Source organism: Chlamydotis macqueenii, chromosome 2 (genome assembly GCF_036417535.1).
Source record: "Chlamydotis macqueenii isolate bChlMac1 chromosome 2, bChlMac1.mat, whole genome shotgun sequence".
NCBI classification, from domain to species: Eukaryota; Metazoa; Chordata; class Aves; order Otidiformes; family Otididae; genus Chlamydotis; species Chlamydotis macqueenii.
This window is the reverse complement of record NC_141557.1, coordinates 43,405,557-43,549,735: the sequence shown is the minus strand read 5'-3', so window position 1 is coordinate 43,549,735 and position 144,179 is coordinate 43,405,557. Positions and strand designations below refer to the sequence as shown.

At 39.4% G+C, this 144,179-nt stretch overlaps 1 protein-coding gene across 1 annotated transcript; it reads left to right on the top strand.

Annotated features, from left to right (window-relative positions):
* Positions 1-50,315: 50,315 nt before the first annotated feature.
* On the top strand, positions 50,316-134,715 carry GADL1 (GAD like acidic amino acid decarboxylase 1). The gene is made up of 15 exons (XM_086742741.1): positions 50,316-50,423; positions 61,692-61,864; positions 62,669-62,795; positions 64,507-64,597; positions 65,299-65,405; positions 66,862-66,977; positions 72,770-72,849; positions 72,965-73,019; positions 76,464-76,580; positions 83,271-83,335; positions 83,591-83,672; positions 90,571-90,770; positions 95,109-95,160; positions 98,247-98,336; positions 131,783-134,715. The coding sequence occupies exons 1-15, from the start codon at positions 50,417-50,419 to the stop codon at positions 131,954-131,956; spliced, it is 1,536 nt and encodes a 511-aa protein (XP_086598867.1). The 5' UTR covers positions 50,316-50,416; the 3' UTR covers positions 131,957-134,715.
* The last annotated feature ends 9,464 nt before the right edge of the window (positions 134,716-144,179 follow it).

Genomic DNA, 144,179 nt, shown 5'->3' with positions numbered 1-144,179 from the left:
TTATGGCATTTGAAAGAAATTATTCTGTCTTATCAATATGTCTCTTTTCTATAGCACTCAATTTTGAGAATCTTAAACACTGTGTTACATTTATAGAATCATAGAATGGTCTGGGTTGGAATGGACCTTTAAAGGTCATCTAGTCCAACCCCCCTGCAAGGAGCAGGGATGTCTCCAACCAGATCAGGTTGTTCCAAGCCCCATCCAACCTGGCTTTGAAATGTTTCCAGGGATGAGGCATCCACCATCTCTCTGGGCAACCTGTTCCAGTGTAACTCTTATCTGTACGTGTTACAAGTGGGTGTATAAATGTCTCCTGAATGTTATCGGTTACAGGTCAACTTTTGCTTTGAAACAAGACGTATGCCAATACGGCCTTAGAATTTTCAAGTTCAAATACACAGTTCACAGAATATGATTCCAAGATGCCACAAACTCCATTAAAAACCCAGCTCTACTTTGCTTCTATATTTACTTGCCTAAATGCAATCTGTAGACCACAAGTCTCACATTTACTCATGTTATATCAGTTACATTTCTAGTGTAGACTACAGAATACCTACACAGTGCCCCACAGGATCTGTATCTCCTGTGTGTCAGAAGATGCCATACTTTGTTTCTCTCCATCCAGCAATGAACTAGAAATTTGACCATCCTCCATTATACTATTCTTTTATAGTCAAAGGATGACAACGTATTCCACTATACTTGTACTTGTCTGTACTTGCATCACATACAAAATGATTCTGTACTGTGCTATAATTAATCAGAAAGCCCAGTTAATCTTGAGGTGCCTTTTAACTACAAATGATAACACTTCTCAGATTGTGGAATCCCATGGTGTGCTTGAGATGCAAGGGTGTGTGGGAGGCTGAGATGCAAGAGATGAAAATATGAGACTGTAGTTTAGAAGAGTTTCAGCAAAACCCTTTCCAAGCAAACATGAGTACCTTGAAGGAAACACTTAAGTCTGGAACTGGGCAATATTATATTTTTATGCATACTTGCAATAAAGTAAATACAAATTATAGTAGCTATGATCCCCATATATTAATAATCATATTAGCTGTATTCTGTTATATTAGATTGATATAGTTGTCTCTTTATATATAAGCCTGACAAGGACGCACAAACAGAACAGTTTTTTGCCTATATGTATAATTACAGTAAGATATTTACCCAAACAACTAATAAATATATTTATTAATCATACAGAGCAGATGAAGGCTCATTTCTTTTGTAGACAACTGCTTTCATGAACCTTCTGTACACAGAACGAGAGTGAAGATCACTAAAGCGTTTGCAGATTGCTTAAAAGGATATTACCCTGTTTCTGTACACTGCTTATTGTAGAGCTCACACACCTCAGAATGCGTTATTACGAAATTACTTATTGATTTTGAGTAAGGCACGTCAGCGCATCTGTGAGTCTGAATTTATGGGGTGGTTCTGTAGGAACAGTGTGATTTATGTATCTATTCAAATCAGTGGAGAAAATTTGTAATTCCATATTCCTTTCTGTAATAGTTTAAAATTCACAAGTCAGTGTTTTAAATTTTTTTTTTTGCATTTCTGCATGTACTGAGTTTTACCTTTAGCTGACCAAATATTAATGTGAAGAATGTCCCCATTCACCCTGTCTTTCTGATCTCCCAAGTAACATGATGTAGTACATTTGTTTTCTAAACAGCATACTACAAACACTGCAGAAACTACTGTAGATTTGAGAAGGTTCATGGGAGTGATGATGATAACATTTAGCAGAGTGAGTCTATAATTTATTAGATGGAAAAAGCCGCCATAAGAGGCAGTCTGAATTGAAGAGAATGCTGGGAAGTGCATGGATTTTTTGAGGGGTATGCTTACCCACTTTGATTCCATGGCCAGCATTTTTTCCATTATTTAAATGGTTCCCCACCTCTAGCTTCCCACTTGACCTTTCTTCTCCACAGTGCTCGTGTTTAATTTCTTAGCTCAGGTTGGATTCTGTGGATTTTAAAAGACTGCAGCATTTGTTAGGAGAAGAAATGGCAAAGGACAAAGACTGTACGGAGAGGGTCCTTCAAATAGGCAAAATTGCATGGAAAGTAGGGATGATGAGATGGTAAGGAAATGAGATGTTTTATACAATTTCTTCCCCTGCTGCCCATGCTCACACCTTTTCATTATGAAGTCTTGTCACTTCTTTTCAGCTTAGTTTTCCTGAGATGGAATCTACCTGTCCTGGTTGACATTCAGTCCTACTCCTTCAGTTCTTTTTGATAGTGTCGTTGATATCATTGATGTTTACCCATTAGCAGAAGAAATGTCTCCCCAGTCTTCAGTTCTCTCCATTCAGCATGTGGCTGTAATTGGGCTTTATATAGCTGTGAATCTGTAGCTTATCTGACTGTTATCATAATTGCATGGACCCTTTCTTTGCCATTCCTAATGAACTGGATTATACATCCTCTCTGTTTTCCCAAAATTCCATAATTGCCTGCAGTTCCAAGGTATTGTTCAGGATGGTAGGTTGCAGTATCCCTTTCTGCATCGAATGCAGTAGGATGAAGCTGTTGCTGCGTCTTAACTAGTAGGTACCTCCTTGTACAAATAGCATTATCATTTCTGAGTCACATTCAGCTTGTTCCTTGCTGTGTTTGTGGGAGAGTTTAAAAGTGAAAATAGAATCTAGAGCCACATTTATTTTTCTTAATCGACTTCAACAGCAGTTGGTTGTGCGTTTTTTTTTTTTTTCTTGCAAAATAGCAAAGGTTTTGATTGACATTGTTACACCAGGAAGACTAAAATTATGTATAACTCTACAGTGAATATGCAGAGCTATAGATAAAATGTAGAGCATTTTGACTATTTTTCATTATCTTCATATTCTCCCATCCTTGAAGAAAAATAAATGAAAAGCAATGAACTTCCTTTGGAAGTTGTAAGGTGCTCATATTCTGTAGTGATAAGGACTTAAAAATACCCAGATAACAAAAATATATACCTACAACCATTTCAGGAATGTTTTCTAAAGTAATATTAATGACACATGATTTTTAATATTAACGAATTGTTGAAGATAACTTTTTGTCATACTAACTTATATATTGCTACCATTATTCTGATTTTAATTGATTCTCTTATAAGAATTACAGTTGCTAATTCTATATTCATAGTACATGACTTTCTTAATTAGCAATTATTTTATGGCTCATTTTAATTGTGAAGGGACAGTTCGCTGCATTTTCTTTTCCTTTCTGTTTCTATCAGTTATTTTCAGTAACACCAATATGGAAATTCATCACGTCAAATTTCTGGAGAGCTCTGATTCTTGTCTCCCTCTTTGCCCTCAGTATGCTAGCCAAGCAACCGTGATTCGGAGGTCATATTGTTAATCCTCTATTGCAAAGCTAGTCTGTATGGTGCTTCTAAGCTACAGATATCTAAGCATGAAGGTCTGCAAGGTATTGAAATGATGTTGTTGTCAGAGTTGTTATTAGCACTGCTTTCTGCATTTTGTGCAGGAGAAGTTAGTGGTAGAAGGAGTGACAGACAGGCAGCCTATGAAAAAATGTGTTGTCTTAGACCCAAGCGTCTCTTATGGTAGAAGTTAAGTTCTTGTCCCAAGTAGACAGGGAAATACACAGCGTCAGAAGAATCTAAAAGCAAGCACACCAAACTGCTCACTGAGAACTTTGTGAGTGGAAGGGTGTCTGCTATTTCCATCTATTGTGGGTTGCTTTTTCAGTGGTGGTGGTGGTGGTGGGAGAACTGTCATTTTTTGCAGCTTATATAAACAAGTTTGTTGTAAGGGGGTCATATTTGCTGGACATAACCCAGAGGGCCAGTATTCCTCTTTTTTTCCAGGGTGGTAGGTAGAAGCAGGGTCGTAGGTAGAAGCACACTTCTCCTGCTTTCCCTTGCTTGGTCTGAGTGGCCTTGTTACCGTTGCCGTATGTTCAGTACTAAAAGGAAACAGTGTTCAATGGTGAGGCTTTATGCTAGCAAATTTGACTTTTAATTTTTCTTTTTTTTTTTTTTACCTTGTCTTGCCCTGTCTTGTTCATCTAGCTTCCCTTAAAGCAAGAGCAAAAATCTGAAACATTCAGCCGATTGTGACTTTTTAAATGCTGTTTAGAAAACAGGTTCATTGGCACGTATGTGCAGTATATACCTCTGGTAAACAGAAATGGATGATCCACATTCCACATTTCAGCTCATTTTTTCCAGCAAGATTTTTGAAGACTTAAAGAGTTGAAAAGAGCAGAACAGGGAAAGCAAGGAATTGTTTTACCAATCCCTTTCACACTAAGCACGTGACGTTTTTCTAAGCAGTAAGAAATTTATTTTCAAAAGACATTGTCAAGTTCACCAAGATTCATTGAATCCTGATAACAATGTAAGCTTGAGACAGTAGTGGCAGACTTTCTTCCAGGACACCGCATATCATACAAAATAAGTTTCCTTCAACTGGAATTATGTTTGAGTTACGGTAGCTCTGTGAAAATCAACAGCCATTTAGATTAGCCAAGCAAGAAGTATGCAGGATTTCTGATCAGTCACGTGCAGCTCCTTTCAGCTTTGCTGGTGATACTTTCTGTTGGCAGCATCTGGCAGAGGGGGGGCGGGGGGATATCCTGCAGCTGAGCATCCTTGGCTCCCTCTCCAACCTGTTCTTCCAGGAATTGCAGAGAGAGCAGAATGCTGCGGCGATACTCAGGCACTATTTATTTTTGCCAGAAGGGGCTCATTTGGCCTTTTGGTTTTGAATTAACAGCTAATAGATGGGGCAGTTTCGGAACTGAGTATGGTTTACAGCACTTGGCAAATAACTGCCTAAATCACAAGTACAGTTTGCAGTTGCAGTGATATAAAACATCTCTCTGTTTACTCTCTTTATTTAGGATATTCACAAAAAATATATACTTTTTTTTCAATACAGTGAATGGTTTATTGGCATCGATGAGATGAACTTTGCAGAAGGTAATTGGGTAAATGTTATTATCATCGCATTACAGGCAGGAACTGAGTTTGCATTCGGCTGCACAAGCAGTATGTCTACAGGGAGGAGCAGCTCAAGGCAGCCCTGTACAGTCCGTAGCAGGTAGAGAGCCTGCAGTATGGACTGGGGCAGCTGGAGCATGTAGGGCTCCATGGCTGTGTCCATACTGCAGAAGAGACAAGGGTCGGGGAATTAACTCCTGGGGCTGCTGCTTTTCCCTCATTCTTAGGACTTGTTTTGCAGCCTGGCACTATTTCATGTTGTCAGGACCAGGTTTGTTTTCCCCACCCTCAAATGATATCTAGGAGGCTTTGCCCCTTCAAGGCTTCTGCTACACCACAGAGCATGCAACCTATAGCCTCAATTTTGTGCTGATAAAATATTACTTTGATGAGTTGTGACACAGCCACCACATTATTCAAAATTCTCTGGACTGAGAATAATATGCAATGAAATAGTGTTTATGCATTCAGGCTATGAAACTACTACAGGAGACCAAAGGGAAACCCTGGGCCAAACATTATGTAGAGCGGCCAGGCAATGCCACTCAGGGCCTTGACCTTTATTTAGCAATATGGATAAAGTCTGAATCCTCTGCTTGGTATATCTGAGCTGATGTAAGATGCTGTCTGGTATGAAGTGTGTTATCTGCAGTCATTTTCTAGCAGCCAAGCAAAGGTGATAAGGTAGGCAGGTCGAGGTGCTCACTGCTGTTTCTGAAAATACTCTAAGAGTTAAGCTGGAATCTCATGAACTGGTGTAGGAGCAAGAACTGAAATTTAGGACCTCCAGACTCCCAATCCTTGTGCTTGTCGTCTCCAGATAATGCTACATTGAAATACAGTAAAAGAGAAAAAAAGCATCCAAAAGTAAAATTATGGTTCCTGGTGACATACTGTTTCTGTCATCTCATCAGTTCAATGGAGTATTGCAGGAAAGCAGGACTAGTTCTGTTCTCTGGGGCCTCTGGGAGCTCTGACTTTATTTGCAGTAGAAGTTGAACTGAATTCTGAAGTAAAAAGAAATTTAAGTCAAATGCATTACTAAAATTATGTGTTATGGATGCATGAGGGATTAAAGAGTTTAAAAATAATGATTTACTAAAGTCAGCCTTGAGGATCAAAGCTTTGGCTTCACTGCTGTCTCAAGGTGGACTTAGTACCTCATGGGATAGTTTCATGCCTCAGTGCAACACAGATAATTTGGCATTCAAAGCTGTCAACAGCACGGATTAATAAAGCATTTACAATATTTTTGAAGTTATTATTGCAAGCCAACTTTCATACCCTTCCTGAGCGCAGCTGTAACTGTTTCTGCATGCAGAGTTTCTGCCCTTTTTTTTTTTTTTCTTTAGGGAAAATATCCTTGAAAAGATAGGGATAAGCGATTAAAACCAGCAGGAAATGTTATAAGGGAATTGTTGGTGGTCTAATCAGGGATTTAGAGACTCCAGCAGGGGAGAAATATTTTATAAATTTAATCTGAGGGTAAATAGTATTATCACCGTTTTGCAAATCCAAGACCTTATTCAAGATCATTATTCATAGCCCAGGAGTTTTTGTGTTTCTTTTCTTAGCTAACTGCATCATGTCCCTGTCTCCAGCAGAAGGGCAGGAAGACGCATATAAACTGAACTTCTTAGCTGGGATTATCTCATAAGGCAACCTTAAATTTTGGCAGCAAGTCAAAGCTTCACAGCACATCAGCAAATGAAACATGAGAACAGTTCATGGTACTGCTATCAGCTCTCTCTCTATCAACTTCCAACAAGCAGAGGTCAGAGTAATTATCTCCTTGTCACTTTTGGGGTCTTTGTAGCAAATGAGGCGATCAAACTGTGCTGTGAAAGAGCATTATAACGCTTGGGTAGTTTCAGTACAATGCAGTTCCTGTGCAAGGCTCCATAGCCCTCACATAGCAAGCTCCTGGCCTGCTCTCAGCTTGCAAGGAAATGATCTGATGGTCCATGTGCCAATACCTCTCACTGAGCCTTTTCCAAAGTGGGAAATACCTTATGTGCTTTCTTGCCATGCACTTGCTGGAACAGAGTTCCAATCCTTTCAAATAAGCCTCTGAGGAAATTAATACACTGCATATTGAACACCTATGCTTTGCACAAGTTTGGTGCCCTAAGTGGAAGATGCTGTAGACAGACCAATGGAGTAATTGAGAGATGCTGTATGGATAACATTTAACTGCTAACTTCTAGTGTACCTATGAACATCTAGACAAATTGAGAGAAAAAGCAATGTGACTACCTAATTATTATGAAAAATGATATTCATGTTTTGTACAATTATGACTATATTAAGCCTATTTCAAGCAACTAATATGCAGATCTGATTCAGGAGAGATTAATTGGTGATATGAACACTTAAGCTATATAATTTACTCTGATTGAAGAGGCAATACTAAAATGTGGCGTTAGCAGGTGTTGGATGTAGTTTTGCTCTGAATCCATTCACTGAATATGCTGGGTAAAGCTCCCCTTATTCTAAACGATTAAATACTCTAATCCCTGGATTTGACTTGCATCTGTGTTTTGTTTCTTTGAATTATTCTCCAAGTGATGTTGCTGTAGCAATAGCCAGTTCTGTGATGAAATCAAGCACGCTCCAGATTCAGCTGTTAAGGTCTGTATGGGGGCCCTTTGGCAGGATCAGGCAAGGTCCTTATTAAAAAAACACCTGATCCTTTCTGTTTAATATTCAACATCATATTTTCTTTCTCCACAAACTCGCTGGTCATCACAGGGCATGTCTCTGGGCATTCCACTAGGTCCTGTGAATTATTCACTGCCACTCTTCTTGCCCCAGAACTTTGTGCATCATGCTGGCCCCAGCAATTATCTAGGTTCATGTTTTCTAAGATGGAAGGGAAGCTGAAAGCCACTTCTTTAATTCCATTAACAATGAACTAGTTAAATACATTCATTCACTCAGGCTCTCATAGGTTCTGATCCAGATTCAGAATTTCACCTGCAGTGTGGATGCCCCTGAAAATTGAAGTATGAAGTAAGGGAAGGGAGAGACGAATTATTAAACTGCAGTATCTCAAATACACTTAAAAAAAAACCTGACTATGATCAGAGTTCAGTTGAGGGGCCAACTTCTTCTGCACGGTAGGATTCTGTTTCATTTGTTGTAAGCACAGAAATTACACCTGGATGCCAGCACACATGCTATGCAAATTTGTCTTAATACTGTAAGGTCCTAAAGTATCAGCAGAGCAGGATCCTATAAAAGCTGTGTCCAAAGTGCCTATGTTCAGTTAACATAGATATTAAATTGAACGCTCCTCTTACTATTATAAATGACTACTTTGCTGGCTTTGTCAGCAGAGCTGTGGCATTCATCCTGTCACTAAGAATAAGAATAAGATGACCATCTGCATTTCTGCAGAGTGATGGCTACCCAGAGTGAGTTCAATAAAAGAAAATTATGGCTCTGTGCTTTGCTACAGCCAATAAATCATGAGCAGGTCTTGCACTGAGGCAAAAAATGAAAAATAACATTTTGTGGAAAGACTCTTTATAGGGTACCAGCTGAGCAGCCACTGGAATTGTAATACCCCCAAAATGAACATCATGCAAGGGTGATAAGTAATGACCTGTTCATGAGGAATTGAGCACATAGGATTGTGCTGGTGGATATGTGTCAGGGTAACTCTAAAGGCATGCTGGTGATCTTTGTGTGAAACCGTGACAGCACATGAACACAAGCTATCAGGCCATTTTCTGATCAGCTTCCATTTTCTTCCTTCAAAATAAATCTCTTTAGTGCTAGTTCAGCATATCATTCCTTTCCCTTTTCTGACCTGGGGTCTTCTGCAATAGCCTATTCCTTTAGCCTGAAAGACTATATCCTGGAAATCAAAGCAGGTTAAAATATGGGCTCAGGGACCCCTTGGAGGTGGTACAGGCCTTCTTTTTAGGGTTTGAATATGCCATATTGGAGAATGGGGTTCTCTGACCAGACACATCACTGTAAAACTTCCAGTTATCTTATCTGTCAAGTAATAAAAGCCTTTCTCAGTGGTGTCAGTGGTGAAAACTCTAAAATAAACTGAAACCTAGGCAGGAGTTTTTGGTCTCCTGAAATTATTCCAAAAGGCAGTTGATATTTTTTTTGGGTTTGTTTCCTCTTTCAGTCTACTTTGACTCAGTGACTAAAGCTCTAATGCTTTCTTCCCAACATAGTTATTCTGAGTAGGGGTGCATTACATGCATGGCTTTGCAAATGAATGAAAATATGTGCTAAATGAAGATGGAGTAAATGCTGTGGAAAGTGGATTTCTAAGTAGAGTTTTGACTGTCATCTCATAAATATTCATTGGGGTCTATAATATAGTAAGATATTTTCAATATAATAGTAGACAAAATTATCATTTAAAGGCTATTTGTAGCCATTTTCTTACATTAATAGGTAAATAACAATTTAAGGCCCAATTTTGATCTGAATTTAGTAGGAATAGCTTAAGGGATCTCTGATGAAATCAAGTGTAATACAGATCATGCTGTGGCTCCAGATAGTCAGAACTGTACTCCTATCTATTTCTTTCTCAATTTTACCGTCTCTGCTTAAATACCGTGGCGATTATCAGTCAAGAACTACCTCCAGGTGGATTTTCCCAAAGGACTCAGCATGATGTCAATGGGAACAATGTTTTAGAAAACCTCAGCTTGAGCAAATACCAAAAAAGAATAATCTCTAGAATTTGGTTATCTATAAACATTATTAAATGAGCTGTGGGGGAAAAGAGAGAGAAGGGGGAAAATACATTTAAAATATATCTGAGTTTATTATTCTTTATGGTTAATTAATAAACATTGGGACCATATTTATTCTCTAAAGGACCACTAGATGTCAGCACATGCCTAGGCTAGCACAACGGGAGCAACAACCATCTGGTAGTTAAAAAACCCCCTCTACCCTCCAATGCTGTAGTTTAGGTAGGAGGACTTTCAGGTATGTTACTTCTGGCACTTGTTCTTGTTTTGCAAACTACATTAATTGCCATCAGCATTCTGTCCATTGTCTTTCAGGAAGCACTTCTCATATGAAAGTCTACCAGGCGCAGCTTAATAGTGAGGATGGTTATTGGTTTTTCATCTAAAGATTTCATGGCCAAACTTATTTTAAACATGAACATGACAGCTAATTCTGTTGAAAGTGGGGAAAACCATAAATCTAAATAAAACTTCAAAAGTAATATTCCTAGCATAATATGAAGTGCAACTGTTCTGTTAGATGAGGCAAAAGTGTATTCTGAATGTGCTCAATTGACCCGTATTGCATGTAGGAAATAATGAAAAAAAAATTACATTATTATGCATTCACCCTATTTAAAATGCACAGACACACTTCACTGCTTACATTATTTTTAAGTCAGATCAAAAGCCTTCTTGATCAATTTTTCCATACAGTAGTATGGAATAGTATTCGGCTGCATATATGTTAATATGCTATGTATTCATTACTTAATATAGAACTAGATCCAGAGACAAAATAAAAGTTTGGGTGGTTTTGACAGATAATCCATTCTTCCTAACCATCCATACCTTCAGGACAGTTATGTTTTGGAAAGTTAGGCATATAAACTGAAACCTATTATTTAAACAGTTGTGGTTTTTTTTTTTTTTTAATGTTAGAGTGGAATGCGAGGTCCTTAGCTGTTGTAGCAATTCAAACAGACACTACTACAACTGCTACTAGCAGGAGTTAGGGGACATCATGTCACCGCTGAATCAGGTTGTAACAAACTATAGTGTAGACCCTGCTGTGCTGCCAGTCGATTAGTTATCAGCAAAGGGCTCCATGCTCCTTATTCAGTCCACTCCATCAGAGACACTCGGGTGAAGTAGATGGGCTAGCAGCAGAACAACTTACTTCCTTCCAGAGATGACCTGAACTGCCCACTGAAGAGCAGGTACAGAGGGAACCTAGAGGTTAGATTGTCTCAGTGGAGGACCTGAAGTTAGCTGTGGTGAATTTGGGCCCCTAACATGAAGTTACTATGAAACACCTTGTCCCTTGGCCCATGAGTCACTTACTAGCAGCAAAGCCCCAGTTTCTCTGCTTCCACGATGTATCTGCTGCGGTAGCAGCGCTGTGCGTACTCCTTTCGCTGAGTTACAGATTCTCTGAAGTCTTTGTGGTCCCATGCACCTGATACAGGAAGCTGGAGAAAAAGCAGAGAGGCTTTTCAGTGACTCTGGGTGTTTTTCTTCAGCCTGCCCTTGGATGTGACCTGATGTGGAGGGGGGTAATCTCGCAGTCACAGCCGTCCTATTTGGACTTAGCATATTTTGCCTGTGCTGTCCCAGCATCTGCCAAGGGTTTGCATCATATATTTTTCAGTGTGGCAGAACATTCAGCAGGCTGCCAGGCTTAAGTGCATTGCAATAATCATCCTCTCCCATGATGGCTGTGTTGATCAGAGCATCAGCCTGCTTAAGGAGGTGCTTCATCCTTGCAGTATTTCAAAGCCGACAAACAGCTGACCAAATACAGAGTGGGAGAGATGCAGAGTAAGGGAGAACTTGGAGACAAGAGTGAGATCAAGTCTGCTACCAGATTTTGCTCATAGAAAATACATCCCATTGAACGACAAACTTGACTAACCTTATTCACACTATGCTTAAGGCAGGTTGCCTAGCAGCAGAGATCTTAGTAGGACTTAGCCACAAAAAATGTCTTGCTGCCCATGTCTCATCTGTTAGTGAAATTCAGAATGCATAGGAATTTCTGTGCCAAAGGTGAAAAAAAGCGAGGTACAGCCCCTCTGGAACTCATGCAAGCAAAGCAATGCCAACCTAGGTAGACTGGCTTTATTGTTCCTGGAAAATGAAGACTATTTGGATTGCACACATCACCTCATCTTTTTCTAGCATAAAATAAAGGGACTGATTTGTTTTTTAAAACAGATTGCTGTAAATTCTGTGTATTTGAGCAGGGTAAATAATGGTGAAAAGTGGGAAGGAGCTGTGGGGGAGTAATGCTTGGTTTAGAAGTAAATTTCATTGTGACTACTTGCTGTTTTCCTATCATGTGAATACTTGAGAAATCTGTGAGAAAACTGGCGGAATAAACGTGAATGTTGGAACCTGTTAGAAATACTTTGGCCAGCTGAGATAAAATCAATGATTCGTATAATTATCCTGACTTGGCACCCTGATTCAAATGGCTCTTGTTCCTTAGCACAACCCTGTACAACTCTATTCACTGGCCCAAAGCAGAGGCTGATTGTCAGCAGTGCTAATGAAGAAATGACAGCATCTCGTTAGCTGGCCATTGAGTAAGAAGAGGTTCAGCAAAGTGGAAGTGAGCCTTGCAGTTTTCCAATATATTCACTACAGCATCAGCCCAGGATGAACTGGTGAGCTTTTGGCTCCCCATTGATCATTCCCTTTCCCAGACTTGATCTTTCTCCCTGAATGTCTTTTACTTCTAAGGAAAGTCTTTGGCTTCTTGGAATTTAAATCTAGACAGACAAATAACGCTCAAGAATTTTAAGACTGGTAAAAGGTTCATGTGGTACCTGGAAACATTTTCATTTCTGTTTGGTTCTAGAAGATGGGCTATGGTATCTGCTGGTGGAAGTTTGCATATCTTTACTGCAATCTGTGCTGTGAATTAAAATTGGCAGATAATTTGGCTGAATAGGTCTGTACACCATTGTGATGAGATATAAAACACACATGTACATTACTTCTTAGTGTTATGTTTTAGCTTATCAGACAGTAGCATCCTCAAAATCCATTCAAATCTGCCTCTGTTGCTGAATCCGGCCTTTTTCTTGTTGAGGATCTGTAAATTTTTGCTTGGTAGCACTTCCTTGGTACTTAAGTGCTGTGTTCAGCTTTGTCCCATTTTAGTGAATAATTATTGGTTTAAAATAAAACCAAAACTGAGTTTTTTCAGTAATTCTGCTTCACTGCTTAGGGCAGAAAAATCCTCTTCCTTCCTGAATGAATGAAAAAGATTATAGCAGCTGATTTCATATTCACATCTCTAATGAGATGGAAACCTTTAGTCTCCTTTAGCCATTGGGTATAAATAAAAGGTATAAGCTTTGTGGGGATCTATTTTGTCCTGTTCCTGACATCAGTTGCTTTTCCTGTTACAGCTCTGTGTTTGCACATGAAAGGATTAAAAAAAAAGATAATTTTGTAGCAGTTATCCATGATGATGGACACTGAGATTCAGAGAAATAAGATACACCTTTCCAATAAAGAAGATAATTAATTGTTGGAAACCATTTATGTAGAATAGTGGTGAGTCCTTGACAATTGCTATTTTTTTAAATCAGGATTCAATGTTTTCTTTTGAAAGATTTGTTCTAGTTCAATTGCACGCAATCATTGGACTTGATGCAGGAATTAATAAATTGAAATCTTATGGCTTTAATATTTTGAAGTTCATTAACCATTAGTCCAAAATCATCAGTTTATTGCTAAGGGGAAATAGTCTTGTGACAGCGTCAATGTACAGTCCTTGCTTCTCTATGCTAAAACCTTACTGAAAGGGAATTATAGGATCAGAGATGTATTGATTAATTACATATTATTTTTCTGAAATGAGAACATTTCTTCATGTAGATGATACTCTCTTTTTATTTACAGCATTTTAATGTTTTATGCATCTTGGAAAGAGGCTTATTTGCTCAAAGTAAGGCTAGTTTCATCAAGTACCCATCATGGCCACGTCTTTTTGGATGGGTCTGTTTGAGGACGCAGTGTGCTGCCCTGCATTTCTATAAAGCCTGAATCTTTGTGTGTCATGACAGTCATGGGCTTAGTGTGCTTTCATGTCCTAAACCAGCATAGGAACTCTGCAAATTGAATGACTGCACTAGTGAATCCCTAGTTATTCATTCTGGAGTAGTACATGTAGTTTTAAATGATGAATCAGACAGAATGAAGCTGGCCATTAGAGTGCACTTGATGTTAATTGAAGCCATGACTCATTCATTTGCATTTTTCCTTCCTGCGAAGAATGTTTAAGTAAGACCCTTTGCTCCTCTTAAGATCTCGAAATCTGTGTGTAGCTGTATATCAGAGAAGCTACTGATCACAATGGTCGATCAGAAGGTCCTTCAATCTGTTATCATGAGCACGTATTGCAAATTGAACTTCTTTAACTTGAAAACTGAAATTTTTAGTATCCTAAAATTAGAATTTTGGAGCAGCCTGCCTTTCTGTGGCACAGCTGTGGGATACTGTACTCAAGAGTGGGATACTGAGATTGTTCTGGGTCACTGGTTACACTGAATGTGAACGGTGCTTCCTTGCCTAAGGCCTGCTCATCAGTCTAGTTACTCGTCATACACACCCATTGCTGAAGTAAAAGGCAACCAACTTTCCATATTTCTCCTGTTTTATTTTTCCTGCTGAGGATCAAGGAAAGATCAAGTCGCAATGAGCACACACTGGTAGACTGGTTACTGTAAATACAGGCAATAAGTGACAGTCCTGGGCTCAGGAAATTTTCAATTTAAATTGACCAGATATCTGAAGAATAGGAAGGGAAATCATTGCAGAACAGTGATGGAATTAGTTGTACATTACCCAGCAGTCAGGGGCCTCCTCCAGGCAGGAATGGACTGACTGGAATTCTCTAAATATGAAATCCTTGCAACAACAGAATGTCTTTCTAAAATGTATCCTTTTTTATACCTTAGAAAAAAAAATCCTGTAGTATCGTTTAGTAAGGATATAATATCCAAACAAGTTCTGCAGCTTGCTGAAATGGTCTTCACAAGTTTTTTTTTTCAGTTTTCTATTAGATTCTAACAGACTATACAAACTAGGGATTAATTTGGCCCATTAAATATTTGAAGATTAACACTTTTCTCATTTTTCTCACAATTTAGAAGTGAATTACATAGTTGCATTACAATCATTCCACTTAATTTTACTCTTCATGTCATTTTTCTCCCAGCATTAATTTTGTCCGTTTTGCAGCAATCAGCTTGGGACACATCTCACTGCAGTCCATTATCTGACCAGTCAAGCCTGCAGCAACAGGGAATCTTACTTAATTGGAAAGATGCACTGACGCAGAAAGGGTACACGTAACTTCTTGCATGAGCTATACCTTTTAAAAATGCATCATTACAAAGGTGACAAACTGTCATCTGTTCTTTGATCTGAACGATTTTCAGAAGCTGCCAGAGTCAGAAAGTAGAAAGGCTGAAGCCTAAAATTCCTTCCATGTTGTGTTACGGAAAAGATGTGTAAAGAATGACTGTACAGGGAACGGCAGGTGAGAATTTTTAGAAGCTTTTCAAAGCAATCAGTAAAATCTGATTTAAGAGTACCACTTCATTTTGCACTTAATAATGTTCTCCACATAAACTGTATTCCAATATGCTTCACAAAGTTAAATAATACAGCTAGTGAGATAAATAACAGCAGAAGGAGACAGTCACAGCTGTTTTCAACTGAGATTTAAAATGAAATGGCAAAATTACAGTGCATTATTCAGTGGCCAGAAGTTTTCAGCAAACTCCACCATACCTGAAAGCTGTCAAATAATAAGCAAAATTAATCAGACAAGAAGAGTGGTCGGAAGAGTTCAATGACCTGAGCCCTACTGACACAACTTCATCTGAAACTGAACCTGAGTGACACTGTGGACTGTGCTTAGCAGAGACGTCCAAGTGTAACGTGGCATTAATTTTCCTCTCTCTGACCTTGCTTGACTGAATGCACTGGAGCACTTAATTCTTTATGCTCCCATCAGAAGGATTTAATGTGAGAGTCCAGTGGTAGCCAATGCTTTCTGCAGCTTGTCCAGTTACGCAGTGTGAGCTCAGGCAGTTCATTCGCGGAGTATAGTCCGAAATTTGACTGTCCTTTGCAGTTGGCAATTGTGAACTCTGCATAGTCTTTTTTAACTTGATTCCAATACCAGAGCAGGTTTCTGAATCATCAGCTGCAAGAGCAGCATTCTTCTGGAGATGGAAAGCAACCTCAGCCTAAAAAATACAAAAGAATTACCTCAATTTATGCCTGCTGAGAAGCTGGCTAAAGCAGCTCTGTATTCTCAGGCTCTATATTCTTAGCTCAGATTTAAATCATAATCAGAGACAGGTTTAAAATTTTGAATAGTACTGGGAGAAAAAGATGGAGATATGTGCCATAATATTTCATCTGAAAAGGTCTTGAAGGTATAGTCGTTAACTGTTTAAAGATTTCACCATTCATAGATCTTTTTGAACAGTCAGTTTCTTTCAAAACCTATACACTTTAGATTTGACACACTTCAGGCAGAGAGGTGCTATCACTACAATACCATATCCCAAGCCTGAAGAAACACAAATAATGCTATAAAAGTTGCACACGTTTTAGCACTGTCTCAATTTTTCACTGCAGAAATGTTGATTTAGTTGGATCCTTAACTGTCTTTTCCCTGCAGTACCCTCAGCATCCCAGTAACAAAGAGCCAGCTGCTTTTCCCAGCTCCCATTTAATACTTGAACAAGAGGAGTCATGCTGTGCCCAGCATCATCGGGGCTCACAAGGAAGAAATGGGAATACGTGCATCCTACTTTTTAGGGTTTGCCTAGCAGCTTTGGAAGTCAGTGGCAAGATTCACCCTGATTTTAGGAACTTGTACATAGAAGCATTACTCACCTAAAAGACAATTTTTAAAGTGTTCCCCATAGCTTTCTCCTTCTACCCTAATAAAAACCACAAGGCATGCTCCACTGAAATTTTTTGGGGAAAAGTCCACTCCAGGTATGATCTCTGCTCCTTTTAGAACCTGTTAAATGTTGAACAAGGCAAACTAATCTACAGTTATTTTGTGGGACTATGGTATTGTTTTAATACTAATGACTCTGATGGATGAAGGGTATAAACATCACACTTGATGAGGATCTGACAAGAACTATCTTTGTGAAACTCAGTGAGTTGGTGTTGTTAATGGCATTCTGGGAATCAGAAATGGTGAAATGAAAAATGATTCTCTGTATCTGTTGATCTTTTGTAAATGTTCAACAGACTCAATATTCAAGATGCTCTGCTTTGTCATTCCTGCAGTAGAGCCTTACTTACTTAGGTCTAATTCATTTTTGGTTTAATCTCTCCGTGGTTGAAAAGATGCACGGACTGAATTTGGCTTATCATCCCTCCCACTTATGCCACTTATGTCAGGTTTGAATATGAACAAGAAATTAGTGTTGTACAAAAGGGATACAGTGTAATGAAAAAAAAATACTGTGTAGCAGAGGGTTGGGTTTTTTTGTTTTTTTTTGTTTTTTTTTTTTTTTAATATTAGGGCTAAAAGATGACTGTTTTCCAGAAATTTCTTTAGAATTATTATAAAATAAATGCTCTGCTCAGGAAAATGATAGAATGTGGTTGCAATCAAAAGGATAATTTCAAGGGGATAAAAATCATTGCAATGACAAATGGAAATGTCTGATGTATTTACAAGGAAAGACACTAGTAGTGTGTTGTCTGATATTGCTACTCCTTGCCCAGAAACTCAAAGTCTAACTTGGGAAAAGTATGAAGAAATGGAAAAGATTTGTAACCCATAAATTGTGAGGATCAAGTGGATTTATCAGAGGAAAGAGAAAAATCTGATATATTGTAAATAAGTGTTCTACAGAACAAGTAGGTTAAAGTGAGTTTTTAACAAACATCTGCCAGCAAGCACAATGTTGAAATACATGAGGTGGTAAACATTTTCGAATCCATAAGTCTTTCTGGGCTGCATTCCTATAAACTAATGAAAACAATTTTGATGTACGTTTGGCTGGTGAGCATTTGGCCACCTACCAAGTCATCTGCTTGAAAGCGTTGTCTTTGGCATTGCTAAGTGCCTATATCTCTAAACAAGGGCTTATTAGAAGTGAATTCAGCATGGAAGTGTGTAGGGGAAGAGGGGTAAACATTTGGGGCTACCCCAAATTGTGTTACTTACACAACTTTTTAAAGTAAGACAAGTATAAAGCCTAAAGGCTATCTGACATTCTCCTGAACTGGCAAATTCTTTGCGGTGAGCAATGAAATGTAGGTGAGATTGGCTTTTACAAACCATGAATCTTGAAGGAGAGTGACTGTGAAGACCCCTTTTTTTTTCTATCTATGTTGGTGGCAACAGTGGGAGGATATATCTTCAGAGGGCTGTGATGTTGCAGGTAATGGAGCTGAAAACAGCACTCTTTGAAGCCTAGCCAAAAGTCCTGTTTGTCAAAGACACCCTGTTTGCAAATATTAAATGGATATTGAAAGCACGGTTATGAACAATTTGTATTTTTAGCAACAGGAAAGCAGGACAGAAAACTGTGTTGCCAGGACATAATATATGTAATACACACTTCTTCTGGAACTAATTATTATTTTCTGAAACTACTGCAGGGTTGTATGTTACTTTGACTGAAAAGAGAAGGCTTTGTGTAATGTTAACATCAGGAGATACAAGTTCTAGTCCCAGCTTTTACAATAAATTAAAATCATTTTGATTCCAGTTGTGCTTAGCCTCCCCATCAACTCTGGATTGGCTTTTAGACTGCTTTGCCCTACTTTGAAGTTGCTAGCCTAAAAAGATCAAAGTGCTTTACAGGAGTTCAGGAAGTAGACACGTGCTCCTTGCAGGAAGGTTGGACTAGATGACCTTTAAAGGTACCTTCCAACCCAAACTATTCTATGATTCTATGATTTATTTTTACTGCTGTGAAAATTGAGGCAGATGAGTACGGTAGTCTTATTTTCTAAGGACTCCACTCACTTTAATGCTTTTAATAAGATAGATGTCAGCATATGAAGGAAACGAGGCAAAAGTCTTCTATGGGACTAGTAGGCTAAACTTCTGGATTCACAGCAGAATATCAAAGTTTGCTTTCACCAAGTATTTTATTCTCCTCTGTATGTTTTCCTCAGCAAGGAGATTGCATCCCTGTGGTACACACATAAACAACTAAAACAAAGATCTACTGTGGGTCATTAAAAAGTGCTCAGACCAGATTTCACGATTACAAGGTATGGATAATTTTGTGGCCTTTTGAAGGGTGAATACAGAATGTGCAACCTGGAAAAATGGGTACTGATGCACCACAAACATTAACTGGTGAAGGTGTTGCCATTGCAAGCTTGAGTTCTCATTCTGTTGCTAAAAACCAGGCTGAGGGAGGGGAAGCACTCGAGAAACCAAGCTGACAGTGTGTGAGAGATCCTCCATCATTGAGGAAAGCTGCCAAAGCAAAGCAAGCAGGCTGATACAGTTCCAGCTGCTGGTGCTGCTCGCCGGTGTCCACTGGAATGTGTCAGACGACAGAATATGAATAGGCTCTGGTGGGAGGGATGGCCTTTTCCTTGCAAATATTTCTTCAGCTCTTACGTTGCCCCTCAGCAATAACGGTTGGCTTTTTATAGAACACTGTCTGATTCATCGGCAACCTTTAGGTATTTTATTGATTTAACATTTCTTCAGAGACACAGTGAAATATATGGCCCATGGACAATGTGATTTTTTGAAAGCCGATGCTGATGTCAAGGATATGTTGCCTGGTTCAAGCTCTGCTGTCTCTGGAGTTCATTAGAAGTTGTTTTAAATATGCTTTCCACTCTGTTTATGAACTACATTTCTTTTCCCACACTTGGTAAGCGTGCTGTTTTACACTACCTTCGGTGTATATTTCAAACCCACTTGCTGAATTGAGTCATTTCACGGTGAAGTAAGCGGAATGTAAGAGAAATATGCCTCGGTTGGGACACTGTGGTTTAGTATATCAAAGCAATACAGAGTGAGGAACAGGTTGGGAGAACTTTCAGAATCCATTTTATTTATTACTTAAAAGTCATGAAGCAAAGTGTAGTTGTTTGTGCCCTCCGAATGTTAATCTGCCCAGCTGCTGAAATCACAGTGAAACTGGTAGCAGGCTCTGAAAGAATTGTGTGTAGCTCCTCTGGACATAAGGGTAGTTGGCAGGATACTGATTCAGAAGCTAATGAGCCGGCAGGGCTGGGATGTGGTGTGTGATGGAAGCGGATTCACCACCCAAGGGTTTCAGAAATAGAAGCACAGACCTGAGCAGCCAAGTTTGCGTTGAGACAGGGATGGGGTAACTGGGAAAGCTTCGGAGCACGTAGCAGCCACCACTGACCATTTGATGCTGGTGTCTAAATGTAGCTCTAACTTTAGGTTTCTATTTCTGAGAACTCCGGCCCAAGTCTTCAGGGGTTTTTAAATTGTGCTGCAAAGGACAAAACGTGTAGCAGAACAGAGATGAGGGTATTCCCTGTCTTTTGGTAGATACTTTGTAATATCGACGTGTCAGGCTGAGCATCCTTCAGCTCCTGTTCCTGTACATCTGTATGTATGAAAAGAAGATGTGATCGAAGGAGTTCTTACTTTCTCCCTCCCCTTCCTCATGCTTGCTTTACCTCTCCAGGCATTCCCACAGTTACTAGCTTTGCAGCTGCTGCTACTTAACCAGTATTGCTGCACAGTCCCCATCCTTCTTTTCCATCATAAAGATGGAGCAAGAAGATATTTGATAAGCTTAAAGTTGCTTCTAGTCCACCGAAAGCTTGAGCCAAGAAGGTAGGAGACTACGTGGTAGGGCAGCACCTTTCTACACCAAGCAGAGGATAGCAGAGTGATGGCACTGAGTAAGCGGGCCAGAAGACTGGAGTTGGTACTTGCTGGATTTGGTGGCAGAGACAGTAGCTGTTGTTGCTACGCATGATTAGCGAGACGTGGAAATAACCCTGTGTAGAAACAGAGGGGTATCTAAAACTGACTGGGTAGTTTCATGCTAGAGCCAGCAGCAGTGTAATACAGACTGAAAGCAGCTGGCCAGCTGGCCTTTCCAAATTGTGGCACGGGCTGTAAATCACATGGTTCCCCTCTTACACAAGTGGACCTACTGTAACACACACGGCTTGTCTCTGAGGAGCTTTAAATAGCTGGGGCTGGAATAACTCCTGTGTCACTCCAGGCTTCTGCTGACGCATGATAAAGTTACACTGGGATGGAAATGCCATGGTGAATCAGACTGGAGCACAAGTGGTAATGACTCTTGCATGCTTGCTTAAAGCTAGGTGATAGCTGGCTCTACAGAGAAGCAGAGTCTCAACGAAGTCTTCCTTGTCCTGCTCTCTGCAGTGGCCAGCTTTTGTAGCCAGCGAGGACTGCTTTTGTTCAATAGCTGGTAGTGGGGGGTGGACTAGATTTCCCAAAATAAAGTCTGATGAAAATAGAACTGTTGTCCTACCCATTCCTCCAGCACAGGCAGCAAAACTAAGGTATGTGAAAGGCGGTGGATGTTGCAGACCCTCTAAAGTGGCTCCGAATTCATCTGAGGACTTCTGCTGCCACAGGCACCCTTCCCCTGCTTTCTAACAAACCTTGTGTGTCTTAGAATTGGTTCTGATGTTTTAATTCTAATGCAGGAAGCATTGAGAGTGATAAAATTTAATCAACAGAGTACTTGTTTTATCAAGTAAATGGATAATTGTGACATTTGACATTCTTACGAGACTATTTCTTGAACATTTGCTTAATTATCTCCCCCATTTAAATATTCTGTTCAGATTCTAGTTTAGCAGTTTGCCACATAATCAGATTCAGCTTTTCTGAAACATTTTATAATTATTGTTGTTGTTTTTGTTAGATAGTGCCTTCTCTTGGAAATGTCAAGTATGTTGTCAAATATCATACTGTTTCAGTTTTCTTTGTCACAGCCCTGGACTTTACTAAAAAACTGCATCCTGTGAGTAGGTCATTCCAGTAACCAGCTCCACCCTAAAGAGCAATGGCATCACTTGGATCAGAGGCCAGAGAATCTCTCTATAGGTACTGTCTTAAGGTCCCTTTTAAGTCTGTTTTCTGCGTCACCTAACTATAGTTCTCAGAACCTAGGCATTCATCAGGCTCCCTCCTAAGCTAATGGAGGAAGAAACAGCATCTCCAGGAGGCAACTTATCCCCCACATCTGTAATACTTAATCTTACCATGAGTGGAATTTCCTTTTGAAAAGCCTGCTTCTCCCAGCTGATGGAGGAAACACAGAATAAATGGCTTAGACTAGACATCCAAGATCTAGACAGCAGAAGTTCAGTAAAATTAGGCCTGCCTGAGGGAAGTGTTGCTCTGTACCTAACCAGTTTGTGCAGGTTCCAAAAGTGACAAATGCATGGACTAGGAAATAAAAATACATCATCAGTGGTTTAGGAAGCTATATATGGCTGATGGCTGGCATGGTAATTTGAGACTGCACTGCTACATGTTAACTTGGTTCTTGTTCTTTTTCCTGAGCATCCCATTCTGGCCTCAGTCATACAGAGGATTCTGGCAGAAAGGACCTCTGGTCACACCTGCTGTGACTGCTACTACATTCCTGAATTCCACCTACATGGAGTATATCTTAGTAAGCACTCAGGTGTAGTCACAAGGGATAGATGTTGTGTATGTTTAGAGGATTATTACAAGGTCTGTGCAACCTGTTCCAGTGTTTCACCACTGTCATTGTAAAAAAATCTTTTCCTTATATCAAGTCTGAGTCTACCTCCTTCTATTTTAAAACCATTACCCCTTGCCTTATCACAACATGCCCTGCTAAGGAGTTTCTCCACATCTTACTTATAAGCCCCCTTTAGGTACTGGAAGGTGACTAGAAGGTCTCCCCAGAGCCTCCTCTTCTCCAGGCTGAACAGCCCCCCATCTCTCTCAGCCTGCCCTCATAGGAGAGGTGCTCCAGCCCTCTGATCATCTTCGTGGCCCTTCTCTGGACTTGCTCCAGCTGGTCCACGTCCTTCTTACGTTGGGGCCTCCAGAGCTGGATGCAGTACTCCAGGTGGGTCTCACCATAGTGGAGCAGAGGGGGAGAATCGCCTCCCTTGATCTGCTTCTTTTGATGCAACCCAGGATGCAGTTGGCTTTCTGGGCTGCAAGCATTCATTGGTGACTCATGGTGAGTTTTTTGTCCACTAGTACTCCCACGTCCTTCTCCTCAGGCCTGCTCTCAATTCCTTCACCACCCAGCCTGTATTTGTTCTTGGCATTGCCCCGACCCATCTTCTGTTTGGCCTTGTGGAACCACATGAGGTTGGCACGGGTCCACTTCTCCAGCCTGTCGAGGTCCCTCTGGATGGCATCCCTTCCCTCCAGTGTGTTGACTGTACCACATAGCTTGGTGGTGTCAGTGAACTTGCTGAGGGTGAACTCTATCCCACTGTCCGTGTCGCCAACAAAGATGTTAAACAGGGCCTGGCCCAGTACCAACCGACTCATCACTGGTCTCCACTTGGACATTGAGCTGTTGACCACAATTCTTTGAGTGCAGCCATCCAGCCAGTTCCTTACCCACTGAGTGGTCTGTCCATCAAATCTGTGTCTCTCCACTTTAGAGAGAAGTTGGACAAGGCTCTGAGCAACCCGATCTGGTTGGAGATGTCCCTGCTCGTTGCAAGGGGGTTGGACTAGATGACCTTTAAAGGTCCCTTCCAACCCAAATTATTCTATGATTCTATCATCTGTGTTTCCTTTCTGCTTCAAAGGTGCCAGCCCTCTACATGAATTTGGCATTGAGTCCGTGGAGTGTGAGCTGGTTTCCTGGATGGATGAGAAGGCAGGTGACAAGCCAAAAAAAAAGCTAGTTTTCGAAGCCTGTGACTGGAGAATGAAAGACACAGATGTGTAAAGAAATATCCGTATTATAGATCTAGACAGACATTAATGAATGTGTGTCCTAACGATCATACCAAGGTTATAAGCCCCTGCTTACACACAAGACAAATCTAGTTTGTCTAGCTCAAACACTAGCAGTTCAAACTCCCATTTAATTACAAGATTTATGCCTTTGCCTTTATCCAAAGGGCTGATCTAAAAGAATGAAAGAGCATTTCAGTCTCTTAAGTCCCCTTGCTTCTTGTTCTCTTTATGGTAAAGGTAAAGGTGCCAGTTAGAGTTGGTCAGGCATTTTTATAATTAAAGCTTTAAAATTTAATAGGGAAGCACGTCTTACACTTTGGCACCTTTGATTGCTCCATCAAATTTTGTTTGTGATCTTCATAATGAAATGAAGGTGGTGGGGTGTTGAAGTACTTCAAATAATTTGTCCTCGGGGTTTCTTCCTCTTGATCTCCATTTTTGTTTTAAAAATTGGCTTTCCCATGGTGCAATGTCTTGTGAAGTTCTGGTAGTGTCACCCAGTAGTTCAGAGATGAGTCCTGGGTCATCCACAGGATAAGGAGTCACAGATGTACGTTATGTGTGGCTGAAACTCCTCTGAATAAACCAGCATCTCTGCCACTTGTCCCAGGGCCAGTGGAGAGTAAGGATTGCTCATTTAGTGTATTGATGGCAGAACACCTGGAGTTTTTCATTCATTCAGAACCTGATTTTCCTGCTTTCAGAGTTTACTAGTCTATCAGAGTGATTTCACATTGAGACTTGTCTCACAGCTTCCAATGTATTCCATTTTATCTTTAAAAAGACCAGGAAATATTTTGGTCCCACTGAGTTCTGAAGGAAAAATCTCAAAGGTACCCCAAGTGGAGCTACAAATGTCTCTTCTCTTGCACCCCTGATCACGTACATGATATTGTCCTTTCCCCTCTTACTCTTCCTGCCTCCTTTTCAAATGCACTCACGTTTTCTTGCAGGCTTTTTGGCCCTCAGCAGTCCCACAAATGCTTTACGTGCTCTGCACTCTGCCAGTAAGTGCCCACTTGGTGATGGTTTGTGCTGGAGTAGTTTGCTCGCTACCGGATGTGTCCTGGCAGGTGGAGTGTCCTTCTTCAGAGAGAGGTGAAGAAGCGCTGCTGTCCTTGCACACAGAGATCGGTAATTTCCTTACCAGTGGAGCAGTGGCTTTAGTGCGCCTTCATTGCCTGCCTGCTGAGACTGACAGTTCAGATTATTGTGTACGTTTGGAGAGATCTAGGAAGAACATAACAAGTTCCCTGTGCCTCAGAAGTTACTCCTTTTACAACACTGATTCTGCTAGATAGGCACATACTGTTTATATGAAGAAAATAAATCAGTATGTGTTTGCTTTGAGAATACAATATCATAGGATAGATTTAATTTCATTGCAACACTATCAACATTGATAGCAAATATCTTTAAGGTAGAACAGAAAGGTAATGTATCTCTTCTTTTTTTTTTTCTTATCATCTTCATATTGTTTTCCCTTCTATGTGATCCTGCTCCTATAGACTGAGAATCTTTGTGCAAAGCACAGAGACAACTTCAGCTCTTATCAGATTACTCAGCACCTAGCAAAACTGGATTTTAATGGGTGCTTGATGTCACGTTGGAAAAATACTATTTTGTGCTGTTCTGTGGCAACATTATTTTCACATTCACATCCTTGAAAATAGTATGCTTGCATGCTGATTGGATAAAAATCTGTATCTCACTTTTAGAGTATCTATGAATTTTTTAATAATGCCCTGCTGAAAGCATTGATTATAGCTGTATGTCCAGCAAAGTTAGTATACCTTTTTTTTTGTATTAAAGGAAATTACTCTCTTGAACCACACTTGTTTGAAGTGGCACAGGTAATGCTATTTTATGTGTACGTGATACTTTGGGGATACTATATTTCTGCTCTGTTGCACCTAAGCATTCAAATGGAATTGAAAGGAAAATCCTGTGGAGTAAATAGAAACAATCCACACAGCTTTTTTTTTTTTGGCTGTGTTTCCCAAGCAGTGAGGAGGCACAGGTTAAATAAGCTTACCAGAAAGTATCCTGTACACTAAGGGCACTTCTGCAAATAGGCAGGCTTCTGAGGAATTTGCAACACCCCTTTGTTTCAAAGTCTTCATTAAACCAAATATTTTTCTACTTAGCTGTGGCATTTCTGCAGTTTTTTTTTTCAGAAAAGCATTCATATTTATCCTAACCTCTTGGGAGGAGATTCAGACTCATTCAAAAACCAGGAAAAGGTATAGACAACCATTTATGTCTCACTTAAAGCCTTGTTTTGAAGGTTTAAGTGCAATTTTCTACACGGAGATGAATTTCATTCTGCAGTAGTTCTAAGTGTGCTGTTAAAACTGGCTATATGTCACACTGAAGGGACAGCTCATCTCATGGTCCCTGTGATGTTCCCTTAACCTTTTTACACATACAGTACCTATAAAATGCCTTTAACAACAGCAGAATTGCATCTTGCTTACTTGCTTGCTTCCTTCAAAAATAAATAGGCCATATTTGGTTGGTCAGAACAAGTCTTGCATTTAAGATTAATTCAGCAAATTATGTTGGCTGAAACAAGCAAACAAGCTAAAAAGAAGAGATAAAAATGTTGACAAGAATAGTTCTGATATTTTCCAAGCATGAGTATTTCAGCATTAGGGATTTGATTCAGAAAGGAACTTAGATATCACTTGCAACAATAAAGAAAAGGGTGATGCTTTCCATTTCTCCATTAACAGCCCACATTGCAGTGGTTCTTACTTGGGATTTAGTTGAGGAAGGTTTAAATCTAAGCTGAACCTAAATCACAACAGTGGTTCTCACATCTTGGAACAGCCCCTGTTGCTCATCTCTAGGACGTTGTGTGCTGACTTCTCCTGACGCAACATTTTTACTGCACAGCAATACAGACACGTTTATTGCAGCAGGTAAGAGAGGCCAGATAGCTTCCCTTACAAGTAAGACCTGCCACCATCCAGAGTGATTCTTACTGTCCCTCTCTTGTCAAACAAATACTTGAATATGCTCTCTATTAAAGATGCTTTTCAAATTGAAAACAAATAGTTTAGTGTCGAGTCAAATAATTTTTTCATTTTCTTGGTTTGGTGGCTGAACCAGAAAAAAAAAAAAGGGTATTTTTGCTTTTTATTCATGACTGGGAAGAGCTTCAGAAGAATATGCTTTTAGTAATGTACATATTAATTATAAGGTGCACTCTTAAGTGCTAGAGCAAGAAGCTTTAAGCAGGTTAAACAGTAGTTTAAATAGAGTATATTACGCAGACATAACCATTTCAGCTGCAAACTCCCACCAAGGATAAAACTGATATAAAATCTTACAGACTTTTAATTAACAAGATATAGCTGAATCACCTTAATGGATTGCCAGGTAACATACCTGGCCTGTAAGAGTCCTTTGTGAATCATTTTCCAGTTTTCCAGGAACCTGGACGTAGTAAACAAACCAAGAAGCAGGCCTATTAAAATAATTAAGATAAACCAAGTACTGAGTAGCCCTCAGCTCCAGGTTCAGTGACAATTCTGTCATTGAAACAACAGCCTGGAGGAAGAACCATTAATATGTAAACGACTGGTCATCCTCTGCTGCAGCTGTAGCCCCTTTTCTGTCTGTGGCAAGAAGAAAATAGAATTCAGTGCCTGCAAAATGGATCTGGGGATGATAATGACTGAAAACCAGCTGTGCTATTTCCTTTGTTAAAATCCTGCTACATGGTAACTTTTTGCAGGTTGCCAAGTATTCTTTTTTTTTTCTTGGGGGGAGGGAGGGGGCAGCGGGGGGGGAATGTATCCTGGAAGATCCCCAAAAGCATGTTCCTTAATATCTGCTAATTTTCCCCCTACCCAGCCTCTAACCAGCATTCACAGCTCTCCTCCGTCCAGTAACTCTATTATGTTTAAAATTTAACTTCTGCTAGCATTTTGGGTAGCATGTCCCAGTTGTCTTATAAGACTCTTCCAGATACAAGGTATCCTCTTTATAACAGTGGTATCAGCTATCTCAGATGAAGATTACTATATACCAGCTTCTCCTTCCCTGCCTGTCAGCCTCAGGAAACAACATTAAGGGCTTCTGCTTGAATTGTTACCATTTCCATTGGGTTGCTAAGCACATTTTAAATGTAGGCTGTCATTTCTTTCTTCATTTTCTTTCTCCCGCCTTTCTTTTCCTCCCCTCGTCTCAAAGTCCATTTGTGATATGTTTGTGGAGTTGTTCTTCGGCTTCATTAGAGCATTGATTTTTTTTGGTTAATTTGTCTAATTCCTAGTCAAATGAGGACATGGTACTTGTAAATCATTTAGTTTCTCATTAATCTCTTCCAGTGCTGACTCCATTTTTCAGCTGTCTCCCTATTTACTATCTCTAGCGAAAAATATCCAGCATTCCCATCACTTGTCACAAGTAATGTCACGGTTGCTGTGGATCCATTGGCCTGAATAATCAACATGATTTTTTTTTATTAGAAATCAAAATATTTGCTTCTGCTGTAGAAAGCTGCATCTTAAATCCCATGCAAAGAAGTTCACTAAATGAAATGCAATAAACAGAAGATCTAAAGCCTTCCCTGTTACTTTGTGCCAAATCTTATTCATTAGTTTTTCTTTAACAATAGCTGTAGAATTTTAAAATGCTATTTAGAAGAGCAGAAATCCTGAGACCTGCATCCTTATGCCTTGTTACCTCTCTGGCAGAGATCCCATTGAGATGAGAGGAATAAGGACTTCAGCATTCACTTGAGAGATGCAAGTATCGGCTTAGTCAAACCCACAGATAAAGAATTCTCTGCTGCAGTCCTTGACTATAAAACACTGGCATCACATCAGTCTTACAAGCTGCTTACAGGTAAGTTGGTAAGCCAGGCAGGGTGCCTGCTCATATTGCAAACTAGCTAGAAAATAATTTTCTGCTGAAATTAAGTGCTTTTCAGGGCAATAGGTGGTACTCCCCTTTCTGGGTCAGCACTAAACAGTGCCCTAGCAGGATAGGAAAGAGATTTAGGCTGGATTCCCTACTGAAGGGAAGAGTTGTCATTGCCCATAGCCATTACATTAGTTTTATTGTTGAGGTAGAACAAGCCTCACCTTTAATGTTCCCTGTCCAAATCCATTGTTCAGCTGTGTGAGGAGAGTAGACTCTTCTGTCTCCTAATACTGCTCTGTACTATATGACAGCTTTTTCAAAGCGGCTTTTGTTGCATTTCAGAGATGTTTGTTTCTGTTTAAGCATATGTATGCTTTGTGATCTTTAGATCATTAATCTCAGCCACTGTTATTATCTTATTTTGAAAAGAAACAGATTCTGCCAATAGGTGTCTCTTGTCCTGACTTTTTCCATAGGCTTTGTGCAATAGTCACTGAAAACAGTTTCAATGCCATGGTTATTTTAGTTGCCACTCAGTGACTCATCTTCCTCTGACTATAATGAGATTTAAGGAGTATTTAATGTTCTCTGCCATTTAAGGGGCAGTTTCTTAGCCAAGAGAATGATAAGCATCTTAGACTTACTATAGATAGAGACATTAGGCTGAAGGGAAGTATTAAATCATGTACACATTTTGTATCTGAGATAGCAAATAATAAATACTGTCTTCAAGAACAGAAGTCCTGCAAAGGGAAGATCAGGCCACAGCATTTCTTCATATGGCAAAAATATCAGAGGAGATGGAAAAAATTGGTGAAGCTTTGTTTGTAAAGTGTGCACCGGTTAAATTGCTGCTCCTTGCTGATAGGTCTAATCCTTTTAATGAGGCTAGGTAGGCAAAAAGGAGGCAGTAACGATGCTGATGACTCAGAGATTTCTCTCTGTGAACAAAAACAAGCAGAAGATGGTTTTCTAAACAGTACAGTGCCGTGACTCTCCACTCTCCAGGTGTCCTTTTCACCTGTAAAATGGTTGCTGGATAGCAAGCTAACCCTGGGTACAAGTGCTAGAATACAAATCAGTATATTGTAAGAGTGAGATTTCTTATGTTTCAGCCACCCTTTGGCTTGCAGTATGCATATTTTTCTTAAGCCTGGATTTATGTTTGTCCTTTTTCTTTAAAGAATGATGCAGCAGCACAACAGTTCAGAGGCTAGGACCAGCATGCAGAGATGCTGGGGCCCTTTGTTCTGCTCTGCCATATGGGATTTAACCCATCTTACTTGATGAAACTTCCCTGATCTGGGGATAAGGGCTGGTAGTTCTTTTAGAGCCCCCCATTCTGTTTTTTTTTTTTTTTTGTAAAATAATTAAAGGGTTTTTTTTTTTGGGGGGGTATGCTTTGTATTCAGTGATTCTGCTATGGAGAGTCCTGAGACACAATCCCTTCACCAATGTCAATTTAACTGCAAAACTTGTAGTCACTTCTGTAGACCTAGGAGTGAGAACTCCCTGGGAAGAACCCTGACCACTAGGTGACAGAGTCAGGTTACTTTCCTTCACCCAATGAGTTTTTAATTTTTTATGCAAAGTGAAGCAGGCTCAGCCAGAGAGATAGTATGGACTTCTGCCCCATAGATTAGCCAGACACTTGTGGTAAGAACAGTTTTCTCGAGAGGCCACTTTGAATCCCATCAGGCAGAAGGCGACTTTGAATGTGTGTTTTCCATCAGTTCATTTGCTGAATTTATCGCTAGGCTGTAGTACAAAATGGGGAGCAGTAGTTCATCTGTTAGTTGTGCTTCAAAAGGCAGAAGTAACACTCTTCCTTTAGACATGCTGATAGACCACCACCTGGGTCACCCGTCAACAGGAACACCAACTGGTGGGACCCAGCAGGGCTTGCTACTCGATTGCCAAGTGATGTTAAGTATCTGCGTGCATGGCCAGAAGTACTCTAAATACTTTGGGAACACTCACGTTTACACTTGAGTCCCTTGAAGGACTTGAGGATTTATGTGCCAGCTGGGGAAGGAGGCAGCCACCAGTTTTACGTATCCCAGTTTCAGGGTTGGGTGGTAAATACAAAGACAAGTGAAATGTAGATGCCCTAGCCTCTTTGTGCGTCTGCTACTTAGTCGCTTTATCACTTGAACAACATGGCCTTCTGCCATTGCAACCTCATGCCAAGAAAACCACAGTAATATATGTCTGGTGCCAGCTGTGCAAGTTACACAAAGAAAACTAGTTAGAGGAATGTTTAGAAAATTTGAATGATTTCTGCAGGGGATTTTTTTTTTTCACCTGCAATGCTTAATTAGTAGGACTCCAGATTGTAACAGTGTGGTGCTTGAACATGTTGGATTGCATTGAGACGTGCTTTTTATGGGGTGCTTTCATATGCAAGTTTTGATGACATAGTGAAGTTGCTGGAAAATCCAGCAGCACTTCCTCACACAGCTCCAGCTCATACACACCGCTTTGAATATCGGAACCCATTTTGTTCCAGGCCAGGAAGTTTCACATTTGACTTCTTCATACAGTTTTTACAATGGTTTTATTGTTTGATTTGTCACTATAGAAATCTACATGACCTTTACTATAATCTCGGATAGTTGTAGCAGGCTCAGAACAATGTATGTTCAAACGTACAAGGCAGGTGAGAATGTCACATACGGTACAGAACATCCCTGGATGCTTTGCCTGGAGAGCTGTTAGCCGAATACGCAGCAGAACGCAAAACAGAGTGCAATGCATTTCACAGTGCGTAAGGCCAGCTGAGTACTTGGTGATATTTTCCACTTTCTGTCAATACACTATAAAGCAAAAATGTTAGTATATGTATTTCTAGGCAACAGTGCATTTTTTTCACATTGGTAAATACCGTCATTCTCTTCTGCTTGTCAAGATGTGCTACCTACAAGCATGGGGCTTCAAAGGAGGCTGTTTAAAAACATAATTTTTGAATCTAGGTTGTCACTTACATGCCCCCCTCCCCCCCCCAAAGCAAGTCACTGAGGCTGCAATTCTGAAATCCTGCTAAAAAAGGCAGTATCTCTCTCCTGACGTGTCTGTGCACTTACTGCTGGAAACCAGTTAAACCAAGGGAATATTTATAGCACCAGTGTGAGAATAAAGTTGGTCCCTTAACTGTGACAGAGCCCATTTCAGTCCTGTCAGCTGTCTCCTTTCTTAGCTGAACATCAGAAAGCAACTTCCATTCAATGGTGGCTTCATGCTGCTCTCTGCTGCTAGCTGAAGCTTCAGTCAATGTCAGCGCGAGCTGGTTATCAAACCCTCCTGTCTGTATTGGCCACAGCTCCTGCTCCTCATCCCTGATCTCTTGCATCTAACATGCGCTTGCTCTCTTGACTGTGTAGCACTTCATGGAAGTTTTCGAGTCCATCAGTGTGTAGGAGGTTTTAAGTATATGCTAATTTTATCGTAAATTATTAACAAGATGAATACGGAAAGATCTGTTTGTATAATGCTTTTGATACTTGAGAAATCTGATCAGATGTTTTCCATCAAGGAAGCCTCTTGTCCTGTTTTTCCCTCTTTGTGTGCTTCATTGTGAATGTCTCCTGCTTGGCACGTGGTCTGAGAAACTGAGAACTAGCCCCCACAGTGTTTATAGCTGCAAATATGAGGGGTATAATCAAGTTTAGGCAACCCAGGCTGGCTCATCTTGTTGGTATCTGCACGTCTGGCTCTATGGTGACTATCACCAATTCCTTCTCTGCAGGTTAAGGTGGGGAGGCCCAGTGAACACCACCTGAGACATCCTCAAGAGAGCCCAAAGTACAGTGTCTAAGGCAGTTGGATATCATTAATTAGCCTATGAGTGAATTTCCTTAGCTAAACCTAGAAGCAACCCTTCTTTGACCTTTCAGTTATTGTGGGTTGTTATTAGGATTATTTTCAGGATATTAGGATGGTTGTTATTAGGATTAAGGGCCCCAAGCCCTTTTCCTTCTAAAAGGATAAAGTGTTCTTTTTATTTTAGATTAAGGAAATCACAGACCTGCCAAATCTGATGATTGCTCAAAGGCTCCTGCCATGGTGTTACATCTCATTTTCCTCACCTGCCTGTCCTTTGTCTTAGCCATCCACTATATAACACCCTCCCCTTTCTCCTGCTGTGTTGAACCTTATGATGCAGGATGTGCATGACCAATATGATCTATAATTTGCCTGGAGAGGCACATGGTGCGTGGGTTGTAGGAGGGGCAAGGCCACAGCGCTACCATGAAGCGCAGATATGCCCTCTCACAAGGTCCAGTATTCAAAAGAGACTTTCAGAACTTCTTCAGTAGGAGCCTTTTGCTAAGATCCTTCCCTGTCACAGGCTTACCAGATCACTCACAAAATGAAAGCACTGGGACATGAATATCAGGAAAGACGCATCTTGCAAAGACTACAAAAAACCTAAACCGAAACAAACCAATCTCCTTCAGTGACAGCTACGTGAATACCTTCCTTAATAACCAGAAATGACTCTAATATAAAATATTTGCTATGCTAGGAGTTTGAAGGCATAATGCACAGAAAACAGATACTTTGGCTGCATAAATCACAGAATTTGAGAATATTACCAATGTCCCCTGTTCAGATCTCTGTTGATTATCCGTGTTGTAGAGAATATAGTTTTTATTTCCCTCCTGCAAATTGATCTTGCACACGCTTGTCTGACATATGAACTTTCAAAAAAAAAAAAGTGATTTATTTTTTTCAGGTCCAGAGGCTGTAGCGCTGAGACCCTGAGTTCCTCCAGTTAGCTGCCAGAAATTAAATCCAGGCTCTTGATTCGTGACCATGTCTCTTTCCCATTATACCTGAGCACTGATACCCTAAACACTGAATTCTGGGAATTTGATTCTGAACTTCACAGTCTTGGCCTCTCCATCTGTGTGCACATACCGAAATGGGCACTATGTCCTTATATGCTCTGAAGTGGTATCTCTGTTTAGGGATTCCTTTCTGATATTTCTGGGACTTGGAATTTGCTCTTTTGGATTCTCTTGGCAGAGAGACCTGAACTTGGCCCTCTGCCTGCTTCCTTTGGCATTTAGCCTTTGCAGTGGTATGTTCTCCTTTCCTGAAATCTGTCTTCATCTCAGCTGTCTGGGAGAACTCTGTGACTTGTCCCATCCTTTGCCCTCTGGTTTTGCTGGGACTTTGACCTGATTGTGATCTCCACAGGTCACAGATATTGCAGGGAATGGGATTTCTGAGAAATCTTGCTCTTGATGTTCTTTTTTTTTTTTTTTTTGTTTCCTTTTCCAAGTATCCATCCTAGCACCTTTGCTTTTCACTTGGCCTCAATTTAATGTTTCGTGGAATTTCACACTTTTCCCACTTCACAGCATTTCATCTACCTGATGATATTAAACCAATTAAAAATATCTTGCAGATCCCTGACTCAGTTGTAAAATTATGAAAATGTCAATACAGAAAACATTTCCTGAAAAAGAATCAAAACAAAAGAGTTAGATATTGTCTTATTATTGTTTAAAAAAACTCACCCTAAACATTCACATCTATTGCACTTGGGCATAGATTGCTGGAGCTGAAAATGTCCTTGTTAGATGAAACATTGTGTGAAAAGTTCACATGAGATTATTAATTACTTCAAAATAGAACAGTTAATTTTCATTTTCTTTCTTCTTGAAAAAAAAATTAATTTGGTGATGTAAAATGTGATGATCTGAACTTTTTCAGTAAGTCTTACAGATTTCCGGAGCAGTGTCAGATGACTTTCATTGTGGAAAAAGTTCTGGTTCTATCACACCTAAATATATACCTACTGTATTTCAGAGAACTTTTTAAAAGTAACTTTTCTAGACTAAGTTTCAATTATTAAAATTGCTTCCATCTCAATGAGGAGACTCACTGTGCTCAGAACAAGATCAGAGTCCTTCTTCTGGTAGATTAGTACGTCTGTAAGTGTACTGTGAAGCCTAAGACGCATCCAAGGTCAGCTTCCCTCTCTGACTACCAGTGGATTTAACCCAAAGCCATCTAGAGGGCTTTCCAGGTGGCAAGTAGTGTGGCAATTCGGCCTTTAAATGGTCATCTGCTGCACAGTACTGTAAAGATTGTGTAGGGGCAGTGTATGTAACACTAGGTAAAACAGGCCAGGAAGAATTTTCTGCCCTTAGACCAGGTAATGTAGCCTAGCTCATGTTCATGTGGCTAAATTATCTTTCCCAAAATTTCTCTGAGTCCAAATGGCTTAATAAGGACACGCCAATATTGTTCCATCCCCAAAACTGAAGAGAAGGATAGGCCTAATTAGCATTCCCTAGGTGATTATAATCCAGTTCATTTTTTTTTTTTTGTATCTTGACAGGACAGTACTGTTTTCATAGGTCTCTGATCTGAAAGTCATAAGTGTCAAAATGGATCAGTGTTCTCTTCCTATGTGTCATGACTGTTATCTTAATTTATTTTTTCTGCTTTTAGAAGAATAATGATCATCCACTCACTTGGGTTAAAATATAAAGACATCTGGGAATTCCAGGTCATATTTGTGTTGGAAAATTCCAGTTAAAATGTTTTCTGATAGACAATAAGGTGGATAATACCTTTGAAATATGTGAAGATTTTTTAGTAATATTTGATCATTTGGAGGTAAGTTTTATTTATTCAGGAAGAGGTATGAAGAAAGAGCTTATTATAGTGTAGCTTTGTGTGCGATTGTCTTTGGCCTCAATTCTGCAACTTGATCTTTGCAGAGGGACTTCTCTGAATGCTGTGTAGAGGCACTTGAGGTCATGGAGGATGTTTCTGTATTATGTAATGAAACTCAACACATAGACCTGTGGGCAACTACCGGTCTGCACTCACATGTGCAGATGGAGCAGAGATGCTAGCATCGATCAAGGAATACTGCCAAAGTGCCACCCATTTTGATCAGCTGCAAGAGTTCACTAAATCAGAGAATCATAGAATCTTTAGGGTTGGAAAACACCTCCAAGATCATCAAGTCCAACTGTCAACCTAACACCACCATGCCTACTAAATGTCCTGAAGTGCCACGTCTATACGTTCTTTGAACACCTCCAGGGATGGTGACTCCACTATTTCCGTGGGCAGCCTGTTCCAGTGCCTGACCACTCTTTCAATAAAGAAGTCCGTGGTCTACAATATGCCACACTGAACACTGCAAGCACACAGTTCTAGCAGCTTCACCAAATGAAGTTACCACTTGTCAAATTCCCTTGCTTTGCCGTAGTCTGAGTAGAGCGACCTGTGATGAAAGGAAACTAGCAGCCTAGCTCCAGATGAACACTTTCAGTTCCCAGCCAAGTTGTTCACAGGAATGGCCAAAGTGTTGTCAAATGCCTGGGGATAGTTCTGCAATCCACTTAAGGGGTTGGCTTTGACCTGAACCTCCTCAGCTGGAGGAAAAAGGTCCCTCCTCCACTCTCCATCCATACATGGAGCTTGTACAGTTTAGTAATAGGCAATAAATTGTAGTAAGGAATAATGCCTTCTGACAAGGGGAAGGCTCCTGACAGGCTTGATTCAGCATCTGACAAATTGGTCTTTTCAGCCTGTCCCTGAAGAGAGAAGAGGACAGGAGTGTGCCCCACTGGGAAATGGCAGAGCACAGTCCTCAGGGTGAGCCTGAGCTGGATGCCGCCAGCAGTGTAGCTGAAGGAGTAGAGAGAGGCAGCCTTGCCCACAAGCCTTCTTCATCTGGAGCTAGGCTGCTAGCTTCCTTTCATCACAGGTCGCTCTACTCAGACTATGGCAAAGCAAGGGAATTTGACAAGTGGTAACAACTGATCATCCATTTGGTGAAGCTGCGTGTTTGCAGTTAAGGCTAAGTCATTGCTAAGAAAACAGCTGCACTGGTTTAAGCTCTTATAATATCTTCACTGTTTGGTACCCTGCCTCTGCCAGTGGTTGCTATTCCTGTAGGAGACCTGGCAGAAGGAATTGTGTACCCATGCCCCCAACATTCCCATTGACAGTGTAGCGTCTTAGTGGAAACCCATGTTCTTTGGTATTGCAAGGAATCAGGTGCATTGGGAGATAAGGTGACCTTGGTTTAAACTTGGTGAGCAGTGTTTAAACTAGCACACTTCATGTTTAAATTAGCTTAAATTTTAAATTAAATTAATTTAAAATCATGCTTTTAGTTAAACTAATGTTACATCATTATGAAGTTAAATCCTCAAATTCATATCTGAATACTCAGAAATGTGAGCTGTTGTAGAGATCTCTTTTCATCATGGAATTATGAATTTGTTGCAGAGAGAAGTAACAGGTTTTGGTACTGCGCCATCATAAATGTATGTTACTTGAATCTTTATTGCACCAGATCAAATGCTTCTATGCAAACCACGAAAATGAAATCCAAGAAAATTGCCTTCATTAGGGTATAAATGAAACCATTTTCTGTACTTACAAAGACATTCCCAACCTGCTTTTGGCATAAAGTGTGTCTTTTGCAGCCTATCTTGGCACACATATCTCCTGCCTCCCAATTATGAATGCCTTGGGGTGACCGAGTAAGCAATAATTCCAGCTGCTCCTGACAGAAGAAGACACTGCTGCACTGCATTATTTTTCTGATGAATGTATCTTCCCAATAAGCTGAAACAAGCTTTGCATCAGCAACATCTGCAGCAACAGGGATTTAGAAAGTGGGTCAGGTATATTGATGAATTGGAGAAGGCAAATGGATGAAGGAGGGTATGTGTATATACCCTCCTTCACGTATATAAATGTGAATCTACTTTTGTCTTCATATTTTTCTTTGCATACCTCTCTAATTGATTCAGGTCCTCTGATGGTGGTCATAGAGGGAGTTTTCAGTATAAAGTGCTTTTACTTGGAGCTTTAGTCACCATGGCTGAAAAATCTGACTCTGTTACAGTTAATAGTAATTCATTTTCTTGACTCATATGGGGACAACATTTCTCCTTGTAATTCCTAAACTGGTTCAGGGCAGAATCTAGCTAATACATTGATTATACTATTTGTCCTCAATGCTATTCTTTACTATTGGCTCCGGAACTGTGTATGTGACAATGACAGTCGGTTGCTTGAGGCTAAAAAATGCCCAAAATAAGATGACAATTTTCAGGAGGGAAAGGACTAAAATCTGCAGACCAAGGATTACAATCAGCTAGACAAAGATGTAGATGGAAAACCTGTGTTGTTTTGAGTCTGGTGTTAATATATCAGGCAGCCAGGTAGGCGGACGTATTGTGAAAACATCTGCAGTGCGAAGTTTGATTCCCTGGGGTGAGAAAGGAGATGGTGGAAGCAACAGCAGCTGCAGTTAAACTGAGAAATCTCTGCTTTTTTTTTTTTTGTTTATTTTAACAGCAATATTGAGCTTATGTTGGGTTGATGGCTCTGGAGACTGTATAATTTTCTTTTTGCTGGCCAGGCAGGGCAGATTTGGAGCACGCTTCCTGGGAGCTGCCCATTAAGTTGGCTAACGCATAAACTGGAAGGGCCACCTAGAGGCAACAGGGATCTTGAAGGAAGCACCTCACCCATCAAATTTAGTTCTTTACAGTAGCAGGCAGCCCTGTGATAAGTGTTTAGGACAGATAAGTCAACAGAAATGCTACTCTGTGTATATCCCAGGAGCCACAAAACACTTCTTCCAACCTTGTAATAACGTAGAAGTCCATAATAGAGAAGGCAGAACTGCAAAAGCACACCACACCGCAGGAAAAGTGCAGGACAGATTGGGGCATTATCATGGTGTTCAGACTCTAAAGTATCAAGGGAATTTGTCCCCTAAAGAAGTCTAGAAGATCATACAAAGTAAACAATTCCTCACTCTATTGACAGAGACCAAAACCTTCCAAGCCTTCCCTGCCAATTTGCTCTGGTCCCAAATCTGGCGATCACCTTAACCTTTGATGCCTGAGCAAGATGCATCATGATTTGGGCAGCTGTTTATCCTCCATGTCTTTCAGTTTCCTCACCGTCCTCTATCTTTTGAGACACCTAAGAAGGTTCTCCATTAGTATCAATTATGGACATAGTGATAGTGAGTCACACTAGAAACTGACTGGACACAGACTTTCTGATCCATCTTATGTTGACCAGACACCCATCGTTACAGAGGTCTTGGCAGATTTTGTAAAAAAAAAAGAAAAAGCTAGCTTTCTTTTTATGTTTGTTTGTTTTTGTGTTAGACCTTGCTGCAAGGTGAAGGAGAAGGGGATTGTTTAGAGACTAGCGTGGGAGTCTTGTAGGTTGGCTTTCTGATGTTGGCTTTCTGATGTTGGCAACATATGCATCCATCTTCTTTTTCACTGTCGTTGTCTACAGTAGCAAGGATCAGATAGAAAATGTGGCCTTTCCAATGCATTTTTATAAATTAAACCCCTCCAGTGGGATTGCTGTCAAACTACGTTAACTTTTAGACTCTTTATCACAGATGATGTCTCTTAAAGCCTGTGGGGTTTCAAGGCCACTAAGGTCCATATGCTTCTAGCCTTTAAACAAAACAGAAGAAAGTAGATGTGTAGACACTGTAAAGAGAAATCAAGTGAAAGCTTCAGCCCATTCCTTACACCAAGAGGTGTAAATATTCTGGAGCAGTGCAAAGGAAAGAGTGGGCTATGAAAGAGTCCATTAGTAGCTATGTTGTGCTGAGGCAGAAACTGGTATTTCAGCACACAAATCACCAGGTACTTTCTAAAGAGATGAACTGAAGTTTGAGTTGCAAACCTTTGAAAGTCTCATGCATCGTTCCCAATAGGTGGGAAATATTGAGTTTATAATGCTTTAGTGTACCAAAATTTCCATATTCTTTTTAGTACTGAGTAGATTCTGGAAACGCCCTGAATGCAGTCCTGTTATTTCCCATTTTGCTGTAACCTTTTTATTGAACTGACTTCTTTGGACTGGTAAGGGAGAAATACTAATTAGCTCTCTCCATTTTTGATAGCTTGCCTTATTATGAAACTAATTACTGTCTGACTTTTATTGTTGTGAGAATTAGAATACTGAAAAAAGCCTCAGAGTACCAAAATTATAAATATGAGATTTTTCTAATGATTCTGTGCTGGGTCAGACACTTATATATTTCTTCTGAAAAAAAAAAAATTCATTTTCTTTGGAAAAGGAAAAGAAAAGAGAGTACTCTCTGGGATACTTGAAGTTCTGTTACTGCACCAGTTCTTAAAACTAGCCTCTGAGAAAATGGGAGCAGTAAAGTGTAAAAGATATTAAAGGCTAGAAAAAAAAATCCAGTTTGCTATCAATGGAGGTTTCTGCTTGAAAACTAATGGCATGATTATTATCTTCATTCTAGTACTGGGAATACTCAAGAATTTGTTTGACATCTGAAAAGAAACCAAAGCATCCAAAATGAAGCAACAGCCCTTATTTGCCACTTTGCCACTGTAAATGAACTGAGTAACAGGGACAAGGATTAAAGAATATATTCACAGATTTACAGAGAAGGGTCAAAAAGAGTAGTAGCGGTGTCTTTTGATGGTCAAATGCTGTAATAAAAAGCAAATGGCCTTAAAGAGTCATCTTGAAAAACTAGATGTAACCTGAGATACCTAATTTTGCTACAGTGGGTAAATTTATGTTAGAAATTTTATTGAAAAGTTGTAAACTATAGGGATTGACCTTTGAAAAGGAATCAAATAGCTACATGATTAAGAAGAATTATATGTATCAGTGTAAGTAGCCCTATTTGAAACGGCAATACACCAATATGAGCTACTGATTTAGCACTTCTAAATACCAGTGGTAAGAGAATCTGTTTCAGTGATTATATTCATTTTTCTATGTCTGAATTGCTACACTGACATTAAAACTGTGTCTAGATAAACCTTTAGAAATGGGTTGCTTATGTGCAAGATGCAACACAGATGATGTAAAAATCACATATTTTGATTTTATGTTGCTGTTGATATTAAATGTTTGAAGATGGTTATGATTCGGGAGGAAATGTAACTGGTTTTAATGGAACACAGTTAGTTGTGAAGTATATAATTTAACGGCACCTTTATCCCTTAAATGTGTTATATGCCACTCTATTGCTTTATGTAAGTAGGCACTAAAAGAATATGTTAAAACGATGCATCTTCTCTTTGTTTAATTTTAACAGTACGTATATTTATACATGTTAGTTTTATTTACTTGTCAAATATTCCCTATAGTTCAGTTTATTTGTGAAATAGTACTGGCATCTTTTCTAAAACAAGGTGGAAGTTCATTTTGATTTCCTTCTGTTGCACTGCTCGCAGGCCTTGTATTTTGTGACTGATTTAGCTCCATTCTTTCTGATATGCCTGCAGAGTAAACTTTTGTATTTGTATTCTTCTGTGTTGTCAAGTACAGAAGACTATGCAGTGTTGTCATCTCTACTATTTTGAATACAACTGGTCGAGTGGGCAATCACAGCTGCATTTCTTTATCTGTGAAATCCAAAGAGAACCCAAGAGAAAAGATGTCTTAGCAAAGAATGCCTTAAAAATTTGTGTGGAGAGTGTCTCAGGAGAAAATAAATTCTGAATGATTAAACAAAAATTATATTATTGGAAGTAATGAATCCTTCTCCCTGCCTAGGTAGCCCTACACCAGCACACCTCATGAAAGAGTCTACATAACTGAAATATCCAGGACTTCAAACCGTTTCCCTCAAGTTACAACTTTTGTTTTGCATCTGACTTAAGTTTTTCTCTAATTTTCTTCCTAAAAAAAAATATCTCAAAAATAGTTTGTGAATTGCTGTCTTCAAGAGACCCGTTCACATAATCCTGATATCTAATAGTGCTTCCAAAGTGTTCGATGGCAAAAGGAATAGCCGCGCACAGGCTCCGGTTCAGCTATTCAGTTGTGAATGTCTTTACCAAAGTGAAAATGTGTCTGAAAACGGTCAAAAGGCCTCCTTGGTTCAAAGTTCTCCTGTTCTGTCATTTGTTTACATACTGCCATTTCTACACTGGAAGCTCTAGTTTATTTTTTTTTAATTAATATACTGATCATATTGCAAAAGGTCTGTAGGTATCCACATCAAAACTCTACTACAGAATAGAGGTTGTGCTATACCCATTAAATGCCACACCTGATGTTATCATGCTTTCCTGAGGTAGACCTGTCCTAACTTTGCCTCACCTCTACCAGCAGAAACTACTGGTGCTTTTCATGGGGGTCTTCTTTGGAGGAAGTGGTTTTTCAAGTCCTTAAGAAGCAGAAAAATGAGTTACAGTGTTTCAGCAGCAAGGATAGGGTTTTCTCCCAGTTATGGGCTGGGACTTGCATTTCTTTTTGCTGTGTAACAATTTTAAATCACTGGCTCATGCTCAGTCTCAAAATGTGAAGTGTACTCCATGCACAGGGCACAATGCTGGATGCAGGAGATGGGAGTTCAGATCCTTGCTCTCTCAGGAATGTAGTAACTAACTTTCAGCAAGACATTGGCATTGATTTGACCTTTCTGTACACTGTATTGTCTGTATGCAAGCTGTTTTATTTAATCTAACAATAGGGACTTTTGAAAAGTTACTTAAGTGTTGAAGATGCTAAGAGAAGTGAGCTGCTTAGCATAATTCTTGTCCTGAGAGGTGCTCATATTTCTTGTTTATCTCCTTTGATCTCAGAAAAGATGCTTTGTCACAAACTAACATTTTTCCTCACTATAAAAGAGTTGCTGTAGAAATAACTGAAAAAAAAAAAAAACCACCAACAAAAAACCAAGAAAAGTTGCATACATTACTGATATGCACGGTACCATGTCCAACTCCCAGTCACGTCTGTTTTTTGGTCTTAAGCTTCAATTTGCAAGGCCAGCTTGTTGCATACTTTACCTATTTGTAGCCAATGATGTAGTTCAGTGTTGTGAAAGCTGTACGAAAACCAGATGCATTAGGACAGACTTGAATTGCAGTTGAATGTGTGTCCATTGGAAGTAACTAGTCACTTTACTTTCTGTGGTGGGGGCTAGATACCAAAATGACTTCCAGTTATCACAATAACAAGGTTTGGCGTAGCTGTGCTTTTTAACCAACAGTGTCCAGACAGACAAAAGGGCCATTGAACTACTTAATTTCTGCCTCTGCTATCATGAGAGAGCTGACACAGTGCCTTCTGATTTCAGATAGCTAATACTGCCCTGAAGAAGCGGGTGCTCTCCCTGCTGCTTCATTTCTCCTGAAAGACTGAGGAGTAGTGAGTAGTAAGCCACCTAACTGAAACTGGTTCTCTCATCTATATGCAGTATTTACATTATTTAAAGTGTTACCATTAAAAAAATACTTTGTTCTGAGTGTGGGTTGGTGACATCTGTTTGCTTCTAGCCTGTGCCTAGTCTCTGTATCCCAGCCATAACATCAACTATTACAGTCCTTGCATAGAGCAGATTTCGTTTTACCTTAGACTTCTTTAGCTATGTCTTCACACAAATACAAGAAATAGTGCTCATTGCAGTGAAATTGTACAAGGTCACATAAGATATGAAGATGGCTCAAAGAAGCTTTTTTTTTTTCACCCTGAATACAGTTTCATGATGCTTGGTGTACACTATACACAGAATTCTACATTTGCCATGCAAATGAGTGTTGGAGTCATTACATTTGCAGAACCCACAGGCTCCGTTTTTGCTAAATAACATTGCTCAGTATGGTTCTGAAGTTGCCTGCTGCTTTGCATCCTTTTGAATGTTATGTAGTCCATGACTCTTGTTTTGCAACAGGAAAGAATTCATATAAAATCTGTCTTAAATTGATATAAACTTCATTCTTTACCTAAAGGTTTACAGAGACAGGAAGCTCATGCATTAGCCTTCCTTACTTAACATGGTTACATGCTCTAGAAGACACTGTAGACACGTCCCACTTACACTCTGCAGTATCTCTACCTGCCTCCAAACAGGACCACATGATGCCCTGCATCAGATGGAGTGTTAGACCTGTTTGAGTGCATTTCTTCGGCTCCTGTTATCTACTGGTGGCTGCAAAAAAACAAAAATCCTCATTCTAGAAACACTATTCATGCTTTTTATTTTATGGCTTGCTAATGTGACAATTACAGCTTTTGCCACAAAGGTATTTCAGGATGGCATATACTTAGCCTGCTCAAAATTTCCTAGTTTTTGTTCTTATAGAAAATCACAAGAGATTTTTTTTTTTTAGGTGGGAAACAAACATTGAAGCTACTTTATGTGGAAAACCAGGTATATAGGGTTTTCTTAAGATTCCTGACACTACAAAATGTGAAAGTGGAGAGTTTGCTGCGTCTTTGCTTCATCTCTTCTACTGTTGTGCTCTTCAGATTTTATTGTCTCATGAAGATCTAGTGAAGTCTGATTCAAGAGTATCTATAAAAGATTTTGGAAAAGAGCCATTGTGGGAAGAGTCTAATTGATGCAGCTGACTGGTGAGTGAAACCCTGTCTTTTTACTAATTGCATCTTCAACATTTGTAATCTTCATACATGGATTTTATCTCCTAACTGCCCAGATAAACCAAGGACTGATCTTTGACTTGTTCTGCCAGCACATATGATTGATCATCTGTTACAGCCCTGTGCATGATAGCACTCTGGCTGCAGTAGCGTCTAGGTCCATGTGGGCCGTGTGCCAAGTACCCAGCCTTGAGGAAGAGTCTGCTGCTTGCCTTCAGCATTGTGTTACTTTTGCTCCTTCTTTAGCAATATCCAAGCTTGCTAGCTTAAAGGTAGCTCATACATGCCCACACTAGCTGCAGTGACTGCAGAGAGAAGTACAGAGAAGCATCTGGTGTTTCACTAATTTTTTTCAATCCCTCCTCTGTGATCCCCTTTCTCTTCCTATGCTTAAAATAGAATGTTAAGATTCTTGCATTTCCAAAAAAAAAAAAAAAAAAGGCAAACAAAGTGCTAGAACCTTTTTGTTTATTAAAAAACATCAAGTACATACAGATTATAAGGATGAAAACACCTTGCTTTTATTAGCCATTTTTCCCTAGGCTTCTCTGTTTAGAACACAATGAAACAGGCAAATGTTAATTATATGGCTATCAAAAGATTTTGGTGATGTTATAAACCATAAGAATGAAGCTTGTGTAGCATTTTTCTTTGTAGTCAATGAGATCTTGAGATAAAATCAGAGCCTGAGATTTGAAATATCATTTGTTATAATTCTTGAACATGATTTCCTTATTGCTTCTGCTCCCCCTTTTGTCTGCCTGATTCAAATAGCAAACAGAAGCCATGCTCTAATCAGTTGATCGTCCTATTTTTAATTTGCAAGAGTGATTTAATCCCTCTGAATTACAGAAGGGGCAAGTGACTTTGTAAACCTGAGTAATGAGATTTGTTAAGCTTTATTTTATCACGATCTTTCCTAGAGCACATATCTACCCCAGGAAAATATTTGATTAAAACATAATGGATGAAACAGTAGGCTGATTCCCAAATCTTGCAAGGTTCCTCCTCTTAGGGGGTTTTAAATTCTTTCGCCTCCCACCAAAATCAGCATTAGAGAAGGGATATGACATGACCTCATTTGCCAATATTGATTAAAGGAGAATGCACAAGATGTATCAGTTATTCAAAAATAGTATTACAATTCTGTGATCAGGCACCTCAGGTAGTCTACCCTTTAACAATGTATGTTGCAAGGCTTCTTTTATTAAACACGGGAATAATAACAGTCAGATCTGTAATTATGATTATTGACTTGAATCAACAAAAGTCAGTCTTGAAAGGCTGCATGTTCAAGAGTTATAAATAGCCCTATTTGGATTCCTCTACATTTTTTTTTCAAGAAAATATCAGTGTGATTTAATGGATTTAAATACACAAGATGGGTATCTAAACTGGGTCTACGAAAGCACGAAAGACTTGCCAGCAATTTGAGTGAGCTTCTGTTTGAGCAGCAGCAAGTGAGGATAAAGCTAGCAACATGAGGTAGCTACAGGTTTGAGTGGGATGTCCAGCCCAGGCCTGCAGTGGAGCAGTAGGATGTATTTTCAGTGCCTCTGACTCTTTTAGGTTGCTGTTATCTCCTGCTCATCCTGCCCCTGGCACCACCAACAGGAACAGCAGTGGGTTCTGGTATTTGGCAGCTCCTTGCCTTGCCTCCTAAGGATGTAGAAGCTTTTGCTGTTCGTGAACTGCTTGCTGTGCTTTCCTCCACCTGGACTCTTCATAGTGTGTGTGACCTTTGGACACCTGAGTATGTGGTGTCCAAACCAAGATACGGACTATGTGTGTCTGAAGGGAATGACATTTGATCACCTCTGATATGTAGAACAAAATCTCCGGAAAATGTCCTGTAGCCATATTTTGCTGCTTAAATTCAGTATTCCTTCTGCTGGCTTTGTTGTCTTTGCTGACGCCTTTCGGGTCTAAGCCTCACCTACAAATGTTTTGCTGTTTTGATCCTTGATGAGCCAATGTGTTTTGCCAGCCAGCTAATGTAATATTGTTCCGTTGAAGGCATCAGATACTGTAACTTGAGAGCCTAACTACCTCTTCACTTTACCGTATAGAATGATCAGTCTTCACCTTTGGTTGGCCTCCAGTAACATAGCAACACTATTCCTCTAGGTATCAAAAAGGTAATGAATGCCCTTCAACCTCTTAATGCTTTTTCTTCCCTGTCTCAGGTACCTGCACCAAAGTACTAATGCTTGAGTTCCATAGGTGATGTTGATGCCAATAGAGGTAACCATGACACTTCAATTATTAATGCCCTAGGATCTGATTTTCACAAGTGCAGAGTTCCTGCAGCTTTTGTTTACTCTATTTGGAGTTGGGAATTCTTTATAATTCTAAAAATGGAGCCCACAGCTTCTCCTGGGAAAAGACAGAGAAAGAGCTAAGACCCTACTTTATGCACCTTCCAGGGAAGATCAGCAAAAGTATCTGGTAATTTTGAAAGCTTCCATCTTTAAGATCATCTAAAGGGCCTGACATTTTTCTAAATAATTTCTAGAAGTGAGAAGAGGGTGTTAAGGTTTGCATACCAAAATTCAGCAGTTCAAAATCTTTGCATCTCTTTTGGATAAAATTGTTTTCTTGTTTGGAAAGCACATTTGTTTTGAATTTTGGGGTAGCAGAACTGAAAAAAATGTTTACATGCTAACTCCAAAATGAACTCTCCATCTCCCACTTCATTCTTTCTTCCTTCAATTCTAACTATTTGTTTACGGCTATTGTTTTTCTGCATAGTTCAGAGGAGGTTTCTCACTTGATGAAAAGGTTGTGTCTTCATGTAACAAAGTTCAGGGAGGGGAACAGGTGATGAGAACAGAAAGGGCACTGAGGTGAACATTGCCATATCAGCTTTGTGAGCAGAAGTGAGAAGATGCAGGTTCACATCCTGGCAAATACGACAATTGAATAAGACTGTTAGTTCATTAATGTTTAAAGGTAGTTCTCAATAGTTTATGTGCAACACAATTCAGTTGTGTCGTCCTGGCTGCTTTCAGAGAGGTAGGTATTACTTGTCAGTGTCAAACCTTTTAGTCTTCATTGCATACCACAGCTCATTATGGGGGATCACAGCTTCAGGTGAGGTAACTCGATCCATTTATACACAAGCTGGGCAAGAAATGCATAAATATTTAAAACTGATTGTATATTTACTAGTGTAATATTGCATATAGAATTAGTTTTCAGGTTTGTCTGCCAGTGTCTCACAGCTTGCAGTTTAATTATCATGTTACCTAAGTCTGACGGCCAGCATTTTTAATGGATTCATGCTTCTGCCCTTTCCTTCAGCCTCTCTTTAAGCTCTTCTGAGCTTCTTTGTGACCCAGATGAATTGAAATCCTGTCAGCTTAGTGCTCTGACAAATGAAAATAGGTGACTAATGTTGATTGTCTTTTGATATTTCATACTCTGCTTGCCAAGAATGTCTTGTGTTCTGGGATCATTTAAAATCCTACACACCCGGGATAGTCGTGTTTTTCATAGAGGCTGATTGCAGTCAGTTGAAAAAGAATATTATCTTGAGCAGATGCTCACCAATAGCCACCTCTTCTTATATTTACTTAGTACAACAAGAAATAATGAAGTAAGACCACAAATGACCATTTAGTCATATGATCTGACCTCCACTGTATTCTATGTCATTAAATTTCATGCATGTACAAGCACTGAAGGCAGTAACCTGCATTTGGCTAAAACCTGTCTTCCAGAAAGAGATCTTGAGTTGGCTGGGGGACACACAACCATTAAGAGTTTCTTGGTGCCCTTGTTAGCTTGTTCCAGTGGTGTATTGTCACCTTAAGGAGAAAAATTGTGTGCTTCATTTGAATTTCTCTGACTTCAGTTCCTTCCACAGCTTCTTGTTATACCATTCTCTGCCAGGTTAAAGAGCTCTTCAGAATTCAGCATTTTTTTTCCTCCATAGAGGTACTTATATGCTGTAATCAAGTCAATCTTTTTGATACGATAAACAGATTGAGGTCTTTAAGTCTCACTTGGCAGCATTTTTCTTCAATTCTCAAATCACATTTTCAGCTCTTAATCTGTCCCCTCTCCAATTTTTCAACTTTTTTTTTTTTTCCAAAACATGGGCAGCAACACATTATACAAGATGGGTCTCCTCAGTGATATATCCAGAGATAAAACTATCTCCCCTACTTCCTACTCCCCTGATGCAGATTAATCCTTCCTGTTACCTGTGTCAGAGTGAGTGTTTATGATGAGTTGATACTACAACCCCTAAATCTTTTCCAGCAAGTGCCATCTGCCTCTCAGTACACAGTACCTACAATCTTTCACGCTTCTTACAGGGATTTACTTACAGTAAATATATTTTGTTTGACGAGCCCCAGTTTGCCAATCAATTCAGACTACTTCACATGGTTGCTTGGTCTTTATTACCTTTACCGTTTCTCTCTGTAATTTTCAGATGTGACCCCATTTTCATAGAAAGATATCCGTTCGATGAAGGTTCCTTACTGCCAGCTACATTTTGTCATCAGTCATTTAGGCAAGTCTTAGTCAATTTAGCATGTGCTTCAATGGTATCACAGGGTACTACATTTTCTTTCAGACTGTCTTAAAGGTCTACATAGTCAAAATGCACTTAACCAAATGAGAAATCTCATCAAAGAATGAATTTGAAGAAGTTGGATTAGACTCAGTTTCCATGAAAAAGAATGGAATTATTTCTATTCCTTTCTTTTAAATATTTTTAAATTAAATCTGTTATTCCCATTATTATTTGGGGTTCTAATGTTGGCTCGTATTTTCCTGCCATTGCATTTTTGACTACTGGTATAATACTAGCACCCTTTTGGAATTTCACAGGTATTTCAAAGTTTACTAAAACAGGTGAAAAAGTCAAGTCTCTATTCTGAAACTGGGAGTAAAAGTTACCTAAATTTGCTTATAGGAGAACGGTCATGATTCCTGTCTTAATTAGCAGCAGTCTGGAGCAATTCTTCATAGTCCCCTTGAGATCCATCTCCTTGTTTCTTTTGTAGCACAGAAGTACTTATTGAACATATTTACATTTTCCACATCAGCACAAACCCACTTATGAACTACATTTACTGATGGGCCAGAATTACCACTGGGTTTTCTTTTATTCCTAGCACATTTAAAATGTCTCATTTCTCTAGCTCTTATAACCAGAGTTTTTTCCCTGCCAATTAACTTCCCATATCAATTTTTACTTTGTATCTCGTAGTTTGTATCAACTGTAATTTATATAATTGCTCTTTGTTTTTCATTTCATTTCTAACTACCACCTTCGAGCTTTTATGGGAAAGTTATTGCATTCTGTGACTGCAAAATCATAGTAGTTTGCCCATTTAATAAAGTCTTTAAGAGAGCCTCTTTTTTCTGATGTTCTCACCTTTTTGCCTTGTCAGTTCCTCTTCTTTTTTTTTTTTTTTTTTTTTTTTGGTTTGTGGAAATCAGTTCTTTTGAAGCAGCAGAAATACATCGTTTTGACTGGGGCTGCCCTTCATTTACCCATGATGAATGCAATCAGGCCACGATCGCTTGTTCCCAGGCACCTCGGAACTTTTAATATAGTGGTATCTACCATTTTTATCTATCACAGTGAGGTTCAACTACTTACCTCTTGCAGTGTAGGGTATTATCTCTTGGGCTACAAAATTACCTTCTGCAAGTTGTAGAAGTTATTAATGACTTCATAGAGGCTGCAGTTGAAGATAGAAAGGCGCTGAATTTGTTGCCTCACAAACAAGGAAAATTAGGAGTCTACACGCGAATAAATGTTTGATTCACACCAGAATGTTTCACCAGCTTCCAAAAATCTTTGCTAAACTTTAGCCAGGCCTGAATTTTAATGGAAGATGCGCTTTTGGGGGCTTTGGTAGATAATTTTTGGGCACCTTTTTTAAAAGGTAACAATTATGGGGAAAACAAAGGGATGAAAGTTAAGAAGGCCTGTGTCGAGTTGAATGGAGCTGGTGTTGTGGAATAAACTGGAAAAGGAGGTCAGCCACGACTCCTCAGAGGCCTTAAAATAGCCCTCGGCGGGGGGTTTGGCGAGCAGCAGGGTTGCCCGGGTCCGGCAACCGGCCGACTGCCGCCGCTCAGCCCCCGGGAAGGGTTTTGAGGCACAGAAACAAGCAGCGACGGCAACGAACCCCCAACTTCGGGAAGAAGGGCACTAAAAACGCCCTCCTTCTTTACAGCAGCCTTCTAGCCGCCCGTCCCCACATGGGCAGCCGGGCCGAGACCCCCCCTCACCCCACCCCTGGCGGCTCCCCCGCCCCGGTGGGTCCGGCCGTGCCCCGTTACCCGCCCCCCCGTGCCCGAGGGTATTAATAGGCCGCCCGGAGGCAACGGCCGGGAGGCTGCGGGAGTGCGGGGCGGAAGCTGCGAGCTCAGCTCGGCGCGGGAGCAGCCAGGGCTCAGGGCCACCCCCGGGAGGTGCCTTCCCTCCGGGTCCGCACCCGCCTCCCACCGCGGAGACGAAATGGAGGGTAAAACGCTGACGGGGGCAAGAGCCGCCTTCTTCCCGCCTCTTTCCCTGCTGCGCCTCAGGCTGCGGCCGACCGGGTGGAGGGGCTGGGGCTGGGGGGCGGCGGGGAGGAGAAGGGAAGCCCCTTTCGGCCTTTTAACCCCTTCCTCTGCTGGCCACCGGCTTGTGGGGGCTCCCAGGGCTTCGCCGCCGGGCCTGGGGAAAGGGGGGGACCTTGGGGGCTGAGGAGGGAGGGCAGGGTCGGTTGGCAGCCGAGGAGCGGGAGGGGTAGGGCTGCCGTGGTGCGGGGCTGCCTGTTGAACCTCTGTTGGTAACCCCCTTTCCTTAAACTGCAGCGGCAAGGTAGCCAGAAAGGTTTGATCAGGGACAGAGTTTGCAACAATTTTTATATAAGCGTTGCAGCACCATGTTTTTGTTGAAATAAATGATCTTTGAAGAGTGGTGCCTTTTATTCATTCATTTATCTATTTATTTATTTATTTTTGGGGCACCAGAGTGAAACAGGCGTGACAATATGGTGATTCACTTCGGAGCAAAAGGTCTGAGGAAGGGAGAGGTTAATCCTGTTTTATAAATACATTATGAAGTTAACTTGTTTACCTGCGTTAACAGGAAGGCCTTGCATCATTATGTAATGAAAAATAAAAGCTAACCATGTGTTTAGGAAAGTTGGGAACATGGGATACCTATGGCTAATACAATAATGAGACTGCTGTAGGAGCTTGGAAAATGAGAAGAAATTAATTTGTAGAACGCTTAGGCTTCAGGTGTGTCATTATTTGCAAGGATAAGAAATGAGAAATTCCTTGGTCTTGTAGGTGGAAACTGGTTGGGAAGTCAGAAACCAGTAAAAGCGTTTGCAGATGGCAGTCCCCTCTCCCGCAAGACCAATATTCTTGATAAGAGTTTCTCCACTTATCCCAAATTGGGAATTTCTTACAAAAACAGTCAAAAAGGCTTGGGATCTAGGTTTATTTTAGTTTTACCCTAAGCATGGATGAGACACTAAAAAAAATTTTACTTGCAGGTTGAGAAAGTCTCTTAGCTTGTTTCAAAAAGATCAGTGTCTTGTATTCATGGGTAACTGAAGTCATTACCAATCTATGGTGGAAAATCTCCGAACAAAAATAACATATCTGAAATTGAGAGATTATAAGAACTCCAGAAACATAATATTTAAGGACAATGATTCCCTTTTTCTTAATTTGCTGTAAATTGAATGAGCTTTGTAAAGTTCTGTAACAACTTCGGTATGCAGTAGTTATGTCTTAGAGTGCACAGTAGTGTAAGGCTGTACTGTACAGGTGGCGGCAGCAGCTGCAAAAGTGATTCCCTTCAGATGCAGCTTATCTTAATATCCTCTGCCAAGACAACACCAAAGATAATGCTCTAGTGGTCACTAAGACAGAGATCCTGGTGTTCCCTTCAGCGGAGTAATAGTGTTTGTGTTCAGATATTTCCCGAAGTGTGGTACCAAAAGTTTAATTTCCTTCCAAAACCATTGGCTTGTGCTGGTAAGACAGAATGAATCTAGTAATAATACAATCTTGTTGCTGCAGGTTTTTCAGTCACTCTACCTTCCTCATGAGTAGCGTCTGTAACTTCTGCCTACTTTCCTCTCATCAGAAATTCTTTAGTGTCCCTGTCCCCTTCTCTTCCCTTTACCTTTGGTGATTTGGTAAGTTTGCTTTCTGGTGAATGAACTTCACATCGGTGGGGTGATGAAGGAAGTTGGGCTGCTGTGTAGCCTTTGCTGGGGATGTTGATTGTGGCCTGATTATTTATGGATTTAAGTGATTTGGGATCTGGGGAAAGATTCTGCTTATTTTTCAGAGCTGTTGGAGGAATGAGGCTCGGGTTCTTGAGGTAGTAAGGTCCTTGCTGCCTCTTGAAAGCTTTTTTTCGTAGCAAGTGTGCATCCACACTTAAAACCAGATATTTCTGGGCTGGTGCGTGCAGTCTTTCTCCTTTCAGTAATGAATTTATGTGCTCTTAGCTGGATCTTGTTCAGGTTGTATGGGAAAACATCTGGGAGACAAAGATGGAAGGGCACTTGCCTGTTCCAGCAGTAGCATTGTGTTTGCTTTGCCCAGCTGGAACAGCTGACAAAGCGGACACAGTTGCGGTGGAGACTTGGATGTGTTTCCCACTGCATGGAGTTATCCTTGCAGTGGCTGCTGTGGCTGTGAGTGCAGTGGGAGCACTCTTGGGTGGTGACATTGATTTTTAACACCCTTAATGTATCTGAAAGTGAGCACTTGTGAGGTTCATCATGCTTGTTGCTAATTGAGCCTAATTTCTCTCAGACATTATCACCACTGTCCACAAGGGCAGCCTTACTCACTGCGCAGGAAGGGGGAAGAGGATTCCGTAGGCTATGCCTCCACTAACTGTTTTGGCAGGGAGAAAGCCTGGAGAATTCTGTATTTGGAGAAAAAAATAGGTGAGATGTTCCCTTGTGAGGCATAAAGGCTGAGTCTGTTAAGCAGAGTCTCAAGCAAGTTGTTACTTGCTCGTCAAGTGCAACAAATAGAATCAGAGATGGAAACCACAAGAGGAAGGGAGCAACCACTGTGTTTATGCAATATGCTGCTTTTTAACTTCTGAATTGCTGGCTGCTCAGTGTGTAGATATTAAGTTTGGGGCATTATGTGGTTTGCATCTGCCAGGAAACTGGGGAGATGAGTCAGCAAACATTTATTTCGTGTAAGATATTGCTGTGTTGCCATCTCAAACAGGTGTAATGTGAAGCATGGTAAAACATACTGGAAGTTAGGGTGACTTTAAGGTTCTGGTAATGTGACACTCGGGTTAGTATTTTGGTCAGAGCAGAGGGATAGGATCTCTCCTGTGTCTTAAAATCTGATCTGATAAAAAAGATACTAAGATCTCTTTGGTAAGATCAATTCATCAGAGGAAGGGAGACATAGGTTTGCAAGAAATTAAGTTTGCATCAAATAAAGCCATTCTGTGCAAGTGCATTCCTTGTGCTTTAAGATTAATAAGAATTTTCTTGGCAGTTAATGAACGTTTAGTGAAGAAGCTTAATTTGACATTTGAGAAGTTCAACAAATAATTTTTCTTTCTTGATTAAGGCATCTTTTAAGCTGTCACTTACACAACCAAGAATTCTCACTTTTTAATGCACTGGGAGATCTTGTTGCATACTGATTCAGCTGTTATTGCCTATTAAACAGTTTAGATTTCATGTGCCTTAATTTCCCTGTGCTTCATTATTTTAAGCAGCCTGCTTCTATAAAGACCATTTGTATTTCCATAAGCATTTATTACATGTTCAAGACACAGAAAAATGGACACCTTGAAATGGATGTCTTTGTATTTCTCTGACTTCCCTACTACCATAGTTAGATTTGGGATAGTCTACCCTAATGCTTATCCCAAATATTTAAAGAAATTACCTCTTCAGGGTGTGCAAAAATCAAAAGTTAAATTTCTTACATCCCTTTTCACTTTGTCTTGTGTCACAAACTGTAGAGGTTGTTGGAGGCAGTTGTTTGTAAAGCACTGATAGCTCAAGGATACTCGGCAGGACATGGCTAAATTGGGGCCGTTTCCCCTGTTTTTTATTCTCCCATCTGTGCGCACAAGTTATCTTATTTTAACATTAATGGGATTTATACATGTGCAAAGAGGGAATACTAAATTTAAAAAGCAAATGGTTGTTGCTTTGTGGCATGTCAGTGGAGATTGTTTCTGTTGATAATTATTGTCAGGGCTAGTCTAAAGGTAATAAAAGGTGACTCTGACCTGGTTCAAATGTGTGTGTATGTCCACCTCTATTACCGTTTCTTGAGTATATGCGATCTTGATTTTTTTTTTTTTAATGAAAAACTTGTCGAATGTCAGCAAATAGACGTGTCTTTAAAGAAAAAGCCACTGGACCAGAAGTTTTTCAGTGCCATAAATAGGATGTGGAAAGCGGTTCTTAGTGACCAAGGTCTTTTGTCAGCAAAGCAGCAATAATTCTACAGTGTAGCTGGTTAAATCTAGATAATTTGGAAGAGCTTTTCGCTTTAAAGCTTGAATGTCCCTGCCCTTTGTCACATCTCGCCTTATGTAAGCTGAAAAGCCTCATAAATATGATCTTATCCATTGGCAAATGTTAGGATTTCAACAAGAAAGGTTGTCTCATAAGTGTCTTTGTGTCCCTCTGCTAGTTACACTGCAAGACAGCTTGCATCTCATTGATCTTCTTAAACTTATTTTTCTCAAGCACACCTACCCCATTGTTCAGGTATTATTGACCTGCCTTTGGGGCCAATATATCATGTTAAAAAGCTGTTAGGCCTACCTGAAGGGGAAAGAGCAAGTAAAAAATCTTGTACGTACCTGGTATTTGGTTGCAGTACTGATGCTGATCTGTAATGACAGATTAAAGTTTTGGCATGGTCAAAGAAAACACCAGATAAGTTATCCATCTCCTGCCTTCCTTAGAGGAAAAATGAATGACTGGGATCACAGGTGCAATCAGACTGCAGGTAATGTGGGGATTCTGTTTGGGCCTCCTTCAGTTGCCTTGCTGGGACAGGGATCCCATGGTCTCATTGGTGAGCCCTAGCAAGCATAGCATGATCAGGTCTGTGCTTCTGCCAGGCATCATCCAGGCTGCTGCCCTTGAAAAGACCTGCCAGCGTCTCCTTCTGGCACTTGCCACTGTATGTTATCACCCAGCAGCTTGGCCTCTTGCAGCTCGAGAGTAGTTTCCTAAAAGCACATGGGAAGAGCAAAGCAGGTGTGATCTGCAGTGGTATATCCAGAGCTCTACTGGGTCCCTCAGCTATGTGACTGATCTCTGCTGATCTGACCAGCAACATTATAATGGTCTTTGCAAGGCAACTTGCTCCATTTTGGAAGTTGATTAACTACTTTGCTATACATGATATACTAATCAGTTATGAATGTCTACATAGGAACTGGTTCAGAGGACCTGGCGGGCTGGAAAGCTACATCCCCATTTAGTATGGAGCTAGCTTCCCTGTGTTAGTAACTAAGGACATATCTCAGAGCAGTGTGGTAGACATGAATTAGTGAGCAGTAATTGAAAATCCTTTGTAGGAAACAGAAAATAGGAAAGTGTTTATGATGTTAAGAAAAAGTGAGAGGAAAAAAGTTATTTTGACTGTAACTTGGACATAGAGGTAAAACTTCCTAAAATGAAATTTAGACTTTTCATCTATTTTTATATTTTAACTTGCATTGAATCCCCAAAAAACCTCAATTTTAGTAAATTGCTGCTTTCTTAGTTGATTTTTGAAAGACTGAAGTTAAGAATTGGTTTTTATGTTATGGCTAAATATACAGTTCTTGCATTTAATTACAGGGTACTGTGGACTCTTTTAAATCAAGTTGCAGGACTTCCATTTGAAAAAAAAAAACAATTGTATTTTCACTTCATTTTTTTTTCCAGTGGGAAGCAGTGAAATCTCAGGGATTCTTTATATTCTATGTGGGTCACACATATATTTGTCACTTCTGTCTGAACTCAGCCTCCTGAAGTTGTTAACTTTGCTATCCCATGTGCAGTGCTGGTGATTGACTTGGATGTTGCAAATATATTCACTTTCCCCCAGAAAAAGGAACGTTCATTAAGTGTTCATTATCAATGTGCAACTTCTAATTAAAGTAAAAGCCATTTTGTTTCTCAGATGCTCCCTACACTGCTGGCAGATGTTAAAAATTAGAACATGTGAGCTGAGAGAATCTCATTGGGGTCAGGGAGTTGGGATTTCCATTTCATAGTTGGCATCTGCTGTTTCTCAGTTTCTCGTCAAGGTGAATTCCAATTTTCCACAGCCTTTCTTCCTAATTGGAAGTGTTACAGCATGAATCATTCCTGCAGTTACTTGGTTAGGGCACTGAGAAGTCATTATTAAATATTAACATCAATTCCTGTGGTTTAGCTGCATAAAAATTCCCGATTCTTGTTTCTTAACTTTCGTCTGCTTCTTTTATTTTATTTATTTATTTATTTATTTATTTATTTATTTATTTTAGTGTATCCTGCCTAGTACTGTTGTATATAGTAAGTGCTTGGCACACAGTGAATGGATACATCATGAGCATTCAACTGATAAGGATGCCCTCTCAGGACTCTGGAAACATCTCTGAAAGCAGAACCTCCCTCCTAGCACCAACCTTGCATTCCTTGACAGATATTGATCTCTGGGGCTCCTTTCCAGATTTCTCTCTCTCCTCCCAACCTTTCATTTCAGAATGGGAAATTCAAGCGTGGGATGGAGAAATAGGACTGTTCTACTGTTGAATGTCGTGCTCTTGTCGTTCAGCGCTAGCAGTGTGCACAAAGAGTCTATTGAGGGGCCTTTAAGCCTGGACACAAGCACTTTTGTTTTCCTGGAGCCCTGCTCTATGAAGGTCACGTTTGCATTTTCACAGTTGGAGGATTCCTGGGCACGGGGGGGGCTGTTACAGACCATCTGAAGGGAAGCAGCCAGCTTGTTCCATGTCCACAGGTCTTGTCCATAAACCTGCAAAACAGGAGTGTGTAGTACAGGGGCTATTGTATGAGCTCTACCATACCTGTGCCTACGTTTTTTCATATGGATGGCTTTCCCAGGATGCCAAATTAACTTGTATGCTGGATTCTAAGAAACCTGTGTCTCCTTTACTGGCCAACAGGCCTGGGAAATCAGTTTACTATGAAACATTGTATTTTGCCGAAATTCTGCAGTAGCTGTATTTCAGTCATAGACATAGAGAAAGCTGTGATTAAAGAAACAAAAGTGTCTTTAAAGATTATGGATGCCAAGAGACTCAAATAGCTGCATAGTACGGGACAAGTTTGTGTTTTAATACTTTGATACGTAGTAATGGGTTAAGCACGGTGGTTTGGAGTCTTGACACTGAAGTTCACTTGTGTTCTTTTACTGGACACACTGAAAGAAAATACTGAGGTCTTATCAAAGAACAATGACTAGATCCTACAGGATGTGAATTTTAAAATTAATTTATGATTAATGCTGGCAATTACTACTACATTTGTTACAAAGCAGAAATCAGCCTTTGGTCAAAGCCAGCCTTTTGCATCCACTTGAACAGTCAGTGATGCTGGTATGGTGTAAACAGAACAGGATTTGGCTCTGGCATTCAAGCACAAGCTACTCTTTCACAACCACCCCCTTCTGTTTCTGCCTTTTCCTTTGAGCAGTAAATCTTTCTGGGCATTTTATTCTACTCTCCCAAATTTTGTCAGAATGTGCCAAGTACAAGGCGCAAGCTTCTTCTTGTAGTGCAAGAATTTAGCAGTGAACATTTCTGTATGTTTATGGAAACACAGATGCAGCTTTTAAAATACTTCGTAATGCTTACATAAAGATATAGAAACATCTGAAAAATATTTTTCTGTACATTATTTCAACTCCGATTAATTTATGTTTTCTGCTGGGAAAATAATACTGATCATAAAAATGAAATGTTGGTTGGAAATCCTCAGGCTTCTGTAATAGAATATTCCATTCAGGATAAAATGTGAGAATTATGGGCTTGATTCTGCTGCTGCTGAAGCCAATGGCTAAATGCCCAATTACCTTCAATTGGAGCAGGATTGAGTTCTCTTTTTTTTTGCAGAAGGATATCTTGAACAATCAATAATCCTTAATCTCTGATTTAAAGCACTTCCATTTGGTAAAGTTTTAGTTATTTTTCAAGCCTGGAGCCATTTGGCTGAAACTGCATTTCATATACTTTATGGAAGTCTGTTTTCTGAGTCTGCTTGGGAGTCTGTTTCCGTATTCTTAAATAGAAAATGTATTTATGGCAGCCACATCTCTAGATTGTTTGCCTGTTGTGTTTGAAAACAAAAAAGGTATATGTGACAAGATGCTGTTTCTACAAAGTTGGCTCCATGTGGAACATGTTCCCTTAGTGCAATCAGGTGTGTTTGAGACAGACACGTAAAAGGCCCCAGATTCTTGGTAAATAACATTTTGAGCATTTGGGGTATGTTTGTTTTTTTTTTTTTTTTTTTAAAGAGATAACATGAATTATCATCTCATAAAGACAGTGTGCATTTCTTAGCTTGGATGCTAAGCTCTGAGAAGGTGTTGAAAGTATGCTATTTTACTTGGGTGCTCCGACATAAAAAGTGAAACTTGAATCTTTTTGGAGGTTCACCCATCAAAAATATAATAAATTGGTCATAGGATCTTTTTAAAAATGTGATTAAAAAAAAAATGTTATGGAAATTTGGGCTTTTGAAATCTACTTAGTTTTCCTCTTCAAGGTTTTTGCTGCAACCAAGAGGAAACAAATTTGTTTTTCAGTAAAGAGCTTGAGATTCTCGTAAGAACTCCAGAAGTCAGACAGTTATAAGTAGAAGACTAAGTATCACAGGATTTACAGTAAAGTCATGAGGGCTGGGAATACTGTATATATCCAACAGTGGTTTGCAAAATCTGAAGACCTTTACCTTAGAAAATGTGCAGGTTTGGGGCTTGATTTAGCTGCTGATTGTGAAATAGCGATTCCTATTAATTTCCAGTAATAGTCTTATGGTATGTTCAAGGGCAGAATTTAGCTGAGCAAGCTCAGATTGAAATGGTAAGTGATAACTGAAAAATTATTGAGGAAGTGGTAGATAATTGCAAGGTATATTGTTTCGTGAAATATAATGTGGACTAAGTCCTGAACTCTTTGCTGGAGCCTTACCCATGTAAATTGCTGTTGACATGAAGGCTCTTTTCCCTCTCTCCCTTCTTTTTGATGCCTTTCTCTTTCATAGACTGTGCCTGAGCTAGGGGTGCACTGTCACCCGTTTTTCAGAGGATGTGTTCTTCCTCAGGCCCCTCAGAGTGTCCTATGGAGGCTGTAAAACTGTGTGTAGAGGTCAACAGACCTCCCTCAAATAGAGAGCTGTTGTTAGACCCATCACCCAGCCCTCTAAAGACCTAGCAGAAAAAGTAATGTAAAGTTCTGCTTTTACTTTTCACACAATCCCTGGAAGAGATGGTTGTAAAGTCATGGAAGTACTAGTATCACATCTCTATGCAAAAGTGTGAGAAACAGGGCTGATAGAGTTACCAACAGAAAGTTTTTGCACAGCTCTGGTTCTAGCAGAAACCTGAGAGGTGAAGCAGAGCAAAAAAAAAGGAGTTAGTGAGTTCTGTTACTCCACCGTCTATTCTTCTTGTAACCAAAGGAAGTATCAAAATCTATGCCCTGCAATAGATATTAATCTCCCATATAGTTTTTTTAGGTTCTCTCCTCTTTTCCATAGAAACAAAACATCTTTGACATACATGGAGATGGTAGCATCTCCAGGTGATGTTGATGCTGAGATCATTTTTTGTGTTTGTTAAACTCTGGTTAGTACTTAAGGCAGCTGTTTATGCATCAAATGACGAACTCTCAATCCCCAAATAGTTGCTGTTCTATCTGTTCAAAGACCTGATGCCTTCCAGTTCCTTGTTAAAACCTGTTGTTTTAAGTCTTGTAAAGTTGACCTACTAGCTTGTATTTTGAGAGAGAAACCTCTAAGACTTTTTCAAAGCTGCAGTTTCTGTGCAGTGCCTCTACTGTGGCATGCTGGGAAGCGTGATGAGAATTGACGTTTTTGATGTCTCTGATTTTCCCTCTTTGCCTGTTGAAGATGGAATACGGTTTACCTGCTTGTTCTGTATCTGTCCCAGAAGAACATTTATGCCTCTCCTACAACAATGAGCCGAAGGCTACTTGGTTCAGGAAAATTGGTATGTTGCCCCTTTCGATTAAAAACAGAAGTAATTTCAGAAATGCAGAGGGTGCGGGTCTCATTTTTGTCGTCAGCATTATAGGAATGCTGAGGTTCCACCTCATGATAGAATTTGATCTTATTTGTCATATCTCTCCTAATAAGTGAAAGTGAACTGAATAGCTTCTCTTACTCATCAGTGAGTAAAAGCTCATGGGATTAACAAGTTTTCTGTCAGACAATGGACTTCGAAGTCATCCACCTTTCTAGACAGCATTGTTGTTCTTCTATATACTCCTGCACATGAGGAACTGTAATTATGATAAGTATGATGAATGTGTCAGACTGCAGTGTCTGGCAGTCTTCTGGAAATTCAGTTATTTTTTTAGACCTGTGAAATAGCTACCTTTCTTCTGTACTGTACAACTGGAGGAAAAAGTAAAGCAGAAGATAAAGTTGTTTTGGGCATAGAACTTTTTCCTCTGTGCATCTTTACCCTTCCACCATCTTCACTGTAGCTGAAGAAGACCCTTCAAGGCAATGCTGCCTGGCTTCATAGATCTTAGCTGTTCTACAGGCACTGTCTGTAATCTGGATAATTTGGATATGGTAGTTACCTCTTCTCCTTTCAGCACTATACTGTTTCAAATGTCTGTTCCCTTGATATCTCCAAATGTCTCACTTTCATCTTTATTCTCACATTGATTAAAACGTGAGTCCTGATCTTGCCGTATGAAATCAATACATGAAATAGATACGTGGATGCCACTGTTGGCCACTATCTTGTATGCATCTTGGATGTACTTTAAGAAGTAACATAAAGAAGGAAGTAGCAATGTGGTTATGGAACAAGTCAGGACAGTATGTCTTGTGGATAGGTGAGTCAGAAGAAAGAGATCGTCACTGAAGTGAATAAACAAGACAATCTGCACAGCAAATACTGTAAATAGCGACTGAGGGCACTTAATAGGATAAGAGCAGAAAGGAGAGAAGTATAGGTATGTGATATCGACAGCAGTCTCAAAAGGTTTTATCTTCATGAAGTGTGAGTCTGTGACACATTTTGCAAAGGACACAGAGGACTCAGAGCAATAGGACTGGCTGGTGGGAAGGAGCAGCATAAAAATATGGAAATGAAGCTGGAAATTATTTCATGAAAAAAAGAGGAGCAGGAGGGATGACATGTGGAGGGAAACATTTTCAGCTAAGAAAAATGCCTATTATCTTGCACTTTATTTCTGTTTATCCAGCTGTATCATGTTCTAGGCCAGAACTGTAATTTCCTCTGTGTTTGGAAGGTGCCTTGCATGCTTTTATATGCTACAGAAAGCAGTAGATACAATACAGTAGGCTATTATTACCGATGTAATAACAATCTATTTTTGAAGTAACACATGTTGGGTTTTTTTTTCTGTAAATGTTCTTTGAGCAAAAACGTCTGAAAAGTCCATGTGATTTTTTTTTTTAAGTTGCCTAAATCTTCAGCAATGAAAGAATATTGTTTTAATTTGTGATTTAATTGTCTAGGCCTTGCTCTAATGGTGAGGTTTTTTTATCTTACAGTTGGTATTTGCAAACAGGAGATGCTCCAGAAGAAGAAGAATGCTGTTTTGGTGGATGGGGTCATCCTAAATGGTCCGATAACGGACTCAAAGGCAGGAGAGAAGTTTGTGGAAGAGGCCTGTAAGATGATAATGGAAGAAGTCGTCCAAAAAGCAGATAATGTAACAGAAAAGGTAAAGCTGTAAGTGTTGTTGAGAATTTGTAACAGAGATAATGAACAGTAAAGCAATTTTTTTTTTCCAAGCTTTACTTTATTGCACTTTAAGTAGCCTCAGGATTGCTTCTAGTCTGTCTTGGCTCTGAAGTAAAAAGACAGCCTTCCAAGTTAAGAAAGATCATATTATAAAACCTTTCAATAACATAATTAGCGTGCATATTTGCCAGAAAAAAAAAAAGAGGTTTTTTTTATCTCAGAGTACAATGGACACTTTCTTTGAGATGGTAAATGGGTGCAGTGTTTTTCTTGTTTGTGGTGGTGGGGGGTTATTTCTTTTCACCTCAAGGGCACTGATATTACAGCAGGAGGAACAGTGCGTGTGGTACCGCTGTGAAAGGGCAACATTGAGATTGCTGTGGGTTTCACAGGACCCCTGCTTATGAAGCTGTAGGGGGAGAGGAGGTGAAAATGAAACATACTTGCCTTTGGGCATGCACTGGTTGCACCCACTCCTTGTCAGAACAGCATCTGAAAATGCTGTCATTACAAATCTCTAGCTAAGGACAAAATTTGACCTGCAGGTCTCTTGCTTTTCTGCCTTCCAGCATTCCCCACTCTAATTTTTATGGTCAGGCAGTCCCTGAAACACAATAAAACCAAGATTCCTTCAAACTAGTTTACCAGAAATATTTTCAGGTGGCGTGCTGCACTGCAAGGGGCAGTTTTGTGAAACCACTACTGAATGTTGTGCTTACCTTTATAACCTCTTCTTTCTGGCTAACCTGTTCATTGCTGGTGTCTCCCCTCTCCCCATCACTAGGTTTGTGAGTGGCGTGCCCCTGAAACTCTGAAGCAGATTCTTGACCTGGAAATGAGGGACACCGGAGAATCTCATCAGCAACTCCTGCAGCTCTGCCGGGATGTTATAAAATACAGCGTTAAAACCAGTAGGAATGTGATTTCTAGTGAAGTTATTTTGTATGCTAACCTAGGAAGACAGGATAGTGTTTACAAAGTTCTGTCACCTTTCAGGAAGCCGAGGCTGTGAATGTTTGTTTTCTGCCTGCCTATACAAGTATGCAAACATTTGGCTGTGTTTCCGTTGTTTGACTCAATGCTGGTCACCATAGGTTTGACTAAAATGTGTAATCATGGCAAACTAATCGAAAACTAATTCCTGTAATGCTGTTGACATTAACGGTAGATTCTGTCATTTTGAAGTCTTGTGAAAGTCACCTAGGCAGGTATGATATAACAGTCTAGCAAAACAGGCAGGAGAAGGACCTTTGTGTGTGATGTCCTGCTGTCTGAGTGGTGAGGAGTGAGTTGCCATCGTTGCCCTTGTACAAACAATGATACATTCTTAATGATGATTATCCTACACTTGCTATTGCTCTTTTCAAGCAATAGTCTTATAGGGTGTTAATTTGCTGATAGGCAGTAATTCCTGTTCCAGACACTGTGGAAAGAGAGCCTGCAGTGTTTCAGGGACAGTACACCGCATCTCTGCAGCATTACTTCTCTATGGCTAACTGTTCTGCAGCACGTGTAATACAATTTAATCTTAGTGAAAAGGGATGAACAACATCTGTTCAGGAAATAGTGCGGTGGATCAGTACCTCAAGATTTCAGATGTGGCATAGCTTAGGCTGTGTTTTGGAAGTTGAGAAGGACATTTGATATAGTTAGTTCTGCATTTCTAGGGCACGTTCCCTGATGCAGTCACTGTTGCCACAAAGTAAAACCATAACATAAATTTGAGGGTGAATACATGCCTTTGAAAACCATGGTAAAATAGCAGTACTGGTCTAGAGCGGGTGTACACTAATAATACGGATATAATTACTGAGTTACTGGAAGGTGTGCTGTTTCTCTTACTTATGCAGATTGCCTATAGATTTTCATTTGTTACACTATGTCACCTTAGAAAGGACACTGTATATAAAAATATGCTGTGCAAATAGTCTTTAATGTAGGTATAAACATTTGTTGAAGCCCCAGATAGAATATAAACAGAGGCATACAGATTACCTGATTTTGCATGCAAAAGTACTATGCTGTGGATTATAATTTAGCTGGTGAACCCACTGCTGAACTGACTTGTTTTTACAGCCAGCAATCATATAGGTTTTTCTCATAATTAGTTATATCTCAGTAATTCAAGGCAGGTAAACATTGAACTTGTCATTTTACGTCTGCAGCAAGTTTTTCCAAGCTGTTATACTGCCTCACTATCAATACTGAGACTTTGGTGGGAGCACAGGCACAGCTGCGTGGGACTGACAGGTTCCTGTGTTCTACTGCTTAGCAAAATTTGACTGAACATCCATCATGGCCTCTCAAGACCACTGTTAAACCCCATTATGGATACTCAGTTGTCAATCCCTTTTATTTATTTGATTTGTAAAACTTGTGAGAAACCCACATTCTTTCTGTGCACTACTTAAATCTCTCAAACCTGTTCTGGGACCTGAAAGGGCTTATTAAATTTGCTTTCAAAGGGTTGTCTAACCTAAGAAAAGAACAGTAAGTCCAGAAAATACTGAGAGAATGATGGAGTGAATTATGTTGTGCAGTGATCAGTGTTCAGCTGAGAAGGCCTGGGATATATTATCTTTTTATGTATATCTTCTCACTACTTCTCATCTGTATTTTCAGGTCATCCAAGATTTTTCAATCAGCTGTATGCTGGACTAGATTATTACTCGTTAGTGGCTCGTTTCATTACAGAAGCACTGAACCCAAGTGTGTAAGTGTAGTTCTTTTTCCTCTTAATGATGAATTACCATGTATTTTGGCATGACAGCTTTTTTTATTTTTTTTGCTTACTCTCCTTCTGATTTCTTCTGTTTTCAGTGTTACAGAGGAGGTAGGAAATGTGCAGGAATTTGAGAGAGAAAACAGCCTAGATTGGCTGAATAGCTCACCAGAAACTTGGCTAAGCTGATGAGGCCTTTTTTCTAGTTTGTAAGGTGGAGATTAAGAGGAGAGAACTTTATTTGTCAACACTTTTAAACCTAGACCTTAGTGCATAAAACTTGATTAATCAGACTTACTCAGTTGTTTGTTTCCTTTGAAGCATTCTGCGGAGTTGAATGCAAATGGTTACCTGTCTACTGCTTACTTGTGAATGTAAAGCCTAAATAAAAAGTAATTGTTACTTGCAACAGATCATTATAGCTGAAATTTAAGCATGTAACCTACGTTAAAAGCAAACTCTGATGTATTACTTTGAGAGTGAAAGTGTCAATGTGATGGTGTCAGGAATTAAGCAATTGCTCTACTGGGTCATATCCATAGTGTTTTTAGTTTAGAATTTTACTGCTGATGGTGGTCAGCTTGTGATAGATTAGGGAAAGGTACAAGAAACCTTTTTCTAGTTTTAGTGATATATTGTGGCATGAGTTCTGTAGTCTTAATACCAATCATGATGCTTTTATTTTTATTCAGATATACATATGAAGTATCCCCTGTGTTTCTGTTGGTTGAAGAAGCAGTCATCAAGAAAATGATTGAGTTCATAGGCTGGAAAGAAGGTGATGGCATATTTAATCCAGGTAGGAATAGTTAAAATTTAAAGCTGAGTCATTATAAACCAACTAATACAGTAATTCCATGAGCTTTTAGTTCATATAAAATATTTGAAAATACGTGCAAAAATCCAATGATGCGTGCACACAACTATTTCATCCAGGCTTATTCTTATGTATTTCTAGTAATAATTCTGTGAATCTGATCAGCAGATGAAGGAAAACAGTTCTACATTAAACACAATTATGTGGAAATTAATTGTTTGTAGCTGATACCCTTCCTGACATTATTAACAACAACACAAACAACCTCATTGGACTGTCAAATTGGTTGACAGACAGGGAGCTGATTTACTGCTAGATACCCAGCAGTGGTGCGTGAGGGCACTGGTGTGTGCATCCTGCCTATCGGCTCTGGGAGCGAGAGTTTATCTTAGTAGGAATGTCATGAGCTTAACTCCTAAGAGTTCTGATAGTTTTTTGAAATGTTATGATCAGACCAACTGAATAAATATTTCTTAAGCTTCTTGATAGGCCACATTTTTCAAGTGTGCTGTAAAGCAACATTCCAGCCCACTGTATGGAAATAAGGAAGCATAATGATATTAGTCCATAGATACTCAGACACCAAATTCCTAGGCTAGATGTGAAGCTTTTCTGTCTAATTTGTGTGTGAGAAAAGTAATTAAATAAGTAAATGGATTTAACCTACCCCCTCTAAAAACATAACAACAAAGTCAGTAACTCTATTCTGCTTCTGTGAGTAGTAGCAAAATAAACTAAAATTCCTTGAAAATTTATTTGAAAAAATATATTAATGATATGGATTTTTTCACATCATATTTGATATGTATTTTCAGTAGAATCCTTGCTTTTACTGCAGAATTGCTTGATTACAATTTACTGAGATACTGTTGAAAGAAAAATGAATTGCACTTTTTTTGTGACAGGTTTGTGTAAGAGTTTTTCTTATTATTTTGGTTTTGTTCTTTTAAGTGAATAAAGCTTATCCAGATCTTACCTTGCAAATCTTACAGTTCCCACTCACTGTGGGTTTTTTTTCTAATGGCTTTTTTTTCTCTCCATAATACTCTGAGGCCTGGTTGCCCAAGAGATATCCTAAGCTCTGTATGGTGCAGCCACAGCTGAGCTTCGTGTGGGGCAGCTGAGCTGGCACTGCTTCAGTGTAAATGGGAAGAAGCTGTTGCAGGGTGCTCTCTGTGAGGGACCGCTATTTGGGTACAGTTCTTATTCTTCAGGAAATATCCCCAAAGTGCATTCAAACACGCTCTGTTTCCATGCATGCTGCAGAACACAAAGTTCATCTTATATCTGTAGGCTTTTGGGGAAGAAATAAGCTGTGATGGATGCATCTATAGGCTAACTATATATTTTATTCTTTTCCCTAATAGATCAAGCACTCAGACACAAGACAAGTGCTAGGACTGTGACTAATATGATATCTGTATGTCTCTTTCTGCAGGTGGCTCTGTTTCCAATATGTATGCTATGAACTTAGCAAGATACAAATTTTGTCCTGAGATAAAGGAAAAAGGGCTTTCAGGTTTGCCAAGACTAGTCCTGTTCACTTCAGAAGAGGTAAAAACAAAACAAAAAGAAGCTCTTTAAACTTTATTTCTCAATGGCCATATCATTTGTATATCTGGTGGGGCACTGGTACGATAAATTTGTCATCAGTGTATGATGTGGAATATGGGAGCTGAGTGGAGAAGTCTGATGGTAAATTTCCCTACAGAAGCTTCCTTGCTTTCAGAGAACAAACACAGATGTTCCTGCTCTTTGAAACTGCTGATATAAGAATAGGTTTTATGTGAGGGAAACCTGAAGCAGAATGTATCTGCTATGTTGTGGAGATCTGCAGCATTTGATTTCCCACAGCATGAAGTCTAGCAGGAACTGTAGGTAGGTTTTGGACGTCAAAGGTTTTTTTCCTACAGGTTTAATTTGTACTAAGCTGAGCACTTGTGGACCTGTGAGACGGCTCTCTGTAGCTCCCAGTCTGCCCTATATCTGAATACAGACTGCCTGTGGTACAGAACCAAAACCTCTGTGAAGCATTTTGGAAAAACCTACTGGATCATTAGATAGTTCTCCTTTAAATAATTGAAAATATCTGGCTAGGGTTAAAGTTTTTGAATAATATCTGTTCAAACTGTCTGTGGAAATTTGAATTATATTCATACATTTATTCTGAAGCTAATTTTCTTAGAGGCTTTTTTCTCTCACCTGTCCCTCGAAATTTAAGAGTCTATAATTTGATTAGTACAGAGTTGTTATTAATTCTGAATCTACTATATGAAGGTCCTAGTGGAAGTGAGAACCTTGTTGTACTAGGGAGTATACAGTTACTAGAATAATTTTAGTTCCTAAGTTTATGCTCCAAACAGTTTACAGTGTACATAGACAAGAGAGGCTTATTTTTAAGAGGCCTGAGGGGTGAAGACCTTGCATAAGTTGTCCAAGACAGCACTTGTATTTTGAAATGGAATCCAAATGTCCTAAATAAAGGGATTTTTTTTTTCCAGGCAAAATATATTTAGTTTTTTCTTTCTGAAAAGTGTGTACATGAGATGACATGCCAGTTCATACTTAATCCGTTACGTTACATCTTAAAAATAGCTAAGGAAGAAAAAATGAGGTTACTTTTGAGATGAAGTGCATAGAATTTTTATCATGAAGTTGTAGGGTTTCAGTGCAAGATTTAAGTAAAAACTACACTTTCTTACTCCAAAACAAGCAAACATTTATTTTAATGACAAAAGACATTTTATTTGTCCCACAGAATAAATGTATTTTGATATCCTTGCTTCAGCAGAGAGAACAAAACCTTAAAACATAGAACTGACCAGAAAAAATAAACTGGTAAATTATTTGTAAGGCAATGCTCTTGATATCTATTATTTTGCTTGATTCACAAAATTGTTGTCTTCTGTAGTCAGTAATCACTTACTGTAAAACTGCCATTAGTAGCTAGATACTGAGACTTGTCTAAGATCTCTAGTATTTACTAGAGATCTATCTCTAGTATTTATTTATTTTTATGTGGTTTTGAGGAAGGAGATGTACATATTAATATATCCTTATTTTAGATCCACCTGTACTGAGTCCAAGTTACATTACCTCTTAGAAGCTTGTTTAGTTCAGATATATCATATTATTGAGAATATAGGTAATAAATGGCCCACACTGAAAATAAGTGTATAAGGGCTGGTGTCACACACTTTTAATTTTTAATTGTTTTTATTTTAAGCCTTTTCTTGTGTGTATGTATGTCCTGGAGGACATAGACCTATTTTGCACTGGACAGGCAAATAATTTAAAAAAATGATCCTGTAAAAGTTAACAACCTATGGTTTTTCTTTAAAGTGAATAAGGCAAACAGTGTTGGCATGGACAAGCTATGAGGCTGTAATGAACTGAGAGTATTGATAAGGAGTCAAAACACATGGCTACTCAAAGCAATTGTGTTGTTTTAGGGCTTGGCTTCAACACTGTTGAAATGAAATGATTTTTGTCTTGAGTTGCCAAGTCCCAAAGTTTCAGTCTGGCACTTGGCAGACTGGAAGTGTTGCCTTGCTGTAGAGCAGAGGAATGCATGAACTTTTCAGTGACTTAATTTTGTATGATCTGGAGCTATGTATTTTTTGTATGTTTTTGGATAACATGAAGGGGTATGCTTAACGCTTGGCTCACCCAAGGCCCTCACATGCTCTTTGTGATCCTCATAGGCTCTTTGTTCCCGCAAGTAAAACGATTAGCTACCTAAAATTATGGTGATACATAATGAATACTGAACTTACTCTGTAGTTCTCTTGCTGGACCATTATAGAGTGATTCCTCTTGAGACAACAGCAGTAGTAGATAAATTATTATCTCCCATTTTATTGAGGCATGATTTGTGGCTCTGTAGGAGCTGAATAAAGTTGTAGTTAGCCCACCTTTTTAACGCTTTTTTTTGTTATTTGAGTCCCATCTGAACTTTATTCTGACCCAAGAATGTATTGGATTGATCTGAAAGGAAGAAATCTACTAAATTTGAGGTAACCGAGTGTAGAACAGGATGTGTAAACAGTTGAAACATTCATGCTGATATGAGCAGTTTTTTAGATGGAATGAAACTAAATTCCTCCCCAGTGCAACTTGATCATGAAAGTAATAAAGTGAGAGAACACAACATTAACTCACCGTGTCGTCCCCTGTTGAAATTAGAACAGACAAAAATGAGTAATAAAACAATCTCATAATAATGTAATTGCTTTATGCAATCATGTTTCTAGGAAGCTTTTCAAAATCTAGAAAATACAAATTTATCTTCTTTTTTAATGAGCACAGGGGGAAAGTACCTTGTCTTTGCTAATGTTATTAGGAGAAGAAAACTATGTCTAGATATAGTTAAAATAGTACAACAGTACATCTTAAATGCACTGTTCTAATTTGATCTTCTGTTCAAAGGCATTCATTTCTTACTACAAATGGCTACAGATTTAATAATATGTCCAAACAAACAAAACTGCAAAAGACATGGCAAAACTGAACTCACAGTATTTAAAATAATTATTTCAAATTACGTGTATAATCTAGATACAAATAATACCTTTTATCTGGGTATTTCTTTCTCTTTTTTTTTTGAAAGAGAGCTATGAACAAGTGAATTAGTTGACACTGTTGCAACTGGAGATGCTAAATGTTCTCTGGTATATTTTTTCTTAAATTGATGTGATGTAATTTAGCATAATGGCTTCTAGTAATGATGGGGGGGGGGGAATTATTGTCTGTTTTCAGTCAATGTAACTGAAAGACTGCTTCTTTCCTCAAAGAATGCATATTCCAACCCTATGTAGTAGTATAAGTCTTGTCCCTTTTCTGTCCTACTGAAGACCTGACAAAATTTTCCAAGTACTTTTCCAAAAGTACTTCTGGAGGCGAGAAATAATGTATCTTACAGCCTGTTTTGTTTTGGTATTCCCTTTGTTCTTCTCTTTCTGTCTGCTTTTTTGGTATAATCTCTCAGATGCTGAAGCCCCTTTTATGTTTCTCTGTCTCCCATACAGTTTTCTATAATAAAATACATGATTTAGTGTTTGCCTGTTTTCTAGTATACTGAATTTGCAGGTCTACAGCTTTCTCAGTTTAAAGCAATATGATTATTCCTGGTGATTCATACCTTTCGTTTGAACCTAATGGATAGAAATCAGTGATGGAGGTGACATATTTTAAGTGATTCACTAATCAGTTGAAAATGTCTCCAAACTTCTACTGAACAGCACGCAGTCAGTCTGCAATTGTTATTACCATTACTGATGTAATTTGATGTAATGTAAGACTAATTATCCACCTATGTATGTTATTATTCTTGTAACAGTCTAAATGAATGAGCCCTAAAGGCTTTGTGGATGTGTCATATTACAAAATTAAGCTTTCTTAAAACTACCTGATAGTATTGAGCAGTGTCTTTGTATGCCTTTATTTTAAAAGTGGGTGATGGTGGAGGAAAGCTATTTGTCAGAAAGAAAAAGAGCCTTTTGAGATGATCCATCTCATCAAAATAAGCGTGATAGGCTTTAATACCCTTAATATATTCATACCCACACATTAAAATGTTGTACATTTTTCATAATTATGTTCTGCTGTAACTGCATTTGTGTGAACTCTTTGGAAGAAAATGGAATTAATTAACCACCTGGCTTCACCTCCTGTATGAAAAGTAACAACTCTAGACATCTTCACGGTTGCTGGAGTATGCATTATTTTAACTCTTCAGTAATAACGTGAAGAGAGCCAATTTTTTTTCCTTTTTTTTTTCCTTTTTTTCTTTTTTTTTTTTTTTTTTTTTTTTTGTGAGAAGAGCAGTGGTAATCCAAAGCTTGGATGATCTTGATTCTGAGAACTGTGTCATCCTATGAGATGCTGCATACTCTCAAAACTGACTCCATTACTATGAGTGGGTAGACATTTGGCATGCTGCAGGTTATTCAGAGTGGTTTTGACATCTAACGATATCTTTGGATTAAGAAGGTTACTGTATCTTGAACTCCCAGGCTAATCTGGAAGGTGGATTAAGCCAAGATCAGCATACTCTTATTCTGGAGTAAGACAAAATGTTTTTATGCTAGAATAACAGTATCCACAGTAGAGCAGGCCCGAATTTGTAGAGATGGATGTTGGAAATGTGGTAAGATCTAAGACCTTGAATATTCGTTTAACAGAAAAAAATCTTGTAAAAAGTAGAGAGTGGACTGTGGGCCTGAGCATCCTCCTTACCAGAGCCATTTTACCACATTTTAATTCAGTGCCAAGTGAGAAGTGGGCTGTGTGTATCTGTAAGCATTCAAAGATGCTTCTGGGATGAGACCTAGCTAAAATACTTTATTGAAATAGTAACTTCTGGAAAATGTAGGCTGGTCCAGACTGGAACCTTTTGCAGAATCTCTGTTTATTTAAAGACTTTGGAAGGTGTGCTTAAATCCTGTGTAAAGTCTGCTTGCTTTCCTAATGGCTTCTAAGATCCACATTCACACCAACAACCTTGGTGTTTAAACACCAAGATTTTCTGGTCCTTTTGCAGAGATAGGATCTTGAAAGCCTTGGAAGTCTCAGTTGTACTGCATCTAAAGTCTTTGGTAAATCTTGGGACTTGAGTTCCTTGATCCAGTGAACAGAATTGCTAGATCAGGCCAAGGTCGGTTTAGCATAATATCCCGCCTCTGGCAGTGACCAACATCTGATATTTAGAGGAAGCATATAGGAAAATTAGAAGGATAAAGTGGCAGAGGCTTTAGATATATCATAAGATACATCCTAATTAAGGGTGTAGTTTCCAAGAAGGGGTACTTTTGGACTTTTAGATCTATTGGTTGCTTCTAGGCAGTTGAGTTCAATAGTCTTTGGACCTTTCTTCTCATGCATTTCTTAAGTCTTAAACTCATTGATACTTTTGACTTGGTTCCATTAAAATATTTCCGAACAAACAATAATTCTTCCCTGATGATGCTTCAAAATTTCTACTTTTCATTCTACTGCAGAACCAACTTTAAAAAAATTGTATAGAATAAAGCTTTTTATTTTTTTAAGTCCACATTTTAAACTTGTTGCCATTCTTTTTTTTTGTCTTACTTTCCCCAGTCTTTGGTGTGTCATTAATTGTTAAATACAAGATGGTCTTGGTGCTGTGTAACTTTGTCAGTTTTCTTTTTTTTTTTCTTTTTTTTTTCTTTCTTTCTTTCTTTCTGTTGTCATGACTGTTAGCTGCTATTAAATTAATTTCAGTGTCACTGTTCCCTACACTAAGGAATTTATTTCTTTTGTTTTAATTGCCTAGGATTTTTTTTTCTTTTTTTTTTTTTTTTTTTTCACTCCTCTTTCATTTACAGTGTCATTACTCCATGAAGAAGGCAGCCTCCTTCCTGGGTATTGGTACAGAGAATGTTTACTTCGTCAAAACAGATGAAAGGTAAGCAAGCAAAAGCCATGGCTGTTTTCTCTGAGCCTTTTAAAAATATAGTAGTGCTGAACATAACCAACCTATTTGCACGTAACTGAAAAAGTTTTAAATCTGTGTCCCTTAGAGGTAAGATGATACCTGAGGAACTGGAGAAACAAGTCCAACGGGCCAGGAAAGAGGTGAGAGGGGGAGAGAGAGAGCATGAAGGAGAGAGTAGAACTGTATGCAGACTGTGTGCTTGTGTCTGAGTGAAAGGAAGGAAAACTAAGAGTGAGTGAAATGTTAAAAATAGGGCAGTTAATGTACCGGTGTCTGTCTTACAGGTGCAATCTGTCTGCCACAAGCTTGTGGAACAAGCCAAGACTTAGAGGTGCTACACTCGTACAAGGGAGAAAAATTCCATAGTGTTTACTACTAATGAAAATCCCAAGTACAGCATTGCTTTGAAATATTTAACACATTTCTTCTAGGATTTCTTTTGCCCTTGATCCTTTTTTTTTTTTTAAAAGGATGCAGTATTTGTTTTCCCTAAATGGTAAATTTTTCCCTAAATGGTAAATTAAAACTGTAGTTTTTTTCAGTTAATTACAGCAAATATTTCTCTATCCTCTGCAGTGAGCAAGAGCTGTAGCATGTGGCTTAGTCTCTAAAACTATCATACAAGCTATACATGCTAAATTTGGTCCTTTCTAGTATTGTAGCAAGAGTGCAGAGATTCTCTCTTGTGCCTCTTTTCCCTGAGGGACTTTGCAAAGTAGAAAGGCCAGCATTTGAAAATGTACTGGTACGTGCGTTTAGACAACATTAACATACATACGCACAGTCTGTAAGACAGCACTTACTATAGTCAACATAATTTACTTTAGAGAGCTTGGAGGACTAAATGTGAATTTTAAGGCACAGAGCGTCTTGTTTTGGCTTGGTTAGCTCACCTTCTTTCTCACTTCGATTTTGTACATGAGAGCAGTAGGATTCAGAGCTCAGCTCTTAGTCCACAGTCTGTGAGTACCAAGCAACTGATGCAATGTCCGTGGTGTCAACAATGCCTACCATGGAATCCTACCTTGAGAAACTCGACTGTTGTGGCTGGTAGGAAAGCCAAGGCAGTACTGTCTTGTCATGCACTGGTATGGCCACAACAGCTTTCACTAAGACCTGATTTGGATACCTGTTCTGCCAAACAACTATCTCCTCTTTGAGTTTTGTGCTAAATAGCGTAACTATCAATACATAGTGACCCTAATTACCTAGCAAACTCTCTTGCTTGCATCTTTCTGTACTTTGCATTATCTGTGGAAGACATCTGTACTTTACCCATGTAAGGAAGAAAAAGGACTGAAATAAAATGGAGCAAGAGAAAGCAGGCTGAGAGGAGAATGAGCTCTTTGCTCTTAAAAAAAAAAATGGAATTTTTGTTTGTTTGTGTAATAATAAATTTAGTAGTTATTTTAAAAAAATATTCTGGCATTTCTGATTTTAAAAAAACATTAGCTTAGCTATGCTACTCTGCAATTTAAAAACAAATGTTCTATGTTTAAATACTCTCCTTACAGGAGAAACACTAGTTCTTTTGCATTTTAATGGAAGTTACAGGTGTATTGGAAGGTTTTCATTTCACCAGAGCTTCAGCGTGTCTGTCCTTGATAGAGTGCTATTTTGCAACTCTTACAGAAGGATACTTCAGTGAATTGTAGTGAATATTCTAATGACTTTAGACAACAGAAGATATATTTGCTAGTGGTAGGAGCACAAAATTATCGCTGACTATCAGCAGCAAGAGTCTTAGGCCTCTTTTTACAGGATTTAGTCAGGAAGATTTATTTAATTATATTGTCAAGAAGAATAAAAATTTAATTCCCTTCTTTGTGGGGAAAAAGGTAATGGTAATCTTTGTAATTTGTAGAGATCCTAGACTTGTCCCCATATTCAGTCATGTTACCTGCTGACTACTGGAGGAGCTTTGACTTTGATGTAGCTGTGGGACAAAATTGATGAGAACACTAACAGAAACTGTTAAGTGCAGCAAATACATCTTTGTCTCACTTGCAAGTGTGTTTTGTACTTGAGCTTCAAGCTGTTTTGTAAGTGTGATTGACTTTTGTAAGTTTTACTAGGAATGAATGACCAAGAATGATAGGCTGGAAATTCTTTGTGAATGTATGGGATTAATTTAAATTCATTTCAAGGTTACTTTTCATTGTTTTAGCAATTTGTAAGATATTTTAAAAGTACAAATAAATCATAATTATGCACCATTCTAACAGTCCTCTAGACTGTTAAAGAATATAAAGCTGTCAGAGTGTAAATATGAATCAAACCTGTCTGTCTCTGTAGTGGATGTTTTAAAAAGGCAGCACTTTAAATAAATTAAAAAAAACAGATTTCAAAGACTCTTGTAGAGTTTGATTTTTCAGCTGGTGTCTGATTTCAGTGAAACTACATTGAGTCACATCAGCAGAGAAATTTATGTAATCTGAGAGATTTAACTCACTGCAGATAAACTTCAGGGATCCCAGATTGTACAATTTAATAACAGCTTTAGTGCCTCTTCAGTCACTGCATTGTCATACTTCGGACCAGGTGCTGAAACGTGTGGAGGACTTCCTTCAGCGTGTATTTACCAGCAAATGAGACTACACAGTCGTTGCTAGGGCTGATGCTCTCAGTTTCATGGAGTTGTTATAGACTCCACCAATTCTTTTCATTGTTTCAGTTTCTGCTCCTAAGTAGGCGCAGGCACACACATCCGCCAGAGTATGTGACCTCGTCTGCTGTTGTAGTTGCCCCCTGCTGTTAGCTGAATGGGAAAGTAATGAGCAAAGCCACTGCAAACAAAATGGATGGCTTGGGATGGTTGTCTGAGACTGCAACCAGAGCATAGTTTTCCTTATCCCATCTAGCCTTTTCTTATCCCATGTCTAACCTTAAAACCATCTAAGATTTCCAGTGGTCTCTCTTCTAATATTCACTTACCATCTACAGCCCTTCCTGTTTTCTAGACAGGGGTAGGAGCAAGAGAATAGCACTTTCCTGTGGACCAGGCGTTGGGGTCAGATAGCAGTGACTATCTCTGTCGCTGTATGTACTGTGCCAGTGCTGCCTAAGGCAAATCGTGTTCCCTAACTGAAGTTCCTCTTCACCAGGCAGAGGATAGGGGCATTGCAGCGACAAGGCAGGTGGGACCCCTAGAGGGATGAGCCCTTTCCTTGCATGGGTTGCCTGCTGGCTGAGCTAGTAGCTTTATTTTATTTGGCAGAATGGCAGCGAATATGGTAGTAAAATGTGGAAGAGTGAGAAATGAAAATCAGTTTATAAAGAGAGATGTCAAATATCCGGTATGTTTTGATCCTGACAAAATTAGCATCTGTCAAAACAGTCTGAAGCTGCTGAAGTCTACACTGAGATGGTGTTAACTCAAAATGGGAAATGTTTGGGTTTTGTTTTTTTTTCTTTTTAAAGACTCAGCACTTTTAAATGTGGTACCTTCTGCTGGGAGACTAAAATTTAGACTGTTGCATCTTTGTCCTACATTCCTTGACCTTTTTATGTTTTAGCTTCGCAGATATACTGGAGGAAATGTACAGTGCAAATGACTTTTTGTTTTGTTTTGAATCCTATTGCAGGGGTCAGCACCATTTCTTGTCTGTGCTACAGCAGGCACAACAGTTCTGGGAGCATTTGATCCTCTGGATAAAATTGCCGATATCTGTGAAAAGCATGGCCTCTGGCTTCATGTTGATGTGAGTTTGTATACTGTGTAGTTTTGTTTAACATTGCTTTTTTAATAATTGTTAGTTTTCTTTGACTGTTGATATTTCTGTGTACAAGTAAGTTGAGTTCTAATAACATTTATTTTTTTTTTTGCATAGCGTACAGAAATACATTCTGATTTGTCTCTGTTATATGTGTTGAAAACCGGAAAGTAATTTGGTTGTGACAAGCAGTGAAAGCTGTTTTGTCATTGTCAGGTTATATTTCAAAATGATTTAAAAATCAATTTCTTCTTCCTTCTTGTTACTGCCTAAAAATGCTTCAAGGATGATGATATACAAATATAACTTCAGATTCTTTCCACATTTTGTTGGACAATGGGCAAATTAGAATTGTGGTGTATAGTTCATACAGACTAAAATAAAGGTATACTTTTGACTCAATCAGTCATAAATTATTCTGTTTCATATTTACAGGTTTGAGTTTCTTGTAGATCTCCTTAGGTTTTCCTAAATTGTTCAGAAATTTTTATTTTCTTATTTCTTTTTAATTTTAGCTTTGGATATTAAAATACATTCATGAACCTTTTTGGAATAATCATTGAGTCTTTTTATTACCTGAAATAGCTGTAAATGTATCTTTCTAGTTTTCTAGTTTAGGTCTCTTAATATTTTCTAAAATTGCATTCTCTTTATCATTGCAAGGCCACAAATTCAGAATGGCTAGACTAAAAGTCACAGAACAATTGGAGAATCTGGAGAAACGTTAATGGAGATTTTTAGACCTGCTCTAAATTTTTAAAGTGTTTAATGTTGAGTATTTAAAGATAAATCACATAGGCAGTGATGTCTGTTTCAAATAAATGTCTTACAGACATTAATAGGGTCTCTGTATGTGTGAGTCAAAAGAGTTTTCTTATTGACATCAAGGCAAAGATGCAGAATTTAGCCCTAGTATTTGAAGTGTCTGCAAAGCCTCCTCATCGTTTTGTGCTGGTGAGAATGACTCAGATGATTTTCAGGAGAAGTGCAGCATTCACATTAGGTGCTAGTCTCTTGCGTGTCTTGTGTATAGTTGGTGGAAAGATGGATCTGTGTTGGATCTTGGTTGAGTTGAATAGATGTGGCTAGAGCCATCTCCAATGGCTGCAGGAGAACAATGGGTAGTCTCCTAACCTATTCCTGTAGTTGAGTAATTAAAGTTAGGTAGGGTGAACCTGGGCCATATTATGAACTGTACTTTATAGGCAGTTGATAGTGTTTTGCAAAGAATTAACTTTCTTCTTCCAATTTTGCCTCATGTTAAGCTAAGGTAAAAATGTCAGTTAATTTTCTGTTTGAATAGTGACTGTAGCTGTCATATATTAATTGATTCCTGGTAGAAGGACAAATGTACAGTAATAAATTGGGTTTATGTTCTAGAAAACCAATCGTACTGTTAAGATTTGATTCATGTTATGAACGTCTCAATGGTTCTTGGGAGTTCTGTCAGTGTTTTTTCCATCTTTCCTTTCACCCTCTGTTGAAGAGTTGAGTGGATGGCTGCTTCTTTATTTTTTGTTTAAAGTTTCTAGCTGTATTTATATGGGAACAGGGTATGGGGAAGAGACTGAAAGCTTTCCATTTAAGTGACATCAGGCATACATATATATACAAATGTGCTATGGTAAAAGGAGCAGACTGTAATTCATAACATGACCCTTTGTCACTCACACTACCATTAAAAATAGATTTACTAGAATGTTATGTGAAATGATACAATGAGACCAGGCATCTGCCATTCAGAACTTGTGTACAGGAAACATAGTGGAGAGTTGGATTTTTCTTCTTTGTTTTTAAGGAAGTCCACCTCCTTCTAGCCTTATAGGCAAGAATATAATATTCAAAAGCTTTGAGGATCTACATTTCTCTGAAAGGCCTGGCTTCTCCTTGAATTATTTACTCATTATGCAGTCTGATTTATAACAAGTGCGTACTGCTTTTTGGGCCTAATGTAACTTTGGAGGAAAAAACATATAGTACCATTAAAACAAAGATTTTAAAACAGGGAAAGTTCTGTCTAATTTAGGACTTCTTGTGTATCATTTATGGGAATCAGGATTGTCTACTGCAAATGGTCTCGAGCTGTTTATAAGAATGTCTTATATGAATGTCAGTGGTGTTATTTCCAGATTTACACTGATGTAGCTCATTTCAGAATGTTTTCTGATCCCCAAAATTGATATGTTTGCCTTAGGGAGACTCTTTTCATTAAACATTAAATGATAAACCTCATGATTCTCAGGAAGGGCAAAAGGGAGAATGTCAACATAAAATCAGTGGGCTTCAGGAAGATAAAGAGTAGATAAGTCTCCCTGTGAGAGATAAACTTAAAGAGGAAAAGAGAGTTAAGGAAAAAGTTATTTTAAGAAGATAATACCAGTAGGCCCAAACTGTCTCAGCAATTGAGCCATTCAACAGTCTAAGTCTAAGACTATAACCAGGATTGTGCACATTACAGTATTGTTGTGGTTTAGCCCTAATTGGGAATCTTGTACCACACAGCTGCTCGCTCACCCTCCCCTTCCGTAGTGGGATGGGGGAGAGAATCAGGAAGACAGTGAAACTCATGGATTGATATGAAGACAGTTTTCTGGAACAGCAAAGGAAGATGACAATAATAAAAAAATATAGGGATACTCAAATATACAAAAGAAATAATACACAATTTCTCACCACCTGACGTCCCAATGGCTGGTACAGCCTGTCCTGAGCAGTGATCACAGAAACGAAACCAAGGAGCAAGCAAAGGAGCAAGACAGAACTGCCCCCCCTGGCCAACTCCCAATTATATACTGAGCGTGATGTTTATGGCATGGATTACTCTCTTTGGTCAACTTGGGTCAACTGTACTGGCTATATCCCTCCCAGTTTCCTGCACCTGTGCATTAGTGAATCCTGGGAAGCTGGAAAGTGTCCTTGGTCTCTTTAGCAACAGCTCATAACATCAGTGTATTTATCAACATTCTTCACATACCAAATCCGGTACTAAATCCAAAACACAGCAGCTACTGCGCAGAAAATTAACACTATCCCAGACAAAACCAGGACAAGTATCCATACACACATTCCAGTTGCTTATTGTATTCTATCTTACATCTGTGATGCTTTTCTTAATGACTTGCTTTGCATCATCAATGTGCACTGAAGCTCTGGCACTTATGTATGTCATGGGTTATGTTCATGTAGCTTTGAATACTGTATATTCATATGTATTTGAATACTATGTATTTCTTCCTTGCTAGTCCTTACTTTGACTTTTTTTTCCTATGGCTAGACTAGTACAGAAAATCAGCTTTGACCTATTAGCCCGTGCTTAGCTAATTAGTTTAATCACACTGCGAACTCTGTCATTCAGCTATAAGCAGTTTGTTGCATATGAAACACAGCCATTTTCTCATATCCAGCTAGCAATTACCTTGCATGGAACACAGTTATAATAATAATCTTTGTCTTTTGAGCCAGTCTGCATTGCTCCCAGCTGGATTTGTCACAAACAAAATGTTTCAGTCTAGTTTGATCAATCCACCTTCCTTGTCTCATGGATGGAGGAGAAGCAGTTAACTTTATTATGTCTTGGGAACATCTAGTCTGAAAGCCAGAGAAACATTGCCAGGCTGCAGCTGTGCAGTGAGTGAAAACCTGGATGGAAAATGATACTTAGAGAGCGGTTACCAGTGGTTCACTGAAAGGGGAGAAAATTTTGAGTAGCATTCCACAGATATCCATTCTAGGTTAGAAGTTATGTGAGTATTTTCATTAATAACTTGGATGAAAAAGAATACACTGACTAAATTTGAAGATGACATAAAACTGCAAGAGGCAGTGGGAGGACAAGATTGGAAATCAAAGAGATCTTGACAGTTTGGAGAAAAAAGTGGAAAAACTAGGCTATAGTTCAATAACGATAGTGCTCTAGGTTTAAGCTGTAAAAATTAACTCCATAAAGACAGGCTGGGGATTGTTGACTAGACAGCAGATCTTCAGAAAAAGATCTGGAGTTTGCCGTACATTGCAAATCAGTGATTGTAAGCATTTTCAAATAGGTTTCAGTGTCTTTCAGAATGGAATAAAGATACATGAAATAATTGTCTCTCTGCTTGGTGCTCCATCTGCTTTATCTAGATTGTGTTGAAATAAAAAGATACATTTCTAGAAGGTTAAGGATCTATAGGAGAAACATTAGAAAAAAGTAGAGCGGTGAGGATAAACAGAACCATACCCAGAAATTGTGACCAATGAGGAAAGATCGGAAGCACTGATGTTATTTAACCTGGAAAAGACAAGCAGATGATACATAATAGCCTACAGATGCTTTAAAATCTGCTACAAAAAGAAAAGGAATAAGCTGTTCCCCTGACCGCTGCAGGTATGACAAGAGGTAACACTGTTTAGGACTGACGTTTTCAGTCCTTAGCCGTTGTTATTGTTAAACACAAATTAAGTGGTTAAGTTGTGCAGCCTCAGTCATTAGAAGTCCTTAAAAACAGACAAAGCCAGTGATATCCAGTCTTCTTAGATCCCTTCTCATTCATTTTTTTTTGGTTTTTGCTGGCCCTGGATCCCTAAGTGTTTGGTCTTTGAACTGGGTGAGGAAGCACAGAGCACAAATTCATCTCATAGATGGAGATGCCTGGAGCTCCGTTACTATCATCCCTCTCTTCCAGATCTCCAGCAGTAGTTTTTAAAACAAAGGCAGAAAGCCTTGTCAATAGCGCTGTGGAGGCAGCCATTGTTGATGTCTCTCTGCATTTTATTTTTCACTTTGATGCTAACCACAAGCTGGATGTGTTCTTTGATTAATAATCTCTAGAAAAGACCAGTGTTTGGCAGAAGTGACTGTGGCTAATCCTGCCTTTGGGGGTGGCACACTGTTGAGATGACCCCTTTGAGGGTCTTTCCAGTCCTGTTTTTCAGAGACAGTGTGGAAATGTCAACTTTTTCACACATAGACACCTTTGGATGCAAATTTTTAAAAGATTTATTATATTTCAATGGGTTGCTTATGAATTATGAAAATCACGGAATAACTTTGTGACTGTTTTGACTTTATCATGGAATGAGAAGAGTAAAATCTGTCTGTGAACAGGAAGATCAGTTTGATTGCCCTCCCAATAAAATGGCTAATTAGAGCTAGCTGGAGCTAGCAATCCTGTCACAGGATTGCTATGAAGTTTTAGACAAATAATTTCCTGCCTTAAGTCCCACCTGTAGATTGAGCAGCAGCCCTTTCCTCAGCAAGGGTGTTGTGAGCATGACAACATAAAATATGATGTGGTGCATTAATGTACTGCGTTAATGAGAATGACATATGTTAAGATGAGTTATTAACCTTTCATTTCCCTTGTGAGCCTTTACAGTTCCTGCCTCCCAGAGATAGCAGATCTTATTCCTAATGTATGGCCTGTGGAGCAAATACTGATGCTAAATTTGTAGATTAGCTATCGCATCTGTTTCTTTCAAGGAAAAAAAAAACAAAAGCCAAACAAGCGTATGTTCTCCATGCTTAGATCATGAATCTTCACATCAGTGATTTCTTCTTCATTAGCCCAAAATTTATGAATTTTTTTTTTTTTCCCAAATAAGCTGAATCCAAGTGTGTTTGGTGGACCGATGCCTCCTGTGTGTCTCTGAGGAGCTTTTCTTATGTCACAGGAATTTGTTTTAGTGGGTTCTGCCTGCATGAACATTGAAAATCCTTTTTTTTTTTTTTTTTGGTACTTAATTTCTCGAATGCACTGTATGACATGCCTACTGTTTGTTGTGTGTTCTCACCACCACACCCCCATGGACAAATATTGTTTGAGAACTGAAGATTCATAGCAGCTGGTGGGTGAAATCCAATCCTTGCAGAATTTATGAATGAGAATCACCTTCCCTGACTCCAGTTGCCCAGAAGTTAAACGTGGCTAATATAATCTTGTTGCCTGGGTTTCTTCTATAGTCCATGGAGAGAGACATCTGCCGAAGATGTCACCCAAAGACAGGTATCTGGAATAGATAAGATGACAGTCAATAAGGAGTTTCAGTGTAGAGTTCCTCAATACAGAGAAGGCCTAAATGATTCTTAGACCACACACCTACTTCTTAGATGGCCTGAGGGTGATGTGGCAAGTCTTACTCCATTTTAACATCAGTTGGATTGCTGGTAACAGAAATGCTGCTATTGCCTACTCACTGACTTTGCTTTTCATATCCAAACTTTGTGGAAAATCTGAGCCTGGACTTTGCAATTGGTGGAGGTTATCATTCTATCCTCAACTGCCCTTGTGAATGTCTTGCAAAGAAAAGAGCTATCAGGAGGAAGATACGCAAAATGGGGCTTTCTGCTCCCACTGCTTAGGTTTAGGCGGGGGGAAAGCAAGCACCTCTGATTCAGTATCAGGAATGAGTCTGATCATGCAGGGACAATTCAGTTCATGCTCTTGCTTATACAGAAGAAACAGTGTAGTTTGTGGCTCACATAGTGGCACAAGCCATCAGCTCCTCTATTTCAGGCATTAGCCCCAGGCTGCCGTCTTTATTTGAGTAGATGATACTAAAGGCAAAATTTAGCCCACTGACAATGTAGTAAATTAAGTTTTAAATTGGATAAAACATAATCAGGAATTATTAGTTGAAGCATTATCAAAAGAACTTTATGCAGATAATATTATCTCGTCTCTGTAAATGTTCCAACAGGCTTCTTGGGGTGGCTCGGCTTTGATATCAAGGAAGCATTGCAGACTTCTTCATGGCATCCACAGGTAAGTTGGTTCATGGGCACATTTACCAGCAACTGAGATGAAAGTTGTGTGGCCTATTGGCTTCCGTGAGAGTTGCTTTTTCCAAAATACATGTTACTATTAATTGGAGAGATTTCTGAACCTATAGGTTTGTGGAGGAAAAAAAGAGAAATTTGATTTGTCTGCTTAGATTGTGTTTGGCCATTTTTGATTCCCTAGTACCCATGATTATAGGTGCAATTTCCATCTCCCTTTCTCTGTTTATAAATTTCACAGGGCTGACTCTGTCGCCTGGAATCCCCATAAAATGCTGTTGGCAGGAATCCAGTGCTGTGCTTTTCTGGTGAAAGACAACTCTGTAAGTCCTCCTCTCCTTTTTGGTGTGGGTTTTTTTTTTTTGTTTTTTTTTTTTAATGTACTAGGCTGTCATTGCTCTAGAATGGAAGTGGAAATAATTAAAAAACAACTGCAAGTCAGTTTTACTACACTGTGGTGCAAAGGCTGAATGATACTATTTTGAATTTCACCACAAAATTAATAAAGGGTGAATAGGAGAGCAGGGTCAAACTGATCCAAGTCACTGTACTCACCAGTGGTCAAACTTTGCAGCTAGTGCCCTTGCTAATTAACTTCTGTACATGATTAGCATTCACAATTGAGTATTTTGTCTGCAGCACTTAAACACTGAGCTCATCAAAGTCCTCAGAATAGCTGTCATCCGTTGGGACTGCAGCAGTACTGCAGCTCCTCTTCGCATTCCATTACATGGGTGCACCGGAGTGGGGAAGAAGAGGGATAAAAGTCAGAGCACATGCAGGTAAAGGTGCTGAGCCTTTTTTTCCTCACTCTACTAGTTCTTCCTCATCACCAGGGTAATTTAGGATTTCCAAAAGCCATGACTAATTAAAAGGTCTAGCAAGCAAACAATAGAGCTCTGATCTCAAGTGGCACAAAAGTGAGATGAGTCTGCAATGTGGTGAAAGTCTCTGCTTACATCTTTGTAGAATTCTTCTGTCTTAATGAAGAAACCAATAAGAGGTTAATTATTTCAAGACCTATACCAAACTCAGCCCTACTGAAACTTATGTCCATTCTTCACCATTAGAGTTGAATTTTAGCTTATGCTTCATAGATTATGAATGACTGAATATCATGAGGATATGGGGTCCCCGATGTTTGCATCGCTATTTTGTGGCCATGGTTTGTAAATCACTTTTATAGATCTGTATCAAAACAGGTGATAGTTTCTATTCAGCTGCTAGTGTTTAGCTGTCCATGTAGTTGGTTACTAACTCCTGGTAGTAAGAACTTAGGAGGACCAAAAAGCATAGATGCTAATCAGTGATCTCTTGGAGCTGATTGCTCCAAGTCAGGGGTGAGACATGGCAGGACAGCAAGGGAAAGTGTGCATCCTCATTTCCTTAGACTAGAGTCTGTGGGATTAAAGAGGATTAGACTCCAGGACTACCTGTCCATCACTTTCTCTTTATTCCAGGATGAAAAACAAGCAGAATGATGTTATTGACTAAGACTAATGTGGTGCCTTAATTGCAGGCTTGGGAAGAATTTAGTGCTATATTTTTGACTAATTAGGCCCAGTACATAGATATAGCCTCAGGTAATGATTAGACTACTTGGGCTGCATAGTGGAAATTTCTCAGGAAGGAAGAGGAAAGAAACGGAGAGGAATGAAATATTCTAGCTGCCTTGGCATTTAGAATCACTTTACAAACACTGTTCCAACTTCGGGGCTCTGGCAGCCTTTCTGTATTCTCCTTCTATGAAATGTAACATCTGACAGAGCAATCCTAAATCACAGCTAGGCAATGTTGTGCTGGAAGTACTTGTGGACCTGAATCCTAGGCTGTTGGGGGGTGAAAACACAAATATTACTGATCATACAGTCAGATCCTGTTGTACAGTGAAACATGTTCTGGAAAGTAGAAAACTTCTCTGCATGGGGAGGAGAGAGCATTTTACTTTGTGTTTAATTCCTGGAAAATTGGCACTTACATGTTTTGTGTATGTGCCAGTGCAGTCTTTATAGGCAAACAGAAGCAGGTATGAATTTGAGTACTTTCTTATCCTTTTTTTTCAAGTGTTGGAATATAAATCTTTAAGGAAAAAAGATCAAATGCATATTTAAGGCACTTTGGCAGAAAGGCCTTTCTTCACTTTGATTCTCTCCAAACCAGATCTGGAGGAGGCAGCTGGACCCAGTTTCCCATTAAAAATGCTATTGTCACACCAGTAAGAGTATGGAAGAGTACATGTATCAGTTCCTCACTTCAGAGCTTGTTCTACTGCTCCTAAATTACATAAATACCTGTGGCTGCAGATGAAGCATACATTTATATGTGAACATATTTCCTTCACACTGTGGTTAGGATGCCTCAGCGGTAGCTGGATGCTGAGATGAAAGTTTGGCACACATTGCTCTGCTAGTGAATGTTCAAGGAACCTCAGGTAGTTTCTGAAGTGGTGAATTCTGCAAGAAATCAGAGCAGCAAAATGTTGAGCATAGATGTTGAGTCCCATTTATGAATCAAGCCCTAGCTCCCTTTGAGGGCCTGATTGAGGAAGTTTTGTTAGCCTGGCTTCCCATTTGCTTTGAGGTCCATTTGGAAACTGGACTACCTCAGGATTAGGGGTACATGATTATAAGTGGACAAATAATCCCCAATCTCCTTAAGTTGTTTTTCTTTCTCTCTCTTTTTAATTTTTTTTAATGTATAGATTGTTTAACAAGCTCAAGCTTTGTATTTTACTTTATGTATGCAAAGATAATCTTTAGAAGTAATCTTCACATTTCTGATGTAGGAGTAACACTGTGATTTCCCATTAGCAAAAGTAATAGTGATTGGTTTTGTTTGGTTTGGGGTTTTTTTTTTGCCACATAGCATCAATAAAATGATGTGATTTAGCAGTGTTAATAGGCTTAAGACATTGCAGCTGGATTATTAGAATGAAACATTGTATTTAAATATTTTCCTATACAGATTTAAAAAAAAAAAGTGAAATTGCAATAAAATAGTATCTTCCAGCCATAGTGAAACAAAACTGGAATAATTTCCAGAGAAGGTAGAGATAGAAAAGAGAAATAAGTGTTTGACTTGATCAGGAGGGAGAAGCCTTTTCACCAAAGGGGAAGAGAGATTGGTTAATCCTCTGTAAAAGCTCAGATCAATGATAGTAGTTCTTCAGTGTTTAAAGCACTCAAGAAATTCACAGCTATCCTTTTTTCACATACCCTGAGTAAGTTTCATCACTTTTGTAATAAGATAAACTTACTGAGAAAACACTTGTATTACTGTGGTGTGAATTGCAGTGACTGTTTAAACACAAAGCTAGATGGACCGATATTCTCAAAACATTATTGAGTTAACTTTGTTCTTACATGTTCTTAAAATGCTATGAATCAGTCTTGGGTTGTACATGCTCCCTTCAGACCACAGATCTACTCCAATTTGCACTTGCTGTAATCTGTATAAACGTGAATATTGTCACCATATAAATAGAGAACTAATGTTTATCACCAGTGCCAAAGTTCTGTGACTCGTTGGAGTGTAGCATTAGGTTAGGTATTAGCAATCAATTCTAGGTAATGAGCAGAATTTTCACTTATTAGTTAAAAATAAAGTCTCAAAGAATGTAGCTAATGAAGTCTCAGTTTAGCACAGAATATAATTGATTGAGGTGATCATGGTAGCCACCTACAGTGTAAACACTTCTTCATCATTAGCAGTGTCACAAAGATATCTGCTGCTCTGATTCCTTTCCAGGGCAGCTCCAGTGCACTGCTTTTGAGAATTTTCAAATATGCCATTCAAAAGATTGTCCTTATTGCTTCAGATGAGGCAAATCAGGAAGATGTTTGTCTTAAGGAAAAAGCTTGGGGAAAAAGATGTTTTGTTAATAAAATTGAAATTCACTTTTAAGTAGCAATGGAAATGGAAAGAGATCAGAAGGTCTGCTGTAGATAAATGTGTTCAGTGAGAAAAATAAGTTGAATTATGAAACCAGAGCTCTTATATATTGATTTCTGTTTCAATAGTTATTTGTTTATTCACCATTAATTGTAACACACAACAGCTATCTATAGACTTTGTCAAAAGCAAAAGCTATTGGAAACTTCATAGTGGACTGGGGCATCCATGAAAATAGTATTTCCATTTTCTAAACTTGAACAGCCCCAGTATAGGCAGAGACTACAGTTAGTCTTAGTAAAAAGGGTAGAAAGATAAAAGATACTGAAGAATGAATCTCAAATTTGTCAAATGGGACAGTTCTAATGAGATTTTTGCAATTCTTCTGAACAGATGGAGCAGCTCAGTTACTGTGTGCAGAACTGTTGGGTTCTTCTTGGGACTGAGAATGTTGCGTTAGAAAGCATACTTTTTCTCCTTTGTTTAATATTTTTTTTTATTGGTCTGGCATATTTGTTTCTCTCTCAGAAAGCATGATTTTTATTTCTTCTCCTGTCTGCTCTAGTGATGTGCTGGAGGACATTGCTATACTTGCCTCTGGAGATTGGCAATAGGCAATATGTTCAGCAGAATTTCTTGAGCATGTTCTATTATTAGTAATAGAACTAGTAAGATAAGGACATGGGAAGAGATCATCAAGCCAGCATGTTGTGTCATCTTTGGATGCACCAGGAGAGTAGGACAATACCTGCTTTTTTGGTTGATATATATATATTTTTTTTTTTAAAATGAAATATCTTCCGAGAAATTTGAAGTCACTCAGAGATAGTGAACTATTTGTTCTTGTTGGGTTTTCACTCTAGAGCATTTGTTTTTAAACTATGAAACTGCAGCTGTACTGTGATCTTAAGTGAACTTCTCAGTCTTTCTGTAATATTACCAACTGAGTTTAGATTTCTGGTGACAAACAAAAGTTATTATTTCTCAGATGACAGGCATGAGGGGAACTAATATCCTTTTATGTCCTCTGTTGTGCACCTGTAGTACATTCTGATAAGGCAGAAGATAGTCTCACATTTATCTATTGCACTATACACTCACTGTAGAAACCCTGTGCAAAATTTTAAAGTCAGTAAGCGACAAAGCAATGAAATCTCTGGATGTAGCTTTTTTTTTTTTTTTTTTTTTTTTAAATACCATGTCTGGTAACTTATTTCCCCTGAAAATCAAGGTATGGAGATCTAAATGAATAGGGCACAATGGCTGACAAACAGATTCTTGTTCCTGTTGTGCAGCTGCTGGCCAGAAAACACAAAGCTGGAGAAAAGTTGTGAAGGATGAATGCTTCTGTGATTGACTTTTCTTCAGTTTCTAATGTCATCTTCTTGCTTTCTTTTTCTGAGAAAGTGGAAAGTAGGTGTGGGAATCTTAGATACTGCAAAAAACTGTGCCCAGCACTGCCTTTCCAGCTCTGGCTACTGTGTGCTGCAGCAGCATATTACCACTCTGATGACTGCAGAGGGAGAACAGCTGCTGCCCCTTTTTTTTTCCCCAAGCTGTAACACAAACTGGCTTTTCACAAGGCTGAATGTGCTGGTCCTGTGGCTTGAATTCAGGATGAATTTGATATCCTTTTTGCAAACCAACGATATTACAATGGGATTGTCAAGCCCCTGCAGAAGTTGTGGAGAAACCTTTAGTGGTGTTCTCCTTTTGTGCTGTATGAATAGGTGCACAGGTTGGTTTTTTAGTTTGTTTTGTTTTTAGTATTGGAGGGAATTGAAAAGGCTAGGAGGGACGGAGACTTATTCTGTGTATGCTAGTGGATTATTTCTGCTTTGGATTTTTTTTGTCTTGACCTTTTTTTCTCTATTTCATTGCCAGTTCCAAAGTTATCAGTAGTATATTGTAATGTAGATCAAGAATTGTACCACTGTTATGGGAATGTGACACTTTAAATTCAGACTTGCATCAGATGCAGAGAATTGGATGAAATGTTAAATGCTTTTTCAGTTGGTTCAAACTGAAGAGTGATGTTGGATTGGAAAACGAATTGTACTCTTTGAGATACTGTTTAGCAACTTCTGTCGTGTTGTCCACTTCTGTTCTGTGGTCTGTTCTGGATGGAAGACTTCTAGTTCAATTGTCACTTAAATACACATTTGCACATCTGAATCAGGTGCTGTAGCCATGTTTTTAGCCTCACTTGCATATCTATTTTAGTATTATCTTATAGATTGTTTGGGGTTTTTTTTTAACCTACTTCTACTATCACTGACAAATCTGCAATCCTTTCTGTCTCCTAGGCTCCTTGTAGAGCCATCCTCAACTATGCTTTTTGTAACTTGCTTTCTGCTAGCCCTTCTCTCATAGTATTACAGAGTACACTTTGATATTTCACTCTTTGCCAATGGCCAGTCCTGTACCTCTTCTCCTCCTCTACACCTTTAAACCTGTATTAGAATCTCTGCTTTGTTTCTCAGCTTTGTTCTTTGCTGGAACATGGCACTGTACTCATTTATCTTTGTCTGTTTTCTGCTACTTGTCTCTGCCCAGGCAGCCTCTCAGAAATTGGAGACTGAAGATTGCTGAATAAAAATAATTTCATTAACAAATGAAATTATTTTAGGGTATGCTAAAGTATCTTTTCTGAGGCTTATTTTCAAATGTTAAATTTGCCAGAACTGGAAAAAGAGACAAAAATTTGAGTTATACTAATCTCTGATTGGTGTTTCCACTCTAACAGTCAGATAGCCTATGCTAAATCCTCAGAGGCTGTCTTTTCTGGTAAGGGCTAAACACTTTGTTTTTTGGGGCTAAAATCTTCCCTACCTGCAACTGTGTCGTGTGTAAAGTTGTTTTTCAGATGAAAGAAGAAATAGACTGAGCCATTTATGAACATGTAGAAAGGTCCTCAGGGGCTGTTTTTGCCATCTATAGACTGGAGCAGTGGACACAGGCTTCTCCTTGTCCTCTCTCTTTCCCACACACGTATGTCTTTGGGCAACTGTTTCTGTGGTACCCGCTCCCATGGTTTCTTGAGATCTGAGTCAGAATTCCTTTTCAACCTGCAACTCTTCAGTGACACTATGAAGAAAATAAAAAAAAAAACCCCTTTCCTCCTTTCCTTGTTGACAGTGCTGACTTCATAGAGTTCAGGTTCATCCAGGGTTCTTATACCACACCATAAGCTTTGGATAGTTTCCTGCACATCCAGTGCTGTTTTACTAAGCGGTTGATACAGATGAGAAAAAAAGGCTTTAACTTGTGAAGATTAAAAGGTTTGAAAATGCTTATCAGCAATCTAAGCCTCTGTTGTGTTTCTAATAGGGCCTCCTGAAGAAGTGTTACTCTGCCAAGGCCGCGTACCTCTTCCAGCAGGACAAGTTCTACGACGTCAGCTATGACACTGGTGACAAGTCCATTCAGTGCAGCAGACGTCCAGATGCCTTCAAATTCTGGCTGATGTGGAAAGCATTGGGAACCACAGGCCTCGAGGAGAGAGTAAACAGGGCACTGGCTTTGGCTAGGTACCGCCTCACAATTTTGAATATGTCTAGTCTGTTTAATTGACTGAAATGTTGACACTGCTGATACTTCTTATCCTGGAACAGACCACATTGTTACTTTTCTCCCCTCTTCTACCCTTTTGTTTCTGTATAATAGAAGGAACTAATAGCAATAATAATTGGTATTATTACATTTACTACCATATTTAATACTAATTATTACTTTTAGCAATAAGCATAGATGTTGGTAAGAATAGAATTTCAAATTAGACTATCAGTCTACATTTTTTTAACATTTATGTTATCTGAACCAGACGTAGGACAGTGTTTACCAATACCCACTCTTCGAACTCACAACTCTGTGTTCTCATGTTAATGCAAAAGCAGCCACATGTGCCATGCTCTGAGGCGTGTCTAGCGAGAAGTGAATTTGCCATTCTTCTGTTCACTTCATTCTTCATGACTGAGGAAATGTGGAAAGCCGATGATGCTCTGTTAATGTTAGGATGTCATAGAGGTATATGAAGGCATATTGTTCTGAGATACTGCTTGGTTTTTCCTCTACAGATTTACTGAAGTTCTTAATACTTACAGTATGTTCTGTTAGGGACTGAAGAACCTTTTTCTTGTGACCTGCCCCTCAACCCGCTCTGTCCAGTTTTACTAAGTTTATTGTCTTGCAGCACTGACTTTCGCAAATGAACTCTGCAAAATTCTTGCTAGAAGGTGTTTCTAATGTGATGGTGATGTCTCACTTTCTGGGAAGAGTGTCTTCTCATAGGAGAAATAGTATTGAAATAAGATAATGATCCATTAAAAGCAATTCACTTGAAGTATAATATTTGCTCAGAATTTATACGAGATAAACCACAATGAAATACTCACCCGTTCCTCGGCTAGCTACACACTATGTTAAGTCAAATAATTAATATTTAAAAACAGTCACCCATATCATATTGCCATTTTATTTTCGATGTGGACTACCAAGTTGAAAAGAATTGAATGTTTACTCCAGTGAGAACTGAAGGAATAGTCTCATTTTAATGAAGTCACTTAAAGAAAAGGTAAAAATATCCATGACCTAAACTCAGAGTGGATTAGAAGGGAATAAAAAGAAAGAAGCAAAACCAGAAAAGCCCAAATGTGCTGTGGCTTTTTTCTCTTTGTTTCTTCAAAGCCACTCATTGTTTGGCTGGTTAAGTGTTCCTTAACATATTCTGGTTAAATTGCTCCTTGGTTTTCTTCCAAAGCATTGTACTATTCTGTGTCTGTACAGAGTAAGTATTTCATTCCATTATCAGTAGGAGAATTCAGCCTTATCAAGGTCACTGGCCAAGGTCGTTTGACAGAGAGTGTAGTGATTAATGACCTTTCTGAGATCGATATTTTCTTTGAATGTTAAGATTCAGCTGGTAACACTTCTAAGTTGTCTCTTTTTTTTTTTTTCTTGAAGAAGAAATTTAATTCTTAGTCATTATCTGATGAAGTATATTCTTTACAGTAGCTGCATTGTTATCTTGAGTTTACATGGACATGGGCACTTTGCAGCTGAGACATCAGGTTTACTGGGCTCTATGCCAGGTTTCCTAACTACTCAACAGCTGTGCAGCCTTTCTCCTGATTTGTTACAGTAGGTTTTACTTTGATGTTGCAGAGATAGTTATTTCCTGAATGCAAAACTGAATTAATTCTGTAACTAGTCCACTGGCTACAAAACTCGAGACCAAGATAACTTTTTTTTTTTTTTGTTTCCATGTCCAGGCAGAGCTGCAAAGTTTTCAGGGTAATTGCAGGCATGTACTTCTGTTGCATCAAACTTTGTTTATTGGCTATTCCGTTAATTTCTTCTTGTTCTGGAGATGAATCATGTTTTCAGTGTGTTAGATATCTCAGGAACATTGAGGTGCTACCTATACGGAAAGGTTTATTTTTAAAATACCTGCAGTACAGCATCCTGCTGATCACTTCAGAAATTTTTTTGCTGGTTTTTCCCCTCCCCCTCCCAATTATTTTTGATGCAGGGATGTTGCTTTATGAAGTTCACTAAAAAGAAAATAGAAGGAAACTGCTTTTAGAATACAACTATAACCACCTCTGCATTTTGTGCTTCAGCATCTTTGCAGTTTTTCTGCCTGATTCCTCTTCTGACACCCACTCTTAGCAGACATATGTCTACTTTCATTGCAGCGCTCCACCCCTCATTTTCTGCAAGGCTTAATCATAGCAAATACCACTTCTCTGTGCACTCCAGTCCTCACTGAGACTCAGGACCTTCTGGTGTTCTACAACTGTGACACGATAATAAAATTTCACTGTCAACTGTGGAATGATGCACAGAGTAAATCGCTCCATTGCCATCAAATGGTCCTGGCAAGATAAATCATAGGTGATGGATTTTCTAATGGCTGCCTTCTTAGGCTATTGGCAATGTAGTTAAGACCATGATTAACAGCATTGTGAGCTTGAGCGACATCAGATATCATATGTCAGATGGTGATATTAAAAAAAGGGACTTGCGGTAAGAGGGAAGGGTATTAAGTATTGTAAAATAGCTCTAACAATTCAAGACCACAAAAAAAGGTTTATTTTTCATGATTTATTTAAAAAAAATAAATTGAGGGCCACTGTCCTGTGAATAGCCTGCTGATTTTGCTGAATGTTGGTTTTACGCCACAGACAAGTGTCTTCTAATCAACAGGACAAAAGCACTGAGCTTAGTTTACTTAAGACAATTCCCCTACAGAAGCAGGTTCTCCTGAACACTCTCACATGATACCTAGCCTCCTGCTTACCTTTCAGCAAGTCTCTCGACCTAAACAGTAGTGCAGGCGTTAACAGCCAGGTAACGACCAAGTGCACACAGTAGGGTCTACGTGATCATGGGAGAAAAGACCCAGAACCTCATCTTGTTGTGATGAGAGGAAGCATCTCAACAGTGCACAGTATGGTGCAACTCGCAGAGCTGTGTGTTGTGGGAACTAGCACGCTACCACAGCCATTGTTTTGCAGGGAAGTGTGCTAAGAGTTAATGAGTCACATGCACAATCCTTGTTAATGATAAACAGCGTGACAACTCCCCATGCTCTATTTTGAAAAATGTATACCATCTAGGGTATTGTTTACTGTCTCCCCAGCCAACCTGTTTCCACAGCACATCTGCAGAATAGCAGACATTGCAGATACAACCGTGCTAGTGGTGTCCCTGTGGGAGCAGGTTTCAGGCATGTGGATAGGACCAAAAGGGGTTATTTTGACAATGTTTTTCTTCCTCAAGTAGTAGATAAAAGAATTATTTGTGTGATGACCAGTAATGTAGCTGCAGGCAGGAAAATGCCAAATTAATGCAGCAAAACAACAAATTTGTACAAAATCCGTAGTTTAACCATCGCAGTTTTATTACTGTTAGACAGCAAAATCTTCATGTGGAAGACTAAAATACTGTTGAAATGGAAAAGCTGTGTGAATTTGAGGTGATTTCTTTGGAGTTTTCCTTGGGATGGCTTTGCGGGGGGAATAAAGCGAGAAGTCCTAGCTATGTCAAAGTGTCTTCTTTTCTTCACAATTCCTGTGTGATGTGTGCCATGGCAAAGTTGAGGTCATATTTAAAAAAAAAATTTCTATAAATTGAAGCTGTTTGGATCCAAAGTTTTGATTCAAACCCATCTTCCCATTGAAGGCTTCTGTGATTTTTTTGTACTGACAGATGAAAGAGAAAAGAAATACTTCGATGTATTGTTAGCATAGGATGCCCAGGGATTATTGTGCATCAGGGGCGGCTCACTGAATGGAAATGTGCACTGTTGTGTGCAGTGTGGAACAAGGATAGTATTGGGAAAATTGCTGGGCTTGAAGTACTTGGAGACTTTAAGATTCTGGGCTAAACTAAGAGGTCCTGGTGACAATAGTAGTGCAAGGGATGTCAGGGCAACCACAAAATGACATGGCAGCACAGCATCAGCAGTTGAGAAAAAGAGATGGAGGAATTAATTTGTAGAGAGCAACATCAACGAAAATTTGCATTGGGAAGGTTCACAGCCTGATGCAAATAGGATCAATTTGTGCCATGTGGCTCCGCTGAAAATCTGTGCCTGAGGACAGAATTTGACCTCTCCTCAGTGCTCCTTGGCTGGCTGTAGCTTTCATTTGTTTCCAGGAACTGGTAGCTCCTGTATTTTCACAGCAGGTAGAAATGAGGTTTAACTCTGTGGTTTCTGTGGGGGAAAAAAAAAAATGAAAAGAAAAAGAAAAAAAAAATAGAAAGAAAGGAGGAAAAAAAAATTGTATACACATTCAAGACTTGTTGTTGTCTGTATTTATTGTTTTGTTCTATGCTTTAAAACCCTGTGTTTTTAATCACAGATATCTGGTGGAGGAAATTAAGAAAAGAGAAGGATTCCAGCTTCTTTTAGAGGTAAGTGAAAATGGAACTGAGGTGTTGTTTTGGGGTGAGTTTTGTCTACTGTTTGATTTTGTTCTTTTTAACCATTTGACAATTTGTATTTGAAGTATATAATTAGCTTTATGTATTGGAGATGCATAGATATGATTGAACATAACATGCTCTGTATTCCCTGCCATCACTCTGCCTATTTTCCTAGGTTTTGGGCCTGTATTGCCTCAGGGGGTATAGATGGAGCACTTTTCTGTGAAAGGGAAGAGTCTGGCTTCAAAAAAGCAGTGCTTGCCAGACTTGTGGATAACAGTGTATGCTGCATGGAAGAATATTTTGATCCTAAAAATAGACTTTTCATCATTCAAGTCCATGTTTTTTTTCCTTAATTCTGTTTCTACACCCACCTTCCTAATAATACCCCAAAGTTGTGTTTCTCACTTGTCTTTGCTAAACCTGTCTGCTTTTTACCTGTTGGTGGTCTTGCTTAGGGGAAAGTGGGTAAAAGGAACAGAACTGAAGTGCTGTTTTTCCACCTATCCTCAGCTCTTTGGTTAATAAGGCTAGTATCTGGGGATGATGAAAAGACCTGTAATTTTTAGAAAAAACTTTCCACATTGTTGAAAGTGTACGTGTGTGAAAGATAGCTAGGTATGTAGTGTGGGGAAGAAGGGAACACACAGAGGAGGAAGGGAAATGGAGTAAGAGCCACACATGAAGACTGTCAAACCATAACGATGCAGCTTTGGTTTATGCTTGCTGATGCCACGAGTATTCCAGGTTAGGCTAGAAGAAATATGAAATATACAAAATATTTTATACTATTCATACAATATAAATTTTTCCCTTTAATTTTGAAAACTGCAAATTTGAAAGTGCATACTGGGAAACTTTAAATGGAGTGAAAAATTCTGGACCAGTGGTACATAACTGGGTTACTAAAGTGGCAAGTCTGTTAAAAGCTTTCTGTTTTCTATTATTGTAGAGCTTAGCAGAGAGCCCAGATCCACTGTAAATGCGAAGGCTGTTGGTGAGAGCAGAGACTGCTGTTTAGTTCCTGGAGGAACAGGGCACCTGGATTAAAAGTGAGCTTGGAGGGAGTGGTATAGTATGGGCTATGAGAAGGAAATTGAGGAAGGGTTAAGAAAAGGCTTTCAGGAGTGCAGGAGGACAAACAGGGAGAATTCAAAGACAGACTGCAGCTAGGCCCAGTTATGTGAGCCTTTTCTGAAAAGAAGTTGGACTTTGGACAAGAAGCTCAGGAAGATGATCGTTTCATACGTGCAGTGAGGAAAGTCCTGTAACGAGAACTGCCTCTACGGCCTGGAAATGCCACTTGTGCTTGAGTCATCTTGAGGGCTTCTGTGGTATAATTGCTTAGCTGCTTGGATAAGAGCTGTGACAAGATAACCAGAAATAGAGTGAAGCATGGCAGGGGATAGTTAAGTTTTTCTAGGATGAATGGTATTTTCAGAGGGGGATGATGTATTTGATGTGTGAAAGGAAACTGAGATAATCAAGAAGGCAATATAGGCAATGGCAATATGGTAATATATGCCATCTGCCTACTCCTGCCATCTGATTTAAAATAGTTTTAAAATAAACCCTTTAACAGCGAGCTAGTGCTTGTGCTCATGAGGAAGCTGCTGCCTTTTCAGGGTCTGTGTTTATGTATGTACTCAATGCGTGCTCTTTGGGGAAAGAAATGGGACTTTAAGAGTTGAGCTTTATTTCATTCAGTGGCAGCAGGTGGCAGGTTTGCAGCTCTGTTCCTGCTGACAATGATATTCTTCTTGATGATTAAATTGCATTTAATGCATTCTTTGAAGCCAGGCGGAAAACGATATGAGCAGTTCCCTGTGCCCTTTTATGAAAGAACACGTCTCAGCTGGCGGGCTCTCCTCATTCAGGAGACTGCCTGGGATTGTGATAGCAGCTGCATTCACAGCGCGGGGCAAAGAGATGGTGTGACCCAGCTACCAAGCTCCTTTTAACTTGTTTTTAATTTTTTTTTCTTTCAACTAGTACTAATGAGGATGGCGTGTGTGAGTTTAGAATCCATGTTATAATCTAGACCCCAGTTAAATATGGTGTTGCAAATAATGCAGGTCAAGTTTGAGTGAGTGGTTTTATGGGTAATGTTGGATGTGATTAGAAGGCATATCTATTCCTCATGCTATTTTACCTGTACAGGTGAAAAAAAAAAAAAAAATTGTTCAAAATTAGCAGAAAATGTAGAGACACCTTGGGCTGGTCTTCTAGGAACATTTTCTCAATCATATATGAAACAGAAACCTTATAAGCACAAAATGCCTTATTTTATAATGCATAGTGAACAGCTGTTCTTGTTGGGAGTCTTGCAGCTAACTCTGCTGAGTTTAAAGGCAAAATTTTTCTGGTGGGAAGCAGAGATGTGGAGTCTCAGTCTTTACTCAAAAAGCCTGCTTAGATATTTGTAAAGATATATCCAGGATATGGCACATACCCTGCAAGGGGTCCTGAGATTCTTATAAGATATGGAAATTGAGAAAGCCAACATTAGCTCCAGCACTGTGTACTGTGCCATATGATATATGATATAAAGGGAGATTGGCATTGGTTAGTAGAAAAATAACTAGGTGTCCAAGTGGTAAATGGTGACAAGAATTGAGTTTGTGTGTTTTGCGTAAAATGTCTCACAGGAGATTTCCATTTAAAAAACACTAAAAAGAAAATGTATTATTTTCTTTAAAGTTGCTTCAATTTTGAAATCTGTAAGTTGCCTCTCTATGCCTCTCCTGAACTTTTTTCCTTACCAAAGTTTTTAGTGAGCGAAGCAGAGTTAAATATGTATGCAGGAAGAAGAAATGAAAAAGAATCCCCAACAGGTTTCCTTTTTCTGGCAGCAGGAAGAGAAATAGGTGATAGGAAAACTATTTGTAGTTTCAAAAAAGGAAAACAGAAGGTGAGTTGGAGGAGGAAGTTTTAATGGAAAGGGTATAAACTCAAAGGCTTCCCCCCCCCCCCCCCCCCCAAAAAATATTAAAATGGAACTTTTTATGAGCTATAAGATGTGTTCCTGTCCTTTTTGTTTTATCTCATAAGAAATCACTTGTTCTCCTGTTTAGCCGGAGTATGCAAATGTTTGCTTTTGGTACATTCCGCCAAGCTTGAGAAAAATGGAAGACGGACCTGAATTTTGGCAGAAGCTACACCAGGTGAGTGTCACATGAACAGTGTTACCTGTAGCTTACTGATTTTCTGTGTGCCAGGTACGAATGTGAAATAGCCCTTGGCTTTGTTCACCATTAACCTATTAGTAAAATGGGGATTTAATCCTTAAATAGATGTTGGTAGGATTTAAGTTTGTTCTCTGTTTAGACAAGGCTAATTATTTTTTGTTCTTAATGTAAGAGATGCAGGCATTTATGGTATTCAACTTACTATCAAAGCTGTTAGCAGCTGGCAGAACTGAGAGAAGAGGAATAGTGTTGTCTGAATCTCTTGTGTAGACAAGAGTATTCATTACATGCTTCAGACTCCTTAATGCTGTCCTTGGAATTTGTCTGGTGTTATCTATGATAATCTATGATAATACAAGTGAGGAAATGCTTAAGATTACATTTCTGATGTTAAACAACCCAGAAATGACAACAGGAATACAATGAGGAAAAACATCATTGGTGAGTGTTTTGGTAACTCTTTGCCAACCTAGTAGAAAATCATGAACATATTGAAAAAAGTAGCAGTAAAATTTTGAAGTTACTAGTGGCAAATTTAAGACTTAATTAAGAAGCCAGTAGAGACTGGTATTATGTTTTACTGAATAAGCTATTCTGTCAGGAATTGAATTTAATTCATTGTTTGCTTCTCTCTGTAGCAGCTTTGGTGGTCTACATTTATTTTTTCCCAGAATTTGCTACTAGAAATTTAAACTAGAACATAGATGTGTATACCATATGCATGCTTTCATATGGTATACATACTATATATACATGCATAGTTCCAATAACATCTGCTCCTATTTCAGCAGCTTTCCTTTTACAGCAATTACTTTCCATTTATGGTGGATGCTGGTGTCTTTAGGGGTGAGGCCTTCCTTAACTGTGTCTGTGTTGTTTTGGAAAGTATATTTAATTTTTGCAGTACAAAGCCATGTGTAGCCACAGCGTGGATACAAGGGCTTTCCAGCTAGTGTCAATTTGCCGATGCAAATAGCATAGTCATTATATTAGTGTTACATTAATCAGTACAAATATATGACTGGGCAAGAAGGAATGCATCCTGATCAGCAAGGTGTAAGTGATAAGAAAATGAAGACTGGAGAGGTTGTTGCGTTATGCCATTGACAGGCAGATGGGGATGTGTACAGTTTCTTGACTGCAAGTGCTTCCTGAATATTCCCATCATTTCACTAAAATGAACATTAAAATGCTTTAATTCAATTTGGTTATCCATACAACATTTAAACATCCCAGTTATTTTGTTTACCCAGAAATCAATCTTCTTTTTTGTTGACCTACATATCTGACAATAATTAAGGAAATTGATGTCTTAAAAATCCCTTGACCAAGTAATTGATGTTATTCAACTGCTTGTTCAGCAATATTGTTCAGAATAACACTTCCAAGGTTAGTTATGTGAATTTTAGTGCTTGTGAAAGTTGATAAGCAAATAGCTCTGATCTCAAGTCCTCCACTTCATGAAGAATTTGCACAGACCTGTGTAAAATAACCCTGAAGGTTTTATGCTGTACTGGCTCTTCTCCAGCTTCCATGGCCAACTTTGTGTGGAAATGTGTCAGGGCTGACTGGATTGCAGTGTGATACCTAATTCTGATGTCAGTCTTCTAGGTGTCCTTCATCAATTGTGTCTCTCAGAAGCGCTTTTTTTTTTTGTTGTTGTTTTTTTTTTTGTGTGGCTGTTTGTTTGTTTTAAAGTCTAGAGCTTTGGACTTTAGGTATAAAATTTACCCACTTCAGAGTTGCCAACAGGCAAACCAGAAAGGTGATAGGAAAGAGTGGCCTGGAGGATTTGGGTCAGCCACTAGCTGGTTGGTTGAGTCATCACCTGAACACTTTAGGGAATGAGAAACAATGTGGTGGTAGGCAAGTAAAGAACAGCATAAATGGTACGTTAATCCGTTAGTGGTTGAAACTGGAAATTCTGTGCACGTCCACCGTCTTACAACACTTTCATCTTTTGGGATTACAGCATGAATTGGCTGCGTAGTGAAACTGGTTCTACAGACAGTGCAGCAAGGCTTTGGATTCAGTTGGGTGGTCCAAGACAGTCCATGCCCAGAACATATTGCGGTACTCTGAGTGCATAGCAGATGGCGTAACCCATAAAGGAAGCTGCAATGTAAGGTGTTTTTCAGTAACATTCTTCACAAATAAGTGAAGAAGGATTTCCTCGTGTAGAAACCATACAAATAGGCACTCTGTGCTAACTGGGAGCTACTGTTACATTCACCTGGAAGTATCTGTAAGTGGTGTTATTTTGTAATTGCGAGCTGGGGGCAGTTGTGTCTGCCCTGGAACTGACATAACTGACAGGATGAAGGAACAATTGTTTTGCTAGTGCTGTCTGTGCCCCCTTGTGGTATTTTTGCTCCTCTTCTCTTATGACACACCGTTAAAATTGGCTTTGTTTACTGTAAAGAACGGTCAGTATGTCACAGAGTCACAGTGAGAAAAGTATAACTAGAAATTACAAGCCAGAAATGGAAGAAAGGGGAGAAGTACAAAATCGAAGCCTAGACCATTCAAATTTTCTTATTTTTTTCCACAACTACAAATATCTATGCATATTCTTATTTGTAACAATCTTCTCTAGAAATTCAAAACTCAACTTTCTCAGCTCATGATGAAGTGTCTCCAGATGATGCAGAATTAGCTAATTGTTAGTAATACTGTCTCTGGAAAGCATCCTGGCAACACAGAGGGTGCTAGGGCACAAGGAAGGGTTTGGAAGGACGTATCTGGAACTATTGCTATCCTATTGCTAACCCAGCCAGCCAGCCATGCCTTGGGCATTCTGGATCAGCTTGTAGTCTGCTCAGATTCAGTGTGGTCTAGAAGACTAAGAGGGAGACACAGAAATAACCATCTTTAACAGATCCCTCCTCCTATGAGAGCCTGGCTTTGCCGAAGGCTCCTGGAGCATAACTGTAGATAGACTACTGGGTATTGAATACTGCTCAGTAAAGAAGTCTAACGGTATATTGCTAAGTACCACTTTAGACCTCAAAGTTGGGGTTAAAAAATTGTCAGTAGTTCCTGATAGGTCTTTTATGCCATGCTAGACTTTGCCTGTTCTGTAGGTCTAAACAATGTATGCTAGAGAATCATATTTCCAATGATTCAGTAAAGCTTTTATACAAAGTTGTTAGTCCCAATTACTCAAAATTCTAGCATTTCAGACTCAGACTCTGCTTTTGTGGTGTGATTGAGATTTTTTGTTTTGTTTTGTTTGCTTTCTGCCCTTTTGTGAATTTTTGGACTAATAATACAAAATTTATTGGCTATATTAGAAGGCTCAGGATACAATTTAATACCGAAGCCTTTATAGCTTGGAATGCCATTTTTGCCCCTCCCCTCTCCCTGTTAGTAAAAGGTAACCTTATCCCTGCCTTTCCCACCCGACTTGAGAGAAGAATATAGCTGTCTGCTATCTGAAGGCATATTTGTAAAATAGCCTGTCATGCTGACTGGTGTTGTGATACATTTATATAATGAGAGGTTTCATATCAAAGCAGAAATGTAAGGAGGTTGAAGTGGTGTTGCCTTGGCAACCTCTGAATCTTGTGGTCTTTGTGGTATAAATCAAACACTAATCAAGGACTCGATTCAGTATTCTTTATGTATTCAAAATATCTATTGACTACAGAACGAGGTTTGAATGGGAAGGAAAAACAAGACCTCCAGTTGGTTATATTAATAATATTTGCCATCTAGATTTTGGAATAACATGAGATAAATGACATAGATTATAACCACAACATTGAATGCAGCAAGCCCAGGCTTATGCCCAAGAAAGGTCCCCAACATGTCACTGCAAGTATATTTGCACTTGGGATTTGTGTGCAAAATGTTGTTATGTGAATGCCTGGCATTCTTGCGTAATGTACTTTGGGGTTCTCTTATAATTGAAAAGAGAAAGAAAACAATTAACAATATTTTAATGTGTGTGTTTGCAGAGTAGTGGTGGAGACCTGTTTCTCTGAATGTTGCTTACATGAGTAATTTTTATGGTAACAGGTAGCCTACTGACTCTAGCATCTAGCTCTGTTTGACATGAGTTTCTGTGGAGGGCCATGTCAAATGGCAGGAAAATCAATGGTAAGATTTACGCAGAAGTGTATGGGAGTTAGATTGGCTAAATCATTGTGACTGACAGATCTGGAGCTGTTAATTAGTCATTTGTGAATACGGTACGTTGATCTAATTGTTTCTGATCTTGTGTGCTTTCTTGTTGCACTGAAATAACGTGATCATGTAGAAATACGTTTGGGGGAAAAAAAAACAAAGAAAAAGTGTGCGTCAAGTTCTAGGGTTTTTTTTTGTCAACATGTGAGGATTATTAAGTGATGGTGCCATCCCTTTTACTTTTTTGCTTTCTCTTAAAGCAACTTACAAATCTGTTGTGGACTTCAAGAAACAAAAATCTACAAGTGGGAGAGATTGCTTTGGCAGGTCTAAAAGAAGGACCTTCCAGGAGGATGGATTATTATTTTGGCGAATCAGATGGGACCTCTGAAGAGATTGTCTGAAGAAATTTGATTTGTCAGGGAAGTCCTCAGGGTCAACAGAAGCTCCAGATTCATTCTGTATAACTTGAGGCAGTTACCCAAGGAAGATACTTGAGGAGTTGGCACAATTTTCTCCCATCTTTAATGTGGAGAAGGAGAAGGGAAACTCGCAGATCATGGCTTGGGCAACTTACAGTTAGAAGCCCTCTCTGAAGAGACATTATTCAGGAGGGGAACCTTAGGGATGCCAGAATCCCAGCTTGACTGCTGTTAGTTCATAAACACAAGTCAGAAGAGCGCAACACTAAATCCTCAGCATGCTGTGTGCTGTTTTAGGCCTCTATTTTACAGCCTCCTAGAGGGAAGAGCTACAAAATTCCCTCCTAATTCAGTGGGCCCAGCTCAATTCTCATTATTGTGTTTGAGGGGCAGAAATGCAGCATGCTTGGAGAGGTGAGAGCAGGAGACCCAGTGGAGGCAGAGCTGCATGCAAGGACCTTAGAGGAGAGAGGCACAATAAACCCTGAAACCACAAAATGAGTAATACAATAATAACCAGGACTTACATTGTAGTGTGACCATTCCTCAGCAGAGGATGCTGCTCAGAAATTTAATAACAAAATAAGCAGTCACTTGTTAAAAGTAACAACATCTCTGATTTTGCAACTAATAGTATGTAATATAGATCAGCAGATGAATCACATCTTTGTAGTTTAACTGCATATAAATGACTGTTAAGAAGAGAGCTCTGATATAAACGAGAAAGAAAATACAGTGGAATACAATAGCAGAGGAAAATTATAGCAGTGTTTCACTACCTTGTTAATGAGGGATTTGCACACTTTCCCTTTTAATATGTTTTTTTTTCTACAGTTTTATATAGCTCATCAGTACAAAAGTGTCTTAGCTGTTAATTTAAAAAGATGTTTAGCATGACTTTGTTTTACATGTCTCCTTAGTAGATCTGAGTTGTAAGAACACAAAAATAACATGCCTTTTTAAAAAAATTAATAATTAAAAATAGAATACTTTGAGTTTTGACTGCATATCTGTACATAACTGGAATTTATGACGTTGTTCTCTGTTAGATTTATTCTTGCATGAGTACTGAAGTAGTAGTGCTAGACTAAGGGGCCAAATTCACTGTTAAAACTTCCATCAGGAGAAGTAGGGATCGATGCATTTTACATTCACAGTGTCCATCTCACCTTAGCATTAGGCCCAGGTGCCAGCAACACTTCAGTATGTATTTTACATGCATGAGGTTGTACACCTGCTTAACTTTCAGCCACATATAATGATTTGTGAGATTGACCTGATCTCTCACTTGTGCTTTCATGAAATGACTGGCATATCAGCCGTGTACAGGAATAGAAACGATGTATATTTGTCTGACGGTATTGTAACCTACAGTAGATGTAGTAAGATAAGGCAAAGATGTGAACTACTTCCAACCCATGCTTTCTATAATAGTCCTAAGTGATATTTTAGTAATTAATGATATGGCAACTGTAGATATTTCTGTTCTAGCTCTCTGTTTTGCCCCTCTTCCAGACTGGCTTTTCAGGAGTAGGTAGTACCAGTTGGGTTCCAGTTAAAAGCTGTCCTATTCATGCAAAAATCTTTACTTTTTTTTTTTTTTTTTTTTTTTGCCTTGGTGGTGCTGTTTGAATTGAGGCAAATAGACAAGAATCAACATCCCTAAGTTACCTTCCACTTCTTTTTAACCATCTAAGTTCTGTCATTTGGATAGTTGACTATTTCTATTCTACCCCTCAGTCCCTTCCCAGACTCGTAATATCAGGTAATATCTTGAACTGATATTTATATCCCATCCAGTAATAACAACACATCTGGCAGCAAAGCATCTCTATTCTAAGAGCACTGTTAAAACTACCCCTCAATTCTCGAAACAAAAAGAAGAAGCCCAAATGGCTCTGCTTCTGTATGGTTGACTAGATGAGAGTGCAGGGCAACTTTTGTCAGAGACTTAACATTGAGCTGTTGCATGTTCAAGGCCCACTGGGGACTGAGGTCTATTGATCCCTAGTGCTCAGCCTACAGAAGCAATCAAACCTGTGGGGAGGGAGTCTGCTGAAGTTCCATATATTGCATTCAGGCTGAATGAGGATTTCATCTTCCCTGAGCCACCTGCAGAGCAAGATTGCTCAGATCTCCAGAGGTGAAGTAGGTTTCACACTAGTTGTTTCTTGCTTGAAATCCTTTTAAGGATAATGGAGGGTCCAATCATTTCTCTGTGTGGTAATACACATAATGGCATGAAATGAAACCTGGGGGCATAGACAAAGTGGAGAAAAAATATTGTGAGGAAATAAAATCGCGAGAGACTGACAGATTCAAAGGACCCAAACCTTCCACCGAGGTCAGTGCAAGAGGTATTTTCATCACAGTATGTAATGCTCCGTGAAAGTACCTTAGCTAGCTCGGGTACTAGGAGCTGTATGGCTACACATAAGTATGATACTTAATTCAGGTTTAAAACTATCGCACTAGGACTCGTTAGTTAACATGACTGTTCTTTCAGGACCCAAGCGAATCACCTACAATCATGGGGTATGTTTTGTGTAGATGCACTCCCTCCTTACAGGGGAAGCATAGGTTCCACTTGTCCAGTGTCTTAAAAATTTTGCATACTGCCTTGCTAGAACCTGAGGGTCATTCTGGCTTTCAGTTCAGATATAGAAAACAAACAGATTTCAAATCTTTGCATTGTTAAAAGCTTCACACATAATAAATCTTTCTATTTACATGTAGGAAGCATCTAAAAAGCCTTATTTTCTAACTGAAAGATCACAGAAACAAAGGCCATGGGGTTTCAGTGGGACTGCATTCTCTGCTTTATTGCCACAAATTCAATTGACTAAAGGGTGCTTAAGCACTGCATAAGTGCTGCTTGCTATTTCTGTGTGAACAAAGATAGTACTATTTAATTTGTTTAGCTTTCAAATAGATACAGCATGTTACCCAGAGCAGCGAACATTTTGCCTCCATTGTTAGGAATCTCACAGATTGTAGAAGAACCACAAGGTTAAAACTAAATCCTATTTATTTTTCCAGAAAACTGATTTTTTTTTTTTTTTTTTTTTTTTTTTTTTGTGGATTAAGCGGAAGTGGCACAATTCATGTAAATTAAGTAGGCAGTTGGTGACATACCTCAGAAAATTGTTCTCTCTGTATTTGTGAAGACTTGAAAAGGTAAGATGTCTAAGGGCTCCTGATTTGGAGATAGTGGTCAACTTGATTAAAGGGTTAAGCTAGGGTAAAACTGAAGCAGTGGAATGGTGTATCCTACTGTGAATGACAAAGGTAGAAAAGAAAAATAATGATGATTGCTGTGAACACAGGAACAAAGAATAATTTAACACTTTCTGTTATTATTAGCCTGGCTTTATGCTAATGGGCTAGTCCAAAAATGAAGTCAACTCTATGACATTTTTTAAAAGCGAACATTAAACTATTTTCAGAGTATAGAAAGCAAAAAGGAATTTACATTGAGTCTGTCCCACTAGTTAACCCTTGCTACGTATTTGAAAGGCAGGCAAATTAATGATGAATTATCAATATTTTACAGTTAAAAAAAAACAAGGAAAAAAAGGCATGGTTATAAGAGTTTCTATCATCTGTTTTTTGCATTAGGAGTATTTAAACATGCCGTCCTTATTTGTACCTCTTGTCATTTCCAAATAGCGTAATAAATATAAGCTCTTCTTACTTGGAGTCATGTTGCCATATGGAACAGTATTGGATTTTTGTTCATTACTGCTGTAGAAATGAAAAATTTTGTATTTTGTAATGCAATTTTGTGAGACTTCCCAAAATTTGAATATAAATGTGTGTGTTTGCTCATGCATGCACATGTATATGATTATGTATTTACATATTGGGGTCATGTAAAAGAAGATTATTGTTTTAAAGGGACAGGGTGGAATAAGGCATAGTATTACTGAAGTAACTAGATTCTTAGAAAAGCTTACTAACAGAATCACAGAACAGTTGAGGCTGGAAGGGACCTCTGGAGGTCATTTTGTCCAAGTCCCCTGCTTAAGCAGGAACACCTAGAGCCGGTTGTTCGGGCCTGTGTCCAGGTGGCTTTTCAATATCTCCAAGGATGGAGAGTCTATAATCTCCCTGGACAACCTATGCCGGTGCTTGGTCACGCTCACAGTGAAAAAGTGTTTCCAGATGTTCAGAGGGAACCTGCTGTGGTTCAGTTGGTGTGCATTGCCTCTTGTCCTGTCACTGGGCACCACTGAAAAAAGCCTGGGTCTGTCTTCTTTGCATCCTCCCTTCAGGTGTTTGTATGCATTGATAAGATCCCTCCATCAGTCATTTTTTCTCAAGGCTGAACAGTCCCAGCTCTCTCAGCCTTTCCTCATAGGAGAGGTGCTCCAGTCCCTTAATAGTTTTCATGGCCATTCATTGGGCTCTCTCCAGTATGTCCACGTCTCTCTTGTACTGAGGAGCCCAGAACTGGACACAGCACTCCAGGTGTGACTTCACCAGTGCTGAGTGGAGGGTGAGGATCTTGATCTGCCCCTTGATCTGCTGGCAGTGCTTTGCTTAATGGAGCCCAATAATACACTAGCTGCCTTTGTGGTAAGAACACATTGCTGCCTCATAGAATGGTTAGGGTTGGAAGGGACTTTTAAAGGTCATCTAGTCCAACCCCCCTGCAAGGAGCAGGGACATCTCCAACCAGATCAGGTTGCTCAGAGCCCCATCCAGCCTGGCCTTGAACGTTTCCAGGGATGGGGCATCTACCACCTCTCTGGGCAACCTGTTCCAGTGTTCCACCACCCTCATTTTTTTTCCTTATATCTAGTCTGAATCTACCTACTTCTATTTTAAAACCATTACTCCTCATCCTATCATGTGCAACTTAGTGTCCACCAGGCCCCCTTTTTCTGCCAAGCTGCTTTCCAGCTGAGTGGCCCCTAGCATTTATTGGTGCCTGAGGTTGTCTCTCCCCACATGCAGGATTTCACATTTCCCTTTGAACTTCATTAGGTTCTTGTCAGCTCATTTCTCCAGCCTCTATTTTCTGCATGTCCTAGTTTCACTTAAACATGGTCAATGTTTTTGCTGTCTTAGTAGTCTTTGGCTACTTTTAGGAAAAACAAAACAAAACAAACAACCCTACAAAAGCAAACACAACCTTATCCCTTGCAAATACACACTTTCTAAGAAATAGTGACCTCTAGATCTATGGTTTATTCTTTGACAAAAATACAGGATGCATTTTTAGCCTATTTACAGTCAATTATTTTTCCATTCTGGGCAAATTGCTATGCTTTTGATGTATTTTGTTGGTTTCAAGTAGTGTATCCGGATTCCTGACTACATAGTACTTGTTTGCCCAAGCAGCATATATTTTCCTCTGCTTAAATAGGACTAATTACTCTTCCTTTCCTTTGCTTCATTTTAGAGTTAGAACATATCGACTAATATTTTAAATGGCCTTTTGTGCCTGCCTATGAAGAGACCTGCTTTTAATAAGAAAGTGGAGTTTGAAGACACTCAACACAGTTAATTTAGTTCTGATTGACCCTATTGGCTGGGTTCTTATAAAGCATCACTGTGCTCCTGCATATCTGTGCACCTCTTCATTATGGTCTCTCAGTGCCATATGCACATTAATAACCGATGATGGAACAAAAAAAAAGTTTGAGTTACAGGCTGAACTCCAAACTACAGCTTTTCTTAAAGTGTCATAGATCATGTTTAATAGCCTGTGGATCAAAATGAAACCCAATATACATCACAGGGGAACTCAATAATTGAAGCATCCCCGGAATGTCTAAGTACTGGAGTCCCGAGGTCACTGGAAGCTTCATTCTGTGCTCAGTTTTTACCTGAACAGAAGCTGTCTCCTCCCCCCATCATCTTTTCTTTTTGTAACAAATGGTGATCATATTTTAATGCACTGAATTAAATCATTTTATCTGGCATTTGGGGGAGTGATGAACTCTCTTTTCTTCCCCCTCCACCTCCTAATTTTCTGTGAAATGAGGAAAACAGTCATTCAGAGGTATCAGCATTTCAGTGTCTCCAATACACTCGACTTGCAGCTATCTTCTCTCTGTGCTGGGCGACTACAGAATAGTCCCATAGGAACACTGAGCATGGTCTCTGGGTCTGTGAAGCTGGTCTGCATGCCAGCTCTGAATTTACTCCTTTCATATGAGAAGCCCCAGGGGCTACTTAAAGCATCCTGACTCGTCCCTTGGTGATGAGAACGCAATAATTTGCAAGCCTGGGGCTGCACAGGTGGTATTGTGTGAGTATGGGGAGGATGTATAGTCTTGTCTCAGGAAAACTGCAGTCACAGAAGGGTTTGTGGACTTAGTGCTCTGTGGTTTGCACAGGGGATAAATTATATTCCTATGTGAAGGAGGTGGAAGGAAGGTTGAACTTCGCAGCATTCTACTGACAGGAAAAAAAACCTCGGAATGAAACTGTAGGAAGCCTGGCCAAATGGAGGCCCTTGGGCCTTTCTTGAGTTGTAATCACGGGGCTCCTGTGCCAGGGCTGCATTGTGTGATTGTAGCAGAGCTGGGCTGGTGTGGAGCATGCTGGCTGATCTGGAGCCCTCAGGGTTAGATGTAGCAAGGCAGCTGTCCATCCCAGATCAGCCCCACCACCCCATGGTGGGCAGTGGTGCTCCCTGAGAAGCTGTCGTTTTACCTTGTGCCTGTAAGCCGCTCCTAAAGCTGCCCTTCCTGCAAGTGTTCAAGCTCTGGTTCCCCATCCCTGTGAGGATTTTGGTATGCAGTTCAGAGGATCAGGAGTTTTGTCTTTTTTGATGTGCAGTGGGAGTTTGAACTGGATGGGGTTGATGACTGAGGAATGCAAATGAGTGAGTAACAGATGACTTCTAGGTGAGCACTTGCAGTGAACATTTTAGGGTGCACTAGGGATTGATGAGGTGACTGCCCAGAAGAGCCACTGGCTTGGTACATGATTGTTATATATATTCCTTCACCTTGCTAATACTTAATATTTCAATGCTAAAGGATAAGTGTAGGTTAAAAGTAATGTCTGCCCCTCCCGTTGGTCCTTCGCATAGGATGAGTCTTACCAAGAAGGAAAGCAAAGAACGTGGCCAAACAAAAATTATTTTGCAGCAGTTGTTTAATTGTTAGTGCATGATTCTTCTTGCTTTTGCATGCAGCAAAACTGCAATGTGGAATGGAAGCCACTCTTTCTTGGCTGGCACTTTGTAAGTGCAGCCTCTGTCTCTGCAAGGGTGTGGTAACAGGAGCTTCTGTGACTGCTTTAAATATTGTATGAAGGTATCTGAGTATCAGAAACTGCAGGTGAGCTAAATTCCAATCTCATGAATGAATAATGAGTGCTAGTGTGGTCTGTTGGTAGTGACCTTTTAAATGAACCCTTTCTACACTACACAAGGAAGTTTCCTCTGGTTACAAATCTTTCTGGAGGCATTCTGACCATTCTGCCCTGACAGCTGGTACCGGCTGCGGAGTCTGAATGAACCAAGTGTTTTCTAGCATTCTCTTGGTTTTGGCATGTTTAATAAATAACAGGAATGAGTTGGCTGTAGTGCAATAATAGTGATTACAAAATAAATAGCACAGTGATTTTTTTGGGTCATTTTATAGGGAATTGGAAGGAATGAAGAGAAAGTCTTTGAGTTTCACTCTTAGTTAATGGACTCCTACAGCATGAATTACTATGTATTTGATGGAAAACAAGATAAGATATCTTTTTGCCTAATCAGCCAGAAAACAGAAGCTGCTTAACAGTGTAAGCCTTTATTTTACCTCAGAGGAAAGGTAAATGCCCACTGTAGTCTGAAACATGGGTGACAATTTCAACGCTGGCTTAACCTATCTGGGGAAAATATTTCATTGTATTTGTTCTATCACGTATAAGTGGGCAACTCCCATGCTAGGGAGTTACAAAGGTTATGGGTAGTTGGGCATGTGCAACGTTTCTAGAAAAGAATGGTAAACATTCCTGGGTTACAAATATTTGATCAAAGAATTGCTTGGTGGTTGTTTTAGGGTATAAATGAAACAGTTGTGGCTTTACACTTCTGCTTATGTTGGACAGCTTATGTAGATTTTGTGAAAGAGTGGTCGTGCATGGAAGTGTCCTTACTTTGTTCTTGGTAGTCCGAAAGATGTATTTTTTTGGGCACTAGAATAGGACTGCAGGTACAACAGAGGAAAGAATACTCTCCGCGAGCTCTTATTCTCTGAACGGACCACATACGGTAGGAGAGGTGAGTCCAGACAGGGGATGCAATTCCTCTCCCCTTTCCCTGTTTGGGCAGACCAGATGAGCCAGCTGCACTTGATCCAGAGATCTGTGGAAGACATCAGCTGACTTTACCTTTTTCCCTTGAAGGTGTGCTTCAACTGAATTGTGCCTGCCGGACAGGAATGCATTAGCCACTGTTTAACAAGCTTCAGGTTGCTGCATTTTGACTTAGGCAAATAAATGAATAAACTAATTTATGTGTTTGCAAGTGATTTGCATCTAGCCATAAAACTGAATCCTAAGATCAAAAAGAACTCAAAGACAGAAGGAATTACCTGGCCACCTCTGTACTTTAGGGATTTTTATCTGGGTAGCCCAGTGACTTTTGTATAAGCACATCTTCTAGAAAAGGCATCTCTTCTTGACTGGAAAATAGCAAGGAATGGTAAAACTACCATTGGCACCTTCTTTCAATTGCTAATTAGTCTTCCTATATGAAAGGAGATTGATTGAGAAGGGAGGAAAAAAGGTGGTGAAAAAATTCCTTTCCACATTCAAATAGCTTTCTCTGTTTTTTCCCTTTTCCCATGCTCATAAGCTGTCATCAAGTCACCTGTCGTTCTTTTATTTATAAACTAGAGAGATTCACATGTTTTAATCTTCATTAGCCATTGAATAATTTCTGTTGCTCTCATCAGCATCCTTCCAGTTTTTCATTACCACTAAAAAAAAAAAGTGAACATCTGAGCTACGTATTGTTTGCCAGCACCTGAGTTTCCGCTACTGCATGCGGAGATAAAATTGCCTCCTTAATGCCTGTGCGCTTGTTTATAAAATCGTGGATCATACTATCATTTTTCTTCTGCTGTGTTTCTTTGGGAGCTTAAGCTGATGAAGCTGATGAGGCTTTGTAAAATATATATGTGATGATGAATGCTGAAACAAAAACTTGTGTGTATAAATGACTATTTCAAGAACAAAAGAAATTGTCAAGACATCTTGAGGTTTGTTTTTGTTGTTTTTTTTTTTTTTTCTTTTTTTTTTTGGCTGATGGAAAACAGACTGGTTAATCCCAGATTAACCAGCAGTCCTAGGAGCTGGGATCTCTGTTTAAGAGCAGCGCTGACTGTTTTAAAGCATCCACATAAAGGACCTAATTACAAAACTTTGTAGTCTGTCTCTTGACAGAAGTTTTTAAAGCTGATTTTGACTTTGATGTAAAGTGAAAAGGATTGCAGAGAACTCAGTTTCTTGCCAGGAAGGGTTCTCAGTTTCTGATGTGTGACCTGGAAGTTCATATGAGTTTTGTTTTATTGTTGACTGCTACAGTCTTTTCAGAGTCACTGTTTTTAGGATAGTCATCCATTCTGAGCTGTCTGTGTTTTTTTTTTCCTACACGCACAACTTACCTTTTGGCTGTATTAGAAAGCCACTGCTAGAGTGGGTTTGAGCACTCCGGGTCTATCTTCTTAGTTTTCTCCGTTTGCAAGTGTCGCGCTCACAAAGGATATCAGCTGTCATTTATTGACTTCCAGAAAACCAACAACAGGGATTAGCATCAAGGCTAATCCTGATCTCTATGAAGCCTCGCTAGCAGCAACGTTTGATTTACATCCTATTTACTAGATATGAAGATATACTAGTTATTAAAATCTTGCTTTGTTTTACTTTCTTCCTATTGTGTGGTCCTATTTTTTTTTGTGCTGTTGCTGTGTGAATTGTTCCTGCTATTTTTCATCTAAATGACTTGTGTAAGGCTTTCTTATTAGTGCTCCAAGTGCAAGCAAATCATCAAGAAAACTTGTAATATCAGCAAAATCACGAAGGCAGGCTGACTCAAAAAAATGATGTTTGGTGCAGATATAAAAGTAACTGAACACACAAAAAACTAAAGTTTAAATCTGTTTCTATCTATTTTAGAATGACTCTATATTCTTACCCTTTAATTCATTATAAATTAAATCCAGTACAATTGTTTCTTTTTTTTTTACTTCATATTCATATTGGCTTGAGTATCTTTATTGCATTAGATCCATCTCCTTACCACTTCTAATACTGGTGCTTATTTTTGGAATTTTCCATTTCAGAATTTTCGAAGTTACACAAAGATTCAGTAAACCTTTTTAAAATCCTGAGTACAAGCCATCCAGGCCTGTAGATCTAAAAATTTGCCCTCTGGAGACCTTTAATATCCCAATAGCTGCTGATGGCTTGGAAAGTTAATCAGATTTGTGGTAGGAATCCTTCGCTGCAGGCCTTACTTGCATTTTTAATGATTGAACGTAGCTAGGGTTTCACATTTCCCTAATGTACACACCAAAGTGTTTTTTCTTTATAGAATCATAGAATGGTTAGGGTTGGAAGGGACCTTCAAAGGTCATCTAGTCCAACCCCCCCTGCAAGGAGCAGGGACATCCCCAACTAGATCAGGTTGCTCAGAACCTCATCCAACCAGGCCTTGAACGTTTCCAGGGATGGGGCTTCCACCACCTCTCTAGGCAACCTGTTCCAGTGTTCTATAACTCGCATTGTAAAAATTTTTTTCTTAATATCTAATCTAAATCCACCTCCCTCTATTTTAAAACAATTACCGCCTTTCCTTAGTCCTGTCAATCAAGGATTTCTTTTCTTCTGATAAATTTTCTCAATGTCACATTTGTATTGATTGCGATCTGATCCGTTTCCCCCTTTCAACATGTTAAATATCGCTTTGCTATCTTCTCTTTGCCAATAAACCAGGATAGGCTTTTAGATAAAGCTGTCTTCTTTCCTGATTGAAGAATGGCAGGTTTTGGCCATCTAATCTCTTCTTGAAGAGATTTAAGCTTTCATCTATATTTTCCATCTGAAGTTTTTTGGAAATGAAGTCTTTTGAAGCACCCTTTTTGATTGAGACTATCCTTTTCCTTTGGCTGCAGTGAGTGTAGTCACGTTGTAATCAGTTCATAGAGGGAAGTGCTGATTTATAGACCAATGATTAATTTCTCTGTGCCACAGTACGGTTGGAAATGAAGATGTATCATACTGGGTCCTCACCACCCCTGCTGATGAGATGAGATGGGATGCATTGCTGTGCAAAACTGATTGTTGTATGAGATGGGGACTGTCTGGACATGCTGGGTCAGTTTGTGTGGTAACATGATGTGGTGACTGGGGAGAGGAGGGAAGACACAGCCAGTGCTGGGTATCTGTGTGCCTTATCTGCTTGCGTGATGCCTCGGTTCAGTTAATATCACAGAATCATAGAATGGTTTGGTTGCTCAGAGCCCTATCCAGCCTGGCTTTGCCTGTGGGGCAGGTTTCTACAGAGACCCTGGACATAGCATCTGGACTTGTGAATCAGGTTAATTTTTGTGATTAACAGTAGCTATGAGGTAGACTGGAAGACTCACTGCTGAAGCTGCCAACGCACTCCGCTGGAGGTGGTTAGGGGATGGTGGTGAGGACCTGGCTGTAGGACTTGCCCTGCATGCTCAACTCTGAAGACCAGGTATGGGAAATCTGCAGTGCCTGTGGCCGTGTCAGGGCTCGGAGGTCGAGTCTGGCCGGGTGAAGAGCTACGGGTGCGTTTGGGGATTACACCCGGTTAACAAGTTTTCCAACAGAGGTTTTGAAGCGGTAGCTGGTAGTAAAGGCAGGTGACCATCGGGGGGCACCAGAACAACAGCAATGTGTTGGAACTGCTAATTAGTGCACGCGCTGGTAATGCTTATTTGCTGCAGTCAGGGAAAAAACCTACATTTGAGGAGAGGAGGAAATTTCTTCCTGTTCTTAAATCAACATAATTTCCTCAGCAATTCTGCCAGCTCTGTTTTGAAGGTATGAGCTGTTAAAGAATAAACTGTAGCAAGCATGAATTATCTCCTACTTTCCAGGCAGTGCTAGCTTTTTCTTTCTTTCTTTCTTTCTTTCTTTTTAATTCTTTGTATAAAATTATGTATTGCTTACAAGACTTAGCCTATAAAGTTATTTTGAGTAAGATATTTTGAATAGTTATCACTGAGAGGTCAGTGTCAAATAAAATATGAAACGATGCTTGTAAAGATTTTACAGTTCTCTCCTTCCTAGGCATTTGAGTGTCCTATATGGGATCTAAGTCCAATAATGTTTGAGGAGTTAGGATACAATTTTAACAGCAGATGAGTGTTGGGGTTTGTGGGGTTTTTTGGGGTTTTTTTTTGTTTGTTTGTTTGTTTTGGTTTGTTTTTTTTTTTTCCCCTGAGTGATAGTTCAGCTGCTAGTCTGAGCTTCAGACATGAAGGGATGCTTTAAAGACATCCCTTCTGCTTAGTTGCTTTGCTTAGCATGGGTGTAACAGTGACTATAGGCTACTGCAGAGTCATGGAGCTAAAGTACCTTTGCTTGCTCCTTGATCTGGTCTCACAAGGTTTAGCAGGAGCATGCCTGCCTTTACTGTGGGGAAAAGCAGTATTTTTCCATTTTAAAAGAAGGCTCTTCTACTGTCTACAGGCAAAGGCTTCTTGCAAATGTGTCTCCTGTAACCTTCTGAAATTCTTCCTGCTAATCTTTGATGAAAATTTACACTGTTATTGTTTAACATTGAAGGTGTGACTCTGTTTCTGTAAAGATGTGTTTTCTGTTTTGTTTTAGCCTTTTTAAGTTCCTCAGCATGAAGACATTGAGTTCTTGTGTGCTGAGTCACAGCATGCTTTCTGAAAGGCAGGGCTAGTTGCTTGGCCAGTGCTGTTGGAAAGCATGGTACAAGTTACCCTGGGTCACCTGCAATGATCAAAACCTAAAGCTGCCAGGGACTCTCCTCCCCAATGGTATTGGTGGTGGTCTTCCTTTGTCCAGTTGTCTTACTGATTTACCAGCCCTCAAGTCCCCATAGGCATGTATCGATGTTGAAGCACAATCAGAATGTGAGGTTCTGTTATAACAAAACACACAATCCATTTTTGTAAGTGAAAAATTCTGCAAATAGTGTTTCTGAAGGTCTTGACAAAAGGTCGGACAACAATGAAATGAATGTAACATTTTGACACCTGGAAATGACACAGAGACTTGATAAAAGGGCTCCTTGCCTGAAGCCATGTTGCTTTTTCTCACTGTGTAATTTGGCCTGAAAAAGATACTACTTCACTGTGTTGGTCTTGCTTTCTTTATAGCCCTAGACCATCACAGTCACAGCACTACCAGAAAACAGTGTCATTATGAAACATCTGGCTTTCATCAGGTATCTAGGGATATCTGGAAGTTCCTGCTTTTTCAAGTTCACTAAGCCTATCTGAGGTCTTCTGAAAACGATGAAAAGAACTGTTAATCCTGCTGCTGCTTAACTTGAGATCGGGTTGCTCCTTAAATTTCTGCAGTTCCCCCATTCATGCACTAGATGGTGATCAAAAGCAGCCCAAGTTGTGTGCTGGATTCTGCTTCCCAATGTCCCAGTTGACCGTGGAAAATGAAAGCACGTGAGACTGACCATTTTTCCTGCCAAGCCTTTAAACTTTTTTTTCTCTGTCCTTGAATGATTAATCTTTTTAGCACAATCCTCTTAAAGATTAGAGTAGAAACGAAAGTGCTTAGTGGTGCTGTTAAACTGTGATTTTTGAATCAGTTGTTTGATAAACACATGGGAAGTACTTCTGCTTGTGTGATCACAAAATATTCATAAAATATCCCATAATTTCAAGCTGGAGTTAGTGTTGTTCCCACAATACAGGAATTCAAGCATACCAGTTCTTAAAATAGTTGCTACAGAAACTCAGTCTCTGAATGTAGAAATGGATTACCGGTGGTTAATACACAGTAGTAATGGAGAAGGGGAACGCTATTCCGAAAACTTGATTACAGATTTTTTGTAAGATTAAAAACAAACCCAGGAGAAACCATTTCCGTACTGCCCATCCTGAAATTATAAAGGCTGCTCTAATCCTGTGCCTTGGGAATACTACTGGCTTCAAAGCGAAAGATTGCAAGATGTATTTTGGATTCCATAACTGGAAAAATTAATTCCACTGAACAGAATCAGTCAAAAATATTCCTTTCACTGAAAAGCAAAGTATAATTTTCAGGAATGGAGGCTGATAGACAGACTTAGACAGATTAGGAACAGGGGGGAAGCTAGTACAATACTATGTAGAGCCAATGCTAGGTAGAAAATTTTAAAGGTGCAGTAGAAGGGGAATGTATAACATGCTGAACTGTATTATAGCCATTATCGGCTAATGGTGTAGTTCAAATAAACAGTGTCATGTGAATAGTAAGTCTTAATAGCTAGGAGCTTTTATTTTTGTCCTCTGTATATGCCTGTTAGCTAAGGCAGCCGAAACCTGCCTCGGGACTCGTGCTCTGAGCCACTCTTATTCATACATCCCTCCTCTGGCAGGGTTAAAAGCTGGTGGAACCAGCCCTTTTGTCACTCCAGGGTGAAAAGTGGTCCCATGAGGGATGGCTGTGGCAAAAGATACAGTGTTATGGAGCCACCTTCACTGGCGGAAAGATGGAGAAGATCTGATAGTGCATGGAGCAATGATATGGCTTAAATTGAGAGTCCTCTTTTTCTCTTACTGAGCAGAGCATAGGCACTTATTCCAGAAGCTGGATAGAGAGATCCCCCTAGGCAATAATCTCAAGTTAAATGTTTGTAACTCTTTGCGATGTCTGAGAGGCAGGCAGTGAAGGCACAGATCATCAGTGGTTAGGAAGCTGGATAATGCTAAATAAGTATCTACTCACAGGCAGTTGTAGGGTTAAAAAGAGCAAAAGGAAATTTGATGCAGCTACAACATGTTTTACACTGGTCATCTGTGTAGCAATGAGGAAATGCATGGAAAAGCAAGATTCCAGACAACTGAGTTGATGATATGATTCATATGCTTACTTTTTCACTCAGCACGCAGCCCAGTTATAATGAGAATCATCTGAGGGAAGGAAAATACCAACACTTTGAAGCTTGTAGGAGGGCAGTAGCCTGTAGCCATGTTAGATGTGGAGAGTCAATTGCCCTGTAGTACGTTGGAGAGATGGAGGTTGTGCCATGTACTAGATGGAGCTTTTTCTTTGGCTTATTTTTTTTTGTTTTGTTTGTGGTTTTCTGAGTCCACTGCAAGTCTGACTTTTGTTCCAAATAGCTCCTGCACAACTGCATGTATAGACTTGGAAGCATGTAATATATACATTCAGATATTCTGTGTATACATGAAAACCGGATCCTTGCATGTACACATAGCAGCAGTGCACCAAAGGGATTTGTGTGCACTAAATTTATAAAAACTGGCTCTGAACTTCTGAAGGGAAGTAATGTCAAGAGAGCTGAGGCACGCCCTTAGTACGGTGTTAGCACGTATTCTCACAACTGTTCTTGGTTAAAGATGGCTCTTTCTCAAAGAGAATCAGAACTGCAAACCTCACATTGCCTCATTCTGTGCATTTTAACTTTTGGAGCTCAAGGAACTTAACATGCGATAGGATAATGAGGTAAAAACATCTGTGGATTTAATACTAGTCTGAAGTTCCATTTCAAGTTCATGCCAGACAAAGCCAGATGAACCTCCACCCTGAAGGCAGAGTTTTCTAATGATTAGTATGTGTGTGGGACACCAATGGGATGTTCCTGGGATCAAATGCAAATGAGTTCTTACATATAGAAAATGATTCAAAGCACATGTCCCTACAATTTCAGTTAAAATTGTCAACCACGGAAAAGACTTCAAAGCAGTGGCAATTCAGTACAATGTCAGAATGTGGCTTAATTCAGGTGTCCTTGGGACCCAGGAGGCTTCCTCCTTTTCCAGCCCAATAGATATGAGGCCACTGTGGTTCCCTGTCCCTGGGTCCAGTGACTACACACAATAGGTGCACTTGTGAGTGCACACGCTAAATGCACGATACACACACAGCTGTCCGCACAGATCAACACAGAGACCAATGTCTTGACTGGCACCCTGGTAGACACATATAATGATCATACAGATACAAACAGTGTGAACCACCCAATTCTCTTCAGCTGATAAGGACTGAAATCTTGTGGGGTAAATATGTGCACATTATGGTCTCTCTGGTAGCTTAGAGTCTGTCCAGTTGCTGGCATCTTGGTTTGGAAACCTCTCACGTTGCAGGTACTTAGACTTTTTATTCTGCTAGCTGGCTCATCCATCGTGAAGTTCACTAGTGTTCACACATCCACAAAGAAGAAAGAAATAGGATTTAATAAGAATATAGGGTATTATAACTGTGTCCACTGCAGCTCTTGGGTCTATCCAGCTGCTCCGTAGTCTAGAAACAGCAGAGGAATGTGGATTTTAGATGTCTTTGATTTGAGATAAACTTTCTGCATAGACTTCATCTTACCTTGCTTTAGCCATCTAAAACTTGGGTTGATGTCTTCCACTGAAGCCCATGGAGGAGGAGGGAAGGTGTTCCAAATTGAACCCATCTATCTTAGATGCCTGTTCTAGGATGAGATGAGTCACTCTCTGCAGGTGCCTCGTTTTCTCCATTAATTAAAGACAAAGCCCAGATGGCTATCTTAGGCTAGTTGTCCAACTTTTAAACTCACAAAATGGTGGCAATTGACTCTTACTTTCCACATTGTACCTTCAGTGCTGGAGGCCATGTCTCTGGGTAACACATGATGTACAGTTCGATGCACTTAAGACTTCCCCTCAAGCTATTACTCCTCTTATGTGTGAAACTCTTACCGAAATAAGCACCTACCATCTGTAAACAATGCAGGCCCTGATGGAAGAATACTGTCACGGATCAATGTTAGTCAATATATGGAGCTGAAACTTGGGAACTGTAGTTACTGATGTGTGTGGCATAAAGAAGATTGAACAACCAGGATTTGATTTTCTGTGATCTCTCATGTCCTCACTAAGTCTTCACCAACAATGAAGTTCACACCAGTCGCCAGCTGTAGGTCTGTGCTGTGAGGGCATGGAATGCTAACCACCACCATGGAGTTGTGGTTAAGATCTTTGTCATTATTTCCTTTCTGTGTGCCTCAGTTCCTTTCAGAGATTAAGATGGAGATGATAGTATTTCCTCTTATCTGTGAAGTACATTGAAATGTGGGGATGGAAAGCACTGTAAAACTCCAAATGAGAAGGAATTTTTCACTTCTACTTAGGACTATGACTCCTTTTTCTTTTCCTTTTTCTTTTTCCTGACAGCAGCTACTTATGATTTGTGTTCCTGCTCCTTACCTGCCTAGTGCATGAACAGTGGATGGATGTGGCTTTAGGAGTATCATTTTTAAGAAAAATGAGACAGATTAAAAAATGGTGTACCTCAAAACAGAGTTTTTCATTCTTTAGCTAAGCTGGTCCTAGCAGAAGAATGGAAGGAAGGTCTACAGCGGAATGAAGGAAAGACCCAATGAAATGTACAATAATATAGTCATGGTAGAGGAAAAATAAGTATTTGTATCCTCAGATGTTTAATTTTATTGGAAATTATATTATTTAATTACCAAAGCACAGTAATTCTGACCCATGCAATACTAATGACTATTGGCAACAAGGCTCACGAGGACACACAATCTAATTAGCTTTAATGGGATGGATTTAATAATACATTGGATTAACATCTGTTACAACCAAATATCGAGATTTATTGTTCTCTGAGTAAATATTGACCTCTTGCTCTCAGGTCAATAAATCTTATGCTTACCTCTGCTTAAATGGGTATCTCCTTATTACGTTAGCACTCTTCTGTTTCCTATCACCAGCTTTGGTAGGAGGAGAGGGGAGCTGCACTTCCCTACTGCTGCATGAAATGCTTCTTTAAGAAATGACAAGAAAGCATTGAATTTGCAAATAGAGGAAAAAAAGGTGGGGACTAAATTCTTTGTCCTTTCTCACATAAAACTTCTCTTCCTTGCTCTTGCTTGATAAATGGAAATTTCAGAAATGTTTGGAAAAAATCAATTACTAGTAATACCACAGAAAAAGTGTGTAGCTTGCATTGTCTGCTCAATTACGCAGTTGTATTTTGTGTAATGTTGTGAGTGGTGTCAGAAATATTTGTAGGGGTGAGTGGGAGGAAATCCTGCTCCTTCATGTGTACTGAGATCCAAAGGTTTCCCTAGTATTTCAGATTTCATTTTGTGCTTCCTTTCTAACTGTAGGCGTCTCAAGAGGATTGAGATGGAATATGTTTCTTTTTCATGCCTAGAGGGGACGAATTTCTCATTACTCTGCAAAGGGGTCAGTATGGTCAGAAATATCTACAAGTCTTACAAAATTTCTTATAATTAAGAAGAGTTCCTCTAAAAGCAGTAGAAAAAACTTGAGACTGATATCCATTCAGCAGATATTTAGACCTCCCTTTCAAATTTAATAGAGTTATAAGGAAACATGTATTAGTCTAACTCTAGTGCAGATGAATTCGGCTATGAAACTCCCCATGACTTCAATGGCAGACTTCTGTAGGTCAATGTTGAGAATGTAGGGAACCTTTCCTGGAGCCACTGATCAATTGGAGACTTTATAAATTTTGTAGGAAGATTATTTGTATTTATTGAATTCTGTGGAACCTTTTCGATAAAGGAAGTGAAATCTAGCAGACTTTAATGGATGAGTTTTACATAGTAGATCGTAACTGCTTTCAAAGATCAAAAGATTGTTCTTGCTCTCTCTCTTGTAAAAATATATATGCTGGTGTGGAAGCCCAACAAAAACATGCAAGTTTTTCACCTTTTTTCACCCTACTATTCTTTTCCTTCTAATTGTACTTTTTTTTACATTTTTGGTGTGATTTATAGGTAGCTGTTGGCACAAAGGGAAATTGTGGCATTTGCCGCGGTGCAGAGTGAATACCAGGTCAGACTGGCAAAAGAATAAGGTCTCAGAGCAATTTGATATACAGGATTAGGGGATTTAATCTGTAGCTCTGAATGCTGAGCCGTATCTATAGGGGTGTAGGGTAGGCCTGTGGTTAGCAAATTTTTTATTCCATGCGTTCCTTTTGAGGTAAATATATTGTTACAAATCTCTGCGAGAGAGTTGCTAAATTTTGAGCCCAGTGTGCCTTCCCTCCCCACTCCACCCTTAAATTATCTAGGGATTGACTGCAGTCTAGTTCCATTTAGCTAAGGCTTTTATTAATTGCAGTTGCATATATTTTGGTTCTTTAGTTTGCAAATACTTGTAAGTACAAATCATTATTTCCCTTCACTTCCCACCCTTTCAGACTGCCAGAAAATTTGCAAATTTTGAAACCCTAGGAGTCCTGCTTTGCTCTTTCAGTTTCCTGATTATCCATGCATTTAAGCACAGAGGTTTGTAACATACCTTGCATTTCAGGTTGGGGGGTGGGAGTGGGGGACACACACACATGCTCCCTAGGCATGAGAGGAGCAGGAGGAGGAAGGCTGAGCTTGAAATGAGCGTTGTCCTGGGACAAGATGTACATGGGGAAAATGTTGTTGACCGATAGGGCTCCATGTGGAAGGGTTTGGTGGCCTTTAATTCATGTCCAGATTTATCTTTAAATAAATGAGTCTTGGGCAGGCAAAACAATTGTAATAACTGACATTTATTGTTCCTATATTTCACTGGATTGTGGGTAAAGGGGATCATTTCCTTTGTTTAATTGGATGATCAGATCAGACAGCAGCCTTGCTTTTGTGGCAGCAGTCTGAATCATGGTAGACAACACACCCCCACTTCCTCCAAAAGATAGTAAACAGCCTCTGTGAAGGTCATTATTATGTTTTTAAAGGAGAAAAAGAAGACACAAAAGATATCTTATTTTGTTGTAATACTCATTTTTCTTTAGATCTGATTAAAGAGTATGAACGGAGGCATTACTGTTCTTTAATCCTTACTGTAATGCAAATACAGAAGGTGCAGCTACCTTGTGCCAGAAGCTGATTTATGCAAGTAGTAAATAAGATCTCAACAATTGGGAATCATTGCAAGTTTCTGAAGTTACATTCCTTTCTCTACACCAGAAGTGTGTTGAGTTTTTGAACTTTTGTCACCATATAGTGTAATCTTTCTATTGTAAAGTGCTCCTCCCAGCCCCAGACACTCACGTTGCACTGTGATTTTTTTTCTCCCCCAGTGGAGTAGAACAGAAGCTCATCCCTATGCATACAAACTAAAAAAGGTATTTTTTTGTTAGTTACTCTTGCTTTCAAGATGACAAGCTACCCTTTCATCCTGAATGGAGAAGGGGAGCTTGTCTTTGGCAGGACTGAAAGACTGAAACCTAGTCATTAAAATGGGACCTTAATGAAATGTTGCACAGAAGAACCTTGTGTATGCTATGAAAGCTTTTAAAATAATTGTTTTTATAAAACCAGTAGTGCTCAACTCTTATGTAAACAGATCAGACTGCTGGATTCATAGCATTGTGTGCTAGACTTCGGAGTTTTCTTAATGCCTACCCTTTCCACATGGCTTGTTAGTAAGACGTAGGTAAAGCAACACAATAATAAGAAATCCACGTGAGTTGTCCTGAAAAGCCACGTGTACTCAGGCAGAAGGAGACGTGGGACTGTGCACCTGGAAAACGACGTTGTTCACCAATGTACATTTTGGCTGTAAGTAGAAATATACACAAACATCTTTAAGTGCTGATTCTGTTCTGGATACTGTCTGCTCTGCCTCCTCCTTTGCAGAGGCAAATACCATTAGTGTAAAAGCCTTTGTCTGAAGGCTATTTTTTGTTGCATAAATGACCGGCTAAAGAAGTCATTTAAGGCAATTAAAATCCAAAGTCAGCTTGCCATCTCCCATTAGTCAAGTCATTTTCAGTGACTTGTGGGGTTCATGAATGTGTCTTCTGGCAAAAGGGAATGGGTGAGAAGATGATGTGCAAAGTATGACAGCGTAGACATACCCACAGCCCTGAGTTGAAGGTGCACAGAGGATGTCGATGTTGGGACAAAAATACAGCAGCTTCTGTTCTCCTTTGATATGTTAGTTGCTGCAAAGCATGTGGAAGTGGTTACTGCTATTTTGACAAATGCACTTATTTCTCCTTTTGTTGCCTGGTGTGGCACAAGGGGAACACTGGCGCAACAGTGTACGGCAATAATTTATTAGTGGTTTAGGGATGAGGGCCCAGAACAAATTCTAGACAAAAGAAAAACATGTTTGGGTTTTACAGAGTGCCTTGGCTACGGGAACAAAGCTGTGATTGGGTGTGCAAATATTTGGTATTTCGATTGTCCGGGTTGGGGTGACAGCTGACAAATGGTCTGAGTTTGTTTTTAATTATCACCAAAAAGGAAAAAGGCTGTTGTTTTAAAGCCAGCAACTGATGTTGCAGCACAAGGCAAGAAAATGTACTTGACACTGGAGGATATACTTTCTCACTGTTATAATATGTTGAAAGCACTCTTACTTCCAAATATTTATAGTATTTAGCTAGTTTTGTGATTACAACCAACCAAGGAAAGTGTTCTGTTCACTTGTGTTGCAGCCAATGATTGATATTAAAATGCCACCTACTGTTCTTACTTAATACTGGCTAGTATCACTCATACCAAAGTTATCTTCTGCACTTGTGCTGGGAAATGCAGCAGATACGCTGTGACAGACGTTTGTGAGGCCTATTTGGCAGAGAAATGATTTAATATATATTATACTAGCGTAGAGAGCACCCAAGAGGTATCAGGGCTGATTGCAATAGATGTATGAACACATAGAGACTTCACAACCCTGAAGGGTTATATGCCTCCTGTGAAGGGAAAAAAAGAAAGATGTTACCCGAAAGAGAAGGAGTGATTTGTCCAAACAGCCTCTGGCAGGGTTAGGGACCAGTCCGATTTGTTGAGTCTGTATCCAGTTCAACCACTGTGCTGTCCTTGAAGCAAGATAAAAAACAATATTGTGAAGACCTACTGAAATTAATAGCCCATATGTAAAAGTTTAAAATTGTGTCCAAATACTTCACTGAATTGGGGTTTTGTTTACTTTTTTGGTAGCTATTGCTGTACAACAGTTTTTTTCTCTTGTGCATATACATGAATCCAACCTAGTAATTTCTAGCAGGAAGCGTAACTTGTCAGACTTTGTATAGCCGATAAATTGCCTTTTAAGTAACAATCACAAACTTCCAAATGAAAATTTGCCCCTTCTGGGGGAGCCAAAATAGATTTTTGTGGTCAGAAGAGAGAGACTGTTCTGTATAAACTTTTCTTCCCTTGCAAGGAGTAATTGAGGCAAGAATACAAAATGTGTTTTCCATATTTGTGAAATCATGAGAATGTGATCTTTCCATTTGTCAAAAGGGCGAGTAGCTACGAAGCGAGTGTCTTCTAGCTACGAATCTTCAGCCAATTTCTAGTGCAGTATTCAGTACCTTAGAGAATTCCGTCAAGGCTGAATTTGAGGAAGAGGAATAGTTTGATCTGCTGATATGCTCCTGTCTTTCCAACGCTGTCTAGCCTGCTTTTGCAGATCCCTAGAAAGGTTATTGATTTACCACAAGGGTGGCTTTCTCTAGTAAAAGCTGAAGGTTGTTTGCAAACTGCAACCTGAAGCAGACACATCAGGAGGAAATTTAAATATTGCATTCTGCTTCCGTTGAAGTCCCTGGCAATTTTGAAATCAATTTCAGGAGGAGAAGAATGGGGTCTGGTGACTGAGAGTCGCTGCTGCCAGCAGCTGGAATAGCTCTTCACCTTTATGTTGCGTAGATGCTCAGTGACTTGGAACTGTTCAGAAGATTTGGAAAAATGTTTCTGATAGCAGTTGCCAGTATTAACAGCAGTTTTTACAGGCATTCTGACTTTGTAGTACTTACTGGGCTAGCACGTTTAGTCATCCACACTACTCAAAGCTCTTCACATGAGATTCCCAGCCAAATTTTGCCGACAGAACATGCAGTCTCATGAATTTTCTCATACTTTCTGTCTTTTCTGTGGGCCAAAAATTCTACAGATGTTTTAGTTAAGAAATATCAGCACTTTTGATCCCACATATTTATGGTTGTACAAACAATGGATTTTTTGGTTTCACCATCGAATTAAGAAACTAGAAGCAATTTTTTGGTTTCAGTTGACCAGAAAGAATTTGTGTTTTCAGACAAACTAAAATGAAGCAATTTGCTTAGTTTCAGTTTCCTCAGCCCTTTTCTATTGAAAATAGGTCAATTTCCAATTGAATTTAAGTTTTAATTGAAAACAGGGTTCTGAAACAAATACTCAAAATATTTTTGTTTCAAAAATTTAGAAAACCTTTAGGCTTTTCTGATGTCTTTATTTTTCTGGATAATGCTATCTTTTCCCTTGGGCTATTTGTCAAATTCACATTTTTTTTTTCCCCCTGAAGCAATATATTTTCATAAATTCATCACTTAATAGAATTTTTTTACCCAGCATTGTTTTCAGTTTGCAACTCAATTCCTGTTGCCTTAGTGCTTAAATAAAAAATTTGCAGAATGCTACTTTTCAAGAGTATAGCTTCTAGCCTACAGTTTGGAAAAGCTGTTGTGCTATGTCAACATCTAGTATGACTAGACTGATACAACTAGAGTCTGTGAGAATGATGGCAGTACAGGTAGCATTCAGGTAACAGAGGTACACTGTCAGAGGCATAGAAAATAATTTGTGATGGGATAGTTTGCAAATACTGGGTTAGGTCTAAAATGACATCCCTTACAGATCAAGGGAGGGCATGGAGAAATAAATTTATAACCAAAGTTGAACATGTTCTTCCATTATCGCTAAGCTATTTTGCAGTTGTCAAACCTGAGCTTTCTTGCACTTTCAGCATATCCGTTAATTGCAATTGTAAGAAACAACATCAGAGCAGAAAAATAAGAGGCAAATTAAAACCAGTAGGTGCTTATTTCTATATTTGAGCAGGAAGAACAAGGTAGCATATTTGTTGGGAAATTCTGCTCCTCCTTAGAACAACTTATTTGGCTATCCATACCCAGGAGCATTAGTGCAGCTGGGGTTGGGGGCTCAGTGGATTTGCCTCCTATGAACAAAAGAGCTACATTACTCTTTTCTGTCCCTTGTCATCAGAAAGCATCAGCTATTTTGGACTAAATATAGGACTTGGGTTATAAGCTGGTAATAGTGGGGTCCGTACTTTAGAAGTTAATGGGATTGTGTGATTTGAAAAAGCTAGGCACCTACCCTCTCTACTGTGGGGGGATTTTCTGTAGTTAGAATAAACTTTTACAAACCAATCCTAATTACAAATATCCATACTGTTCAACAGGAGTCAGCTTACAGTGAATGTATTCCAAAGCATAATACTGTGGTGTAACTAATTGGGTGGGAACAGAGCTGCTCTGGAGATTTCACTTTACACAAGAAACCCATGGGCTAGGAAATTGTTCTTAGTTTAAGGACCAAGCTTACATAGCTTGACCACTGTGAGAATGGTTTTGAAGGCCTTGCTAGCTGGAAGAAGAAGAAATTATCTCAAATAGGTGTTTCATCAAGCCTTCTGAAAGGATTTTAACTGTCCAAACGTAGGAACTAGCTCTTGGAGACACTAGGTGCCTGCTTCTGCTGAGAAAGCACTCAACTCTATAGATGAGTCAGTCCTTAATGGTGGTTGCTGAAGTGTGTATGCGGTCACAGCCTGAGCTTGGTGGAAATTCTTGAAGTGTTGGAGAAACTTGCATTGAATGCCATTGACGAGTCAATTAGGGGAACATAGTGGTTTTTAAGGTATTTCCCTGCTGTATGATTGTGCAGAACCACTCTTCTCAAGGATACTTGAGATATGGAGAGGGAGATATGTTGCTTTCCTGGTCCTCCTGGTACACTAGATACTTCAGCTGTAGTGTTCAAGCTGGCCCTGGCTGCTTATCACACTGCTCTGTGTGTGTACGTGCTGGGAAGGAACATTGGCGTCTTCCATGTGAATATATAGGATGATCAGCTGTGGTTGGGACTCTTGATAGAAACAACTTAAACTTTAGGGCTAAAACTTTCTGTTGTTTGTAGTGTGGCTGAGTGCTGGCTGAGAGAGGGAGAAGAGATTATCCTCTCACCTAGGTAGATAGAGAAGGAGCTTAACTACTGTGTAATTTTTGCTCTAGTTTGACAAAAACTCTGCTATTAACAGTAAGGGAAGCATGAGATGTTACAGCCTCTGTGTAGGTCTGCACGGGGAGACTGTGATGCATGGATCAGTCCTCAGGCAAAGTAGTTTCCTGAGCCTCTGGTTGCCCAGTGCAATGTGAGCAGCTCTGCTGCAGGATGGCCTTCCGTGCACTGTACATCCTCCTCACCTTTCCAGGTATAAGAAGGGCATGTCTGCTAGCAAATATGCTGCTGTAGTGAATGTTTGAATAATATCTCCAGGATGGATTGTCAGGGGAGGCCAGCGGTGGGAAGGAAGAGGTGAATGGAGCAAGGGAGAGAAGAGGACTTTGGCATTAGGATATATTACACTTAAAATTCTGAGACTGCTCCACTGACGGGCCACATAAAGAATTAGATTTACAATTTGAAGTAAGTTCTGTAGTAAAATAATTGGACTGGTGAAGCAATCTCACTCTCAGTAATTGCTTTCCAAGGAGCCTGTCCTGAATGGGGCTGTGCAGCTCTTTCTGATATTTGAGCATTCTCAGGTCTCATTGACTTCAGTGGGAATGAAACTCATTGAACTCCTCACTAGGCAATTAGTTCCTTATAGGTCTAATTTTTCTGCTGCAAAGTGGTAGCTGCCTTTACTTTCAGTTAGCCGTCATACCCCGTGCTCCTCAAGTCCAAGCCTTAGCATGCATGAATCATTTAATGATTCTTTTGTAAGACATGTACTTAAGCATTTGTGCATGTATTCCGTTCCTTACTGCTTTCTGTGGATAGGAGCCCTGATAGTTCTGCTACAGTGACTGCGTCACGTTAGGAAGTACAACATGCAAAACACTCCATGGAAAATCTTTCAAAAAATAATCCTGTCAAATGCCCATAAGACAGTTTTATGCTTTGTTTCTTTTAAGTGGAGAATGTTTGTTTTCCTTTCAAAAAGGGATGTATGCACTTCAAATTAAGAGGACGACTTCATTAGCTTGGAGGATGAATGAGATAATGAAAGTGAGATTTTTCCACTTTCCTTTCCATGAGAGAAGATCTACTGAAATACAGTATATTTACAGTGCTTAAATTACTGAGGCTCTAAATGTTTTTGCTTTTGTGGTCTCAGTTTGTGCTACTGCACATTTTGGGATGATGGATTGTGGAGCACTGGGTGTTGAAATGAAGAGAATCAATAGCCTGATACAAAAGATGAAACAACTCTGATGGAACATCAATAAAGGCTAAAAGTTGCTATAGGGATTTGAATCTTAAAGAAGAGCTTGAGAAAGTATATTAAGAAGAATTTGCTTCTCCCCTTGCACTTGTAGTGTCTTTATTCCATGAGCAGAAGTGCTTGGGGGTTCTTGTCAAGTATAAGGGTGAAGGAATTTTTTCTTTTCTGTCTGTATACGGTGCCCAGCACAATGTCTCCTGGGCACAATGTCTTCCAAGCGTTCTCACAGTGTCATTGCTATCTCAGCCTATAGCTGATGTGGATAAAAATGGAAGAGTAGAGATCTTAATAGCCGTGTGTGCTCTTAAAGGGTTGAACACATGCGAACTGTAGGAGAGTTTTTACCATGCCAAAGTTATTCACTGTTTGAGAGAATGTGTGTTGCAGGTCTCTTCACTAGTGTGCATAACCAGGAGTGGTCCCAACCAAGTGCCTTCCCATTTGACTCCACCACTGGCAAATTGTGCAAAAACAATTATAAGGCCTAGATTTTGCCCTAGTGTTAGCACTGTGCAGTACTGCATTCAGTGATTTATTAAGATTGGTTTTTTTTCTTGTGAGTATGGACTCCCAGAGGTTAGTCTGATGTAATTCTGAGCTATAAAACAAGAAACGTGAGGAATCCTTAAATCACTTGCTAGGCAGACAGAAACCCAGGTGGATGGTGGTATAGGGATATATTTGATTATTTTGGTTGCAGATAAACAGCAGAACTGTGTTTTCATTGGTAGCTTTCATTAGGATCTTTACGCGGTAGGCACACCTGGAGCTCCACATTAGGTTTTATGGATTTTATGGAAAAAGGTGCTATTGAATGTGACTGAAGGCATTGCAGAATGCCTCTTAACATTTCTGTTGGAATTCTGAATGTTCTTGTCCTCATTGTTGTTTTCTTGTTTCCCAAATGTTTATCAGAAGTACTTTCACAACTTATTTGTCTTTTTTTTTTTTGCTAGCAGCAATATGCAAAAAACCCAAAATTCTGATTGCATATTGCATTCTGAAAGGATATTTATTGCTTTTGTGTGCGTAATTCATACTGATGTCACACTCTGGACTTTAATTACAGTCGTGACTCTATCGCTCTCACAGTTTAAAAAACAACCATTAAATAAACCACAGAGCTTTGTCACAAAGATAAACCAAAACCAGAGAGGCAAATTAAGTTAGAACCGTAAACACTCCTCCTCTGAATTCAATGTACATCTTGAAAAAATGGTAATTTAGGCATGTACCACTAAACAAATACAGGAAAGCTAGGCTGTTATCATTTAAAACCTTAGCTGTTTCTATCTAAGCAAACTGTATGGGACCTGCCTTCTAAAATGTGCCATGTAAAAATAAAGCTATTAAGGCAAGGTTGGCATCATCATTTTTCTTTTGCAGATCAGGTGGTAGTTTCTGGCAGTAACTTTTAGAGCTGAAATAAATTAATGCAGAAACCAAGGTTAGGTCATACACCTATTTACTTAGTTCAAAGTCAAACTCTCACAAAAGGAAGAAAAGGAATGCAGTATTCTGAAATACATTAGTGTTATTAGTAATATATTAAAATGCAATACATTTTTTAAAAATACTACTTCTGTCAAAATACTTATTTATGTTGAATTCTGTCTTCCAAGGAATACTTAATCCAGCAATGTATTTAAGCTTATGACTGATTTGAAGCATGAGAATACAGAACTACCCACATGCTTAAGGTTAAGCATAAGATTAATTGGACAAGGTTAATAGCCCTGCTGAGATGAGGTCAGGTGTTCAGCTATAAGGACTTGACTCCACCAATCTTACTTAGGAGTTTTTTTTCTGCAGTGAGACACCTACGAGATTTCATCCCATTCAACACAAGAGTGGTGTAGCCTAATGCTACTTATGCCTTAAATCTAAGAGATGAAATCTTAAGCTCCAGGATCAGGCCTTCTCCCTTCATATTGTATCACACTGACTTCTTTGGCAGCTTAGGTTTCACAAGGGTTCAATGGAGAGTGTCCTCTAAGGAGAGCTACTTTGCAGATGTGGAGAAGGGCCATCAAGGGCGAGTAGTCAGCCTTAGCCTAGTTATCATAAGGAGAGAAACCCTGCCTTTTACCAGCTGTGGTTGACGTTCTTCCTGAGTTCAAACCTTTGATCTAAATCAGGAAGATTAGGGACCTTAACCCAAGCTTTCCCATGTCACAGATGAATGCCCCAAGCAGCAGGCTTTTGGAGGTTTTAGATCTTGCTCTGATTCTGCCAGAAGTCCAAGAATCTGAGGGTCTCAGTGCACAGTTTGCCTCTAAACCTGCGCATCTGAGCTTTAATGTTTCTTGGGGCAGGCAATGGGAAGGCAGGCAAGGGGTGGAAACCTCAGACATTTCAAAAAAAAACCTTCATAAGTCACAAAATACAGTTCCTGCCCAAATCGACTGAGTGTGAGTGTGACATCTGAGTGTGACATCAACCCTTTTTTTGTCTCTGCTTTCAGGTTGCTCCTATAGTTAAAGAAAGGATGATGAAGAAGGGCAGCATGATGCTTGGGTACCAGCCTCACCAGGGCAAAGTCAACTTCTTCCGCCAGGTGGTGATCAGCCCGCAAGTTAGTCGAGAGGACATGGACTTCTTGCTGGATGAAATTGAACTCCTCGCTAAGGACTTGTAGCTGTAGCTCCACAGCACCAGGTGCTGCTCAGGTGATGTTTATGGAAAGAGAATGGCAGCAGCATTCTGGTGCTATTTTGTGAAAGGTAGTGAAAAGCATGACATATAGTTTGGAAACTGTCATTTTACAGAGTGATGTTGAGAGCTCTGCAGGTAGAAACCCCTTCACAGGAAAGTATTCGCTGATGGGGGCTGAGAGTGGCCGGGGGCAGGCCAGTGCTTGCAGCACCAGTGCCACCATTCTGGGAAGTGTTTCCTCAAGAAGGGAGCACTTCTGACAATGGTGTCTACGTCCTAAGGAGAGCAGCTATTTACGGGGTGCCTGTGCACAGTGCAGCTCAAAGGGGTCACTTACATTTGCAGGCAATACTCCTCCGAAGCTACCGTTAGTGGATTTCACTCAGTGAGCTTTAAAATGCTAGTTAATACTTAGTCTTCTCTGTCAATGTTTTAGTTTGGTATGTGTTTAAGGGTAGAGGCCTGGTTGGTAGTTACACTGATAAGACTGAACATCGTGGACTTGTATGAAGCATTCCTCAAGGCCCCTAACTAGGTGGATTGCCCAGATTTTCCATCATGAGCACAGTCAGCATGGGGTTGTGCAGCCACCATCCTGCGAGATTTGCAGGACCCACCTGCACAAAGCCACAAGCAACCAACATTGACCCTGCTTTGAGCAGGTAGAACTAGATGACCTACTAAGATCCCTTCCAACCTAACTGATTTTGTGATTCTATGAAATAGAATGATTGGGCCCAGTCAGTGTTTGCCAGTGTTGTCCACCCAAAATATCACCACCACTTCAGCAGAGCTGAGAACATTGGAATAGCACTTAGAAGTTCTTACCTCTTTATTGACAGGAGTTACCTGTCATTTCTGAACTGCTGTTCACCTTCCTCTGTTTTTAAAGCATAAAGATCTATTTAGCACCTTTTAGATGCACTTTAAAATTATAACAGAGAAAAAATAAATATATTTACCTGAAGGATATATATATTTTTATGCATGGTGACTATATATTAAGAGTATAGCAAAATTACATATTTGTCATTGTCTGTCTGTATTTTCCTGCAGATTTGAGATGACTCAGTCTTATGTTATCAGTATATAATTTGTATTTTGACACTGAGATTAAGGTGGTGGTGATCAGTGAAGCCTGCCTGTGATATGAACAGTCTGAGTATTTTTTGTCAATCTTAAATTGCAAAATTAAATTCTAAACTTCATGTTTGTGTTACGAATTACAGTTTACTTTTGATCTGTTTTTATAAAGATAGAAATGTCTTTTTTTTGGGGTGAAGTTCTTGCAGCAAACTAATGGAAATAACCGCGTCTTTCACCTTGTAATCGACACCTATGTAACTTCAATGTTTTGATGTTTGTTTCTTATTCTGTATTTGAGGTGGTACTGACCAATATAAACCTTTCTGCTATAATGTTTTCTGTCCTGCTGAAAGCTGTCCTTGAACACAATGCTTTCTTGTTTCCATTTCCTACATTGTACTAGGATCCAACATTGCGTGACATTCCTACTTCCACTCTCCAGGATGATGGTATGGAAAGTTTATCAAAGTCATGATACCCAAGGAGGTCACACTATCAGAGCAGTAGACAGGAGCAAAAGTCACCCTGCAGCACTTGACAGATGCCTTTAACGGTGTCCAGGAAGTGAATATTTTTGTGCTATTGTAGTGAGCCACTGGACCTTAAGTCAAAACCCACATTGATATTAACATTAGAATGAACATAGTGATGTGTTCCAAGTGTTCTGCACTGTAATACCTGCAGTTCACTTTATCATTTATTATCTTGTGCTTCTGGCTATACCAGCTTGGAAAGCACTTAACTAAATTCTGGGCCTGTAAGGGTTTTTTAGCTTCCCAGCCCCTCTGGGTGGAGTACAGAGTATGCAAGGGGTGCTGGATGGATGAGATTACTTTGCTGTTGCTTCTTGAGTTAAAAAGGACTGTTACTCTTTCTCCTTCTCTTTTTTGACCTGAAAGGAAAGACAGAATACCATGTCAGGATGTTTTTGATTATGGTCCAGATTCTTGGTGAGTACTTGATTTTCTTGATTCAGGGGGAGCTATGTCTCCTTCTGTCAGCTAAGAATTTGGTCCATGGTGTTTTGTTGCACTGCTACTATCAGAAAAGTGTTAGTCTTGTTTCTCATCGTGTTGTTTGTGCATTTCTGTTTCCAGGTACTGTGACACGGCACATGTCAGACTGAAGTAACCAGTTCCTTTCTGTAGCAGTAGTGGCTATGGTATTTTTAAATGTGAGCAAAATATAACTTTTTTTTAATGTTTGCAGAAAATAGGTCTCTGATCAACATGTGCACTGATATCTTCAAAGTGTGATGTGAGTACCTTATCTCATCTCCATATATTTTCTATTATTGCTGACCCCTTATCACATCCCAGGTGTGCAATATGATGGTCTCATTTCAGGACTAATGTCATTTTCTCATAGTTGCCTATTTAGGATAGTATATACAAAATGTCTGTTTTGTAGCTGATGATTTTAATAAAAAGTGAAGTAAATGACACCCTTATAAATACAGGTTGTGTTTGTCATTTGTCAATCTAAAACTGCAGAGATATATATAAAGAAGGGATGCATGAGCTTTCCAGATGGAGAAGCAACAAACTGCCAGCACAGCTTTAAAATGTGAAACCTAGTCTAACTCTGCTTCAGGATGTGGTTTATCTGTGTGCTGTGCCCAGATCATCTTTAATAAACATCTTGGATGAAAATGTGTCACAATTTATCTTACTCCTTCTTTCAAATGCAGAAGTTAAATTGTTTTAGCAGAAATGGCCATTTAATTTAGTTATTTACTATTCTAGCTAGATGGGATTGGCCCACAAGCTCCCTTTCCTAGTTACTGAGAAGTGCCATCTCTCAGAATGCGAAGACAAGTTCTGGAAGTACTGAGGTATAGGTATAAATCAGTGTAGAATCTAATCCACTGGCTGTTTCAATCATTGTAATTTCTTGTGTCTACTATTAATAATCTTTTTTCAATATGGAGCTTTAGGAAAGGAAGGAAATATTTAGACAGAAGGGATGCTGATGCAGTTTTTGCTCTCAGTTGTGTGGATGCATCTTGTGAGAACCTCGGGCATTTTGTGCTGGGTCCATGTGCAAAAATCACCCACACAAATCATGCCTGGAACAAGCAGTCCTGATCTCAGGAATTCAAATATGATTTTCTGTGATAGATTAATACAAATCAATGAAGTCTGATTATGTATAATTTTACTGCTTCTAACTCTTACTGAGTTAACTGGAAGCACTTGCTGGACTGGGGTTGTGAGTTTTATCACTGGGATCTTTCATTTCAACACCAGCAGTTTGGCACTCGGAATACCTCCATTATCTATTCAAGTTTCGTGCCTAGAAAATCAGATTTATCTTTTTTTTTTCTGTGAGACTGAATTGAAATGTATTTTCATTTGTATACTTCAGTGATGCACTAAGATGCTTTTCAACTATCATTTGACCCTTAAAGGACAAGTAATGTCCTTTAAGAGAAATCTGGTAGAATGGGTAGAGTTCCATTCCCAGAATGTCAGCTGTAAAAACCTGTTATGTGCCTGAGGCTTTCTGATACACACAGATCACAGCATTAGTTCATGCTCAAGTAATTTTTATTTTTAAATCCTGGGGTAGCATTATTTGGCTTACAAAACGGATGCGAAATGTTGAAGGCATAGGAGAAGAATAATTCAGAAATACTAAATGCTAAGTCTGCTTTCTCCAGTTATGTCACACATGACCTCTATGACAAGCCAATGGTAAGCTGGAAGTGTCATTTGAGCCCCTCTGTTCTCAAAAGCACTAAATCTGTCCAGCGTCTCTTTCCTGCTGCCTACTTCCATGGGCTTTCAGCGGGAGGGTGAACTGTGTTCATCCTGGAAACTGCTTGTATGCAAGGCTCACTCACACACCCGCCTTCCTTTCTGTGGCATAATTGGTAAATGCTGATAAATCATTTGAGCTTATAAGCACCGTGTCTAGTACAGTAACTGCTAAATATTGCTACTGTTACATCCTGAAATAATGCAATTGCACACATTCATTATGTCTTAATTGCACATGCTAATTGCAGGTTAGATGCAATCAAAGCAGCACTGCCTGGCAAATGCACTGTGCAAACCACGAGAAGCCCTGGTAGAGGGGTTTCCTTTCTTTAAATTGAATCTACTCTCCCACAATTACATGTTTTTGCTTCAGATGTACAATTAGATGTTATTACTCTAATTCTGTAACCACACAATAATCAACCAAAAATTACTTTGAGAGGCAAAACAAAACAAGGAAATTTGCACAGCAAGAGGTACAATAAAGAGAACGTCAAAGGTTTCAAGGCAAACCCACAGAAGGAAACAATGGTCATATGAATGATTAACCTCTGCTAAATCTAATGTACGTGACTGTGCTGCATGGCTGCGCGGTGGGAGCAGAGCGGTGAAGCAGCACCCACCATGGAGTCATGAAAGAACTTGCATATACCCTAACTCTGCAGCAGGCTGCCCCAACGTAGCATGGTCCATCCGCTGTACCTAGACAACCCCTTCTGGAAGGCAGGACACTTTGTAGTACAGTAATGATTTTTGTGTATACCAGAGTGAATTTTGTTTTAAAGCATTCTCAGTAATCAAAGTGATACTGAAAGGGTAATCTTGAAAAAGCCCAACAGAGATGACCACTTTAAGCTTCAGTAGCTCATGTACAATTGAAGTATAATACATCACATATTTTAACTGTTTATTTAAAAAAAATCAGTAAAATCTTTATTTTATGAAGGATAAAGGCCAATAATAGAAAGTGAAGGACATGGGCCCTTAATAGTGCTGTCAAACACAGATGTTCTGTTGTGATGAAATTCTTTCTTTCTTGTAAGTACTTTCTTGTAAGTAACTTGGAGAGCGTTAATTTCTACAGAGCTAATTAAAAATGGAAAGTATGATGAAAGCACTTGCCATGAAATAGCATGGAAAATAACATCTGCCTTTGGGACTGTGTGCTCTATTGTCCTCTGTATAACACTGTTCGATCAAGAAACTTTCACCCAGCTTGTCATTCGGGGAAGTGACTCCTGAAATCTGACAGGCACTGGCACTGGCAGCTTTATACATCCTGCCCCTTTCATGCCAGGTGATAAGGATTTTTTTACTCTTTTCTGTTTCTGTGCCATCTCTCATGGCTGGACATTTTTTTTCAGAGGGAGATTTTTCAGTTTTTGGCACCATAGGAAAAATGTCAGAGTAGCAGAAGGAGGAAAATTGAAAGCTGAAGCAAAAGCAGTGCTCAGGTTGGTGTCTTGAAGTGACATTTTGCCTTCTCTTTCTCAGCAATGGATTTGTCTAGATGCTCAGCTGATGATCACTCACTGCTCCTGTGAGAACTGTCGTAACACCAAGATCAGGACTTTGCTGTGCACTGTGCAACATGGGAAACCAATTTGGCCTTGGAAAACAAGGCAACAGGTGGGAGAAAAATGTTAGTTGTCTTGTTTTTCAGAAGAATGATGCACAAGGAATTTAAAACTTCTATTTTTGTGAAAAGTCACACCGTGGCTTTAGAAAAATTGTTGAAGGAGTCACAACCAGGAGACAGCAGACAGTGAAAAATGGGACATAGTGTGATATGGGCTTAGCAGAGAGAGATGGTGCTAGACTAACCATTTTTTTTTCTGTGAAAAAAAAAAATTGATTTTCTAGACTGGACTCTTACAGTATTTGATGTGGTATCATTTGGAAAACATAAAATGAGAAGCAGGATGGAAAATGTAAGGTGGGTAGGGCTATCTAGTGAAAAATGAACATGTGTGATGGAGAAAGGAAGATAACCAGTTATGTACTGGTATGGATTTCAGGCTAATCTAGCTTCATACTGTCATCATGAACCCTTTCAGGTAGATCAGACGTGTTCATGAAATTTGCTGATGAAGCTATGTTGTCAGTTTTAGAGTTTGATGTGCGTGAAGAACTAGGTGATTTTTAAGAGCTTGTGGCAGGCGAGACTCAGTCAAACAGTGCAAAATCTTTGGGGACTTGCAAAAAGCTGCAACTTTTTGGTTAGGTGTACAATGTACTAAACACTTGGGAAATAGAAGCTTGTGGGGATAAGTATAATGATGGCATAAATAGCAGTGTATGAGCTAAGCCTAAATGCCATATAAATAGTCAGCCATCCAAGAAATTTGGTGGTAAACATCAAAGCAGATCTGGCCTCTCATCTGGAGCATGGTGGCAGACCTCGTGGCTGATCCAGACCTCTATCCCCCAGCTCTCTTGTCTCAAGCTGTGAGCAGTGAACAGTGAGAATATTAATTGATTTTGCAGAGCCAAAGAGCAGCGCTGACTAGTCGTGTGCTCCATCTACTGGTGTGTCCTCTGGTAACCAACTTGTGCCACACACAGTATGTCTCTTCCAAAGAGCGCTCTTAGACATCCCAGAATTCGAACTACTTCTTGGGATTTTTTTCAGACAAACATGATTTGTCAGAAAATGTTGCTTTGTTTTAAGAAATCTCCTGTGAAAACATTGGATTTCAATGGACTTTAGGGAAATACACGCAGGCCTGAGATAATTTCTTGTCATCCTGCCTCAATAGTGATAGGAATGTGTTTCCATGCCATGTAACCCGTAATGACACCGGTCACTGGTTTGGCACATGCATGCTTAGCAATGGGGAGTTCTGGGTGCCATGAAAAATGCACTTCCCTGACTCTGAGCCTCTCAGCTGAGCAGTGATTCCTTACTCTTGCTCTTTACCAAGGTTAAAAATGGAATCAAGAGCACGTAAACCACTTTTAAGCTGTATGGCCTCAGAGTGCTGAGTTTCCAGGCTTGATTTTTGTTCTGAAGCAATCCAAATTTCCTTTCCATGAGAAATATTAATGTTCTATGGTGAGTTACAAAAGAGGATGTCCTTCCCCCTTGCCCCACCATGTTTTGGAATTTCCCACAGAACAAAATTTCCAGCTCCTCGACCACCTTGAACTCAGACCTTCGGAGGCACAGACTAAACATACAACTGCAACCCCTGTGGCAGGAAACGACCTCAAGATGCCATTGAGACAATATGAAGGCCCTCCAGAGACAGGACAAGTGATACCAGAGAACTAGTGTCTAACCTTTGCCTGGTCTATAATTAATGATCAAAATTGCTGGACTTCCTGCAGCCTTCCCACGAGGTTTTCTTAATGGATAATCTAGATTTTCCCTGCTGTGCTTGATCCATCCACCGAGATTAGGGGCAACACATATTTTTCCTCTTTGCAACTTCTACATGTTCAAAGATTATTATCTTTTTACTCCTTAATCATCTTCTTTTCTAGTTCTAAATTACAGTAATTCCATTCTAGTTCTGAATTACAGTCATTAGGGCCTCCCACGTTTCCTCAGAGGCCCTGTTTCTAAGTCTTCTGATTATTCTGCTGCCCAAAACAAGACTGAGCAGTCCTCTGAAACCTTGCCAGGGTTCAAAAGAGAGACAGGATTACTTCGTACATCTCTCAGCCACCACTGCTGCTTATACATCATGGTGTGACGTTCACCTTTTTTTGTAACAGCAAGACGCTATTGTCTCTTGTTAGGTTTGTGATCCACTCTGAGCACTAGAACTTCTTTGGCTTCGCTGCTCTACATGTCTTTTCCCTCCCCGTTAGATATCTGTATGCTTAATTACTTGTTTGTAAGTGTCCCCACAAAAGAGGATCATGCTGCTTCATCAAGCACAGCATAGCTAGATGGTCAAGGTACATGACTGTCTCCTTCTACACTGCACTGGTGCAGTCCCACCTTGAGTACTATGTGCAGTTTTGGGAGCCTGAATATAAGAAAGACATCAAACTATTGAAGTGTGTCTAGAGGAGGGCAACCAAGATAGTGAAAGGTCTTGAGGAGTGGCTGAGGTCACTTGGTTTGTTCACCTTGGAGAAGAGAAGGCTGAGGGAGGACCCCATCACAGTCTACAACTTCTTCGGCAGGGGGGGGAGCAGTGGAGGGGGAGGTACTGATCTCCTCTCTCTGGTGACAGCAATATGACATGAGAAAATGGGATGAAGCTGCATCAGGGGAAGTTCAGATTGAACATTAGGAAAAGGTTCTTCACTGAGAGGGTGGTTGGTCACTGGAACAGGCTCTGTGGGGAGGTGGTCATGGCACCAATCCTGTCAGACTTCAAAGAGCATCTGGATGATGCTCTTAGTCGTATGGTTTAGTTTTAGGTAGTCCTGGGAGGAGCAGGGAGTTGGACTCAGTGATCCTTGTGGGTCCTTTCCAACTATGGGATGGTCTATGATTCTATGAATTATTCAATCTGTTAAGAACAGATTGTTTTGTAGGTCCATCCTGCAGCATACGTGCAGCCTCTCACAGTGCAATGCAGTTTGCAGCTTTAATAAGCATGTATTTTAATCCATCGCCTAGGCTGTTATTTAAAATACTGAATAGGGGCTACACCTGGGTTGCTGTGGAGCTGTATTCAGCATCTCCTAGGGACCTACATAGTAACAATTCTGTCTTTTAAGCCAGCTTTGCACCCACTCTGTACTTGAGTTTAGACATTTCCCTAGTTTGCTAATAATAATATCATTTGAGGTGATGTCAAAAGCCTTTCTAAGCTCCAGCCATGTCATAGTTTCTGTATCTTCTCAATTTTACAAGAGTTACTGCTGTGTAGGGAAAAAAAACCACCTACATGACAAATCCATGTTGACTGCTACCCTCTTCTCATTATTGTTCCAGTTGCCTTCAAACAGTTTGATTCCTCATGTCCTCTCTAATTTTCTGAGACACAGGGACCTGAACTGGTCCCCAGCTCCTCTTGTCCCCTTTCAAATGCTAAAAGTACCACCTCTGCCCCTTTGGTAACATAGAAGCAAGCTGTACAACTGCAGGAATTCTTTCTGGAGCATGTTGCAGCTCGGAGAACTTGATCCTCAAGTAGTTGAACCTCAAGTTGGCTGTGGATGCAGTTGAGGCTGGAGGGTGCTGAAAGGCCTGTTGGGTCCATGTGCCTGCATCTTGATGCTGTGGGAAAGCAGGGGTCTGGGGAGGATGTGTGACCATCAAAGTCTTGCCTTGGTACAGGGCCATGATGTGGCTGGGATATGTGTTTGGATTTGGAGTTGGACGAGTACTCCCATTTTATGCAGGAGAGTTACAGTAGTCAAATACAGAAATGAATGGATCTGAGACTGCGAGGATTAATTTCATCCAGATCAGTCAGGCCGAAACAGTTCAATATACTAAGGGTTTTCCACCCTTCTCTTATCCCATGCTAGCTTGAGAATCAATCTTTTATCATCTGATTGTAGCTAGAGAGAAGACTGATACAACCAAACAAGTACCAAACATTTTGGCCTTTCCAGCCACCCTTCTTTTCAGTTGTGCAGTTCTTCCTGAAGGGATTTATTTTCTGTGGTTTTTTTTTTTTTTTAATGTTTTTCTTCATTAAAAATACTCTCACTATTTAGTTTGCCGGGTTTCTTTAGAACTGGAAGACAAAGACATTGCTCTGGTCCTGGAGTATTGAGCCTGATAAGGCAATTATGTAGGAGATATTTGCACAAGATTTTTTAAAAAACAAAAACAAAACCAAAAAGAGCGCCTCCTCCCTGCCTGATTAAGAGCCCTTCCCGCCATAATTATTGTCTTGAAAGCACTACATGCAGGTCACAATATCAATAATTTAATTTTAATTACTCCTGGAAGACAATTAAAGCAGTTATTTAAAAATGCAATTCTTACCATATATAGCAAAATGGAGTCACAAGCATACACAAGGTGTTCATTAGAGCATTTCATATCCTCAAGTTAACAATTTTATTATTGCTAAGGTGTGTGGATTAAGCAAGAAATGTGGCAAGATGGCACTCACAACTGCTAATGCATTGGCTGCACATATAGAAAAGGAGATGGAAAAAAATGAACATCACCATTTGACCTATCTGACCGTGTGTCCAAAGTTTATTTTATGCATTTATCCGTTAAATACATTTCCATCTCAGCCAGAAGCTAATATGATTGATGCTGCATGGAAGGGCAAGTAGTGCAAAATTACAGAGCTCCAGCCTAGCCAATGCACATGGCAATCAAGACTCTCCAAGGATGGTCAAAATTTTCACTGGAAAATTGAAAGGCAAAAATTTATTTGTAAAAATTCGTTGTATCTCTCACTAGGATTTTTGAACCTGATACTCTGCATCATTAGCAGCAATGTGAAGACATGTGAAGAAAAGAAAACTACTCTTTAAGCTACTCTGTGACCACTCTCCATATGTTGGTATGAAAAGCACATTGTCCGTACTAGAAATCTGCCTATAATCCATTAATTTAATAGGTTAAAGTGATGAAGTCAAACCTATTGACCTCAGCAGTATTTCAGTGGGGAAAAGGGATGGCCTTACTGGAAAAAAAAAAAAAAATTAAAAAAATCTCTTAATGCGAGCACATGAAAACCCATGGAGTAGGCTTCATCTCTCCCAGCTTCAGCTGTCTGACCATTCACTGCCTGTGCTCAGGGTCCCTCGTGGGTCCCCATGCAGCCCTGCTCCCGTCAGGGAAGGGCCTCCCCTGCCTTAGGAGCCAATTTTAGGCTGAGCTGATGATGTGGTGAAGATGGCAAGACTTTGCTACATCGCTTGCTTGCTCTCAGGAGAGTTTTATATTGAGAATGTTTTACATTGAAAAGTGAACCTTCTTCTGGCAAAATATTTTCCTCTAGAGCTAATAAAACCAAATTAGACTATTCCCTAGATCAGGAATAAATTTTGTCTGGTTGTGTGTCATAGATATAATAAACAGTTTATACTTGGGCAAAGGCTGTGTTTAAGTGTGACTGAATCCTGTTTGGTTTACTGTGATTAATCTAAACAATTTATAAATGGATGAAGTAAGTTAATTTAAATTCTTTCTTCCATTTCTTACGGCTTTGTTAAGATTAGGTTCTTAAAAGCAACCATTCCAGAAATTATTGCAAGACAATCAAATTAATGTTAACATTCCTACATTAAAATGAAATTGCCTTAATTTTTTTTTCCTTATTTAATAAGGCTTACATGTCCTTTCCAGAAGTATTCAGGCTACACTACCTGCTGTTTAATGGGAGATGCCAGTAATGCCTTAAAACACATGAGCATTTTGCTATGCTATTCAAAGCATTACAAGAAAAAAATTCAGTCTAATCCTCCGCAAGTTGCTTTTGCAAACTCCTCCTCATTGATGTGGCTAAAGTGTCGGTGACGTTGTCATGTTACGGAAGTACTGCTGCTGCTTCGCACATTCGATGAGCAAAGGAGGTTGTAGCTGAAGCACATGAGCAAGCCTGCATATAAGTGCATGAGGCTTAACAACTGGAAAATTAAAAGTCTTGGTATGAAATTTATGTCCTATTCAAAAGCTTTTAGCTAAATAAAGGTACAACCTGCTTTCTTGTGCCTCCAGGAGTGCTGGATGGCTGATGGAAAGTGACTATCTCCATTGAAGAGAATTGATACTCTGGGTTTAATTTCACTGAAGGAGGAAACCTCACCTCTCCAGAAACAAGGCTGGATTCAAGTATCAGCAGCTATCATCTTTCACTGGCTAAGTGCCTCTCTTATGGATGGCTCCTGAATATGCTGTCTGTTAACCCATGTGCTGTGTTATAATTCTCCTTGGTGGCAGCACCGCGTAGCTGTTTTTCTTGGTAGCGTGAACAGATGGGCTTTGTGTTTTCTTTTACCAGATTCTTTCTTTCTCTGACAGCCTTTAGTTCAGTTTTGTTGGATCAAAGCTGAAATACTGGTTTTGTCATTCCAAGCAGTCATATACCCTGTATAACAGGCTTTGGTCTTTCAAAAAATAGTATTTTATTTCAAAAGATTCTCAAACAATCATTGCAATGATGCACTGAAACAGCTGAGAGTAGGCGTTGTATTTTCATCTTGATCTCTGAAGTGATGACCCTCGCCACCTCTGAGTCTAGGGAGGCATGCCTTACACATTGACAAAAAATGTCGTTCCGATTTAAGATCGATATTTTTATCATCTTATTTTAGTGGGTAGTCATTGCATAGGCAGCCTTGCTAGATTAGTGCAGAGATCCTCCCAGCATTCGCACACATGCCTGAGGAAGTCAGCAGATAAAGCCCAGCCTTTAAGTGCTAAACATCTGCAGCCACAGACAGATGTTTATCTCAGGAGAAGTTTATACCGTCTTCTGT

Bases quoted from the DNA above. Each gene is read 5' to 3' on its own strand.
- GADL1 (XM_086742741.1), top strand. The intron at 83,336-83,590 runs GTAAGTTGGTTC...TAAATTTCACAG, and splicing joins CTTCTTCATGGCATCCACAG to GGCTGACTCTGTCGCCTGGA. The intron at 98,337-131,782 runs GTGAGTGTCACA...CTCTGCTTTCAG, and splicing joins TTTGGCAGAAGCTACACCAG to GTTGCTCCTATAGTTAAAGA.